General features: G+C 39.6%; 10 protein-coding genes across 14 annotated transcripts; 8 read left to right on the top strand and 2 right to left on the bottom strand.

Annotated features, from left to right (window-relative positions):
* Nucleotides 1-652: 652 nt before the first annotated feature.
* On the top strand, nt 653-6,351 carry LOC117261666 (uncharacterized). Its single transcript, XM_033634073.2, has 4 exons — nt 653-779; nt 2,146-2,239; nt 2,333-2,423; nt 3,635-6,351. Exons 1-4 carry the CDS (start codon nt 761-763, stop codon nt 4,646-4,648), a joined length of 1,218 nt encoding a protein of 405 aa, XP_033489964.1. The 5' UTR covers nt 653-760; the 3' UTR covers nt 4,649-6,351.
* Nucleotides 6,352-6,795: 444 nt separating this feature from the next.
* On the top strand, nt 6,796-21,910 carry LOC117261866 (uncharacterized). The gene is made up of 13 exons (XM_033634420.2): nt 6,796-7,373; nt 7,458-7,551; nt 9,955-10,042; nt 12,036-12,372; nt 12,754-12,847; nt 13,708-13,795; nt 15,021-15,327; nt 15,413-15,506; nt 15,727-15,814; nt 16,775-17,102; nt 17,399-17,492; nt 17,607-17,694; nt 18,590-21,910. The coding sequence occupies exons 1-13, from the start codon at nt 7,313-7,315 to the stop codon at nt 19,157-19,159; spliced, it is 2,331 nt and encodes a 776-aa protein (XP_033490311.2). The 5' UTR covers nt 6,796-7,312; the 3' UTR covers nt 19,160-21,910.
* Nucleotides 21,911-24,830: 2,920 nt separating this feature from the next.
* LOC117261882 (protein FAM3C) lies at nt 24,831-38,441 on the top strand. 2 transcript variants are annotated; one of them, XM_033634442.2, is made up of 10 exons: nt 24,831-24,949; nt 25,632-25,664; nt 28,548-28,640; nt 31,045-31,113; nt 31,200-31,308; nt 32,063-32,121; nt 32,212-32,262; nt 32,365-32,449; nt 33,579-33,705; nt 36,719-38,441. In XM_033634442.2, exons 1-10 carry the CDS (start codon nt 24,931-24,933, stop codon nt 36,806-36,808), a joined length of 735 nt encoding a protein of 244 aa, XP_033490333.1. In that variant the 5' UTR covers nt 24,831-24,930; the 3' UTR covers nt 36,809-38,441. The 2 variants fall into 2 exon arrangements, with proteins under 2 accessions (XP_033490333.1, XP_033490332.1); XM_033634441.2 differs by having other exon boundaries at nt 24,832-24,949; nt 31,188-31,308.
* A 1,952-nt stretch (nt 38,442-40,393) lies between these two features.
* On the top strand, nt 40,394-47,604 carry actr6 (actin related protein 6). Of its 2 annotated transcripts, none has more exons than XM_033634458.2 (11): nt 40,394-40,589; nt 42,741-42,858; nt 42,951-43,019; nt 43,154-43,277; nt 44,366-44,501; nt 44,587-44,643; nt 44,785-44,883; nt 45,693-45,771; nt 45,889-46,060; nt 46,202-46,340; nt 46,660-47,604. In XM_033634458.2, the coding sequence occupies exons 1-11, from the start codon at nt 40,522-40,524 to the stop codon at nt 46,787-46,789; spliced, it is 1,191 nt and encodes a 396-aa protein (XP_033490349.2). In that variant the 5' UTR covers nt 40,394-40,521; the 3' UTR covers nt 46,790-47,604. The 2 variants fall into 2 exon arrangements, 1 of the variants encoding a protein (XP_033490349.2); XR_013491580.1 differs by having other exon boundaries at nt 40,403-40,589; nt 46,179-46,340; nt 46,660-47,474.
* An 864-nt stretch (nt 47,605-48,468) lies between these two features.
* sycp3 (synaptonemal complex protein 3) lies at nt 48,469-53,684 on the top strand. Its single transcript, XM_033635861.2, has 8 exons — nt 48,469-48,930; nt 49,790-49,871; nt 50,020-50,054; nt 50,484-50,601; nt 50,902-51,001; nt 51,258-51,356; nt 52,073-52,177; nt 53,233-53,684. The coding sequence occupies exons 1-8, from the start codon at nt 48,804-48,806 to the stop codon at nt 53,284-53,286; spliced, it is 720 nt and encodes a 239-aa protein (XP_033491752.1). The 5' UTR covers nt 48,469-48,803; the 3' UTR covers nt 53,287-53,684.
* Nucleotides 53,685-54,815: 1,131 nt separating this feature from the next.
* Nucleotides 54,816-66,662, top strand: LOC117262489 (uncharacterized). Its single transcript, XM_033635482.1, has 11 exons — nt 54,816-54,907; nt 55,225-55,453; nt 58,419-58,476; nt 58,587-59,034; nt 61,264-61,355; nt 61,449-61,553; nt 61,745-61,814; nt 62,180-62,271; nt 63,331-63,449; nt 65,177-65,276; nt 66,318-66,662. Exons 2-11 carry the CDS (start codon nt 55,326-55,328, stop codon nt 66,387-66,389), a joined length of 1,284 nt encoding a protein of 427 aa, XP_033491373.1. The 5' UTR covers nt 54,816-54,907; nt 55,225-55,325; the 3' UTR covers nt 66,390-66,662.
* lyrm5b (LYR motif containing 5b) lies at nt 65,448-70,754 on the bottom strand. Of its 2 annotated transcripts, XM_033635484.2 has the most exons (4): nt 70,485-70,625; nt 68,805-68,868; nt 67,939-68,005; nt 66,665-66,990 (listed from the first exon to the last, which is right to left on the bottom strand). In XM_033635484.2, the coding sequence occupies exons 3-4, from the start codon at nt 67,981-67,983 to the stop codon at nt 66,784-66,786; spliced, it is 252 nt and encodes an 83-aa protein (XP_033491375.1). In that variant the 5' UTR covers nt 67,984-68,005; nt 68,805-68,868; nt 70,485-70,625; the 3' UTR covers nt 66,665-66,783. The 2 variants fall into 2 exon arrangements, with proteins under 2 accessions (XP_033491374.1, XP_033491375.1); XM_033635483.2 differs by lacking the exon at nt 68,805-68,868 and having other exon boundaries at nt 65,448-66,990; nt 70,485-70,754.
* Nucleotides 70,755-72,594: 1,840 nt separating this feature from the next.
* On the bottom strand, nt 72,595-81,740 carry nedd1 (NEDD1 gamma-tubulin ring complex targeting factor). 2 transcript variants are annotated; one of them, XM_033634382.2, is made up of 16 exons: nt 81,650-81,740; nt 79,932-80,075; nt 79,256-79,350; nt 79,026-79,142; nt 78,668-78,808; nt 78,290-78,519; nt 77,609-77,810; nt 77,165-77,288; nt 75,861-75,992; nt 75,657-75,707; nt 75,476-75,565; nt 74,988-75,154; nt 74,709-74,901; nt 74,474-74,615; nt 74,316-74,382; nt 72,595-73,135 (listed from the first exon to the last, which is right to left on the bottom strand). In XM_033634382.2, the coding sequence occupies exons 2-16, from the start codon at nt 80,065-80,067 to the stop codon at nt 73,031-73,033; spliced, it is 1,992 nt and encodes a 663-aa protein (XP_033490273.1). In that variant the 5' UTR covers nt 80,068-80,075; nt 81,650-81,740; the 3' UTR covers nt 72,595-73,030. The 2 variants fall into 2 exon arrangements, with proteins under 2 accessions (XP_033490273.1, XP_033490274.1); XM_033634383.2 differs by having other exon boundaries at nt 75,861-75,989.
* A 1,263-nt stretch (nt 81,741-83,003) lies between these two features.
* pclaf (PCNA clamp associated factor) lies at nt 83,004-85,765 on the top strand. The gene is made up of 4 exons (XM_033635694.2): nt 83,004-83,162; nt 84,172-84,255; nt 84,365-84,545; nt 85,595-85,765. Exons 1-4 carry the CDS (start codon nt 83,117-83,119, stop codon nt 85,635-85,637), a joined length of 354 nt encoding a protein of 117 aa, XP_033491585.1. The 5' UTR covers nt 83,004-83,116; the 3' UTR covers nt 85,638-85,765.
* Nucleotides 85,766-87,155: 1,390 nt separating this feature from the next.
* On the top strand, nt 87,156-101,867 carry fcsk (fucose kinase). Its single transcript, XM_078167653.1, has 22 exons — nt 87,156-88,029; nt 89,780-89,931; nt 90,060-90,110; nt 90,196-90,394; nt 90,678-90,775; nt 90,934-91,014; nt 91,443-91,562; nt 91,787-91,958; nt 92,218-92,324; nt 92,412-92,513; nt 92,911-93,084; nt 93,920-93,993; nt 94,464-94,819; nt 95,029-95,275; nt 95,359-95,525; nt 96,087-96,314; nt 96,403-96,546; nt 97,088-97,207; nt 97,293-97,480; nt 97,716-97,815; nt 100,364-100,587; nt 100,706-101,867. The coding sequence occupies exons 1-22, from the start codon at nt 87,948-87,950 to the stop codon at nt 100,775-100,777; spliced, it is 3,258 nt and encodes a 1,085-aa protein (XP_078023779.1). The 5' UTR covers nt 87,156-87,947; the 3' UTR covers nt 100,778-101,867.
* Nucleotides 101,868-104,878: the final 3,011 nt, after the last annotated feature.

The raw sequence follows: 104,878 nt of genomic DNA, 5'->3' as shown, positions 1-104,878 counted from the left end.
AAGAAAGAGTGTACCAAAAGTCCCTTAAGTTATCCTCTTTTTATTGCCAACACCCACGAAAATGTGAGTGCTTTTGGGATTAAAATTGTTTTAATAAAAAGTTCCTGTATCCCTTAAAAATTTTAGTATATTACCAATCAATCACTTTATTTATGATATTTTTTTTTTTTTTTTCTGCTGTTGTGCGGCAGTGAAACAGAAACAACTTTTTAAGCTTTGAGAACAGAACAACATAAAGTTATAATAAGTTCAATGTTATCTAAGGTTTGAGGTATTGTAAATACACCACCTGCCCTTATGTAATATAATACAAAATAATATAATATAATATAATATAATATTGACTTTGTGTTATTTTTCCATAATATCACCATATATGTTTTATTATTTGAATAAATGCCATTGAATATTAATATGTTTTAAAAACTTTATCTGTCTGAAGAGTTTGTTTAAATCTGACTCCCTCTTGGTTATCTTTAAATCTGCATCAGTGTTTAAACACGTGTCATTAACTATTTAACTTTTTTATTAATTCATTTCTGGTTTTTGTATTATTTTTATGTATTTTTATTGACTGAAACTTAATGATAATTTAATAATATTTGCTACCCAAATTAAAAAAAAAAAAAGTATATAAATCCGCCTGCTGGTGGCAGAAGAGCGCCACCGGTGACTCCCGCTGATTTACAGAAGAAGAAGCTTCTTCCGGTTGCCGCCGGATGTGTCTAGTTGTTGGTGAGAGGAACTAAAAGCGTGAAAAATGGAGAACACATATAAAAGTAATGTGATTTAAACACATTTTTAGATATTTAAGATGATATTTTTGCGGACAGACTCACAGCCATTTAATAAAACATTTAATTCGTGACGTTGTTGTTGTGATGGAGATGCTAACGTTAGCTCATAATGGTAACACTGTTTTCGTGGTAACGTGTGTCTTGCTAACTGACGTTCGACACGTTATTTACTGTATTAAATATTTAGCCCTAATTGATAGTGGCAGAGATATCAGAAGGTTTCAAGACAGGTAATTATTGTTGGTATAAGTATCAACCGGCAATAACACTCCATTACAATGAAAAGTCCTGCATTCAACATGTATTGTGAACAAAATGTACTAAAGTGTTGAAAGCTAAAGTGCTCATTTCGCAGAATGACCCATTTGTAAGTGTCTTACGTAACATTTGTGGAGAGTTTAGTCCGATGTCATACGTTACAGAGGTTATATTGACATTGTATGTGATTATTCACGTGGTTGAGCTGAAGCTATTCTTATATTTGCTTGTGAGGCTGAATCTTACATACTTTAGAAGCACACATGATTCTTGTGTAAAAAACTTAATGTGAAAACTTACTAATAACTATAGTTATCAAATAAATGTAGTGGAATAAAAAACTATATTTCCCTCTGAGATTAAATGAAGATACTCAGGTGAAGTATAAGTACCTCAAATTCGAACTTAAGTACATTACTTTAGCAAATGTAGTTTGTTACTTTCAACCACTGATTATAACAGTGTTGAGTAGCTACATCAGAAGAAATAGAACAGAAATTAGACACACAACAACGGCATCAGAAACAATCACGCACATCTCTAAAATATTCAGAATTAACAGTTTAAATTTCCGCCATGCAATTAACTTTGAAGTTTTAACGTCTTTTCAGTTCAGTATTTACTGGTGGCAGTATCAGAGTTAGCCAGACCTGAGATCTGCTCTGATGAGCTGTAATTTTAAATTGGAGAAGATGTCATATACTCAAACAGCTTCAGTAGGAGACATTTATAAACTGAGACGATAGTGAGCAATTCTCTTCCTGTTGCTACTGTTTCTTACTTTGATGAGTGCAATATTTATCCCCTGTATTGGCACACGGGGTACAGTGAACTGGATCAAGTTGTTAAAAGGTGGAATGAGCAGTGAGAGAGTACAGGATATCTCCACAGTCCAGCACAGATGTGATGTCCGATTACACAGTGGTTTTCTTTACAGTCCTCAAGAAAAAAAACATGTTTTATCCTGACAGTTTTATTGTTTAACTCAGCAGGAAACAGATGACTCTTTAAAATGAGGCAGCTTCTTTCAGCAGAAACAAATGTGGTGAAACCTTAAATAATGACACTGATGATGACTGTGTTTCTGTAGTGACGGACAGAGACATCTCACTGATGATACACCTTCGTGCCACAAATGACGCCATCTTTACTGGCAGGAGGAACTCTGCCATGAGAGGCTGGAGGTCAGTCTGGTTTTCCTCTTTGATCTCTCAGACTACATTCAGATACTGCATGTGATCCACATCACTGACGATGAACTCTCTGCTCTCCTGCAGGGCCATAAGGAAAGAAATGGGGATCCAGAGTAGCCTGGTGTCGCCACGGCAGCTGAAGAAGAAATGGGACAACTTGAAAGAAAAGTACAGGGTCAGTCCAGCTTTTCTTGTTATTTTTACAGTCAGTGTTTCTCTCAGTGTGAATACTTCAGGCCTCAGACTCTAAACCATCTTAGATTTAATGTGGAGTCTGAATTTGGGACACAGCTACAGTCCTCTTCTTGGCACCTTGGCTGATAACATGATGTAAGATGGACTTAAGAACTCATTAATTTAACACAGTGTCAACCCATCTTAAAGTTTTTTCCTGAAATACTCTTAACAGCAAGGTAAATATAACTGCATCAGCAAAATTATACATTAAAAAAGAAAAATTATTAATATTATGAAAAGTATGGCTATTAAATTGTGTGCAGCATTTTATTAAAGTGGTTGATCTGCTTTATTACTGTTATTATCAATCTTAATTTCTTTACATCATCACATCCATATTGCCATAACCTTCCTAATGAAGTCTGCAACACAAGTGGCAGAAACTGCAGTCTGCGTGAGGTCTCTTGAGGACTTGATGGTTTTGGACAGACCTTGAGTTAAAGAAGTATTTCACTGCTGGAAAGAAGGTCCTTTCATAAAACTGGGCTGTCTAGAAAGACATTAATACTTTAAAAATTAGTATTACATGACCAGAGAAAAGGGCTGTGGCATTTGCTTTTGCTCAAGAGGTAGGAAGCCGAATACTGACGAAGACGAACAGGGCACAGGAACTTAAAGTGTGTAAGTTGCCTTTTGTTAGTTGTTTTTTTCTTTTGTGTGTGTTGTATTTCATCTTGTTTGCCTGTTTTGGTTTATTTTGTTGTTGATTGCTAAATATGATGTGCCATTAAAAGGGTAGGTGTTATAAGCTGTAGCTTCAGCCTACACCTTTTTCCGACTACAGAGGTGTCCAAGTTATGTTAAATTACTTTACTGTAATGTTTTGCACTGTACTATTTAAGTATCTGCCGTTTTCTGTGAGAGGCTGTGACTTTATCTACATGAATTTGTAAATTAATACATGATGTTCTTATTTCTATTTGCTGACCGAAAGAAATTCTAAAAAATAGAATAAAATAAATAATACTAAGTGTAACCAGCTGATATTCCTGGTGCCAAGTCAGTTAATCATGCACATCCCTAATGTTGTCACACTGTAGGAGATTTTTAATCTCAGTGAGACACATCTCCAGTTTGAGTAAAGTCATAGATACTGCTGATAGACTACTATAAGACACCTTTAAACTCTGCTGTCCTTTTCCTGTATAGGCGCTGAAGAACCCTCCAGTGGGCATGGAGAACGTGACCCGGCCCAGCTCGTGGCGCTGGTTTCACCTGATGGAAAAGGCCTTGAGTGGCGACCTGGCCGGGACCGCCGCCATAGTCAAGCCATGCCTGGTGGATGAGGATGAGGATCACAAGGCCATTCTGCCTCCGCTCACTCTTCCCAGCTCAAATGCAACATTTTCTGGACTGAGAGGAGATGATTCAGCACCTCTTGAGGATGACAGTATGATCGAGGAGGTACTGGAGCTCAGTGTCATCGAAGCGTCAGGGAATGTTGAGGCAGTGAACACAAGTGTATCACCTGCTAAAGTTGTTGCAACCAGAGGAGACGGAAATCATGTGAGAAGCACTGAGTGTGAGCTGACTATGATGGAGAGTCAACCTGTGATAAACAGCAGCCAGACTGCTGTGCTCTACGCCACCTTACTGCCTGACTGCACCTCCAACGTCAACAAGCCTTCTACCTCCTCTGGCCACACCGCCAAGGCAGCCACTGAGGTGGACGACAAGCTGGTTGAGCTGCAGAGAGAGTGGCAGGCTCTGGAAAGAGAGCAGGCTGAGTTTGACAGAGAGCTGATAGCTTTAGAAAGAGACAGAGAGCTGCTGAACAGAGACATAGCCACTCTGGAGAGAGACAGAACAGCTTTAGAAAGAGACAGAGCTTCTGTGGAAAGAGACAGAGCAGCTGTAGAGAGAGACCAAGTGAATCTGGATCGAGACCGAGCGTGCCTAGACAGAGACAGAGCGATTCTAGACAGAGACCGAGCTTTTCTAGAGAGAGACCGAGTGTTTCTAGAGAGAGCCAGAGAGGATTTAGAGAAAGAGCTGGTGAGGAGAGAGAAAAACGGACATCGGCCTGAGATGGCGACAGAAAGGGAAGTCGTGCTACAGACCAAGTTCTTCCAGAGGCTGATGACTGCAGATCTGGATCCAGACCAGCTGGAGACCAGACAGAGACTGGTTTCTTTGTTCCAGAGGCTTGTTGAGAAACTGTGAGCGGAGGACGTGTTGTTCTGTGTTGTATAGATAAAGTTCATGTTTCAAAAGGCCCTCAGATAAACAGATTTGGACCTCTGACAACTATTCCTGGCAGCTTGGTTGTTCCTGTTGCCAACTGCTCTTCATGTGTTAATAAAGACTCTGTGTTCCTCTGCTTTGATGTAAAAACCTCCATTTAAAGAGCCAGTGTGTAGGACTTTGGGGGATATATGGGCAGAAATTTAAGCTAATATTTATAAGTGCATTTTCTTTAGTGTAAAATCACCTGAAAGAATCGTTGTGTTTTCATTAGCTTAGAATGAGACATCCACACGGGGCAGGTCTACGTCTACTGAGCTTTCCATGTTGCACCGCCATGTTTCTGCAGTAGCCCAGAACTGACAAGCCCAACACTCACCTTTCGAGTGTTTTTGTTACATGGAGGCCACCTTAGGTTCGAATACATGCTTGGAAAGTGAGTGTGAGAGAAGGGGTGTTCAGTTGGTTGCATCTGCAGCCTCACCTCTTGATGACACTAAATCCAACACACATGAAAGTTGACAATTGTGACAGGACGTAGTGACACACTTAGTCGCCAAATTAAAACCAGTGTTAAAATCCTAGATCTCACTGTCAACCCTTTCCCACCAAGATGGAAGGGTTTCGTTAGCATTCCTGCGCCTATTTTTGATTCGTTAGGAGCATTTTGACCAAAAACAAATTGGTTTGGTACCCGAAAAGTTGATTCTTAGCTGGAACCAAAAAATAGCAGGGTTCCCTTGGCCTGAGGTGCAAACTGTGATGAGTTCAGTGGGCGTGTCTTATTCTACAGGTTGTAAAGAGAGAATGGAAAAGGCAACAATAGGTCACGTCAGGAATCATGAGAAAAAAAGGAGCATGCAGTGGTCCCAGTAATAGTTGGTCCATACTTGTTTTTTGGGTAAAAACAACTATCTGTAATAACAGAACAAAGGTAATCAATGTGATGTGTGATTTTGCTGCTACTTCCATTGTGCATTGTGAAACACACTGTTGATAAAAAAATCGTAGAGTCCAATAATCATGAAAGGAACCAGTTCAAGAACCAGAGCTCATTTGGTGGAGAATAAGGTATTAGAGAAATGTTAGCTGACACAATAGGCAAACCAACACACCTCGTTTCCACAGCTACAACTGGATTTTTGCATCTGTACCTCTTTTAAGGGTTTTCCAGGCATGGAAGTGTCAACTCTGTGGCAGAAACTTGCTGCATTTTTAAACATCAGAGCACAGCTGATGACACATCTCCACTCTCTATTTTTTAGTGCAATAAACAAACTAAAGTGTAACTGTAAAAGTAACAAAAAAATATCCACTGACAAAGAAAACAAGGTGACGTACAGAACTGAATATGATTCGTATTTGAGGTGGGAATCACCAGAGGCCCCATGATACGATATTATCATGATAGTTCAGATACATTAAACATTTTGTGATTTGCTAAATATTGTGACAACATACATTACAATATACTGTAATTTATTACCTTTTTCCCAAAAGTAAAATTTGTCAACATCTGTTTTATCTAATAAGATAAAGTTTTCAGTCTGTTCATCTCATTTCAATAATTTTTATTGTTGTATCTAGTGGACTGAAAAAGCAGTTTATTATTCTATCTATCAAAAGTTTAATTTGTATTTGCATTATCAATCATTTGTATAATAAAAGAAATTGATACTCTACATTTGTGGATCGAAATGTTATTGCTACACTAAATACTTCTTCCCCAACCCCTAATACATCTGTATGGAATATGACAAACAACAGAGAAAAGGGGTGAAATAATAGTCATAATAATAATAATAATAATAATGATAATAATAATAATAATAATAATAATGTCTTATAGTAGCATTAAAATTTTGGGAAATTGTTGTGCAGTAGTTTTATATTATATTATTTTATTACATATTAATAGTGGTCATAACTCCTAAACTAAAACAAGAATAAAATGAAAATAAAAAATGGTAATAGTTTTTATATGTTATGAAAATATGAAACGTTGAATATTTGTATTGTATTAAATGTAAAAATGTTCCTATTAAATATTTTGCTGCACTGTTTATGTTTATATATCCAACCCCGCCCTCCCCAGATGTGTGTCCCGTGACGGAGGGCAGATCCAGGGCGGAGTTATCGAGCGCACCCTCCTCTCAGAGCAGAGCAAACGGGATGCAGGCTAGCTCCGGTAACGGTAACGGCTTTATTTACAGCTACAGTCACTCCAGCGACGATGGCACATAATAACGTGAGACAACGGATACCAGAATCGGGCCAAGCTAACGGAAACCGGTGTCGTCTTGTGGCGGGAAGCCCCGCTCCGTGTCGGTTTGTTGTTTAGGTTAGCTACCTCAGGCTAGCTAGCAGACTGCTTCTTTTAACGGTTTACCGGGAGTTAGCCTCGGGAGGAGACATCTAACCGCCGCCCGGTCAAAGTTACGGTTAATCTGTAGCGGGACTGCCTCACATGATGGACGGGGGAGCGCTGCTGCGGGGGAAACGGACCCGGTAAACCTGCAGGATGCGCTAGCGGATGTAGTTAGTTAGCATCGGGCCTGAGTACCAGCACACTTCCAGCCTTCCTTGCTTCCTTCCCTTCCTTCCTCCCTAGCTGACCCAGGAGCACAGACCCTCTCGTCTTCCATGATCACAATGGAGTCAGCCCTGAATCCGCTGCCACAGTTCCCAGAAAACTCCTATAAGAGTAAGTAATCCTGGTGTGTGTAATGTAAACACCTGCACAGGTGAGTTTGCCCTAACTCCTGACCTTTGACCCCTCCACCTGCAGTGACTGAGGAGGATGTGAAGAGGCTGATTGAGTTCAGGGCGTCCAACGAGGCTCTGTTCACAGGGAAGAGAAACTCTGCCAAGATAGCATGGAGGTATGAGCCAGGGTTTGGATTTTAAAAGTTTTCTGTTGGCAGTAGTTTAAGTACTTTTACTCAAGTACTGAAAGTTGAGTACAAATCTAAGGTACTGCTTTTATATTAATGCATGAGTCAGAACCATCTAATTAGATCATATATGATATTCACAGGGGACAGTTTAATACCTTTAATACAACCCTGATTCCAAAAAAAGTTAGAAAACGCAGCGTAAGATGTAAATAAAAACAGAATGCAATGATTTGTAAGTTCTTTTTTGACCTATATTCAGTTGAATACAGTACAGAGATGAAATATTTATTGTTCAATCTGATAAACTTTATTGTGTTTTGTAAATACTTACTCTGAATTTGATGCCTTAAACACATTTCTAAAAAGTTGGACTGCTTGGGGACACAACGGAGGGGATGTCTTTGATGTGGTCGGTGGTGTATCCTCGATACTGTTGATAAATGACTTTCACTTAGCATGGTAGAGTCTTAACTTGCATTTGTCGATGCATTGACAAACTGTGGTAACTGATAATGGTCTTCCAAAGTGTTCCTGAACCCATGTAGTGATATTCTTCATACCACGGTGTCAAACATATGGCTGGTGGCCAGAACCGGCCCACCAAAGGGTCCAATCCGGCCCACTGGATGACCTTACACACCTAATAGTGATGCACTTGTGAGGGCTAAAGCGGGATTCATAGTTGTGTGGCAGACCTATGCCATTGTGAGCATTTATACTTGTGCGGTGGTGTCTGTGTCACTCTACAGTTACACCTCCAAAACACTGGTAGTGGAGTTTCTGTGAAGTGCTGTAAAGTTTAGTTGATTCAAAACACACATTAAACACACATTAAACATGGCTTAATAGCAACAATTTCAAACACAACTACACAAATCAGTTTCACTATAACTCGTAGCTATCACAGACAAACACTTGTCTTTATCTGGACACATTTTCCCCACAGATAGAGCATGCTAATGTTTTTAGCACAAGCCTATGGCATTTTACATTGTATAAATTAGCCTGGCGGATAGCGGAAATTTCCTCTGCTGATATGAAGCCAGGGACAACAGCAACATTTAACAAAGACAACATAGCAAAAGTCGGCTTCATTACAGCTCACAAGATTCATTGACAAAACAACTGTCTTATACTAAACACATTTTCCAAACAAATACAACATGCTAACGTGTTAGCACAAGCCTATGACATTTTACATTGTATAAATTAGCCTAGCGACAAGCGGAGATTTCCTCTGCAGAAGTATAAATTCACCATAAGAGGTGCCAGGTTTCAGGAGCAAGTTAAACACTGAGTAGCTTTCTTCTTGCAACATGCTGCGTTAGAGCCGTTTTCCACTCCGACAAGAATATACATTTTTTCTTTGACTTTAGTTTGGTGTAGTGATGTCAGGATTACTGCATAGGAGTGGGAATGTACAGAAAGATGCACATGAAATGACAGCGAGTAGTTGACTGACTGAATGTGGAGAAATCACAGGCTGTCATCTGTTTTGTAAAATGATTAGCGTTTTTAAAATGTTCTTTTTTAAGGTGTTTGTTATGTATAGGGTATTATGCAGTGGTTTTACTGGTCTGGCACACCTGCGATCCAATCAAACTGTTTATGGCCCGTGAACTAAAATGGGTTTGACACCACTGCTTCATGCAGTCATGTTGGTTTTTAATGCAGTGCTGCCTGAAGTTGGGTTGGAGGTCACAGGCATTCAGTGTTGGTTTCAGCCTTGTCTCTTATATGCAGATTTCTCCATATGCTCTGAATCTTTTGATGATATTATGGACTGTAGATAGTGAAATCCATAAATTCCTGCAATTCTGCATTGAGAAATGTTGCTCTTAAAGTGTTTAACTCTTTGGCCACACCATTTTTCAAAGTCACCATCCTTGCTTGTGAACCTTTTGAGCCTTTTGATGATGCCCCTTTCATTCCCAGCCCTGTTACCAATTAACCTGTGGAATGTTTCAGTGTTTTTGAGTGTTCAACAATTTCCCCAATCTTTCGTTGCCCCTTTCCCAACTTTTTTGGAGCTTGTTGCAGCTGGTATCAAATTCAGAATAAGTGGATATTTAAATAAATAATGAACTATATCGATTTGAACATTAAATAACTTGTCTTTTAACTGTATATAAATGAATGTGTTGCATTGTCTTTTTATTTGTTCGACACAGAGTCCCATCCTTTTTGGAATCGGGACTGTACTTTAACAACATTTTACTGATTATGCTTACGTACTTTTACTGAAGGAACATTTTCAATGCAGGACTCTTAATGTAACAGAGTATTTTTAAAGTTTGGTGTTAGTACTTTTACTGCAGTAAAGGATTTCCTCTACAACTGTCTGTTGGTGAGTTTTCCTCTCAGTTGACGCTCCTGTTTGTTCCTCAGCACCATCTTAAAGGGCCTCGGTCTGGAGGGGAAGCTGACAGCTGACCAGATTGCCAAAAAATGGGACAACTTGCGGACAAAATACAAGGTAACATGTGACGCAGTGAGGCTTGAGGCTTCAGTCACCAGCCGTCTGGTGATTGAAGTGTTTATCTGAAGGAGCAGTGGCTCAGAGAGGCATTTTATCTACCACTATTTAGTTAAAACATCCAGAGACTGCAGAGATAGGATACCTGGGTGTTTGTTGGTCTGATTGCTGCTGTGAGACCATTAATAAATACCAGCGGTTTGTTTTATATGAACCCATTTCCAAAAAAACATTTAACATTCTCAGGCAAGTAAAGGTTTTAGATGAGATCAGGCAGGTTTTTCAGAAATCCATTGGTGTCATTATTATCATCACACTATCACATATAAGAGATAAATTATATACAAAAATATAATGAAATACAGAACAGAATAAGTTCATAAATAAAAGTATTAAAGTCTTAAATTGTCTTCCACTTCCCACTCACTGTATTTAGATGTGACAGTCTAACAGCGTTCATTTCTAATTCCTAACTTAATTACAGTAATATGAAGGAAGGAACAAGTTTCATTAAATGAGACTGAAGTCCATGAATCTTTTGTTCATGAGCAGCCAATCATATGAGAGCTGATTACGGCTTCATCTCTCTACTTGTGTTGTCTTTATTTCAAAATAAAAGTGCACTGTTATTACCTAAATTAAGGTTCAACAAATCAGTCCGTTAATTGTGTTTGAAGAACCAAGTTAGCTTTTTTTTCGACCATTCACACTCTCAATCAGCACACAAAATAATCAGCTGTAGTGCACTCTCACGCTCTAGTACTTCATAGCTACCTCTTTTATATTATGTGCTATGTGGATTTTGCGCTGTGCGTAATGTTTTAATTCTGTATGCAATGTGTCTTTTTTTTCCCATTTTCTGGGCACTCTCTCTGAAAGAGAAGTAATTAGGGCTCACCTAAATGCTTCGAAGCTTCAGTCGTTGCCATGGTAATCAACATCCAAATCAGTATTCAAATGCTTTGATTTTTGTTTTTGCTTTTTTGATACTAAAATGGTGGAGGAAAGTGAAAGATAAAAAAAAAAGTCAGACATGAATGAGGCCAGTGTCCTAAGCCCAGTCCGATGAGGAAAAGGAACAGGTGAGAAGAATTGCAGACGATCATCTGTGGCTGCCAGTTGTAGGGAAGTGCTTGCTTTGCATCTGGTGATGAGGCCCGACCTGAGTTATTAATAATTTACAGAAACATTGCTTGCAATAGTCCTCCTCTCTATTACTCTCTCTCATACACACAACGGTGTGGGTGTGCTTTTATCATGTATGGATATGATTGATTATTGTTACCCCCGTCCATCCCATCAAAGCTTCAGATACTCACTAGTAATTATAACTGAAGCTTTGAATCCACGAATATGGTACTCTGGACAGCCCTAGAACTAACAGGATTATTTTAGCCTGGATTATACCCCGATCAGACAGAACTCAATTTAGCAGCCTGAGTCGCTTTTTGTTATTGTTTACAATGACAGTAAAGCCTTGTACTCACTGCTTTTGTGTTGCTGAGTGCCTTGTAAGGCAAGGCAAGCTGTAAGACATATCTGAGCAAGCTGTAGCCTCTGCTACTTTTCTAACATTTTACCAACCATAATTAGTCCCCACGATTGACAGCAGATTGCCAACTGTCCTAGACTTATTGTACAATAAAGCATCATGCAGGCGAAGCTCTAGAGACCAGCTTGTCGTACTCCATGTGACTTCTCCACTTCCTGAGGGTCTCATGTACCCACACAGATCTCTGTTTCCCTGTGAGCAGCCCCCAAGTGCTCTCTGCCTGTCCATTTTTTATTCAGAATTTAAGGCACAGATCTGTGACTCGCAGCAAAATAGCCATTAAGCTAATGATAGGTAATTTGGTGATTGCCTAGCAACAACAATTAAAAAAAAAAATAAAAAAGGACACAGCAAGCTGCAAAATGCTCTCTATCTGACCGGGGCCTTAACTGAGCCACATTGGAAAAACAGGGTGTCTGTAAGTCTCGATGTCTTTTCCAGGACTTGAAGCAGCCCTATCAGGGCCAGGACAACATCGGGGGTGTCGTGGAGTCGTGGCCCTGGTTCCACATCATGGATGAAGCCATGCATGGTCGCCTCTATAACAGCAACCTGGTGCTGAGCCCAGAGAATGCCAGCAACACTGGTCACCGCTGCAACAGCCAGCCCAACCAGAACCAGGAGAACACCGACATCTTGGAGTTCCTCATTAAAACGGAGATGGAGGACACAGTGGCGCAAGAAGCAGCAGGGGATGATGGGACGGTTCACACGGAGGCTCCTCCTGCTGAGGGGGTCCCCATGGGCTGGAGAAGGATGACCGAGTGCTCCTATAAAAGTAGGCAGACTGAAGGGTTTTATCCTCGAAGACTCAGTGTGTTCAGATCCAACACAGATAGGAAATTTAATTTATTGCAAAGTGAATTGTTGTTGTTCTTCTAAGCTTTTTAATTCTTCTACCTTAACAAAAGGAGCGAACAACGCGTTTCGCACGTTGCAACATGTTGCAACATGCGAAACGCGTTATTCGCTCCTTTTGTTTTTAAACATTTTTGAATAAACTCTGTGTCAATCCTGATATTCTAGTGTGCGCTGGAAGTTTTTATCCTGCACCAGCTGGCACCTAGAAGAAGCACTGTGCTGCTGTGCACAGGGATTTACTATTTTTTTGTCTTAAATGTGTATCAGCATGTAACTAAAAACTTCCTTTTGTTCACAGTGACCGAACCAGAAACAGAGAGAATGATCAAACTTCGAGCTGCGAACGAAGCTCTCTTCACTGGAAGGAAACATTCAGCCAAACCAGCCTGGAGGTGAGTGTAGTTTCAGATGGTTTCTCTTTCCTTCCTACAGCAGGTCCAGAGCAGCTTCCCTCCAATCATGTAGAGCTGAGCTGTGAGACTCTTAATATCCAGACCTCACAGAGTTAGAATCGAGTCTGTCAGAGCAGCTTAGTGTGTGTACAGGCTCCAAACCAGCAGAGTTAATAATGACTAATAGTGATTGATTGATTGAAAGTGACCCTGTGGAGTTTATGAGTAGGTCCCTGTTTTGGTTGTATTATGCGCACACATCCTGCTGTTGGTTTCAAGTAATTTCACTGATGTGCATTTGGTGGCAGTAACACACAAAGAAATGTTGCAACAAGGAAAAGTGAAGGAGACTGCATGCGAGGGAAACATGGATATAAACAACACAAAATATTCAAAATGTTTTTAGAAAATGTCTTTAAAACATTTTATGAGGAAGCAGAAGGATTCAACATGATTGTTGCCTGCCTGCCCCTGCTCCACTGTGATTGGACAGCTGGGTAAAAAGAGACAGTGATGAACACAGCGTTTTACTGTAAAGTTAAACATTATTTAATGTACATCGCTTATTGCAGAATGGACACACAATTTTTATTGCTAGGGTTTATAGCAGAGTGTAAATATTCAAAGAAAAAAAAAAGCTATACTCATGACAGAATGCGTTGGTAGAGTCAGTCAGTATACTGTGCCAGATTTAAATAATCTAGAGACAATGTGCAGATTTTTCCCCATCAACTAATCGATAGGTTGAACAGTCAGTAAAAATTCAGTCAAACAAGATTGTCTTTGATTCACTACAGCCTTACTCATCTGTAGTGTCTCAAGTCTTCAGTCAGATTCAACCTGAGTGTTATTTCTTTCAGAGCCATCCTGTACGAGCTGGGTCTTCAGGGGAAGCTGACCACGGATCAGTTGGCAAAGAAGTGGGACAACCTGAAGAGGAGATACAAGGTAGGTCCAACCATGTCCAACTCCACAGACCACCTATTCGTGACTCATAGGGACGTCTCTGTGCAGGTGACGCTGTGTGCTGAGAGCAAGAAACACTCGTACCAAATGATTTGTTCTAAAGTGGAACGTACAAGTGCAAATAAAACTAAATATAAACAATAAATATATTATTAAGATGGAAAAACTTAATGTGCACAATGCCAGAGATGTAAACAGAACTGAAAAGACGCTGCAGGCACTTGAATCTGACCTTCAGCGTCAAACACTGTATAATAAACTCTGGTCTGTCTGTGTGACTGTAACATCTACTTCACCACCTCTCAGCTAAGTCATGGACCACTTTGCCTCCTAAAGTAGCACAGCGGTCACAGTGTGCTGCTCTGATGACTCATCGTTTACAGCAATATTAATGTGTTGTAATAATTTCAGGTCCTAATGACCCTTGCAGTGAATTAGTTCACTTTTAGTCAGCTGATTTCTGATAGCACGACCTTAAAGCTCTGCTTCTTCTTTTTACTCTTAATGACGATTTTGTGAATGAAACAAGACCACAAACAGAAGAAGTGGAAGAAGTAGAATTATTTGGGATTGATTATGCTAATAATTAGGAGGGGATAACTTCATAATTAACTAAATTGCTGATTGTATTTTAAGTCAATTTTGACTATAAATATTGATTAGGACCATGACAAAAGCTCATCATAATTTCATAGAGACTATAGTGATTATAATGTCTTGCTCTGCCTGACCACCACTCCAAAACCAAAAGATATTCAATGTGTGATAATGTAAGATGTAAAAAGCAGCCAATTGTTATAACTGAGAAGTCAGAATCATCAAATGTTTGATCAATTCTCTGTTGGTCAACTTAGCGTTGCAGCTCCTCTTATGATCAAATCTCTGCAATCGGGATGGAGTCATGAACATTCATCAAGGTGAAACGAGCAAGTTTAGAAAGTTTGGTGAATCCAACTTGGAACAATTGTACAAAAAAGCCTCAGAGGTTGAGGATAAAAACAGGAAAAGGTGACTTTTTTTAAATGAATGATATCCTTTTGTTACGGTGCACAAATTAAAACTGTTAAGTTGTGTTGTTTAAGTTTACGTTGGAAAGAAGCAGTGACGTCCCTGTGAGTTGTGGATGGACAGCAGGAGTTGGTGGCAGTGTTGACAGGACGATAAGGTCCCTCTGTGGACGATCTGTAGAACTTTCTGTCTCTACCAGGAGCTGAAGTTTCCCGCTCGAGGCGTGGAGACCAACCCGAGCTCCTGGCCCTGGTTCTACAGAATGAACGACGCCATGGAAGGGCGCTTTGCCGGGGCGGCGCCCATCCTCACGCCTATCGTGGAGGACGAAGACGAGGACTGTGAGCCACTGTCACCGACGCCCAAGAAACGAGCCCGCCGCAGCCGAGGCGGGATGGCTGAGTTCCTGACGGAGTCGGAGATGGACCTGCTGGTTGATAATGAAGACAAGAACGGATCCTCGGCTCTGGGTGAGCTGCACCGGATGGCCGAGTTCACATACAAATGTAAGAAATGCTGCAAGATCTTCATCTTTTAACAAACTCTAAAATGACGAGAACTATAATTGAGTTTTTTCTACCTTCGTTTCAGTGACAGAAGACGACACCAGGCGACTAATTGAGTTGCGAGCTGCTAACGAGTCTCTGTTCACGGGGAGGAGGAACACTGCCAAGCCAGCCTGGAGGTAAAGCAGCACTTAATAATATATATCCAATCATGTTATGAGAGAATCTGTAGAATTTGTGCTCTGCTGTGCATTTAGAGATGTTTGTGGTGGAGTGTCATGTCCGCCCGCTGAGCCAAACAATGTCTTAGGACTTACAAAGAAATTACCATCCAGCTGAAACTAAAGCGAACATAGTGAATCCTTTAAATAATTAATTGGTCTTTTTTGTTGTTCACAGGGGGATAGTGAAGGAGATGGGTCTGACAGGGAAGATAACACCTGACCAGGTCGCTAAGAAGTGGGACAACCTGAAGACCAAATTCAAGGTGACGACCTCCATCAGTCTTAAGGCTCATTTATTGTCCCTTTACGTATGAAAACAGATAAGTCTGTATAAACATGGTAAATGTCTCTGCTCTCATACTTCAGTTGTCCTTTATTTTGGGATAGATCCAGCCAACAGGTGGCACTAGACAACAATAAGTAGACAGTGGAGGAGGTTTAATAGTGTATTTAAACAGAGACAGCATTGTGGACAACTGTCGTCTGTGCGGCCATACAACGTTACATCCCGACATGGGAACGAAGAATTCGTTTCACTATATTACTGATTCGTTCCATGCCACTATTATTTAAAATTTCTTCATCATTTCCTACAGTCGTGTCTCGCTTGAACTACACCACAGTGCTTCCACAATCTCTGGTGGTACTGCTCTGTTTTTTCCGCATCCATATGTTTTTAGAGAACGTGTACAATTATGAAGGAAATGAATGCTGAGTATGGACAGAAGGCTCCGTCTGTGTCCATCTCTGTGTCCCTGTCCGTCTCTGTATCTAACGTTGAGCATAAATGAGCCCCATGTATATGTACAATGCAGAAGCTTATGTGGCCTGTTTGCACTAATGTTAGAAGAGATCTGCAACAATAAGTCGATTAATAGGTTAACTGAACAATAGAAAATTTACATGAAACTATTTTTTTAATCATTTAATTTATTTTTCAAGCAAAAGTGCCAAACATTTTAATGGTTCCAAGTTCTCTAATGTCAGAATTTGTAGCTTTTCTTGGTCTGACTACATACTGAACTGAATATTTTTAAGTATTTGATTGTTTGGTAGATAAAACAAAATCTTTAACACGTTACGAGCATCTACAATATACAGAACGAAGCATGAGAAATAAAGGCACTAGATACTGACTAACTAATAGTAAGTGTAGTAAGTGTATCGAGACTACTTCAGGGAATTTCTGTTAAACCTGCGATGTTGTGCGTGCATGTGTGCAGGACCTGAAGTTTCCTCCTCGGGGGATGGAGGGTCAGACTAACCCCGCCTCCTGGCCCTGGTTCCAGCTGATGAGTGACGCTCTGGAGGGGCGGTTGGCGGGAAAAGCTCCCAGAGTGACACCCGTCTGGAGCAGCGAGGAGGACGGAAGTGGAGGCGTCTTTGGCTCGTCTCCGCCCGCTGACAGAGACTGTTTGATGGCGGAGAGGAGCAGCGTGTCAGAGCTGGAGAGCATGGTGGGGGGGGACACAGCCGAGGCTGATGGGAACGTGACCTACATTGACGCCAGTGGAGAGGAGTGTTCGACGCCCTCAGATCTCTCTTATAAAAGTAAGATGGGTTCTTCTTAATTCAATGTTTAAGCCAAGGATGTTTTCCAGCAGCGGTGCTGAAGTGTATGAGTTTTATTTTGTGCCGCTGGAAGATATTTAGGGCATCAGCTGACACGAGAAGGGCTTCAGACACAAATCTATACACAGTTGTAGACGTCAAATTATTATTATAGAGATAGCGAGCGAATTGTGTATGAAGAGATTTTTAATCATTTAGCAGCGGCGCAGCACTGCTGTTATATACATATAGGAGAAACACTGGTACCTGTGACTTTACCCGTGTGTCTGCTGCAGTGACGGATCAGGACACCAGGAGGATGATCAAACTCCGAGCTGCTAACGAGGCATTGTTCACCGGAAGGAGAAATGCTGCCAAAGCTGCCTGGAAGTAAGAAACTGTTTGTTTTGTGTTATAAATAAATCTCATCATGCAGACCAGGTATTTGTTACTGTAGATGTATAGTGTCATACATGAGTCTGAATGTGTTCACGTGTCACTCAGGGCCATCCTGAAGGAGCTCGGGCTGCAGGGGAAGGTCTCAACATACCAGATGGCGAAGAAGTGGGACAATCTGAAGAGGAGATACAAGGTTTGTTCACAGCCAGCTTGCTACAACTAAACTCCAGTCTACGTTTCTCAGCTTCAGGCTCAGTTGTTTCTACTGAAGATCTTTATAAACACAAACATGTAGTGTCATCAGTAATGCGTACAGCTGCTCACTGTAGATTTTATTTAACAAACAGGAGGAAATAGTGACTTTGTTCGGGGACTATTTTCAGTGGAGGATTAATCCACATTTCGTGCTGTAGTGAGTTTTTGTGGCAACTCTTCTACCTATGTTTTATTTTTTTTCTCCTCTTCCTCCTCTCCCTTCTCTTCTCCTCTCTACCATTTCTCCTCCTGTCTTTCCCCTCTACTCTCTCCTCTTCCTCTCATGTTCTTGCCCCTTCTGTCTCATCTCACCTTTCTCCTCCTCCTCTTCCTCTTTGTCTTCCTTTCCATCTTTCCTCTTGCCATCTCCTCCTCCTTTTACCTCTTACTTTTCTCCTCTCCTCTTTTCTCTGACTCCTCCTCTCTCCTTTTCTTTCTTCTACTCTCCTCCTCCACCTCTTTGTCCTTTCCTCTCTCCTGTCTTCTCTCCCCTCTCGTCTCGTCTTGTCCCGTCTCCTTTCCTCATCTCTTACTTCCTGTCTGCCCTTCCCTCTTGTCTCCTCCTTCACTCTCTGCTCTCTTCCTCCTCTCTTTTCTCTCCTCCTCCTCCTCCCCCCTTCCCCCCAACTCCTCTCTCCTCCTCTCTTTCCTATCTCCTCTTGCTCCCTTTCCTCCTCCCTTCTACTCCTTCATCTCCTTACTCTTTCTTCCTGTCTTCTCTTCCTCGTCTTTCTCTATCCCATATCTCCTCCTCTCGTCTCTCATCCCCCACTCCTTCCTCCCCCTCCTCTCGCTCCTCTCCTCTCTCCTCCTCCTCCTCCTCCTCTGTCCAGGACCTGAAGTATCCTCCTGTTGGGATGGAGAGCGTAGCAGACAGCACCTCCTCCTGGCCGTGGTTCCACCTGATGAATGAAGCCATGGAGGGCCGCCTGACGAGCAGCGCCCCCCTCCTCACCCCCGTCACCCAGGACGATGACCCTGACCCCGCCCCCAGACACAGGTCCCGGCCAGCCCCTCCCCCTCCTCCTCCCCCCTCCTCTTCCTCAGAATATGGACAGGAGACGTTCAGCGACGGTGGCGAGCAGAACCAGCGCAGCTCGGAGGCGTGCGACGGGCCACTGGGTGGACTGGAGAGGGAGTGGGACATGGTGGAGAGGGAGAGGACGGCGCTGGAGCGAGAGAGGGAGATGGTGGAGCGGGACAGGGCGGCGGTGGAGAGGGAGAGGGCGGCGGTGCAGGCGGAGAGGCTGTGGCTGGAGAGAGAGCGGGCGGCGGTGGAGCGGGACAGAGCCATGGTGGAGCAGGAGAGGGCGACACTGGGGCGGGAGAGGGAGGTGCTGGATCAGAGGGCTCTGATGCTGAACTCTGTAGGACACTCTGGACACCTTAACGCCCTCATATAGGCCAGCGTAGGGACGTAGACCGTCCCTGTGGAGACATTCTGGTCTGTGGTGGAGGTCTGGAGGAGTAAACCTCACTGACAGATCGCAGAGGAAATGTAGAGCTGGTACCCGCTGTGAGAGCCTCGTCTGGATGTAGACACGGTTGGTCTTCCACACTGAGCTGGTCCTGCAGATGACACCACCCAGCAGACGTAGGTCGATTTAACAGGAGAGCTGCACAGTTAATAATCTCTGTCATGATCTTTCTTTCCACTGTTGTGTAATATAATTTGGATTTTTTAAGCTAATACTGACAGATATATTTGAGTTTTTTAACATAAACGACCTTGATTCAGATCCCTTTGGGGTTTTTTTGTTTTTTTTTTGTATTTTTTTTTAAAGAATAGTACCAGAGGCCCTGTCGACTCAATGTGTGTTTCTGAAAAGAGATATTTTCCACGAGGTTTTTGCCTCTCGTCCATGCAAACAGAGTGGGGGTGGGGGGTGGGGGGGTGGGGGGGTGTTGTGGATTCCTCTTGGATGCGTGCTGCTTACAGTCTGGTCACTACCTTTTTATGAAGACCTCACCTGAGCACTGTGGGGGTACACACCTATAAATGTCCTTAACACAGAAAATAAGAAAATCCAGGCAGATGGCACAGGCTCTGCAGATAAATACACAACCACTCGCTCCTGCTGTCATTTAGAAATTCTCTTGATATATTATACTCAGAGACCCAGCCAAAGGGACTGCATACAGCCGTTAACACAAACACAATATTTGACACCATTTACATAAAACCCAGTAAGTGACTATTTCAGACTGAGACATTTGTCATGAAACATATTTGAATTCTTGGCATGAAAACATTTCCATATGAAAATTAGACTTTGAGGAGTGAGACAGACACGCTCACATATCACATGTTCACATACTGAGCCAGAATCAGACAGCTGGGGGTGAATGTGTCGTTTATCTCCATTGGAGACAGGATGAGCCATTATCTTGTGTTGAGAGACGTTACAACCTAAAATATTACTGCTTTCATCAGGGCGAAATAAAGTACATGTATGCAGACCTTAAAACCATTAAAATCTAAAATAACTGAAACAGCTGGCACATTAATGCTGCTCTTTAGTTTACTGAGCAAATGTGTTGTTTGAGAGATGATTTGCTGGTTTGATAAGTGATAACATGTCAGAGGGAATTATCTCTGTTTCAACGCTCATTAAAGAAACAAAGAGGAGACTGTGTTAACTTAAACTAAGACAAACCATAATACTTAAAAATGATAATCTCCCACCTGCAGACGCTTTGATGACAAACATTCACAAGAGTTTTAGCAGGTATTTAGATCGTTTGACAAAATTTAAAGGTCCAGTGTGTAGGATTTAGGGGGATACATTGGCTGAAATGAAATGTAATATAATATAATATAATATAATATAATAAATATATTTCTTTAGTATATAATCACCTGAATCTTTGTATTTTTGTTACCTTATAATGAGGTGTTAATATCTACACAGGGAGCAGACGGACAAACCAATCACTGGCTCTAGATAGAGACATTTGCATTTTTGCAGCCATAGTTTGAGGCCCCGCTGCCATAAGCAGCGTTGGGGAAACACAGATTTTTTTATTTTGTTTTTGTTTGTTTTTTTACATGAAACTGCTTTATTCAGTGTTTTTACTGGTGTAAATCACCTGTTACATTTGTTTTGGAGAGGAAGAGACCTCTGTGTATAATTCAGCTCCCTGTAAAAACCTTCTGAACAGTGAACGCTGATTGAATTCTAACCAGGAGAAGTTTCAGCTGGTTGCAATCTGCAATCCTCACGACTACATACCACAAAATCCCCCTATATCTTACACACTGGACCTTTAAGATGTGAGCAGTAGGGCTGCAACGATTATTTGACTAATTGATGACTAATCAACTATTAAAATACTCGTGACTATTTTAGTAGTCGACTAATCGGTTTGAGTCATTTTTCATAGAAAAGTACTATAAAAGTCCCCCAAAATACTCTTATTGCAGCTTCTTACGTTCAAATATTGGCAGTTTTACACACTCTCTCATGACGGGGAACTAAAACCCTTTGGCGTGAGTACGAAACAAGACATTAGATGACATCATTTTGGGGTTTGGGAGAGACCGACATTTTTCAACATTTTCACACATTTTTCGATAAAATGATTAGTCGACTAATCGAAGAAATAATCGACAGATATAGTCGACAATGAAAATAATCGTTAGTTGCAGCCCTAGTGAGCAGTGATTAACCGTGTACTGCAGGTATCATGTAACTCTATTTTTATGTCCTTTTGATGAGGTGGCGTCCTGTATTTGCACTATTCATATTTTAAGATGCTTTCTTCTGTACAACACCAAACTGAAGGCTGTTCACTTTTTAAAGCCTGAAACTCTGAGTTCTGATCTCTTTCACAATTTAAAATCTCTTTGACTTCCTGCATGAAATGGATTTGATTTAATAAGATGACGTCACACACAGAAGCGTTGCTGTGGAGGTTGTGAAGTTTTCTGTCAGTTTAAGATTTCAAACCAGATGATTGTAGTGAGTTTTAATTGTGCAGCTTTTCCTGTTGAGACCTCTGAGTGCTGCTGAGGTTTTATACACCAGTGTTCCAAGTAGATCACGACTGTACGTAGACTAACACAGGCTGTAGACCACCCTGGACCCACGATGATGGTGATGATGTGGAGCCGACTTTACATGACTCTGCATTAATAAACAAACTCTGATGTGCATTCAAGTGTTTCCTACTCACAGGATTTATTTGGGCGGTTCACCCAAACAGAGTTTCCCCATTTTTGTATTTATTTACAAAATTATTATTATTTTTTTTTTGTATTATTTTTATTTAAAGTTCCATCTGTCCCTCTGATTTTCACTGAAGTCACAGAGCAAAGCGTCAGATACTTCAATAAATAATTGCTGAAGGTGTTTCACATCTCGTCCTGCTACTTACAGTGATGCCTTCACAGACTCTGACTGATGAAGCACAGAGGCTCCTTTTTCGAGTGGAGCTGGAGGCCTTAAAAAGACTCTGAGCTGTACATTAAATCTTCCCTGTGAATGCAATAAGTGTGTCGTGTCTTCCAAAGGAACTCTGAATGTGTCCTGTTGATGTTGTTGCTGACTCTCTGCAGACTGGTGCTTTAACCAAAGTCCATCTGTTTGTTTGTAAATCTATTTTTAAAGAAGCTCCTGATGACACGCTCACGTTGTAGCCTTCAGTAAATGGACCACAACACTAATAGTGGTTATCACGGTGACCACTGATTGCCATGGTGACCTGCTGCGTATTGAATACTGATGAGTTTAATGTGACAAGGTGAACAACTGAGTGTTTACCTGCGTTAATGTATCAGATATTCATCCTGGAGGAGGAGGAGGAAATGATTCTGATAACTCTACAGTAACTCTTACTCACTGTACTGCGTCACATACTCACTTTAATGTGTTTGCTCTGTGAATTCCTGTCAATTGTCCCATGGTGATATGAATACCTACAGGACAAGGTTGGCTACACATTCCTGCCTCGGTGCAGCGACGCCCTGATAACAGATACCAAAGAACAGCATACAAAAGAAGTGAGATATTAATAACACAGAGAATAAAGAAGGCTCAACAAGTGAGCAAATAAAGGATTAGGGCCAACACTGGATCCCTGAGCCCCCCACCCCCCACTTGTAGGCAATTGTACTTAACTTAAGTACTTCTACTTCAATAAATATTGTACACAAATGTGGCCGTAAGTGATGGTGAAGTAAATGCACTTAAGTCGCTGCAATGGTAATTGAACGTATCATCATTCAAATACACTAAATATGTACAACAGTAAGTGAATGGATCACTGCTCAAATGCTCTAAAGTAGCTACAACAGCAAGTGAACGCATCACTGTTGAAATGCACAAAGTTACGGAAAACAGTAAGTAAAAGTTTCACCATTCAGATGCAATAAAGTACGTACTACAGTAAGTGAACGCATCACTGTTGAAATGCACAAAGTTACGGAAAACAGTAAGTAAACGTTTCACCATTCAGATGCAATAAAGTACGTACTACAGTAAGTGAACGCATTGCCATTCAGATGCACAAAGTACGTGAAACAGTAAGTGAACGCATCGCTGTTGCAATGCTGTTGAAAGTACAGACAACAGTAAGTAAATGCATCACCGTTCAGGTGCACTAAAGTAGGCCTACGCACTACAGTAAATGAACGCATCACCGTTCAGATGCACTAACGTACGTACTACAGTAAGTGAATGCATCACCGTTCAGATGCACTAATGTACGTACTACAGTAAGTGAACGCATCACCATTTGGACGCACTAAAGTACACAAAACAGTAAGTGAATGCATCACCGTTCAGATGCACTAAAGTACGTACTATAGTAATTGAACGCATCACCGTTCAGATGCACTAACGTACGTACTACAGTAATTGAATGCATCACCGTTCAGATGCACTAAAGTACGCAAAACAGTAAGTGAATGCATAACCGTTCAGATGCACTAAAGTACATACTATAGTAATTGAACGCATCACCGTTCAGATGCACTAAAGTACGCAAAACAGTAAGTGAATGCATCACCGTTCAGATGTACTAAAGTACGTACTATAGTAAGTGAACGCATCACCGTTCAGATGCACTAAAGTACGCAAAACAGTAAGTGAATGCATCACTGTTCAGATGCACTAAAGTACGCAAAACAGTAAGTGAATGTATCACCGTTCAGATGCACTAAAGTACGTACTACAGTAAGTGAACGCATCACCATTCGGACGCACTAAAGTACGCAAAACAGTAAGTGAATGCATCACCGTTCAGATGCACTAAAGTACGCACTACAGTAAGTGAATGCATCACCGTTTAAATGCACTAAATTACATAAATTACATACAACAGTAAGTGAACGCATCGCTATTGAAATGTTCAAAAGTACCGAAAAACAGTAAGTGAATGCATCACTGTTCAGATTCACCAAAGTATCAAAGTACGTACTACATTAACTGAATACATCACCATTCAGATATACTAAACTATGTACTACAGTATGTGAATGCATCACTGTTCAGATTCACTAAAGTACGCACAACAGTAAGTGAATGCATCACTGTTGAAATGCACAAAAGTAAGGACAGTAGGTGAACACATCACACACATCACATGCACCAAAGTCCATGAAACAGTAAGTGAATGCATCATCATTAAGGTGCACTTAATTACATACAATTGTCAGTGAACGCATCACCGCTCAGATGCACTTAAGTACATAACACAGTAATTAACGCATCACAGCTCAGGAGCACTTAAGTACATAACACAGTAAGTGAATGCATCACAGCTCAGGAGCACTTAAGTACATAACACAGTAAGTGAATGCATCACAGCTCAGAAGCATTACTCAGCACAGATTGTTGAGGTGCAGATAAAGAATTACTTTTATGGTTAAAGAACATATTTCAGAGTTTTGCTCAGTCTGATGAGCTCCCTGGGCGCCATTTATCTTAGAGCTGCATCATGTTCAGCATTATAACAAAAGCTGATTCATATCTAGCTATAAAAAATCAATTTACATGATGATGTTATCACCAGGTGAGTGAAGTGGACTCTGGCCCTCCGGGTGCAGCTGATTGGCTGTAACCAGGTAATCAGGCTCAGGGAAGCGGAACAGGAACAACCTGTTTGTCTCCAGCAGCTCCGGTAACTAAATGTCGCATGGGACTCAGTGTCAGAGGGGCCGGACGTCAGAGACATGCTCACCGTCAGAGTGGGTCAGTGCAACACTTTCCTTTTATTCATCTCTTAGTTTTATTTATTCTAATATTATATATCTTTGATCTGTGGGTGTCGATATACTGTAAACAGTGACAGGAATGCAGACGGAGTAGAGTTAAGTGTCAGGTGCAGTTTTACTTGTTTATGTTTTACTTCCGCTGTACTTGTAATGGAGTATTTTGCATTAGAAAATTAATCTGCACCTAAAATAGCCTATATTAATCACACATTTTCATCTCTGTTTTATAAAGGTATTTATTTATTTAGATAGATAGATAGATAGATAGATAGATAGATAGATGGTCAATTAGTCAGATGTCAGAGAATTAATTGGCAACATAATCTGATAATTGATTCACTGTTTGAGTCATTTTTAAAATAATTATTGGTTCTGGTGTCTCAAATGTGACGATTTGCTGCTTTTATATGAAATTAAATTGAATGTTTTGTGGTTTGGGACTGTTGGTCGAACAAAATAGGTGGCCTACACATGTCTTCCTTTTTTTGATGTTGTTTTAGTGTTAATTGTATTTTCTGATATTTTATAGACAAAATTATTAATGTGGAAAATGATTGAAACTAGCCTATAAGAACAGAAAAATAATTAAAGCTAAAAAAAAAAGGAGATATACATTTTTGATTATTAATAATTTTTAAATGTTTCTCTTTTATTAACAGGAAAAATGGCGAGACGACAAAACATCAAAGGAAGTAAGTCTCCATTTGGTCTGTGTGTGTTTATGTGCATTTTATCACAGTTACTTCCTTATTTATTAGGAATTTACCTGGATGTTACTGATAACAAGTGGGAGAGGTTTCCTGTCGAACAAATGTCCCCTTGCTCACTGTAATAGTTCACATACATCTCAACTAATGTGGGATTTTAAAGAGACTTTATTTTATTTTGTTTTATTTAACCTTTATTTAAAGCAACACTTACCTTTCTGGAAATTTTACGCTTTTCTTTGTTTAGATTAAAATGCTATCAATAAGCTGATGGCACACTAAAATGTAAGTGAATTCCACCAGAGATAAAAACTCATAATTATACCATTGTCATATGGTTCTAAGAAATTTATGACCAATCATTGCATTCGGACCAAATGCAATTATTGGCCGAGCGTCCTGTCTGTCTTCCCCATGTGAAGGCCTCGGACTGACATAACCGCACGTGTATAACATCCATTAGCACTGTGACCTTATTCTACAACTCATCGGTCATCACTAGCCATGTTTCCATCAGCCTGTTTAGATGCGCATCTAGAAGTATCGCATCAGGAAATTATGATGGAAACGCCAAAATTCGAATTAAAATCCCCTGATTCGCACAAACTAAAATACGCTCGCTTTAGCCGGGTTTTGGTTGATTCGAAAAAATGTTGATTCGCAAAACGGGGGATGGAAACAGTTATGTTTGAATTAAGTCTGACGTAGCGCACCTCTCTCCATGGTGATATCCACACTCCGGGTCGGGAAGGTGGTAATGCATTTACAAGCTGGTTGCCAACCGCCAGAAAACGTAGAAGAAGAAGAATGCGAGACTTGTTTTGTTTCCGGTTCTGCAGAAAACTTGCGCGAGTTCGTAGTTTTCACCAAAGTCCGTGCATTTAATGGAAACACACAGGATTCGTATTTCTTTTAATGTACATTTCCCAATGATTCAAATTGCTTTTGGATGGAAACATAGCTACTGACTCCGGTTGAGTTATAAAACTCAACGGGATTGTGTTTGACTGTCTTGGTTGTAACGTTACACTCACTCTCCGCTTATGTGTATCTAACATTAGCTTGCCAACGCCTATGCGTATCATAGATGTAATGAGGACGTAATGGAGGAGGGGGATGGGACTATGGAGGGAGGCAGGAGTTGTGAATGTTCGAATTTTTTGTGCTGTGTGATATGCAAGAAAGGTAAGAGTAGCTTTAACCTGAGTGACCGATTAATGAACCGACAGATTAAAAATGTCGTTTTCAAGAGGCAGCAACATAAAGTTACAGACAGACGACATAGAACAAAAACACAACATAAAAATGTGAAGCTCTAAAACACAAAATTAGATTACTAAAAAGAAAACCCCAAAAGTGTGTTAATGTATAGTAAAAATGAACCATAAAAATTGCAAAAAAAACCCAGCAACTACACATGATGACAGAGACCAGCTAAAATACATGTGACATTTGCATTTAAAAGATTGTGCACAAAAATCCTGCAGCAGTGCTTTGAAACGGCCGAGAGGAACCAAAAAGTGCAACCATAATAATATAAGGAGCTGCAAACATAAATGCTCACTTGCCAAACTTTGTTCATAGACAGTAAAAACATGTTTTGTTCATGATGAATCATTTTAACTAACCTTTTATTAAATAACTTCATTAAGGAGTTTTGCATTTATATAAACATACAGGATACACTCATGTACAAGCACACATGAGCTCACTCAATTAATCCAGGCAAATTGCCAAACAAGTAAATGTAGGGGAACGAAGAAAAAATATATACTAAATTTGTTGATAATAAATAAAAATTGATAAAATATAAATAAGAAATATAGATTTTAAAAAAGGGATCCAGTGCATATACATTAGTTACAGTACTTGTAGGCTGCACAGGAAAACATCAGGTGGCACAGAGAGTCTGTTTCTTTACATATTGTGGAAAACAGTGTAAAATCTGTAATTCAGTAAAGTTAAAAACAAATATTAATGATGAAATGTGAAGTATTTATGGTGAACGTTGGCTTCTTGATGTATGAATATGTAGGATTTTATAGTTTTTTCTTCTTTCTTATAGTCTTTTCTTCTCTGTGGATGACCAGCCTCCAACCTTCTTTATTTTTTTATTAATTGACTCAACCTTTATTAAAACAGGATGATTCACAGACAGCAGTTAGAGAAGCCAAACATCCAACAATTCAACAAACTTACAAGACTGCAAATAAAGAAGGAGGATCAAATTAAATTCACATTAAATAAAATGTGATCCTAACAGCATTAGATCAACATTGACCCCTCACCGCAGGAATATTTACCTTTCAATGAGGTCATTCAAAGTGCACAAACACAACACACAGACAGGCTTTCAGAGAAGGTGTAAAGGAAATACAAGGCAATAGAAAATTTTTTTAAAAAGGGTAAAATCAGCTCAAAAAGATAAGAAACAGGATGATCCAACAGTGGAGTCGATTTAATTTTTTCCACAAAGATAATTCAGGACAAGAGAGACTTCTAACACACTCAGAATGATTAACTTTACAAACTTACAAATCTGTTTCATGATCCTTTAAAACGAAGCAAAGTCGACTCAGGAGCATTTCTCTTTTCTTTTTCCCTGATATCCCCTTCGTGGGATCGATATAGCAGAGTACGTTGATGCTTCAGCAGCATAAGCAGTCAGTTATTCAGCTTTGGCTGCATTTAGAGAGGAATCCACCCCTGACAACTGTAGTTTAAACTATTAGGACCAACTGGTTTGGAAACTGGATGGACTGAAATCTCTTGACCATTTAAAAATTCTTAGATCCAGTCTGACTGGTGCAGTCGGTGACAACTTTAACAGAGTTTGTGTCTGTGTCTGTCTCTGTTTGTCTCCTGCAGAGGTTTTACAGTTCATGTTGGTGTTGGTGCCAGTGATTCTGTTTCTCACACTCATCCTGCAGAAATACAGCAACCCGTTTCAAGTCATCAGAGGTAGGAATATTTAATAGACCTACCCAGGCCAGCTGTCAGGGGGGGATCAAAGGGTACAACTTTTAAAGAACTGATAAAAACACTGCAGTATATAAAAACTGAGGAAATCAAAGATGGTCTAAAAACCTCTTGTACTCCGCCCCCATTTTGCAGCAAAAACGCCTAAAATGACAAATTTCCAAATTAAAATGACTGTAGCGTCTGAACCACTCTGACTACATGCATGCATGAGGTCTTGCCAGAAAGAAAACTCTCTGAAGTTTCTTGTGAAAGTGTCAGAGGGCCCCTGAAGTCAGTAAAAAATTGAAGATTTTGCCTAAAATAAAATAAAAAATGTTTTTCAGGATGAATAACTGTCTGTGGCAGCTGAGCAGGTAAATGACACTGTGGGGCTGTAGGCACACTATCAGTGAACATTTGTTTCAAATTTGAGAAGATTGCTCAAAGTATGACCATTCTACAGTGTTTTTTCCATGAAAAGATCCAGGCGGAGCTCCAAATGACAAGTTGGTCACTCGGCTTCAAAACAGTACTATCAGTGATCAAAAAACACTCAGCCAGCTTCAAACATTGTGCCTTACTAATCAGGTGTGAACATGATAGTTGATGTTGTTTTTGACACAGACACACCATAAAATATCACCAAATAAAGCCATATGAAACGTGAAAGTTATGATCCCACTTTCTAGACTGTGTATCTCAGCCAAAAATAGTGTTAGGAGTGAGACTCTTACCTTTTACAAACCAGCTAAGTCCCCGCTAACAGCTCCACATAAGATTGCGAGTAATCCTTTAACTTTTCCCGTTGAAAAACAGTATGACATGACTTGTCACCACTCATCGCGATTTTGGACTATGTGTGTTTGGGCTGCTCTGGTGCGAAATCCATAAGACATAAAAGGAAAACGATGTTATTTTTTAAAAGTCGAGAGCTTCTTGAATCCGGCAATACCAAACATCACATGGTTTGATGACGTAGTGCGCCTGGGAGATACCATTTAACAGAAGAGAGGGGGAGTGAGGACATCGGCGTCCTGGCGGAGTTAGAGAGGTTAAAAATCAAGTAAAATCAGGAAAGGCTCACCAATAGAAGTATGTTTTACGAAGGGACTTAAAACAGATCACTGACTCGGCCGACCTGATTTCCTTCGTCAGATTGTTCCAGAGCCTTGGGGCCCTGACAGCAAACGCTTTGTCCCCTTCAGTTTTCAGTCGGGCCTCTTTAACATACAAAAGACCTCTGCCCGAGGACCTCAAAGTACGTCCTGGCATTTATGGCACTAAGAGGTCGGAGATAAACCTGGGTCAGAGACCATGAAGAGCCGTAAAAGTAATCAGTAAAATCTTAAAATCTATTCTAAAACATACTGGGAGCCAATGTAAAGAGGCTAAAACTGGAGTGATGTGATCACATCTCTGGCAACTGTATCCTGTACAGTCTGGAGTCGATTAATAGATTTTTGATTAAGGCAAGAAAACAGGTTGTTGCAGTGATCCAGGCGTGAAGAGATGAAGGCATGTAAAATTGTCTCAGTGTCTTTAAAAGTTAAAATGGCATTAGGCGTATTTTTGAAATGTTTATAAGATGATAAAAACATGATTGGACGAGCTTTGTGACGTGCTACTCAAAACTTAAATTACTGTCAAATGAGACTCCAAGACTTCTTGCAACAGGTTTGACCAGCTAAAGGCAGAATTTGTTGTGTAACATTGCTGGGGCCCGATGACAACAATTTCTGTTTTGTCTGAGTTCAGTTAAAGAAAAGTTTTTGACATCCAGCTTTAAACATCAGTAAGGCAGTCATTAAGTGAACACATCATTCCAGGGTCTGTGGATCTAACGAGCAGGTACACCTGTGTATCGTCAGCATAAAAATGAAAAGAGACACCATGTCTCTGAACAATGAGCCCAAGGGAAAGCATGTACAAGGAGAATAAAATTGGTCCCAGGACTGGCCTCTGAGGCACACCATGCTTAAATCGATGAAAATAAAGAGAAGTGGCTGTTGATGGAGACACAAAACCTCCTGTTCGTCTATGGTTAACCCATAAATGGGATCATGTACACCAATCCACTTACTGACTTATATCACTGACAATACAGGTTTTATGTATTTACGTGAGAAATAAATGTATTTTCGACATTAAAGCCCATTTCAGTGAAGACACTGTCGCTTAGATTATATTGTATTGTAGTGAATTAGAGGACCTATGGCATCCATCAGTATCAACGATGTTATGCTATCTTGTCCGAAAGAGGGGGGTTAGTTGAAATACTTTGTTTAAAATCTATTTTTTACTGTCCACCACTGAGTGTCATTTGAGCTCTATATTGATATCTAGCTGTACAAGTCTGTATCTTTATGTATTTCATGGTTTCATAATATAACTGTTGTTGTTGCAGATGATTTGCGTCTTGTTTTACGTGAAGGCTCTGGTGCCGCCAGTCAGAAGTCAAAGGTGACCCCAAAACGTGAGTGATCGATTCAACCTGATCAGGATTAATGAGTGACGTTGATCAGATGGTGGATTAATTTAGATTAATAGTTTCCTCTCCAGCCGGGCCGTGCATCATGATGAGAGACTGTCCGGCAGATACCTTCAGCTTCTACATCCAGAGCGGAGCCGCTAACGTCGTGGGTCCAAAGATCTGCCTCCAAAACAAGCTGTAGGTGTTTCATCCTCAACTTCCTTGACTTGAAGTGGATACGCTGGGGGATGGGGACCCAGTGGAGGTTATGAAGGATTGGGGTGATGTGGTTACAGGTGTGGGAGTGTGTAAGAAGACAAGCAGCTGAGTTCTGGATATACTGTAGTTTCTTGAGTGTCTTAGATGACGAACCACAGAGGAGACTGTTGTAGTAGTCCAGTCTGGAAGTGATGAAAGTGTGAATCTCTGCTGCTGAAAAGAAGAGGGATGGACGGAGGTGGGTGATGTTTCTGAGATGGAAGAAGGCTGTTTTGGTGATGTGTTTGATATGATGCTGGTTATAGTCCCTCAGCGACATCAGGCAACCTGCCTCTGAACCCTTGAAAATAGGTATAAGTGTTGCACTCAGAACCCAACGTCATGTTTCTCAGGCGGTAAAAGATGCAACGTATATAACTGGTTTTGTTATTTGTTGGTCTTGAACGATAGTCTGCAGCTTGGTAGGCGTCTTGCCTCTGTATCACACCATCCATCATCCACCCCCTGATGACAAAGTCCGCCTGTATACTATGGCATTTCAGAAACGTTGATTTAATACGTATGGGCTGTGTTTTGGTGCCCAAACCGAGAAAAAGTGACAGTGAAACTTGATGAATTGTTAATGCATATTTAATGGGATAAAAACAGCCTTCTGAATCTACCAGGTGTAGCAGACTCATACTGACCCACATCTATGAGACTGATAACCACAGAAAACTGATATTTTTCTCAGGGTTCTTGGAACCGTCTTGAACAACGCTGGACCTGGAATAAACATCGTTGTAATAAACGGTGAGTGTTGAACCAGTTCACCGCTGCATCGCCGCTGTTTGTGCTTCAGTAATTATCGCTGATTGTTAAGAGTCTCCTTTTCTTCATCAGGTAAAACAGGGGAGATCATAAAGACCAGTCACTTCAACATGTACAGTGGCGGTACGTACAAACTGATATTAATATAATGTAACTACCGTGTGGTTCTGTGTGCTCAAATGATTCAGTGACAGATTTAATAAAAGATTGATGTTTGTGTTGCAGACGTGAAACCTCTCATCGAGCTCCTGAAGAGCATCGAGGTGGGATCTGCTGTGCTGATGGCGTCCTACGACGAGCCTTCATCAAAGTAAACGTCTCTCCTCTTTTTACATCTACTGTTAGCAGAGAAACGTAACCACTGAGCCAAACTCAAGACTTTAATGTGCTTTCATTCAGTAATCTAAAAAGCAACTGTTGAGCTGAGGAACTTGAAACTCTAAAAAGACACATTAAAAGTTCCTTCTGATGACGTCAGAATCAGCAGGTTTAGTTTGTATGTTTTGTTTCTAAAGATGGATGAAACATTGGAAGAGCAAAACAGATAGAAATATATTTGCCTTGTTTTGAGATGTTTCCCTCAAAAAGGTTTAGGGAAGCAGCTGCATGCTCTTTATCAGCACTGGAGGAGCTAAGTGTCTGACATATTATGGAAAGGATCCCTACAGAGATTGACCTTTTTGTTTAAGAGTAAGTTCCCTTTTGTTCAGTCAGGAACAGCCCCGAGAACCCCATCACCAAACCCACCAAACTCCATTTAAATTAATAGTAATTTTAGCGTGTATATAGCCAGCATATTTTCACATCTAACTGGGTGAATTAAGGGTTTATATCAACCAAACCAGAGTTGATGATTATTGGAACAATGGAAAGATGAACCAAGAAGTAATTTGTGAGTTTTATTTTGTTTCTGTCTACTCTGAATTAAGTGTGCTTTATGCTGATAAAATTGCTGTTTATTTGAATGGAGTCGGGTTGGTTTGGTGATGGTGATTTCGGGGCTGTTTCTAGTTAAACTAAAATGATCTTACTCTTTGACAAGAAGGTCTATCTCTGTAGGTATCCCTTCCATAATGTGTTAGACACTTAGAATGACAATCTGAACCTGTCAGTGGCAAAAACAAACACTTTTAGTGGACGTACATTGATGGTGTGTACGTGTCCCTAGTGGTTACATTACAGCCTTGACTGCTGCAGCGCTCTCTCTCAGCACTGGACCAGTTGCAAAAATGATTGTTCCCATCAGTCACTTAGACACAAAAACATGGGAAAAGGGTCCATATAAGAAAATGCTGAAGTTACCCTATCAGAGATGATTGAAGCCTTTTAATGTTTTAGATTTTGTTCCTTCACTCTTTGATCAACCTGTTGAGTTACATATTGATCAGCTCTGTCAGTGACTGTCTCAGTTGTCTGATCCATATTGTGTGTGTTGACAGGTTGAATGAAGATGCGAGGAAGCTGATTGCTGAGCTGGGAAGTTCTTCTGTCAAGTCACTGGGATTCAGAGATAACTGGGTGTTTGTTGGTGGGAAAGGAGCGTCAGTGCAGAACAACTTTGAGAAGGTAACAACTATCATGTACTGAAGAATTTATATTTATATGAACTTCTTTAACCCCACACAGACTCTTCTGGGTTCAGCATTTAAATTCCAAATATTTTCAAAGCTGTTTCTTTATTCACTGTTTACATACATTTTATTGTTAATATTTATTGTTAATATTTTGTTTATCTGCACTTTTTCATACCTTGTTTTGCAACAGCTGCACAACAGCTTCCTTCAGGACAAAAAAGTTTTATCTTATCTTTAAAATGTCAGTGAAGATCCTAAAGTTTCCAAACATACAAGATGTTCAGACACATTTGTGATGCTGCAGTGTCTAGGGATTAAACGTTTCAATCTGTAAGTGATTAAACATCAGTGGCACAAGAAAAAAACAGATGATTAATATTTGACATTGTTGCAGTCTGGTAAAACTGTAAAACAAACAAACAAACAAATAGTTTAGTCATTAACTTTTGCTTTAAGGATAAACGGGCTACAGCTATTGATTATGGGGGAAAAAGACTGGTTAACATTTAACAACAATACTTACATTTTTCTTAAATTTAAATATTTCTATCGATGTCTGTTATGTCGACAATTATTTTCTCAATAAAACACTTAATTGTTCTGCCTATAAATTGTCAGAAAATTGTGATAAATGCTTACTAAGGAGATGCATTCAGATTAGTTGTTTTATTTGACCAACTTGAACTGTGAACCAATTTCCACAGTGAAGACATTTTTACTTCAGAAGTGACTGAACTGTTTTTCTGTCAACCAGTTGAGAGGCCGTTTACACGTACACGGTGATTTTGATAAACGGAGACATCTTCCTTCGTTTGTGCCCTTCGTTTACACGCAAACGGAGATTTCTCCTCTGAAAACGAGTCTTTCTAAAAACTCCGGCCAGAGTGGAGATTTTGGAAAACGCCGGTTGCGTGTTTGCATGTAAACTGAGATAAACGCAGATAAACGGAGTTATAGGCAGCCCACGTCACAGTATGCGCCGGAACTTGCGCCTGTGTATAAAGTGCGACCTATGTTGCTATGGTGACAATGGATACATGGAAGGCTTGAGCTTCTCGTTACACTGCCACCTACAGGTTTGGCATGCTCTTGTGTATATATACACGGGTAAGTGTAAACGAAGATCTTTTTGAAAACGGAGACGGTGAAATGTCCGTTTATGAAAATAGCCGGCAACGTGTAAACGGCCTCTCAGTGAATCAGTAGTCTGAGTGGGCGGAAGTTCGCTGCATAGATCAGCCTCTCATTGGGTGGAACAAGCCACCGCTGAAGTCCCGCCCTACCACCTCCGGTTGTGTAGCAGCTTTCAACCGTTTTCAACACGTCCTTTACTAACTTTTGCAGTGTTTGATCTTGTGGGGATGTAGCCATTTTTCTGCCATGGTTCGCGTCCTGTAGGTGATATTTTTGTGGGCGTGTTACACCAAAACCTGTTTCCCCCCGACAATATTTTTGCAAGCGCACCGTTGCTGTGGCACCGCCCAGAACGATTGTGATTGGTTGAAAGAAGTACAAGCAGCCGGGGCGTTTTTTTCTCCAATCTCACGGTGAGAGTCGGCCCAGCCAGACCTTTCTTTTCTTGAGAAAGGTCTGGTGAGCGAGACTAGTGAATCAGTGAATCATTGCAGCTCTAAAAGGGCAACATATCTTTATCTGGTTTCCCTTAAAAAAAAAAATATGAATAAGTTTTTCAGCAAATATATACACAAATATTCAAGCACACAAATCCCACCTTCCCCAGACACCCACAGTAAAAGAATTAGAGAGAATAATAATAATAGTAAATAAATGACAAAATAAATACAAAAAAATAATACAATAAATGAATTCAAACATATATACTAATACTCATAATACTAGAAATAAAAATACTAATACTAATAATAGCTTATTATTATTATTATTATTATTATTAGTAGTAGTAGTAGTAGTAGTAGTAAATTAAAGAATAGTTTATTAAATATGTGTATAACAAAGGGCTTTGTTGTTACAAATGAAAGAGAAAGGGAATTGTTTTCCCCCTCATTGATTAATGAGCTCATTTGCGTTAAAGTTAAAGTCCCACTGATTGTCACACACTTGAGTGTGTGAAATTTGTTCTCCGCATTTGACCCATCCCCTGAGGGAGCGGTGAGCAGCATCGGTGCCGCGCTCGGGAATCATGTGGTGATCTAGCCCCACAATTCTAACCCCCGTGCGTCACCGCTCTCAATTGTTTGGCCACGTTGGACAAAAAGTAGCCAAATAAAAAATCAGAGTCTATCAAGAAAACAATCAGCGGTGAAATTCGTTTCAAGTAACTTCAGGTAAACGAATAATCCTTCAAAAAAAAGTTTGATTTGAGAGCACATACCTCCTCCAAACTGTTTGTTTATGCGCTCCGCCACCGTAAATCACCGTAGGCCTTGATGCTGCTCTGATGGTCCTGCAGCGCACTCACTCACCTCAGCTTATTTGGATCGAGCAACTGGGTGATTTATTCATGTGTAGTAATGATTATGCCTACTGATTAAACGCACGCATCATTTTCAGTTTTTTATTAACAGAAATTAGGCTGATGTTTGTATCAAAATAGGCTATATATCATGAATTACTAGAAAACAAATACATTCTATGTCAAATCAAGATGTTCAGCAGCAGTGAGCACCCCCATATAGTCAGAATGGTACGGTCTTGTTTCATAACCACATTTTGCGACGATTCGACAGCGAGACTGGCAGTTGAATCAGACTTCTCCAAATCGAATAACCGAATCATCAACTATTCGGGGTCACCCCTAGTATATATACACACACTGTTTACACACACATTGATATATATACAAATGCACACATAGTGTGTGTAGTACAAACACATATAAAGATGCACACATTCCCACATGTCTCAGTACACATATTTACATTGGTAGTAAGTGAGACGCCGGTCTCATCAATGGCGTCACATGAGTAGTTTCTGGGTTCCTTGCTGTTATCGTCTCTGTCTGTCTGTCTGTCTGTCTGCTTCAGTACCTAAAGAACGACAACGCAAAGAATAAATATGAAAACTGGCCTGAGCTCATCGAACTACAAGGATGCATCCCCAAGTATCTGGAGTGACCTGCTGCTTTGTCCTGAAGGAACATCTTCACTGTTAAATCAGGAACATAAAGCAGGAGGAACACGACACGTTGGTGGGACTGAGATGATATTTGTGCAATAAGACAAACTGCAGCCTGGTGTGTAAACTGATCTCTGGGTGAACCAGTTTCTTCATCATCAGACGGATAAACAAAGAAATATGCACCTGCTCTGCTGTGACATTTGATGGAGTCTGAACTCTGAATTACAGGTTGTTCTGTCTGTTGCCACCACATGAAGGCTGGTTAACAGACAACAATACTTTTGTTTTTCTTGATTTTAAACATTCTTTTATTACGTCTGAAAGACGGAGGAGGTTTGCATCAAACATGAGTGCTCTGGATTATCTGCCCTCTTTACAGAGTAACTCTATTAGGTGTTGGGAAACAGTCAAACTCTCCTACAGATGTTATAAACGAAGATACGACTTGATATAGTGGTAAGAAATAATTCAGAAGAACAACATCCCTGCTGCCATGTCCCAGTTCTTGGATTTTAAGATTCAAAACTAAAAGTGCATTCATCTGCTTTTTTTCTCGTAAAGTCAGAAATGTTTAAATTGTGTGGTTGTCATAAATGTTTTACAGATTGAGGTTCAGCTCTGAGGGATTCAGGGGGTCAGGAGGCCTCAAAGATATAACTACTGTCTACAGTGACTCTTTTTAACATGTTATTGTTGGAAAATCAGAAAAAGTTCTTTCATATTGAGTTTCTGCCAGAACAAAGTCAGATCCAAAACTTTATTTTTATGTTTTTGTTATTAAACTTTCAAGATTTTCACCTCAGAATGCAAAAGTTGACTTTGTCCTACTGACACTGAGGTATCATGTAATCACATGATTAATCACATGTATGCTGAAGGCAGGAAGAGTCATTCAGAGACAGGAGGCCTTTCCCATTTCCCGCTTTTGTGCCTCCTCGGCTTCTCCAGTTTGTCACTTAGAAAATGATCTCAGCGCTTCATCTTGAAGGATATCCCAATACCTAAAATGCATCTCGAGGAGCGAGGAGGTTGTTTATTGAATTCCAAGTACAGTACATATGCTCAGACAGAGATCATGAAATTGGGTTGCTTACTATCTCAGTGGGTAGAGTGGGTGCTCCATGTACAAAAGCAATGTCCTTGCTGCATCAGCCGTGGGTTTGATTCCTGCCTACAGCCCTTTGCTACATGTTGTCCCCTCTCTCTCCCCATGTCACGCCTCAAACTGTCCTGTCATTAAAGGCATAAAGCCCCCCAAATGATGTCTAAAAAAGACAAAAAGAGATCATATTATAGAGCAGTAGGCTTTAACAAAACAATAGACAGATGATGCAGCTGTGCCTCACGTCATATGTAATTAACATCACTTTAAAATGATGGCTCTGAAGCAAGGATGTCTCATCTTGTTAATGCCTGTCCACTGGGTGGGACTAAGACGTGAGGAGAGGAGGTGAGAGGGGAAATTGAGAATGTACAAACTAGGAAATAGGAAAGGCTTCTAGGTTTATATTGTTTGTCCTTTTTTAAAAAAAAAAAATCTTATGTTACTGATGTTTTTCTAGAAAAATGTATGATTTTATTTGTGTGAAATGTTTATTATCTACATCAGCAATAAACATGTAAAATGAATATTAACAGTGATCTATATATATTTATCTTGAAAAATACATCTGTAGTGATGAAATAATGGCAAACAGGAAACCGGGATGGAAGAGGAATGAGGTTTTGCTGCTGGTGGTCGAAGTCCACTAAAGGAAATAGATAAGAATGAGAATTAAGATTAATATCAAACAATATGAATAGAAAGTCCAAGAGTTTCATAAGACTTAGAAAGATGAAACTTACAGAACAGATTCTATAGTGTCTCAGAGTATTGATAGAAAATCTGTGTACAGGAGAGGTAACTGGATCCGCTGTGACAGAAAGCTTCAGAGAAGACACAGTTGGCTTCTTGTCATCTGAAGTTAAGGCACAGTTTACAACCAACAGCAGGACTTTAGATCTATTGTGAACTATAAAATGGTGCTGTAAAATGCTGCGCAGGAATTCATTGTTTGTTGACCTTCAGTCATCTACATATGAAGTTCCAGGATGAGGTGTGATGTTTAATTTGTTGATGTGTAACTCATGTGATTGCAACACATTCATACTGTTAACTGAACAAATAGGCATCACATCCTGCAGCAGCCTTTTTATTGTTCCTGTAAGTGAACACAACATGACCTTTACTGACTGAATGCACCAGCCTGCAGTGTATTATGGGATCCAGAGAGCGGCTCAGCAGAACTATCAAAGGAATATTTCACCCTTCAACCATGACCATTTGTGTATCTATTACTCACCCTGTGTTTATGTTGAATTCTTGCAGAAAACTGTATTTTTCTTTCATGCCTCCACGGTGAGTGAAAAATCCAAAAACAGGAAATTATTGATGAATTGAAGTAAGGATCAGGTTTAACAACAGCATATCAAAACATCCATTTACAAACACTCACACAACTCATATAGAACCCAGTATAATCAAAGTCTAATTTATCCAGTCATGCTCAGTACTTCCCAAACAGGCAGCCCTCTCTGATAGGAAACTGTCTTGAAAATGAAATTAATCAATGCTCTCTTCAAAGCCAGACTCTATTAACAACACTCTATTAGTTTGATTAAGTTATTGTGTGACTTTGGTGAATCCAAAGTAACCCTTTAGAACACTAAAGTTACACAATAACACAAATTAACTACCTGACTGAGGCAAAATTAGTTTCAAAACATAAATACAAATGTTTTACAGATAGAATATACTGCACACTTCACACTGATACAGCAAGACACACAAATTGCACATCAACAAGACCAAACAAGACAACAGTAATTTTCTAAACCACTCTAAAGCTGCAGGTCATCATCGTTATGCATCATTATTAAATATATAAAATTAGGTTTTCTAATTTTCCAGTTCCAACAAAAGCATGAAAAGGAAGAAAATCCAAAGTTATCAGCTGTTGTGCTATTTTAGATGTAATTCTCCTGTGCTTCCTTGCAGACAGTAAACAAGATATTTAAATATATCACCGGGGGCTCTGGGAAATCTTTAAACTATTTTCTGACATCCTAGGACTGAAAGATTAATTGATTTATCTGGTAAATAATCTACAGATTTGTCACACATAAAAAATTTAATTAGTTGCAGCCCTCATCATATTAAATTATTTTAAAAAGTATATGATCTGTATTTATTCAGAGCTGTTTTTTTATTTAACACTCCTTCATGAGCTGAAATAATGATATTTAACCACAATACAGACTGCGTAAATAAATAATTGTCACGTTCATGTATTTATAATTTGCATTACTTTTAAAACATTTATTTTACTGTGAAACATTCACTAATTTTTATTTTAGATGAGCAGATTTTTACGGAGGAACAGAACTAGGCGAGACTTGTTTCCGTCCGAACACTTTTCTAACAGGACTCAAATTCTCGTATTTGATTGGCTACACCAGCCGTGAAGAAACGGAGGGCAAGACCTTATTGGCTGATTTACAGCGTTACGTCTGCCGGAAACAGACAAAAAAAAAAGCTGATTGGTGGAACGAGTCAATCAAGTTTTAATAGCGCAGCGGTGTTTTCCAACAGAGTAGACATGAGTTGTGTTTCATTAATTGTGAAATAAATTTGCCTCGTTCATTTTATGTGGTTAATACAGGCAATAAAATGGCCACGTTAGTTCTGGACAACGGAGCCTACACGGCGAAGATAGGATACAGTCAAGAGAAAGTCAGGTAAGTCCAGTTATGTTAGCATGGTGGCTAACGTTACTGCTAATCATAATAAACGGTCGGTCCAGCTAGCTAAACAATTTTTAAACAAGTCCACCTCTAATAATCTGTAATATAACGTTACAATATACTTATACAATAACGTTAACGTTACGCATCCCCGTCAATCAATCAATTCAATCAATTTTATTTATAAAGCCCAGTATTACAAATCACAATTTGCCTCACAGGGCTTTACAGCATACAACATCCCTCTGTCCTTTGGACCTTCACAGCGGATAAGGAAAAACTCCCCCCCAAAAAATCATTTAACGGGGAAAAAAAACGGTAGAAACCCCAGGAAGAGCAACTGAGGAGGGATCCCTCTTCCAGGATGGACAGACGTGCAATAGATGTCGTACAGAACAGATCAGCATAATAAATTAACAGTAATCCGCATGACACAATGAGACAGAAAGAGAGACAGAGAGAGAGAGAGAGAGAGAGAGACAGAGAGAGACAGAGAGAGAGAGAGATGCAGGACAGACGGTAATGATAGTAGCTTACAACAACATTGATGAAAGTAATAATATTATAGTTATAGTTCTGGCTACTGTGGTACAATATGTTGAAAGTATATATTAATATCTGGCAGTATACATGTGTGATAATAATCATGTGTATAATAACAGTAGAAGTATGACTAATGACTAATGATGGCAGCAGCAGCAGGAGGCATCTGGCAGGACCACGGCAGCAGCACAACCACACACGTCACGCTGTCCAGGCACCACTGCGATATGAGTTAATCTGAGAGACAGTGGAGCACAAAGGCTCCGGAGAAGAAGCCGAGTTTCTGACATCCAGAATGGCTGAGTTAGCAAGATGCAGTAATAGGATACGAGAGAGAGAGAGAGAAGGAGAGAAGGTCCCCGGTGTATTATAGGGGGGTCCTCCGGCAGACTAGGCCTAAGTCAGCCTAACTAGGGGCTGGTACAAGGCAAGCCTGAGCCAGCCCTAACTATAAGCTTTATCAAAGAGGAAAGTCTTGAGGCTAGTCTTAAATGTGGAGACGGTGTCTGCCTCCCGGACCGCAACAGGAAGATGATTCCACAGGAGAGGAGCCTGATAGCTGAAGGCTCTGGCTCCTGATCTACTTTTGGAGACTTTAGGGACCACGAGCAACCCTGCGCTCTCAGAGCGCAGTGTTCTGGTGGGATAATAAGGCACTATGAGCTCACTAAGATGTGACGGAGCTTGACCATTTACAGCTTTATAAGTTAACAGTAGGATTTTAAGTTCAATTCTGGATTTTACAGGGAGCCAGTGCAGAGAAGCTAAAACAGGAGAAATATGATCTCATTTCTATATGATCTCGTCTGAGGTAACACTGTTCCGTTCTTGTACGGAGAAAAGCTGACGCCAAACTCCATTGAAAAACTGTCAGTTTCATGTTTTTCTGTGTTTTTAAATAAACATCCGCAAGATGCAGAACATCAGTTAGGACCTAATATGAAGCTTCAAGGCTCAAACTGAAATTCGGCTGATGATGAATACACAAAGAGGCTGTTATACCAGAAATATCTTAGAGTTGTAACAGGGTATCTTAGGTTTTTTTGTTTTAAATGCTTTTGTTAGACATCTGGTATGGTGTGGCGTGGAAAAACAACTTGTGTTCATTATAATGTCAGCGATATTATTCCATTCATTGTGGATCTTGCAATATAGACAGGTGAAAGTAAAAGTATTCATTATGCAGAATGCCCCCATTTCAGAATATTGTATATTATATCATTGGATTATAATTATTGTTTAATTACTTTATATACTGCTGGGTTGATTAACTTATAATAATACATCAAAATGTATTTAATAACTGTATTCATTATCTAAATCTGCAAATTAACTTGTAACTAAAGATGTTAGACACATGTAGTGGAGTAGAAGTGTAAAGTAGCATAAAGTGGAATTACTTACCAGTACTGCAAAGTTGTATACAGTACGTAAATGTACATTCCACTGCTGATCACCGGATACACACAGCCTTAATTGCTTGCTGATAGTAAAGGCAGCGCGGGGACATCAGAGCACACCCATCTACTATGTATTTATTGCTATCGTTATCGTCCAGTTATCAGATCACAAAGTCTTCTTCTTCCTCTCTTTCTTCCTCAGCGTCATCCCAAACTGCCAGTTTCGCTCCAAGACGTCCAGATTAAAAACCTTCACAGCCAATCAGCTCGATGAGATCAAAGATCCTTCAGGTCTCTTTTACATCCTCCCCTTCCAGAAGGTGAGAGAGTGTAACCACATGTGGAGGCTGCGGGTCACGTCTGGGCAGGTTTTTAATAGTTCCATGTGTGGTCTCCTGCTCTTTCTCCTCAGGGTTATCTCGTCAACTGGGATGTCCAGAGAAAAGTGTGGGATCATCTGTTTGGAAAGGAGATGTTTAAGGTTTATACTTTGCTTTGTTTTTCTTCGCTTTTTGTGTGGAAATATGGGAAATGTTTTTAATCGCTTTGTCAACTCATCTAATCTGATTTCATCGCCTCCTCCTCTGCTGGTGGTTCTGTGTGTTCTGGGACCAGGTGGAGTTTGCAGACACCAGCGTCATCATCACCGAGCCGTACTTCAACTTCTCTTCCATTCAGGAGTCGATGAATGAGATCCTCTTTGAGGAGTACCAGTTCCAGTCAGCTCTCAGAATAAATGGTGAGTTGAATTGGACACTCGACAAATGTAGATGGAGACAGCACTTCCTGCTCAGGTTCTATACCACCAGATTTTTTAGTTTTTCAAACTTGAAGTCGTCCATTAATGCTGACTCAAGTCACATCACTTGAGGTCATTTATCAGACTTCACACAGCTCCCTCTGGAGTCACTAACACTGCAATCACATGGAATCAGGCAGATGAACAACACCTTCTGGACGGATCGGGAAAAACAAACAAAAAGTCCGATGTAATGGCAGGACGGCAAAACGAAACATGCATGACAACATGCTGCAATGGCGGTCATGTTGTTTACAAAAAATGAAATAGAATAATTAAATAAATTATTTTGTTTGTATTATTTTACGTAATTATTCTAGTCATGCATGTAGCTATAAAATGCAGATTCTTGTCATCCAGATCACTCATGTTTTCTTCCTGTGTGAGGGAGCTAATGGTCCATTATAACATCTGGTTGTAAATTCTGTCCTGGAGGACGGAAATAATTTTTAATTTTTTTAACTTTGAGTGGCAGTGCCATCTTCTGTTACCATTGCCAGTATTCTCTGCTGTCTTCACTTAATTGTATTGTCCTGCTTCCGTCCACTAAAATGAATCTGATTTGCTGTCTACCGTCTGCCTGAATCCATGTTAAAGCAGCATTAAGGCTTTTTACTACGTTTAAAACATGTAGTAGAACTGATGTGGAAAAAACAGTTCCCAGAGTTCCCCTTAAAAGGAAAAGTGCACTCTAATTTTCTTAAACACCACTGTATTTAAAAAAGGCGACACATCTCTCATTTCTGGGTCTATTTTTTTGTTTGTGGTGTTTTTTTTTTTAATACTGTAAAATATGTTACATGCCATGTTTTGGGTTTGAGGTCAGTCCCTCAGAATTAAACGGTAGAAGCTTCTTTCCCAGAGTCACTGATGTCCAACAATCACACACAGACTGATCCTTCAGTAGTTTGAAATGTTCACCCAGCTTCTTTCTCTTGCTCATGAATGTAGTTTTTCTGGATTCTTCTGTGTGGCAGATGTTAGTTGTGTGTTAATACTCCGCTGAATTTATGTTGTGTGTCCTCCAGCCGGCTCTCTCAGTGCTCATCACTACTTCCACACTAAACCGTCAGAGCTCTGTTGTTTGGTGGTCGACAGCGGCTTCTCCTTCACCCACATCGCCCCCTACTGCCGCAGCAAGAAGATGAATGAGGGCATCCGCAGGTGAGAGCACTGAAGCAATCATCATTCACCTGCATAACAATAATAACAACAACAACATGAGCTAATGGTTTATTTGACCTTCCAGGATCAACGTAGGAGGGAAGCTGCTGACCAACCACCTGAAGGAGATCATTTCATATCGGTAAGTTCACCTCACTTTCAGCTGGTAGAAATTATGTTATTTCCACTTGTAAGTTATTGAGCAGAGGACAATATAATCTGTAGATGGCAGAGCTGCAGCTCTTTTCATGAAGTTCATAAAGAATCTGTCTCTCCCTTCCAGGCAACTACACGTCATGGATGAAACTCATGTAATTAACCAAGTAAAAGAAGATGTCTGCTACGTCTCACAGCAGTTTTACAAAGACATGGAGATCTCACAGTAAGAAAACACACACAGCAGATTGAACCAAATAGACTTCTAACAGTTTCTTCTACATATTTTTTAATGAGCTTTTGTTGAAGCCACTAAGCAGGATTTGTTATTTGGCAACTGCTGGAACAGATGTTGTCTAGCTGTTGATCAGCTGTCAGTCACTGAACCATCATTTACTGTCTAGAAATCTAGACAGCCTTTACTGTCATTACGTAGGAATAAAACAAAACGAGTTGTGACACTCAAGTGATGCGTTCCACTAAAGAACATAAAAACATAAGACACAGGACATTCAGTGAGGATAAAAATGCTTATTTCGTGGAAAATGGGTATCTGAGAGATTGATATCATTGTCATGTCTGTATAGTAAATATGGAGCCACAGCCAACAGCTGGTTAGCTTAGCTTAGCACAAAGACTGGAAATGGGGGGAAACAGCTAGCCTGGCTCTGCCCAAAGGTAACAAAATCCACCTGCCAGCTCCTCTAAAGTTCACTGACCAACATTCTGTATCTTTTTTTTTTGTTTCATCTGTACAAAAAATAAAATGTAAAGGCAAGTCTATTTTATTTATGCAGCCCAAAATTACATTATTTAGTCTCACCATACTTTATTGAGTCAATATGCTGAAGTGACCCCTGCAAATATGTCAGTTTCCCTGTTGGACTCAACCAACTTCTGCTGCTAAAAACACACTTGTGATGAAGCACTTTCTTTATTCTCAAATCTGAGTTCACATCGTCTGCCAGTTTTCCTGCAGCATTTCATCATGAAGTCCCTGATGAAAATATTTAATGGCATTTGTTCTGTTGTCAGGTTGAAGGGGGAGGAAAACACCGTGGTGAGGGATTATGTTCTTCCAGATTTCAGCTCCATCAAAAAAGGCTTCTGCAAGGTGAGAGAACATTTTAAATATTTGTCATTGTGGATACGGAGTGATGAGTCCTGACCTGACGCCTCCTTTGGTGAACATGGCTGCTGTCCTCATTGTTCCTCCTCTTTTGTCCTCCAGCCACAAGAGGAGATGGTCTTCAGTGGAAAGTACAAGACCGGAGAGCAGATCCTGAGGTTGAGCAATGAGCGCTTTGCTGTTCCTGAGATGCTCTTCCATCCGTCCGACATTGGTATCCAGGAGATGGGCATCCCAGAGGCCATCGTGCACTCCATCCAGTCCCTGCCAGAGGGTCAGCTGAGTTTCCTGTTGCTTAGAATCACACCTCATTTATTTCATTTGTCCTTGTGTGGTGTACATGATCACCAATAACTTGTGTGTGTGTGTGTGTGTGTGTGCGTGAGATGCAGCTAACAGTGTTTTCTGCCATCAGAGATGCAGGCCCATTTCTACCAGAACATTGTCCTGACTGGAGGAAACACTTTGTTTCAAGGCTACAGAGAGCGACTGGAGGCAGAGCTGCGATCGCTTGCCCCCGCCCACCTCCCCGTGTCCGTACTGCAACCTGCAAAGTAAGTTCAGCTTGATTTATGGTGGTATGTTAAGGGGTTGAGACACAGCATACATAGCGTAGCATATATGCACATAGCAGCTGGATGTGCTCCTCCTCAAAAATGTAACTGCACTTTTACACATGGTGTATGTGATGATAAATATGCGGAGGACTCTTAAAGAAGTTAAAGAAACACCTTCAGTGATATGAGTAGGCCATCGTCACTTTTTATCACCAAGTAAAGAATGTAAATTGTCCCTGTGGGGAATTCAATGAAAGCATGAGTTAAACTTAAACATTAATTTGTCACTAATGGTATTCACTGTCTTCTCCTGCAGTCCGATCTGTTACTCATGGGAAGGAGGGAAGCTGTTGGCCCACAGTCCGGACTACGACGAGATCATCGTGACACGAGACGACTACGAAGAGAACGGACATTTTATTTGTGAAGAAAAGTTTGATATTTGACTGAACTGAAACTCTTCGCTGCAGATTGTTTCTGCATTGTCATGGACGTGAAAAACATCTTTATAGATCAGAGCCATGAAAACCTGCAACTGACTGTTTATATCTGAGCTCTGATTCACTTACAGGACAAACAGGATCTGCCTTTCAAGTGCAGAATGAGTTCAAACAAGTAAAATATTTCTTTTTATACATGTGAATGTGCTGATTGTTTTTCTGACAGGTCAAAAGGTGGAGCCGGCAGACATTGTGGCCTCAAGCCCTTCATTTATTATTGTTAGTCTGACATGACTTTTTGTTAAGACTGCTGTTAATTTTTTGATTTTAAAGTGTTACTGCAAATATTTCAACCGTCAATTACCATTTAAATAAGAGTTTTGTCCTGCATCTCTCCTAGTTTTTAATTCTTTGTTTCATTTTTTGGCAAATCTTTATCTTTAATTTTAGTAATATTTTCATGCCAAAATAAGAATTGGTTGATATGAGCAACACAATACTTTGATTCACTAGCACATCTTACTGGCACATATATGTGCTCCAGTTTCTCCTGTATTTTACCGAACATACCATTACAGTTTATTTGATTGACAGTTGCAATCCAGTTCTATGTTGGAGCATTGGTCTGCAGACATTTCCGTGTGATGGATTTCTTGCTGGCAGTCAGAAGTATTTAAAGTCGTCCTAAGCTTCAGTTTATTCTGGATGTTACGCAGTTAAAAAACTTGTTTAAAAAGTTTTTTGGGGTGTTTTTGACAGATATTGCGATATATTTCCATTTATTACCTTTTTCAACTGCAAATTATATTCCCAAAGGAAAACTTGGTCAGCATATGTTTTATCTAAGATGAAGTTTTCAGTCTGTTCATCTCACTTCAATCATTTTTATTGCAGCAAATACAGCTAGTGAACTGAAAAAGGAATTGATGTTATTATTTTAATAGGATATCAAAAGATAAATTGTCACTTGACAGTCATTGGTTGTCATAGATGCAATATCACTGCACAAAAATTCCAACAGTAAGCTGTATGGACCCCCCCCCCCCCCCCCCAATCATATACTGTAGTTTTTAGACATACTTCATGTAAAACATTTCATGATTCCAGCTTCACAAACTTTTCCTTTGAATAATGGTAATAATTGTGATGTTTTGGTAATAATGTTAAGGTTAAACAAACATTGTCTCCACATCAACCAACTACATCCGTAAAATTCATGCTTATAGTCATAGAGTCATATGCTTATAGTACAACAGTCACAGTGGACATATTTATTTTTTTAATTCTTTAATTAGTGTTGGGATGGTTACTTTTGAAATGTATTCAGTTACAGATTACTAGTTACACTGTTAAAAATATAAGTAATGTAACTTTTAATTACCTTATCAGAGTAATGTTATCACATTTGATTACTTTTCTAACAAATGTTTTAAACTGGACAATAAAGCTGAAAATGTCCAGAAATTCATTCACAGCAAAGCAACAGAATGAATGTTAAATAATACAAATAAACTTTTCTCAGAAAAGAATATATTTTGATATAATCCCCAATGTAATCACCAGTATTATTATTAAGAGCTATAATTAAGAGGCATATTTTTCTCATGAATTTTTTGTAATTTAATGTTACTAGTACATTAATTGCAGTGAAGGGCCTACAAAGTCCTGCTACTAATATAACCTTTTGTGGCGGGAATCAAGCTAATGATCGATGACGCTAGCTCGGTTAGCTTAGCTCGGTTTAGCTTGTGTTGTGACCAGTTGTGACTAGTTGAGTCTGACTTCACTCAGAAAGTAATGTCAACGCTAGAAGTCCGAAGTGAAGTCCGTTTGATTTAAATAATCAATCAAAACTTAATTGTGTCCGTCTGTTGGTGACATTTGTCGAACAGTAGCTACATCCGTTAGCAGCGAGTGCCAAACTAACGTTAGCTAACGGTTAGCTGGTTAGCATTAGTAGAATCGAGTTTTCGAAGTTGAAGTGTAAGCTAGGTAGCGTTAACGAAACCGGGCTGGAAGAATGGCAACAAGAAGAGGACAGATGAAGAAAAAACACCCAGAAGAAAAAATAGATAAAAAAGTGTTTGATTTTGATCCAGAGGATGAAAAGAAAGAGCTGAGCGGCTCAGAGGACGATGCTAGAGAAGGTAACTTAACGTTAATCTTAGCTAATGTTCAGCCTGTAATGTAACAAAGCTAGGTAACATTATATGTACTCAGGTACTTGTACTTGAGTATTTCCATTCTGTTCTGTCTTATACTTCATTACATGTCAGATATATACTTTTTTACTGCATTTATTAGATTAACTTTGCAGAGTCAGATTATTAATGAATCATGTATCAACTAATAACTGATGTATACTTACAAATTAAACTACTCAGCAGCATATACAGTCATTAAAATGAGCTCCATTTTTACCAGCTGCAACATTAAGTGATGAACACATTAATGTGTCAATAATTATAATCCAATAATACCTGTACTTGCCATGAATATTTCCATTTTATGCTACTTTATACTTCTACCCCACTACATGTCAGATGTAGCTGACTACTGTACTTTTTTTTACTGCATTTATTTGGTAAGTTTAGTTACTCTTCAGATTCACATTATCAATAAGTTACAAAATGTACAATAAGCCAATAAATGATGATGTATTATCATAGATTAAACTACCCAGCACTTCATAAAGCAGGAAATTAGCCTCACCTTTTATAATACATTCTTGTCATATAATATATATTATTATGACATGGGTATTCTGCATAATGAGTATTTTTAGTTGTGGTACTTAAAGTATACTTTGATGCTAATACTTTTGTACTTTTACTTAAGTAGGTAACATTTGGAATATAGGACTTGAAATAAAGTATTTCTACACTGTGATATTGCAAATTTTACTTAGGTAAAAATCTTAGTACTTATTTTACCACTGCTAATGTTTGCTTTTGACAGCTGTCTAGCAAAGAAAAAGACATTAACTTTGAATTTTTATGTCACAAGATGAAAATCCAATAATGGAGAAGTCGGCAAAGAAGAGACCTGCAGCTGACTTTGAAGAGGATGGGGCACCATGTGTTGTGGGGTATTATTACTGTTTTATTACAGCTTAATTGCTGCATGTATCATGTATGCTGATTCTGTGCAGTAGCTGACATTTGTGTAGGCCAACTTAGTTACCTTCCTGCATATTTGTATGAAAGTGACCTTTCTCTTTCTTTCCCTTTTTTCAGAAATGAGGTACAATCAATGTTGGAGAAATTTGGAGGTAAGCAGCTTTGTGCAGGTTTGTGCCTGTTTGTATTTCCTCTGGTTGGCTGGATATGAAACCTCAATATGTTTAGATTACTGATTATTTTAAAGTGTCCAAAGCATTAAATGTTGAAAAAGGTCAAATATTGTCACGTTAAGTTGGATACTGAAAGCTTTGTTTTGTTTACTTACTTTTTGATCAGGTATTTATTGATTTTCATCAGTATTAGTGATTTTACACTTGTGTAGTTTTGTTACACTGAAATATTAGCAACAATATATGTTAGCAGGTTGGTATTAATATGTTGTGAAATTAGGAAACACTGTGTTGTAAACTTGTGTTTTACTCAGCAAAGTAACGTAATGCAAAAGTATTGCTTTGGTGTGAGTATCAGAGGAACTGTGACTATGTCCAGCTCTGTGCGGTGCTGTTATTTGCTTCCAGCTGATATCAGCAAAGTGATGCAGGCCAAGAAGAAACGTCTGGAGAGTCTGACAAAGAACTACATGAAGGGAAGCCAACACAAACTGGAGCAGCTGTGGAACTCCTATCACGCCCAGAGGTTTGAAAATTGAAAAACCCCTGATGAATTTATTTATATCTGTAGGAAATTAAGTCACTGCAATAGGGTAAAAGATAAGAACACAACTAAGACTTGCAATGCCAGAATGTATGAAGAGGAAAATTAATAGTAAAGGCAGAAATGATAGAAGTAAGAGCATTATGAACATAAATGAATAAAGGGCTAAAATTAATGATTATTTACAATCTTTTGATATCATTTTTAATTCATAGATTTATCACAGCTCAGCATATGTATGTCAAATTGCTGTATTTGAAATATTTGTGTGTGTGTTTGCAGGCAGAAGATGACTCAGCAGTACTCCCAGCAAGTGTCCACAGCGCTGCAGCAGTGGGAGACTGAAGCCCAGCGAGCTGAGGAGCAGGAGGAGAAGCTTAATGTTCGTTCACTTCCTTGTTTGACTGGTTAGATAGGTCCATAGGTTTGATGCTCTGTACTGCATTTAAAAGAAAATCCCCTCAGATCCTAGTTAGGGTTAGATCTCATCCTCACATAATTCTTCAAACTACATACACTTTACACTGAGGGGTTCACTGACATCTTGGATCTGAATAATCACATGAATCTCTTCTCAGGAAAAAGAGAGAACATGTTGATGACTCTGATTTTACAGGTTGTTTTGCCTCTCTCTGTAGAATCTGTTCAGACAGCAGCAGAAGATCCTGCAGCAGGCCAGAGTGGTGCAGAACCAGAAACTGAAGACTGTCAGAGAGCTGTATGAGCAGTTTGTGAAGGTCTGGCCTTTAAAATTTGCATTAAGGATGCTGCATGTTTTTATACATTCTGCTGACATCTGCAGAATTATATTTGGCTGGCCACCTTAGTTAGAATCTTATCTGTGGCAAGCAGCGTTGCAAAGCTACTGATTTTTAAGGTGAAACTGCTTTATTCCATGTTTTTACTGGTTTAAATCACAAAGTTCATTTGTTTTGGAGAGGAGGAGACCTCTGTAGATAATTGGCTCCTGGTAAAACCTCCTAAACGTCTGGATCTTAAGTTATCAGACAAAAATGCAAGCACACATTAGCAGCTGCTAAGTTAGTGGCCCATCTCCAACATGCCACACAGCATCCATGATATACTGATTTATAATGTTAAACTTCTTTATTCAGTGTTTTTACCGATTTTAATCACATGGTTTGTTTTGGAGAGGAAGACACCTTTGCGGATAAGTTTCATCTGATTGAAATCTGCAATCATCACTGCTAGATGAGACACTTAACCTTTCAGAGATAATTTTGCAAGTCATTTAATGTAATGTTATTCATGGAAATTACTTTGTAATAAGTTGATTTTAGATTAGTAATAGAAGGTGACCACTAAGGACATTTAGTGTCTAGATACAGAACTGCAGTAAGAAACTAGAGACAGATGTGTTTGGCACTAACTTTGTCACCTAATCTTATATGAAGAAAAGTCAGACTGAAGCTGTTTTTGTTTTTTTCTGCAGAACATGGAGGACATGGAGAAGAGCCACAATGCTTTCCTGCAGGGGGCGCAACAAGAGTTGAGGAAGGAGATGGCCACCTTACAGAAGAAGATCCTCATGGACACGGTGAGTGCAGACAGTAGAGTTAGGACTGATGTCTTTCAGTCAAACACAGAAGTTTGACTCGCAGTGAGCTCACAATGTTACTAGTCTGCTTAAATACTTGTCAGTCTATAGCTTTAAAAATAAAATCTAATAATGTGAGAGTGATTAATATTGATTAAACATTGTTATTACAGCACAAAGTAAAAGAATACACCAAAGAAAATCAGAGTTAATGTTGCACTGACGTTTCAGTTAAATGTTGAGATATTTGCATTATTGACAACAGCTGGTGTGTTGCCAATAAGGGTTGTTCTAATAAAAGTAATTTTAGATACATGTGAATATTTTGAAATGAGTAGTTGTTCTCCATATAATAGAATGTTACAGCGCAAGCTGTTTTTCCAGAGACTTCTGTATAAAAATATTCGTCAGCTAATTGTAGCAACTAATATGTTTAATGTTTGAAAAATTATCTTGGTCGTTATTCACCCAGAATTTCCCTGTCAGTAGACCGAGTCACAATGTTTGTCTGAAATAACTTCAGGGTAGAAACCCCTCGCATCATAAACATTAAATGAAATGCTCCTGAGCAAACTCTGCCTCTAAAAAATATAATATCAGTTTAAATGAACATACAACTAGCATATTACATAAAATAAGCACAACAGAAATGTGATAGATCAGACCACTGTGTATAACTACATAATTTTTAATTATTATTTCTGCCAAAAAAACCAAAACAAAACAGAAAGTTTGCTGATTTTACGTATCTCCACAATTCAAAACAATGGCCAGATGTCTACCCATAGTTGTTAGCTCAATGTCATGGTGACGGTCTGTACCTCCCCAGATCAAGTAGAGCAGAATAAATATGGGGAAGAGAAACATTACACAGAGTTATGACTTATTAAGCAGAAATATACACTAAGAATACAAATTGAAGAGGGAAATGAGGTAAAAGTAAAAGGTACTGAGATACAATAATGAAATGCATCACAACAGGGACATGACGTCAAGTTAATAATGTCACACCCTCTTGTGCTCCTTATTCATGTTGTCGATGTTTGTTTCCACAGCAGCAGCAGGAGATGGCCACAGTACGGAAATCTCTGCAGTCCATGCTGTTCTAGCTGGCTGTTGCCACGGCGACTGAGCTGGTTCCTACTTTAAGGATGCCTTCTAGGTTGGTGCTGCCATGGTTATTGGAGCTGTAGCTGTAAGTCCTGTAGTGTTGACATGGTTGCATAACCCGTATTTACAGAGTTCTATTTCCATAGCGACAATGTTCTCTGCTCTGTTTCATAAGAGTTTGTGATTTCAGCTGTTTTTACTTGTTTAATGAAAATATGAACAGCTGAGGTATGTTTCAGTTCATTCTGCAGGGTTACTTTCATGTCTTTTATTTCCATGTGTTATGTGTGTCAGACTATGGTTGGGAACATGGACAGCCTGTAAACTCAACTACATGTTTTCCAGTTCAATAAAAATGAAGTAAAAATTAAATAAATATACATACCTTTCTTTTTGCACAGACCAGTTTGGTTTCACTTTCTTTCATTTTAAATATTAGTGTGTTGTTGCAATATACATCTGTTGGAGTGTTTTGAGTATGGCTGGGAAAAAGAATCATTTTTGCAGAATTGCTGCATTTGAATACCTCCTTTTAATGAATGTAGACACATTTTTACGCAGTAGTCATAAGAGATAAGATATGAGAGACTTTTATGTCATCCCTGTATATACAGTACAGTTACAGTATGTAAAGGAACAAAGTTCCCTGGTTCTCGGTGCAAAAAAAGAATAAAACATAAGGTGCAAACATTAAGCAAAAACAGGTACAGAACAAGATACAAGACCAGGTACAGTCATGTAATGCAATAACAAACACCGTAGTGCAATATAAAATATAAATACAAGTACTTTAAATAAAAGTAAACAAGAATATTAGATATTATTATAATATAATATTAGATGATTGTACGAGCCTCCAGCTTTTATTAAATGTTAACAAGTGGTGTGCACTTGTAGCAAAGGTTGCTCAGAGTTCAGGGGCCTCCAGGAGTAATGTCCACAGTTGGAGTCCTCATGCATGCTGGTCTGTGGACTTCAGCCTCGTGCCAGTTAACACTACTAAATAGCAATCCAGCCTGATTTAGGCTAAAGTATCAGGTGCCAGTGCCATGTACTCTTATTAGTTTAGTTTTTTTCATTTTATTTTTAATTTGATTAACAAAATAAAGATTAAGTTAAAAAGTAGGTTCACATATTGCTCAACATCTTTCAGGGAAACAACTAAATAAAGTTTTATGTTGCTAAATTTACATTTATGAACGTAATCATTTTCAAACATTATCATTAAATATTTATAAAGATATTCCTCTTCTTTTCTTGAGTTTTTGAAGAAGCCAAACATCACAATTCAATAATAATGATAATACAAAGTTTTTAAAGATAAGGATTTATCCATGCAGCGTCGGGTCATGAGAGGACATTTTATTTTGTGTTATTTTATTGTGTTCTTTCTCATTCACATTCATTTTTATTTTTTGTGTGTTGTTTTTTTTTCTCACGTGAAAAAAAACAAAAATGAAAGTCAAACTGTATTTTTGAATTTTCGGTACTTTTCGGTGCGACACCGGAAGTCCCCTGCTTATCTCTGAGTGCACTTCCGGTTGTGAGTCAATTTCGATTGAGTTCCTTCTCTGGCGGACCGTCCGTTACCAAACCGAAAAACACCTCGACAAAATTCAGGTAAAGTTAACAGAAATTACGTTTATTATGTTGTTATCGTTAGTAGCAGCAGAGTTTATTTTTATATGGATGTATCGTCTTGTCTGTATAGCTGTAGCTACTTCGGCTAGCTTTATGCTAAATCATGTAACGTTAACAAACGGACGCTGTGGCAGGTTCGGTAACATCAACGCAGATTTTAATTTAGTCTTGGTGTAACTTTGTGTTTCAGCTCCTGGTGCCTTTATTAGTGTGTTCAGTAGAATACGTAACATTATTTTAAATATTCGGCGCTAAACGTGTGTCGTTAACTCCTTTTTTAATTCATTCTTTCCCAGGTCAATATTGTCCTCAGCATTAGGATAACATGAGTTTGGATCTAAGGTGTTTAACGTTAACGAGTTGAGAACCAGGTGTGTAAACGGTGCCAGGGAAGGCCATGGACGAGCCGTTAGGAGGCAGTTCGTCCGAGCCGGACAGTCCCGGAGGTCTGAACCGAGGCTGCCTCCTCGACCCCAGTGACGTCCTGTACCAGGATCTCTCAATTATCGTCCCAGAAACACCCAGGTAACATGGCTGCCTGTCTCAATTGCTCTTGTGTGGTGACATAAATATATCTGTGTAAATGTAAATTATTAATACAGAAAACACTGAATCATAAAGATAAAAAGCAACTGGTCAGCCCACTCTGTGAAAGTCCATGGTATACAGGCAGGCAGTCCAAAAGTACATCTGAGGCACTCTGATGGAAGTTACAAATGCGTCATTCATTCACGGATAAACCAGCAGTTAATCATCAGTCTTCATCATGTTACCCTGAATGTTTTTGAGGGAAAAATTGTCATGGTATCCTGACGAAGACTAGTCGAAACACATTGGTTTATCTATGAATCAACATACCTCACATACTTAAGTCTAAATTCTCTTGTGTTTTGAAGGAGCGTAACAATCTGGATGTTGTTAATACGCTGATGTTTTGGATGTAGCTGCACATAAGTTAAACAGTAGATGAGGTAAACGTTGTTTGTGATGTTGTGTGTGTGGCCAAGCTGTTAGAAATTAACCACACGTTTCAGTTCACTCGTAAAGTGAAAGTGACAGTGAAGATAATTCGGGATTTTCCATATCTATTGTCAGCAACTATATTTCTTTCACTTTGGCAAAGTAAAGATGCGACCTACATAAGGAGTGTCTCCATTTTCAACAAGATGATATTAACTGAACAGACAACAGTAACAGAGAAAACTAACTTTCAGTTACACAGTTGCAGACTCCATATTTGTCAGGTGGAAGTCCTTTTCAGACTTGGAATACATCATATTCATCTGTCTGTTAAAGTGATGCTTTTTGTCATTCAGACTTTTATGTCAGTGTTGCTTAGAGCTCTTTCCAGACATGACAGGACCATTTTTGAAAAATCTTATGATAAGAAAGAAGACTGTTTTCTCTCAGCTGATGGATTTCAAATCTAATTTTGCAGATAAAGACTTCATTACTGACCATCTTAAGCACGAGGGACGAGAAAATTTAAACTATAAGGAGAGACTGTTGCTCAGATTAGTTCTGTGGTTGTTTTTTAAAAACTGTTTTTTCCAGTCACTCTTTGAAGATCTGAGGAGAACCTCCCCAGCAAGTGAAACTCTTGTTTCATGGTTATTTTTAAACTGATTTTGTGCCTAAGAGATGAAGCATGAGTTAACAGATCGCAGTGATTTTCAAAGGCAGTAATGTTACGAAAGACGTTTAAAAGGCCTTTCTCTGCATGTTGCACCTCATGCTGCAGTCTTTATGATAATCTGACGTTGAGTTCAGACTCTCGTCGTGTTTAAAATCTTGCAGATCGTTTCAGAGTGGCATTGTGACTTTTATGTAAAATTTTGATAGCATAAGAGCTCATGTTAGTTAAATGACCATCAGATTAATGTGAAGAGGTGCAGGTCTGAAATGAGCTTAAGTGCCTGGAAAACGCATGAAAAAATGAGTGATGTTAAATGTCCTGGAAAATCTTGTGTTTTCCTGGAAAATTATTTATTTTCCTTGAGCTGAGAATGAACTCCTGCATTATCTATCAGTGTTCCCTTAATCTGATAATCAGAATCAGAATCAGAAATACTTTATTGATCCCCGAGGGGAAATTATTTATGTTACAGGTGCTCCTTGCAAGAAAGGAAAGATACGTGAAAATATAAGAAATTTAAACAGTAGTATTCACAAATATATAGTTAAATAAACAGGAATTATTAACAAACATAAACGTAAATATAAATATATATATACATATATATATCATCATCTTCATCTTACTATATATATATATATATATATATATATATATAGTAAGATGAACAACATTATTTACACAAACAGAACATATACAGTCAGGGTGAAATGGGGTTATTGCACAAGTTACATTGGATTATTGCAGTGTGTGTGAAAAGGTCTCAGGGCCGCTCAGAGGGAGGAGTTGTACAGTTTGATGTCCACAGGCAGGAATGATTTCCTGTGGAGCTCAGTGGTACATCTTGGTGGTATGAGTCTCCCACTGAAAGTACTCTTGTGCCTGACCAGCACATGGTGGAGTGGGTGTAAGACATTGTCCAAGATAGTTCGTAGCTTAGACAGCATCCTCCTTTCTGACACCACCATCAGAGAGTCACACTCCGTTCCCACGATGTCACTGGCCTTGCGGATCAGTTTGTTGAGTCTGTTGGTGTCCGCCACCCTCAGCTTGCTGCCCCAGCACACAACAGCATAGAGGATAGCACTGGCCACCACAGACTCACAGAAAATCCTGAGCATAGTCCGGCAGATGTTGAAGGACCTCAGTCACCTCAGAAAATAGAGACGGCTCTGGCCCTTCCTGTAGAGAGCGTTAGTGTTCTTAGCCCAGTCCAGTTTATTGTCAGTGTGTATCCCCAGGTACTTATAGTCCTCCACAATGTCTACACTGACCCCCTGGATGGAAACGGGTCACTGGTGTCTTGGTCCTCCTCAGATCCACAGCCAGTTCCTTTGTCTCTGCCACGTTGAGCTGCAGATGGTTCTGCTCACACCATGTGACAAAGTTATCCACATCTGCCATCTGAAACTTATGTTCAGGATCATAATGTTCAAATGGTAGTTTTGTGTGGACAAGAGTATTTTGACCAGGTTGCTCTCTGATATGTTGTGGAACCAGTAGGAACACACCTTTAAGTCACATGACATGGTAGCACCTGCAGGTTGGATGACATAACAACGTAAGTGGCAGAAGCTCAAAGTAATGTGAGTGAAGCAAAGTGTTGAGTGTGGACTCTTTTGGGTGAGCGGTTCTCCAGAACGCTGAAAGCAGCAACACTGGAGTACGAATGATCGGCTCGTTTTCAACAGCACGCAATCTGATTGTCATACCAGCTTGATCATCACTGAAAATGTCCTGGAAAATAATTTCCAGTAAAGAGATACTTGACTGTTAACAGTCTTAGGATTTTTTTGCTCAACAAACTGTTGACTTAATGTTAAAATCTGGTTTGTTTGTTTGTTTGTTTATCAGCCCACAACTTGGAAAACGGAGGAGACGTACTCGCTTCACAGAGGAGCATTTCAGTCCGGTAAGTCACCGTGCTGACACCTTCACTACTGACAGGTTTTAGTTTTTCTATTCTCACCATGGCCAGCTCTGTATATCCAGATGTTGACTGCTATGTGTTTGTGTCCTCAGGTGGCCGTCGGCGGCGGATCTCCAGGACGACCAGAACTTTCACATAAATCCAAACGCAGACGTCTGGCCGCAGCGGTGGGAGAGCAGAGCGTCGGCTTTGTTCCAGCTTCATCTCTCAGGACTTTCCCTTTAGACAGCTGGCTTGAGGCTCCGCTGTCCACCGCATCCTGCTCCTCCTCCTCGTCCTCATCTTCATCATCATCCACGACCTCCTGCCTTACACCTGTGTCAGAGGAGGAGGTGGAACAGGTTGGTTTGACTGTGGCGGGCTCCACAGTTGATTCCTGTCCTGCTCGTCTCAGCTGGAGGACGACAAAAAGTCTGACACCAGCAACAGCTTCACCTTCACCAGCAGCAACAGCAGCAGCATCCACCTCCGACTCTCTGTCCTTCCTGACTGCAGAGGAGAGGAGATGGCTGAACAGCGAGCAAGGAAACACCTCAACAGGTGAGGAGACAGTATAGCTATGTGAACACAAAGAGGCTGCAGAACTTGCCTGAGAATCTATATATTTTTAAGCTTTCTTCCATATCACAGTATTCCAGTGATAGCTGTCTGTAAATCCGTGGGTATGCTGAAAACAGGACCTGCTCACACATCATTTGGCACACTCTTAATGGAGACACTGACTACCTTTTACGGACAAAGTAGTCCAGTTTTTGCCTTTATTTGAAAAGGACAATATTTCTTCTAAGCTGTTGACATGTCTAATGAAATGAATATTCCACTAATATTCCCATTTACATGCAGTTTTGCATGCTCAAATTAAAATGCCCTGACATGTCGTTTATTACGTCAAAATAAGGAAAAGTAAACCAGCTGGAGCCGCTTGACATTTTGCCTCTTTTTTTCTTTACTTTTTAAAAGATTTTGTAGGGCTTTTTTTGCTCTAATCGCTAGGACAGTTTTAGCGCAAAAGGGGGAGAAAGGGGGGGGTGACATGCAGCAAAGGGCCATAGGTTGGAATCGAACCTGCAGCCACTGCAGCAAGGACAAAGCCTTTGCATATGGGATGCCTACCCTACCAGGTGAGCTAATGGGCGCCCTGTCATTTTGCTTCTTTGCATCAAAGTAGGATATAGTTTCATTAGTGGTGGACTTGTTGGACCGTGTGAACACAGCCTTGCTCTTTCATTCCTTTAACCACCTTCTGAAAAGGTTGGCGCTGTTTTGCGCGATAAAAAAACCTGTTTATCTAAGTGATGTTTAAAAGTAGGTGGGTTTCTCCGTCAGACCAGAAATTTGGGCTTTTCTTCTGAGCATGCATGTCTACACCAGCCTTGCAAACTGTTGGCGAGTTGGTTTGTGTACATATACAGCATATACATATACATACATATCCATGACAACACACTAGGGCTGCCACGATTAGTCGACTAATCGATGACTAATCGACTATTAAAATAATCGGTGACTATTTTAGTAGTCGACTAATCGGTTTGAGTCATTTTTCATAGAAAAGCACTATAAAAGTACCCCAAAATACTCTTACTGCAGCTTCTTACATTCAAATATTGGAAGCTTCCAAACTCTCCCGTGAGAGTGAACTAAAACCCTTTGGCGTGAGTACGAAACAAGACATTAGATGACGTAATTTTGGGGTTTGGGCAAGACAGACTGACATTTTTCAACATTTTAACACATTTTTTGATTAAATGATTAGTCGACTAATCGAAGAAATAATCAACCGATTAGTCGACAATGAAAATAATCGTTAGTGGCAGCCCTACAACACACAGAGCCGACCGTAAACAGACAAGAGGCGATGTGTTGCAAACTGTAGTACAAACCCCGGCTTAAAGGCATTTTCTAAATGTCCAAAGAATGCTCCTAAAACCTCGAATAATACTGACATATCCCAAGTATTAATATGTAACATGCCATATTCAGAAAAGGGCTACTTTGGAAAATCCATCCGTACCAAATTCAGAATATTGCCATATTTTGAATAATAGGAATATTAGTGTGCATGTAAACATACCAAATTTGACTACATGGAAACAAATATAGGATAAAAAGATTGAATCTCAAAGCAAACTCACTGAATCCACGGCAACATTTTACTTCCTGTTTAGCAAACACTGTCACTACAAGAGCTAGAAAGGCTGAGTTCATTTGATTAAGTATATCATTAGGAATAATTGGTACATTCTGCTGGGACATAGTGAAAAGATGTAATTCTAGGGATATTTAAACGGCCTTAACTTTAATTTGAACCCTGCAGAAACTCTGTCTTTGTAGTTAAATAATTGAGCTTAAAAAAGATGATTTAGTCTGAAACTTTATTTATTTCATCAGAACTCTGGTCCTGATGTGAAGTGTTAAGACAGCCTCAGCAGTTTCAGCTTTTTATACCAGCTCAGTGGCTTTGTGGTAGAGTGTCCGCCCTGAGACTGGGAGGTCGTGGGTTCGATCCCCGGCCGGGTCATACCAAAGACTATAAAAATGGGACCCATTGCCTCCCTGCTTGGCACTCAGCATCAGGGGTTGGAATTGGGGGGGTTAGATCACCACATGATTCCCGAGCGCGGCACCGCTGCTGCTCACCGCTCCCTCAGGGGATGGGTCAAATGCGGAGAACAAATTTCACACATTCAGGTGTGTGACAATCAGTGGAACTTTACCTTTACTTTACTTTACCTTTTTGGTCCTGATTAGTAATTTCTTCTTCTGCAGCACCGGAGGAGATCGTCATCAGTGACGACGAGGAGGCCATGGTTCGCTTGGCTCAGGAGGAGGAAGACGAGGCCTTGGCGCGAAGCCTGCAGGTTAGCATCTCTCACCTGCTGGGTCAGAAAGAGACGACTCACCTTTGCAGTGTGTGTTTATTAAAATATTCATAATGCTCTCTGCTCACTCAGGCCCAGTTTGACCAAGAGGAGTCTGTCAGCAGGCACCAGCACCACCATCATCAGCTTCACCATCACCAGCTTTACCATCATCTTCATCAGCAGAGCCAGCACAGGGTAAGACAGAGATTAAACGTATTTTTGTCAACAAATCCAGACAATTCATCCTGATAACAAATATTATGTGTCTATCTAAAGTCTGACGCATCTGTCAGGTCATGAGAAGGTCGTACAGGTGAACAAGAAGTGCTGTAGGAACTGAAGTTAATGTGTGATCACAGAGTTTTGACTTGTGTTGTTCTCTACAGTATTACATGGAGCACAGCTGGATGCCTCATTTACTGGCTGCTGTCTCTCCGCTGGTCGGCTTTGAAGATGGTAAGATCATGAACACACTCGAGCTGCAACGCTTAGTCTCAGTCATTAAATTGACAAAATCATTCATTAGAAAATAATTGGCGGAATAATCAAGAATGATAAGTTGCAGCCCCGAAAGACACGTCTCTGAGCAATTAGCTATGAGTTGTTTTATAATAACACAATGAACCCCTTCACCAACAATGAAAATCACTATATGTAGAGAGACACTAACATATCAAGGCTAAAACGTGCAGAGTATAAATACAGAGGAGAAACAGACTGAACAGCAACATTCATGTGTACTTACCTCTGATCAGAAGCAGTTTGAATTGAGGGTCTCAGTTGTGTTTACTTAAACTGATGCAGCTGGTGTGTTTCCACAGATTTGATTGGTCAAACCAGAAGACGTGGGCAGGCCAGAAGGAGGAACGCCCAGCCTGAGCTTTCAGAAGACCTTCAGGGAAACGACTACGAGGTGAGGAGGAGAATAAAATTTTTTTTTTTTTTTTTTAAACACATTAACAATGTGTTGGTCACAGTGTAAGATCATTCTCCACCTCAGTGTACAGAGACACAGTAAATATATAAAGGTAACATTTTGTTGAAATTAAACCAACAACAAGAGGAAAAAAAATGAAATGCCTTAAAAATAAAACCACCGTTTCAAACAAACCTTTAGTTGGATATTAATAATTCAAACCAATAGAGTTAAAAACAAAACTTTGAAGTAGAGCTGTAAGAAAATATATCCCACTGAGCTCTGTAGGATGAAGTCAGAGCTTTAAAAGAAGCCTTTGAACGCTTTTTATTTCTAAATTTCATCTCACATTTTGGGAAGAACGTTCAATGACATCATCTTAGCTTCTTTCTTCTTTCAGTTGGATTCTTATAGGACCTCCAAGTGAACTGTCAGTAACAAAGTGGAGGATGAGGTAGTTAATTTAGTGAGAATTCTTTGATCTTAAAAACAGAAATGACTGACATATACCACAAAACCAGTTTATTGAATTTGTCTTTTTATATCAACTTGCATAATGTAGTGTTGGGTATTTATGTATTGTATTTTTGTACATAGATGATTGTCTGTTTTTGTGTGGTACGCTATGGACCTTTCTCTATGTGCCTGATAAAGTCATCATCATTATTATTATTTTTATTATTATTATTTATTTATTTATTTACTGCTCTAGGTGCCTCTGCATATTGTCCCCTGGGATCTCTCAATCGTAGCAACAAAAGATAACATAATGAAACTTTCCAGACTTTTTCAATCCCTTATCATAATACTCTAAACCTCTGTGGTGGCATCTGACGAGCCTTCATAAAATCATCTCTCAAACTGTATGTGTTTTACCAGTTATTTAAGAATGAATGCCATAATAAAAATAATCATAAGTTAATACTGTAAAACGAGCTTTTACATTAATGCATGAGTCAGAATCATCAGAGATCATAGTGTAACAGTGCTCTGTATTTCTTTACAGACTGTTATGTTTTTGTGTCTGCTCATTTTGTCCATCTGCTCGTCTTGCAGGCTCTTTTAGCGTTCGAGGAGCGTCAAGGCTCTGTTGTGTCCAAAAAGTTGAGTCGGAGGGAAATCCAGAGGTTTCCTACCAAAACCTTCCAGTCTGCCAACAGCGCCGGCAACACTCAGTAAGTCATCAATAAGATCCTCAGCCAGTCTGATCTGGACTCATGACGTTTGTATTCATTACCTGTAATGTTAGTGATGCCACATCTGGGCCAGAAGAGTCCTCCAAGTGGCCCATCACACAAAAATCTGATATATGATAAAGTATGTAAATTACATACACTGCCTGGCCAAAAAAAAAGTCACCACCAAAAAAAAAGGTCATACACTCTAATATTTCGTTGGACCGCCTTTAGCTTTGATTACAGCACACATTTGCTGTGGCATTGTTTCGATAAGCTTCTGCAATGTCACAAGATTTATTTCCATCCAGTGTTGCATTAATTTTTCACCAAGATCTTGCATTGATGATGGTAGAGTCTGACCGCTGCGCAAAGCCTTCTCCAGCACATCCCAAAGATTCTCAGTGGGGTTAAGGTCTGGACTCTGTGGTGGCCAATCCATGTGTGAAAATGATGTCTCATGCTCCCTGAACCAGTCTTTCACAATTTGAGCCCGATGAATCCTGGCATTGTCATCTTGGAATATGCCCGTGCCATCAGGGAAGAAAAAATCCATTGATGGAATAACCTGGTCATTCAGTATATTCAGGTAGTCAGCTGACCTCATTCTTTGAGCACATACTGTTGCTGAACCTAGACCTGACCAACTGCAGCAACCCCAGATCATAACACTGCCCCCACAGGCTTGTACAGTAGGCACTAGGCATGATGGGTGCATCACTTCATCTGCCTCTCTTCTTACCCTGATGCGCCCATCACTCTGGAACAGGGTAAATCTGGACTCATCAGACCACATGACCTTCTTCCATTGCTCCAGAGTCCAATCTTTATGCTCCCTAGCAAATTGAAGCCTTTTTTTCCGGTTAGCCTCACTGATTAGTGGTTTTCTTAAGGCTACACAGCTGTTCAGTCCCAATCCCTTGAGTTCCCTTCGCATTGTGCGTGTGGAAATGCTCTTACTTTCACTATTAAACATAGCCCTGAGTTCTACTGTTGTTTTTCTTCGATTTGATCTCACCAAACATTTAAGTGATCGCCGATCACGATCATTGAGGATTTTTTTCTGGCCACATTTCTTCCTCGAAGACGATGGGTCCCCACTATCCTTCTAGTTTTTAATAATGCGTTGGACAGTTCTTAACCCAATTTTAGTAGTTTCTGCAATCTCCTTAGATGTTTTCTCTGCTTGATGCATGCCAATGATTTGACCCTTCTCAAACAGACTAACATGTTTTCCATGACCACGGGATGTGTCTTTCGACATGGTTGTTTAGGAAATGAGAAGCAACTCATTGCACCAGTTGGGGTTAAATAACTTGTTGCCAGCTGAAAGATAATCGCCCATGCAGTAATTATCCAATAGGAGGCTCGTACCTATTTGCTTAGTTAAATCCAGGTGGTGACTTTTTTTTTGGCCAGGCAGTGTATATAGAGTGAATCATCTTACTTCCTTCTCTTCTCTGTTGAGAGTTGCACATGTCAGGGTATGACCACTTGTCATGATTCTGTGCATTGATAGCTCTTTTTTACTCCGTTCCCACACTTAGTGTTTTTAACTACATTCATTTGTATCTGTATAAAAGTTGTTACCAAAAGCTTAAAAAGGTTTGAAAAAGGCAGCTGACAATGTTTGGCCCCACTGAATTAGTAATTGAATTGTGTTAACGTAAGGATTAAAATGTCGACATCTCATGGTTTGTTCCTCTCCTCTGCTGATTGATTGACAGGTGTCAGATCTGTTTCTGTGACTACACTGATGGAGAGAAGCTGAGGATGCTGCCTTGTTTCCATGACTACCACGTCCAGTGTATTGACAGATGGTTGAAGGTAACTACTCACACATCATGTTCTGCTCTACACGGAACTTTTCAACATTTTGTAAAGTCTTCCTCTCTTCCCAGCTCCTCTAAAGCTCACTGACAAACATGTCACCTGATTAATCTTTATTAAAACTGTGGCAAACACTTTTCTGTGGAAAAAAAAGAAGGCTTGAGCAGGTTTTCAGTGTCAACACAACTGTTTTATTATCTCTGAGTCTGAACACAGTGTAGCAACATCAGAAAAAGGCATGCCAAGAAGTGTGGGAAAAGTGTCACTGTTTAACCGCTATGAGAGGAGGAGCTGACGTTCGAGTGGAGCAGCTGTAGCAACATTTAGTTGGTCATTACCTTTAGTGGATAAAATGACAGAGTATTTACAGCATTCGTTTTTCATTTAGATTAACTTAGTTGAATAAAAATCAGCTGAGCCTGCCTGTGCTGCACTGTTATTACATTATTAATGTTATTATAACAGTATGTTTCCCCACGATAACAAACATGCAGCTCTGTAGGGAAGCAGTGTCAGTCAAGTGTTGTGTCAGATAAACAGCATTCCTGGTATTTAAGCCCTTGTTGCTAGAAAGATATTTAAGCATACTGCTGGCGTTTCCACCCGTAATCATTTTACCGACATATAGCAGGACTGTTGTCATCTTTCTTTGTGAAACGAAGCCACACTTTGGACCATTCATCCACTCCACCATGACTCCTTCTTGGTGTAAGTTCCCAACAGAGTAGACGTGGGAGTTTGACTTAATTATTTGCAGAAAAATATGACAGCATCGCTAAAAAGAACTGAAAAGTTCGAAGGTAAACGATTCTAATGGATTCTCGATTTCCATCCCTAAATCACAGAGGTGTTCACTATCATTCAACGATAAATGTCTTAACTTAATCTACAAAGATTAGTTTGTCTGTAACTGTTTAGATATGAATAAATCGAATGGTTTTAAATTATTTTTCTTAATATGCCGATTCTCTGCCTTACTCCGATTCATACTGACAGATTAATGATGATGATAGTAACCGTCTGTCTTCCCCCTGACAGGACAACATCACCTGTCCCATCTGCAGAGCTAACCTGGCTGACGGCAACTCCCTCGCCCCACAGCACCACTGACCTCAGCGCCTCCTCCAGGGCGAGGCGGCGTCTCTACTGTTTTCTACTGTGAGCTGAGGGGTTTGTGCTCTCTTGGTCTTACTGTAGTCTGAAGCGCAACTTGTCTTTTTTTATACTTTTATTTAAGTGTTTTTCTGTCAGTACTGAATCAACTCTACAGGAACAAAACAATAAAACCTTTAAAGCTGCTGACGTTTTTTGTTTTGTCTTGAGAGGACGGACGTTCCAGTCTGTTTCACAAGACTCAAATAAATTTTAAGGCAATTCCTCTTATGTTTGTCTAATTTTTTATTTTCCAGCAGGACAAATGAATCTTCTACTTGATTTAAGTTTGATTAAGAAGCACAGCTGGTTGCAGCAGAATGAGTCTCTGAAATGTCTCTGCAGGAGCCTTTTATTCCTCGTAGTAGCGTTTCTTCATGGCTCTGTATTTCCTCAGGTAGTAGAGCGCCTCCAGCTCTCTGGCCACGTATTCTCCCCGAGCAATCATCTCCTTGATCTGCTCCGGGTCCTGCACATTTTTGTTTTTAGAGAACGCAGCTCTGAGGCGGTCCCTGAAGTAGTCGCCACCTTTAGGATACTCCCGTCCGAGGTAGAGAAGCTGTGGAGTCACAGAGGGGAGAACGTTTAGATAAGATAATTCAGTTTAATTACACATGTAACACTTTCACAGACACTGGTTATATTTTTTATACAAAGTTTGATTGTGAACTTGTACAGCGACATGTTGTTGACACCCTGACAAAAAATTGAAATAAACTAATAATAATATTGTCATTATTTTCTCAAAGAAACAAGTTTTTTCTTTTCTATTGTGTCAGAAAGTATCATTATTCCCATTATCATTTCCCAGAAATAATAATGGGAACCAAAAAAGGTTCATTTGCAAAAAATTGATGTCTACTTTTCATTCATTTTTGTATCTCAACGTTTTTAAATTCTAATAAATCCAGTTTTTTGTTTCTAGGGTGTCACAATGTATCAGTATTGATGATAACAGTGATATTTAAATATTACATATTGATATGTTAATAATACACATATGATAATATCGTATGATATGATAATATTCTTTCCATTCTCTCTTTGTCTCCCCCAACGCCATCTGGTTTCCTTTTCACTATCCATGGAGTGTTATTACTCTTTTTGTACAATTTTGTAAAATTCTGGTTACAGACTTCCTGACACTCGTATTTCGAGTGTAATTTATTTGCCAAAATAAGAGACAAAACACACAATAAAAAAAGTTAAAGATGAATTTGATTGTTGTATTTTAATTTGCTGTAAGTATCCAAATAATACTGTCATCCTAAATTCTTGGCCACAATAATCGTGTAGTGAAAATCTGATATTGTGACAGCCCTACTGTGTACTCATATTAATGTCAATCAAACTGGTGGTTTCGTCATTATAGGAATAAATCTTTTTTTATCAAACGAACTCTTCATCTGCTGATTAAAAAAAAAAAAGATCTTTCCCAGACTTGTGTTTGGATTTGACATTAAGAGTTAACTTCTATATTATCATGAGTAATAAAAATACAACTCACATTTTTATAGAGTCGGACCACTTCAGCCCTCAAAGGGTTCGCCATCGTCCCGGAGAGACGGTCAGAGCTGAAAAATACAAAGTTATTTTAATTTTTAGTTAATATATTATTGATCACAAGTTGATGGTTGAAGCTCCCAAAATAATAAGGATCTCTAAATTTTTTTTAAAGTAGTAGTACAGCGTCCTCTGTATGTGATCAGACTTGTTAACATGCTGCATAGACAAGACAGTGGTAAATATAAAGTCCAAATTATATTTAATTAAGCAGTACTGATACTGAGTGGATAATAGTGTTAAAGTGAATTTAATCTTTTGGAGAGCATAATCTTTATAAATGCAAGCACTGAAAAAGTCAATATTTCTTGATGAAAAAATAATTTCAATGTAATTCAAAATCATATTCAAATTATAGTTTCTCTCGTAAAATATAATTTGTGAAACAAATACAGCATTCATTTCCAGGTTTTCAATTCAGTCATATTTTAGAAATAGAAGTCGCTCCACAAGAATGACCAATTAAATTACTAAAATAATTTTCTATGTTCTTCTTTACTCATTTTGTTATTTAGTTTTCTCAGTTAGCAAAAAAACAATAGAAAACTTAACTCTGGGATCTGATAACTTTGTAACCTGTTCTGTTATAGTTGTTTTGTGGCATTTTGTTGGAGTACATGGACAGTCATTTGATAAAGTCCAAAACATAGCGATTAAAGAAAGGTCCAGTGTGTAGGATTTAGGGGGGTATATTGGCAGATACAGAGTATAATATATTACGTATGTTTTGAAGCGGTTAGAAGATGGATGGATGGATGTTTTCTTTAGTGTATAATTACCTGAAAATAAGAATCGTTATGTTTTCATTACCTTATAATGAGCCGTATTTATCTACATACGGAGCGGGCCCTCATCTATGAAGATCGCCTTGTTTCTACAGGAGCCCAGAACAGATCAAACCATGCATATTATATTTAATTTTCATCTCAAAAACATTACATATACAAACAGACTAACAAACATTTGACCCACATACAAAAAAACAACCCAACACAAAACAAAGTAAAAAAAAGCCAGACTTGACTGAAATAAATCCATTAAGTGTTCTGTTATTCTAAATGGCCAAGAATAACAGAACATGGTGGTGACTCTCAGTAGGGACTTCAGCTACCAGACAGTAACTTAAGGTGCCTTACTACTGGGCTCCGAATACTCTCAAATTTATCATTCAAACTCAACTGTCATATCAAAATCTCTCAAGGTGAATCCCTGAGACTAGTTCCCTGAGCCACACTGGTCACCTCCCATTCCTTAAGAATTATCCTCATTGCAACTAAAACCACAGTGAGCAGCCCCTCCACAACGAGTAGCAGCGGACAAAATATGATTTGTTACATGAAATGCTTTATTCAGTGTTTTTACCGGTTTTAATGACCTGATCAGTTTGTTGTGGAGAGGAGGAGACCTCTGTTGGTTAGTTTGCTCCCACAGAAAACCTCCTGAATGTCAAGTTGTTAAGTTATCAGAAAACAACAGTGAGCACACATTAGCAGGTGCTGGCGAGCTGCCCATCTCTGACCAAACAGTGTCAGGTTAACTGTGTTATTCAGCATTTTTACCAGTTTAATCACCTGGTTTGTTTTGGAGCGGAAGAGACCTCTGAGGATAATCCGGCTCCTGCTAAAAACCTCCTACACAATAAACATATAGAAAATTCTAAGGGACCTGTGTGGGCCTATTGTCTGTGGGACAGATGTAAAGCTCTAGGTAGCCCTGCACTAAAATGATCAACTTTTCCATATTTACCACAGACTGATATTTACAGAAGAAAGTAAAGATATCAGTTGGCAGATTGGTTGTTCTTCGACACAACATCTGGTGCACACTGCTGCATTACAAAAGCTGAACTTGGTTTGTTTCAGGTCGCAGCCATTTCGCCCTGAAACGCTTGGAAGGCGTGTATGCTGCAGCGGCGTCACTCTAATGTTGCGTGTCACCATTGAAAACAATGACTTTGAGGGCGCAAAAAACGCAGCATGTGTACAGCCCCTAACTAGGACAAGTTTCAGCTAGTTGCAATCTGCAGTCGTCACCACTAGATGTCACTAAATCTCCCTAAATCTAACACACTGGACCTTTAACTAATTTGAGTTATTGAATTTTCTTTTCTCATATATGGAAGTTGATCTGTATGGGTTGTTAGGGTTTCTTGATGCATTTAATACGTGAGAAAATTAAAGAGAAGCCGTATCAAGACATTAAAATTAAAAGAATAGAAACATAAGGTAATTTAAAAGGACAAAAACTGGACAAGGGAGAGATGGTTAATGGTTAGCATTAGCTTCTTCAGCAGCTATTAGCTTTAAACACTGATTTTAAACGCTAACAAGCATCTAAAACTAGCAAAAAACTAGCTAACAACTTTAACGTTGTCGACGATTAAACGGTCATAAACTACACATCAAACAGACACAGAGGCTTTAGCTTTAGCTCGTAACTGTTAGCAGCGCTGTTAATGTAGTTTATATATGGAGTAAAGTGTTTTCTTACCTGTCTGGTGACCTCTGCTCTCAACAGCTGCCTGAACTTTCTCTGGAGCAAAGTGCACTTCGGTTTAAACCCGCTGACTTCACGTTACCGAACAACACCGACGGTACTCCGGTAACTCTCAACCGTTTCCGTTAGTTTGTGTCTGTGGTTTGCTCCGACGGTCAGCTGCAGCTCTGTGACGGTTAACCTTGGTGGTTTTATAATTAAACGTTAGTGACGAGCTCAACGTGCAACAAACAACAGGGTAAACAACCAAAGAGTAACACACGCAAAGATAGTAATCCTCCAAGACAGAGGAGTCCGCTGGGACTTCCGCACATGCGCACACCTGCTTACAGAGCCCCTGGTAGATTGAGTTTCTCACCGAATTTGATGTTTCATTGATATTTAGCGTTTAAAAGATTATATTATAAAACTCGGAGAGGAAAATAACCGTTTTGAGTTACAAAAAAATAAAAATAAAAACGTTTTAGATACTTTATAGCAACAACAGTAAAATATATATATAATAATTGTAATTGTGGCATTTAAAACAGCCCTCCTAAGACCCTGTGACCTCACCTGTGAACATCACATTTTGAGTTTACTTGACCTTATACTTTATTCTACTTAACCTAGACTTGTTGTCCTTGTTCATGGACACTTTTTGTGCCACTGACTTGTAGTAAGAGCACAATACACTAATCCATGTAAAAACAAGATGGCAGCCATCTCTGCCAAGTCAGTCTGCAGCTGATCCCGACACAAAGGTCCCGACACAAAACCTGACTCACATTTTATGGTTGAAACTTGTTTACAGATGATTTATAATATTTGTAGTTTGATATAGGAGCAAATTTGACCAATTTTGGCAACAGTAACAAGACTGTTAATCAGGAAGTACTCATTTGAAGCCATTGGGACTTTATTGTTGTCTCGTTTGAGGACACTGGGACTTAATTATTGTCTTGTTTGAGGACATTAGGTCTTAATTATCATTTATTTGACGACCATTGGGACATTATTGTCATCTCATTTGAGATCATTGGCACTTTATTGTTGTCCCGTTTGAGGACACTGGGACTTTATTATCAGTGACAATGTTTAGGTTTTTACACTTATCAGGTCCTACTAATCCCAGATACCTAGGGGAGATTTAAAATGCACACCAAACAAAAGTTCAGGTCTCAGGAGGATACAGACTTCTACTGACTCGCTAATGATGTGAACCAAAGCTTTACAGTTAAATCGACATTTTAAGTGTAACTTATGAGGTAAGTGACTTCATTTTATTTTGGTGTCCCTGTTATTAACAAGATTAAAAGTTTGGAATAATACTGTAACATGTTAAAAACCTTACTATATTTTATGTATTGTATTCAATAAGGATATTTTACCTTACACACACACACACACACACACACACACACACTTAAAAAATAATTTTGTTTAAATTATTTAAAAAAATATATTTAATCCACTGTTCTAAATTACATGAGGATGGGATTGTAAGGATTGTAATTTTAATTACAGGTATTAATTACAGTTTGATCATAATTTTATTTGGACAACATACATTTGTTGAAAAATAACAACAAACTGAATGAAAAATGAAAAAATCTCTATATATAATCCAAAGAAAAGGCTGTATCCCATCTTCCTCCTTAACTTTATATTAGAGGTTATTTGCCAGTCTTATGTACATAAAAATATTTTAATGTATTTGAAAAATAAGAAAATATGAAAGAGGATTTTGTTTAGGCACCTGGTTTATATGATATATTATTTATTGATATATTTGCACTAATGTTGTGTCATAAAAAGCATAAAAAGTGTTTTTGTTTCTGTCAAATTAAGTTATGGGTGAAATTTAATAGTAAGTAAAACATGTCAGATGGTGCTGAGCACGAGGGTTACAGGGATTATAGGTCAGGATTGTGTGGATTGTTACTTACTGAAACTACATCACTGTTTGTTCATTAAGTTAAAATTGTCATGTAAGAAATATGGGAATAACCTTCAAATTGGATTTTGTATATTTTTCTGTGTTATTTCCAGGTTAAATTAATTTAATAACAGTGAAAGTAAACATTTGCTTTCATCATTTTAAGTGACACATAATGAGTGAATGTTTTAATTTCAATAAGAACCTTTTTATTCTTTAGACAGACTGTTTCTTACTAATAAAAACATGATCGAGGCACACACACACGAAGCTGCTGATAATGTGAGAAAATGTCTGAAAGTGTGAATTTACGTTTTATTAAACATCCTCAGACTGGAGTTTGTTTCCATTTGATGGACTCAGTTGGACATTTTATCACACTATCTGCTCATTCATCAAATACAAAACACATCGACTTCAGTCATGCTGCAGTCATCGTCAGCAGCCGCAGCAGTCTGACTGAAGAGAGGCAGTGACAGTTCGTCCTCTTCAGTCAGCAGTAAGGCAGTGTTCACTTTATTCTGACTTTAGATTTTCTCTCCCACAGGTTGAGACTCTTGTTTTGGCTGCAGATGAAAATTCAAACCGTTGACCGTAACCATCTCTAGTGAGGAACAGAGCGTCAGTAGTTGGTCCTCAGTCTGCGGTTCTCTTCTCTCAGCCTTTCCACCTCCTCCACCAGAGACTCGTTCACAGAGTATTTCTCAATCAGACCATGGATCTCATTCTGAAAGACACATGTGAGACGTGAGTTGAGAGACAATTCCATTTCCTCTGTTTCCCAGTGATAAGTTCATTTTCATTGTTTTCCCAAGATTGTAAGTTGTTTTTTTGTCTTTGTATCAAAATAACAAATGTTGTTTTCCAGAGTTACAAGATCATTTTCTCCAGATAATGAAACTTTGTTGGAATGACAACACAATTAATTTGAGATCACGAGAAAACTGGGCTTTTTCGCAAATTGAATTTAATCGGCTGAGGCTGCTGTGTCCTCTGTATAAAAGGTACAATCACGGAATGGGGGGACAGAGTTGTCTCACCTTTAAGCTGGCAGCAGAGGTAGTAACAGCGCTAAATTGACGTCTGTGTAAAAGGGATAGATGGCGGGACAGGACTGAGGTGGGGATGGTTGTGATGTTTTGACACTGTATTATGTGTGCGACCCACTGTGGGAGATTTTAAAAAGCAGCTAGAAGCAGTTAGCAGCTAACCCAAAGAAGAATAGCAGCCAGAAATGTCTACAAATTAGGAAAACAATGACGTCTGGGAGCTCCTTACCCTCCGAGGAGAGGATCAGCTGCTATATAACAGGGATGGTAAATGAATGTTATCGACATGTTAGCCGTTGTTATTGTTTAGAAAGTGCTGCCTTCCCCTTATGTTACAGGTCATACTAGAGCCTGACACTGTTGCTTCATATGTCATGCCTCCTTTGCTTCCAGGACGTGGGCATGCTATCCAAAATCACAAACTGAAGCGACATGATGCTGCCATTGTTTGGTTATGTGTAAAATCACAAAGGTGGTGTAAAGAAGCGACTTTTTAGCGGCTGTATAGTGCAACCTTTGTGTACAAAGGGCTTTTGATTGTGCTGCTGATACAGCTGAAGCCTTGCTAAATGTCAGATGACACACACTTATGTTTGTATCGTCTCTAACAGCAAAGCAGTAAAGCAAGTTCAATCTCTCAGGCCTTGATATAACCTCAGCTGCTATATCTTATCTTGGAAAACATTTGTTATTTAACCTGTGATGTTGAGAAAACACAATAACTAGCTTGTTATCAAGGGAAAACAGATGAAATAAAACCTTAAAATCTTGGCCGTTAAAGGCTTCCATACTGAGAGCAGGAGGAAGAGAACATCTTGAAATTAGAAAGAATGAGAGAATGTCTGTGATGTTTCGTACCAGCTGGATGTAAAACTGTCGGACCATCTCCACCTGCAAGTTGACGATGTCTCTGTGACAGGCGTCCCTGATGAAAGTAAGGAGAAAGATAAACACTATTAGGTTCCTACGTTTGTGGTATGAGGCTTTAAAGAAGGAGTCAAAGTTCAGCGACAGACCTGAAGTCCTCCAGAGTTTCGTGGATCATGTTCTGGATGAAGTGGATCTGCAGGGAGGTGAGAGGAGCAGCTCCCGCCTGCCCCACCACGTCTGCGATGTTCTGGGAGAGCGAGGAGGAGACGGCCGCTGACAGAGCTGAACCTGAGGGTACAGACACAACCGTTAGAAACCAGAAAACCTGACACATCAGACGGGAATTGAACCTCTCCTCTGTTCGACTGGGGCTTTCTCTACCTGCAGTGGTGGTGGGCGGAGCTCCCTGGACAGGTGAGTCGTAGCTCAGCTGAGCTTGAACACCATTGGCTCTCCTGAGGTTGGGCTCTGGAGTAAAGAAGGGTGGGGCCGTCTGAATGTGATTGGTGTGCTGGGATGCTGTTGGCGGGGTCTGTTCCTCCCCTTCCAGACTGGGGCTGCTGGCCTTGTCGGACTGTCAATCAAGAGAGACTGTTATTTGTGACGTTACTTTGTGCTCATAATATTCTGCTACATTAGATTGAGGTCAGAGGTCAGCACCTTTCTAGAGTCACATGGTTCGGCGGCTGCAGCATGGATTGGCTCCTCCTCTTTGATAGGGGGAGGGGTTTGGAAAACAGACAGCGGGCTGTAGCATCGCCCTGCAGCTCCTACCAGGGGAGTTCCCAGCGGGGTCTTGCGGTGCGAGTTAGCACCTGAATGTGAGTCTGAAACACAACGAGTAACCACCCCAATGATGACGTTCATAGAGACCAAAGATCTGTCTTGTCTTCATGCACTTCAGTATCAGCTACAGTCAGATTCTCAAATGAGATTATTTCTTTAAAGGTCATGCTGTTTTAGTACTCGGGAGGTGGAATAGAGAAACCTGGTTTCCACAGGTTGATTCCTCCTGTGTTTCTAATCAGCTTTTAGCAAGTACTCGTGTGCAGGACAAACTACAGTTCAGCCTTAAGATTTCAGTTTAAGTTTTCAAGCACTGACATAGATCTCCAAACCAGTAGAAACCAGTTGAGAGGAAGTCTGACCGTCTCTGACTGGAGAGAAGATGTCCAAACTGGCCCGACCGATGACCTGCTGACCCTCCCCTTCTCTGGACAGCATCTCCAAACTGGTAACTATGGAAACACAGCATCACAGTTAGACCAGAGGCAGCTGCAGCTTCATCCATACCATTCTGTCACACTTCAATCTGACTTCCTGTTTTACCGTGTGTTCTTCCAAACGGTGTGTCTCCAGTCGACCCCTGGGTCCCACAGTCTGGACGAAACGAGACGTGAGCAGAAAGAAGGGATTAAGGTTTCAATATAATAATTTAATATATAACTGTATACACACAGATGGTAAGACAGTGAATGCAGCATCACAGGTACAATTTTGAGGGGACAATGAATGCAGCATCAGAAGTCTGACCTTCCCGAGTAGGAGAGAAGACGTCCAGACTGTTTCGTCCAACGCTGCTGAACTTCTCCACAACAGGAGGCTGCTCCGTCCCCTGTTGGCCTTCAGCCATCCGGGACATCACCTCGGCACCAGTGCTCCCTGCTGGACACAACACTGTAAGTAACGTTTAATGTATTTCTTTATCTCATATTACAGATAACATTACAATTTACCATGACGTGACGCAGGGCTGCAACTAACGATTTCTGGCATCATCAGTTATTATGCCAATTATTTTAACAGCTTAACCATTTGTCCTATAAAATGTCAAACAATTGTGATAACAGGCAAATCACAACACACAGCGACCCCTTTAAATGTCTTGAATTATCCAACAAAAAGTGTGAAAAAAAAAAAGATATTCAATTTACGATATAAAACAGAGCAAAGCAGCAAATCTTCCCATTTAATTAAGTGGAAATGCAGAATGTGCATCATGTTTTTCCAATGTTTCAGCTTTAACAAATATAGAAATTAATTCTGCCAGTTATTTATCTGTCAATTGACTAATCAAAAAAATCAACTTATTGTTGCAGCTCTGAAGTAACTATGTTCACAGGAACCAATCAGACAGGCTGATTCATAGTTGTGTGTACGCTCTACATAGGTGGCCTACGTCTTTGTGAGCATTTATACTTGTGGCATTTACATGTGCGGTGGTGTGTCTATGACACTCTGCAATTACACCTCCAAAACACTAGTTGGCAGTGGGGTGTCTGTGCCACTGTGTTGAGTTTCTGTGAAGGGCAGTCAAATTTGATTAATTTAACTAACACACCTAAAAACACATAAAACCTGGCATCATGGCAACAACATTAAACATAAGTACAAATTTGTGCTCCATTATAACTCACAAGGTTCACAGACAAAACAATTGACTCAAACTAGACACACTTCCCCACAAATACAACATGCTAATATTATTAGCATAAGCCTATGACATTTTACTTTGCATAAATTAGCCTTGCCGCTAATAGACTTTCCTCTTCTCAAATGAAGCCAAAATAAATCACACACAGAACTTAAGATATTATTTTGTGGAGGCTCTTTTGTTTCAACAATTAATTGTTTCTTCTCTGTGAAATAAACTAAATAAAAGCTTAGTTTCCACTGAGGGAAATGGTTTTCAGGTGGAGTTATGCGTCGTTGTGACATGAAGTTGTTTTTCTGGGGAGGTGCATGTCAGGTTAAGCAAATGGTACATGTCTACGCAGAGCCAACACTGTAGTTATGGCGTCAGTTCAACACACAATTATAAATTCCACTTAACTTACCTGTACCTGTCACCTGTCTGTGGGGGGTGGGGCCTGTGCCATGGGTGGAGTCTGGCTGGCTGTTTGACAGCTTGACTGAGGATCTCTTAGCACTGGCAATCTTAGTGGGACCCAGTTTACTGGACTGGAATAGAAGAGACACAGAGAGTGAGAGAGAACAAATAACGGATTTCAGATTAATCTACTGACTTAAACTCTAAATTTAGGAGTTCCCAATAGAAAACACTGGTGGCAATCTGGACCAGTCCCAAAATTACTTTAGCAGAAGCAGGTGTTGTTTAAATCCAGTGTTTCCAGATTAACATACCGAGCGCAGAGGTCATGGATGGTGCTAGAGAATTATTAGAGACCCCATACGAGACCGTATCACAATATTACAGCATATTGATTATTTATGTGCTTTGTTGTTTAAGTCTGTGAGTACTTTAGTTGGTCAGCTGGTACCTTGTGTTTGCTGGTGTTGCTTTGGAAACGCAGGCAGGTTACTGAGGTTTTATGTGCCGTAGTAATCCTGGTGGGGGCGCTGGAGTTCCTCAGGTCGTACTGGTAGATCTTCCCCTGAGTGGACCCCACTACCAGACCAGTGCCGTCTGGAGTGAAGTCCACGGAGGTCAGCGGACTGTCCACCCGGATCGACCTCAGGACACTGGTGGAGGTACACATACACACATTATACATCCAATATACTCACTTTTAACATACACAAATGTAACAGCTGCTACACGGTGCTACATGTAACCATAAACTCTGACTGACTGCGGCACCAAGCTGTCGTATTTAAATATTTACAGGTGACAGCTGAGACATTTAGTTTGTGAATTGCTCAATAAAGCAACAGAAAATTAATGGGTGATGATTTTGATGATCAGTTTTTGTATCTGCCAGTTTTAAAGCAAAATTGCCAATTAATCTGCTTTTAATTGACATATATGAGAGTAAAATTAATATCTTTGGGTTTTAGGCTGTTCAAACAAAACAAGGGATTTTAATACGTCACACTGGCCTTTAGGAAGCTGTCTTCCCTGATATTTTATAGACAAAATGTTAAATTGATTTATCTATTAACAGTTATTCTCTGTGGGCTACAACACTGTAAAGACTGCAGCAGTTTTACATCACTCTTACATCTTGCTGGCCGTGTCGTAGCAGACGATCTTCTTGTCCAGACCGACGCTCACCACCAGCAGCTCACTGGCAGGGGAGAAGGCCAGGCCGGTGCCCGGGGCCTTGTGGGCGCTGTCGAACATGTGGAGCTCCTTCTGGGTGTTGGAGTCCCACAGGATGACGGTGCCGCTGTCAGAGACGCTGCCCAGCAGGGAGCGCTTCAGCATGGACAGCCTCAGGTCATGGATGGGCTGAAGATAAAACATGAGTTTGAAAATATTCTCAGAAAAGAGAAATCGCAAACATCAGAAAGTGTTTGATTAGAGGACATTTGTTTGAATTTAAATCCTAAAGTTACACAGTAAATGTTCCTCAGACAAACACAGTAGACTGTCTGACCTGGTTGCTGCCGTGTCCGAAGGGTTTACTGGACAGGTTGGTGGTCAGACTGTGGAGGACCAGATCTCCACTGGTGGAACCGGAGGCGATGTAGCTGTCATTGGCATTGAAGGACACACAGGTCACCTCTTCTTTATGGTCCTGAGCGACAGAGGGAGAAAGTCATGTCAGGTGTCCCCTTAAACCTCTATGAGATCTTCAACATTGATGAGGTTTAAACACTGTGAGGCTGTGGAACCTCCTGACAGCTCAGAGAGTGATATAAAACACTTAAGAACAGACCTTTTTATTGTATTTTCTAGTTTATATTGCTTGAGATATAAGGTGTACATGATGTCTAATTCCTGTCCTGTGTTACCTTGAGAGAGCGGTGAAGCCTCTTAGTCTTCAGGTCCCAGATGTTAACAGAGTGATCCAGACCTCCACTGACTAGAAACTGAGACGACGAACTCAGACTCACACGGGTTTGCTTTTTCTGAACAGACAATTAAAGAGCCGAGGGTGAGTACTAAAATACTCTTTGTTGATTGAAGGTAAATGTACACAAAATATACAGGTAAGTAAACAGTACAAATGCGGTGTGCTCACCCCCTCGCCAAGTTCCACCACTGGAAGAGGAGTCGATTTAAGGCTGGAAACCACCAGTTTGTCTCCACTGCTGCTGGCACTGACCAGGTACTGGTCTGAAAGAGCTGGTCAAGGAAAGACCAAACATCACCACTTCACACAGGCTTTATGAATTATTTTTTTGTTCATAGATGAGATTGAATGAGACATACTCTCAACAGAAGAGTTTTCTCTTGATTCACAGTAAAACTATTTGGCTTTACAGCTGGATGAATCTTTCTTGAGTCATATTTAGAGGCAATTTTTACCGTTTTGGAGTCTAAACAAGCTCTGAAAATGTTTTGGAAAAAGCTGATATGGAGCCGTGCTTTAGTAGATGTATAGAATCACAAACCTCTTCACAATTAGAAACTATTTTGATATTACATTAATTGTTTGAGTCACTTTTTCAGATAAAACTATAAACTAACTCCAGCTTCTCAAATGTGACAAGTTGCAGTTTTTCTTATGTGATAATAAACTGAATATCTTTTACGTTTTAACTGTTATTGGGACAAAACTTTGGGATTCAGGGAATTTTAATGAGCATATTCAAGTATTTCCTGACATTTAACAGACTAGATTATTTATCAATTAATCAAGAAGATAATCAATAGAATTCAATAATGTCTTTCTATCTATTCGTCAGTCAGGATACTGTTGGAGCTCCAGCAGGCCTGTGCAACAGGGTGGCTGATGCTGTGAGGGTTAAACTGCTCCAGCGGTGCCATGGAAACCGCATCCCAAATCTTCACACAGTCTCCTGTCGACACCAGGCGGGTCACCTCCTCCATGGCAACACCTGGATACAAACACACAGACACAAACATGCACTCATGCATCACTGTAATGTGCAACAAGCAATTTCAAAGTGTCACCTTTGGAAATTATGATCAACGTGTTTCTGACATCACTTAAAGAACACGACTGATGATGATGGTTTTGGGACACAGAGAAGGAAAGTAAACAAGCAAAAACAGAAGTTAAATACTGATGAAGCAGAAGTTACAAACATGCAGAAGAAAAAGGGAAGAGAAAGATAGAGACGACAAAATATAAAACAATGAGAAATAAGTGTAAATAACCCACAAGATTAAAGTTATAAACTCAAGAAAACAAATTACTTTCAAGATCATTTAAAAGATGTATGCTGGTTTGACTTCTCTGAGACTTCCAGGAAAGCTGATTCACGGTCACTGACGTCTTTCCAATATCCAATTAAATTCATCCAACATTTAAAATTTTACTTTTTTCTCCTTGCAGAAGGTTTTTATACTGAAAAGACACCTTTTTTCTGGCTTTTGCCTTTATCTGACAGGACAGATTACTGGAGTGGGGAGGGGGGTAATGACATGCAGCGAAGGTTCATGGGTTGGAATCCAAACCACGGCCGCTGCGACAAGGACACTACCTTTCCTTTGTACATGGGATGCCTGCTCTACCCGCTGAGCTACTGGGCGCCCCGTGAAAAGACGTCTTTATATATTTTCAACAACACTGACAGAAATGATACATGACAGCAAGTACATTTACTCAAGTACTGTTCTTATGTACAAATTTACTATATTTGAGTATTTCCATTTTATGCTACTTTCTTCTTCTCCACTCCATGTTAGAAGTATTGTACTTTTTACTCCACTACATTTATCTGTGAGCTTTAATTACAAGTTGCTATCTGTCCAGTGTTTGTGATTAACTGAAGGATTAAGAGTTTCTTTATGAGCTGAGAAAAGTCTCCTCTTTCTTAAGCTAAATACACACTTTATTTAAATGAGCACTACGTATAGCAGTAAAATGACACGTACACATTAATGCAGCAGAAATATTAATTACAAAAACATCAGACAGAGGAGGAAGACACTGACAGCATTTAACATTTAACTGGAACATACATACTTTAACTACATGTTCATTAATACATGCTTTAAATTAAATAAGGTTTTGACTTCAGGACTTTAACTTGTAGTGGAGTATTTTCACAGTCTAGTATTAGTACTTTTACGACAGTAAAGTATCTGAATACGTCCTCCACCACTCTTAAACTGTGCATGACAGGTAACGTTACCGTAATAAAGTAATAACGTTAATTTAAATGAATTAATTAACAGTTAACAGATTAACAGCTCATTTGTCCATGTTTGTACTAAACCCCCTCAGTTTAATGAGTTAACCGGTAGTTACGATAACCAGCAGCAGATGAAGTTAGTTGATGTTAGCTAACAATTAGCAACAACAGAAGACAAAAATAGCCACAGCGGGTTTTTAAAAGTTACCGAACACTCGTAAAAATCAGGTCAAACAACACGAAACAACCGGTAACTTGTCTGAAATGATTCAAACGTTATAGATTATTGTATAAAAACGTGTCATACTCACCGTGACAGATAAATAAACTGGTAACTGACAAGTTAGTGAAGCCGTTTTGTTTTGTGATCCGCCTGCAGCCAATAAACCGCCACGACGGAGAGTCGGGAGAGACAAAAAGTAGAAACGCTTTTTTTTCTTCAAGTAACTTTATTGTACAGAACTTTGGTTTACATGCAAATATAAATACATAATATAAATATATTAAATGATATAAGAATAATCAACAATTTTACGACACTACAAATATAATAATCTAGCATTTGATTATTATTATTATTATTATTATTATTATTATTATTATTATTATTATTATCATCATCATCATCACCATCATCATCACCATCATTAACTATACAATGTCAGAATCAGAAATACTTTATTGATCCCTGAAGGAAAATTGTGATTTGTTTCAGTCACTCCGATTTAAAGAATAGAGAATTCTAAGAAGTGAAAATAAGATTATTAAAAAGAAGTTTAATTTAATTTAATTTAATTTAATTTCAGTTTAGTTTAGTTTAATGCTTATTTCCACCTGTAGTCCTTCACATAATAAGTACACGCAATAAATAAGAATAAAGTTCAAGGTGCTATGCAGACTACAGTAAATCCATGTGCCTTACATAAGCCAAAAAAAAAAAAAAAAAAAATCAGAAAGCGGTCATTGCATGGTCAAAAGTATGTAAATATAAAGTAATAATTTCAATAAAATAGAAATAAAAATGTGCATTATGTTACAATGTTAACACTAGTAGTTAAGATGGTAGGAATAATGGGTTCTTGCTTTTTTTGCTTTGACTATGCCAGAGGGATTTTTTCCCTTGCTTACGGGCTTGATGAGGTCACCTGATGACTTTTTGTATGATCGCTGCTGTGCTGATGGACTTTTGAATGATTAATATTACGAAGACTGCAGCGACAATGCTGTGCTTTTGTTTAGTCTGTGCTGTTTGTGTTAATGTATTTGTTTTGGGGTTTTTTTTTGTATTTGTTATTTTGTGTTGATGTTCATAAAATAGAAAAACCTTAATAAAAACCTAACCACATTTCTGCATCAATACTTATGATTTAATTATATCATCCATTTTCAGAAATGGGCCATTTTGCATAATAAGTACTTTTACTTTTGGTTGTTGGAGCAGTTAAAATATAGGAATTAAATATAATATATATGAAATAGAATAAAATATTTAATATAATACTGTGGTAGACTGGTAGTGCATTGAAAATACAGAAAACTGGGAAGTTCATGCTGCAGTGTGTAACTGTGATTTACCTTTACCATAAAAGCTGTAATTACACCCATCCACCTGAGGAGGTCAGCATTGTGCCATCACTGTCAGAATTAAAGGAACAGAAGAAGAAATCTCCCGCCCCATCCGCTGTTCTTTTTAAACCAAGGCGGGACTGTTCACCGTGTTCACTCAGTCAGTGTAGCTGGTGTTGAGACATCATCTGACTTTACAGGTCGCTACCAACATGGTGAGGACTAAAGCCGACAGCGTTCCCGCAACATACAGAAAAGGTACAGTAACATATCGCAGATATTTATTGCGAATTTAGCAAAAAAAATGCTAATTTGTGCGTAGGTGTGTCTGTTTTGTTACGGAGTCTGGCGGGCTGGGAACGCTAGACTAACGTTACATCTCAAGACAGAGCGGGCAGACTGTCATAAATGTTTCCCGCGAACATTTCTTTGACATAAATGCTACTAAGTTATTTAATAACATACATATTAGTGTGTCAACATAGTAGGCATATGTAAGTAAGTTAAATCCAGGACCAGTCTTCAGAACAACAGCCTCCCGCCAACACTGAGGCTGAGTTCATGGTTCCTCCTACACAGCCGAAGAGATTATTTTAAAAGACTGTTTAACGACGTGGTACCTTTTTAAACATCGTACTTTCCTTTCAATGTTTAGATAAGTCTGACGAGATGACACACACTTGACCTTTTCCAGAAGTTAGTGCCTTCTTTCTGCAAAGTGGCGCCAGTTTTGAGCGCCGTAGAGCGCTTTGTGCGGACGTCACACCAAACCCCTTTAAAAAGTTGCGTAATTTAACGCATTCTTGTTAATTATTGATGGCAGATATGTAAAAGAGCATAATGCACAATATCTTTTTTAACCACGATGTTTTCTGGTAAATTCGGCATAGAATCCACCCACTGTTCATCACTCTAATTAATAAGAACATAACTTTAAAACTTGGTTCAGGTATCATTGAGTGTAAAAACTCATTTTAGTGTCTATTTATTGTGCCAATGCTCACATACAGACACTGACGAACAATTTCACACTGTGGCTTCTTTTTGTCTTGTGAACAGACTCTTAAAAGCCCACTTTATTCAGTCACTAAAACAAACAGTACTCTGCTTTTCTTTTACTCTCTAACTCTTGCACAATCCAGTTCCCCCACATGATGCATTCAAGTGTCATCTTAGCTGATATATTGTTTGATGACATGGCTCTACTGGATCCAGTTTTATCCTTTGATGTTTTTAACATTGCAATCCCATGTGATTGTATTTGCAGCTGTTGCAGCGGCTGCACCCCGGAAGTCTCTGGGCTCCAGCACAGCCAATTCCTCCGCCTCCTGCAGCCAGTCAGCCACACCTGGTAGGTCACTGCAACCACCTCCACCCCTGACACAACATCACACTCGGTGTATACACAGTGCCTGATATGACGGAGTTGATACTGACATTTTGATGTTTTTAATTCACAGCAAAGAATAAATATGCAGGTGGTAACCCTGTGTGTCCGCGTCCCACGCCGACCTGGCAGAAGGGCATCGGGGACTTCTTCGGTGGCCCCCCGAGGAAGATTGAGAAAGAGAACCAGATGCCTCAGGAGGTAGAGGATGGTGAAGAGGCCGGAGGCAGCGGCGTGTCAAAGGCCAGCAGGAAGTATGTTAACGCTGTATTAGGATACATTGGTTTTATCTTGTAAATTTAGGCTTAAGACACCAGAGGTTAGATTTTCAGGTGCACTGTTCTTCTGAAGACAACTCAAACACTTTCTTATTACTGGTTAATCAGTACTGTTTTTTCCCCCCCCCATTAAATAATGAATTAAAATAGCATGAGGAGAGTCTTACATAACCAAGGTGACATTTAAAAGTTGCTTGTTTTGTCCAACTAACAGCGCAAAACCCCAAAACACTTGGTAAATTTTAATGGAAGACAAACACAGTAAATATTCACATTTAAGACGCTGCAACCAAAGAGATCTGGGCAGTTGTACTTGAAAAATAATCGGCTAATTATGAAAATAGTTTGAAGAGTTAAAAAGATCTTTTATGGTGAATTCCGTCAGTGGAAATTTGCATCTTGTGACTTTTTTTTTTTTTTTTTTTTTTTTAACGCCACTAGCAATGTGATATTAAAATCCACTTCGCTCAAGAAATAATTAGTGCTGCACCTAATGGTTGTTAATATTAGTTGCTGATAGATTTTGTCCAATTTACTTTCAAATGTGACCAAGAAATGCAGCATTTTTTTATGCGAGGAGAGCAAATCTGAGAATGGTTGTGTTTTTGCTTGAAAATAAATGTTAAATTATCAAAATATGTCTTTTAATTGACTAATTGTTGCATTTGTAAAATTAGATTGAGTTGGTCGCATGTTGCATTTGATCACAGATTTGTGTTTAAGCTAAAACAAGAGATTTTTATGTTTTTAAGGACTCATCTACTGTCAAATCTCAGAGGTTTCAAGTTACACATAAATAATCTGTAAAATAACTGATTGAACCTTTGTGTACTTAAAAGAGGAACCAAATGTTTGGTCATAAGTTTTTCTGAATTGAATGTAAAATTAGCATTTTTATGTTGGTGTTTTGTTGAAATGTTTTTATAATGAACGAATTCAGGTATTAAGTCCTTTTGCTTTTTGTATAGTAAATTAATTGATCATAGTTGTCTGATGAATCGATTGTTTTATTTTGCTGTGTGCAGGTCCCGACCGCTGCCTGCTGAGGACGAGGAGGACGATGAATGAAGATGATGAATTAATATTTCTGACTGTCAGTTCAATTTCTCCTTCATGGGATCCTAATGTACATCTGTATATAATTATTGCTGAATTCAATTTGTATAGTTCATTAAACTTTTTTTTAATGTTTTTAACCTGCAGTTTCCGCTCTGATGTGTTGCTTTAAACAAATGTTTGCTTTGGGTTTGAAAACAAGATCCAGGCTATTTTCATTATTAATAAATCTGAAGGTTATTTGTTTATGAAATGTCCAAAAATAGTGAATTTATTTCTCTTAAAGTGAATTCATATAATTCCGCATTTCATTTGACCATCAGGTAAAACCCAAAGATATTCAGTTTATCATATGATGAAGGAAAAACAGGGACAAAGCCTGATATCTGAGAGGCTACGATTTGTCTAAATATTTTCTTAAAAAATAAAACGAGAAACTCCTTCCAAAAGGTCCAATGTGGCCCACTAGGTGACTTTGCACACCTAATGCTGATGCACGGCACTTCATGTAAAATGCTGCCTCAGAGGCTTTTCCATCCTGTGCTGAATACAGTTCTCTGAAATAACCAATACCTGTTGTGGTCGTATTTAAGGATGTTGAACATTTTGCAAAATATCATTGACTAGCAGTTTCAATACAATATCAGACTTCTGTTTTAAAATGGGTGGAGCCCTGTTGCTGAGGCACTGATAAAACCTCAGGTTAGAAATGGATATTAAGGCAGGGGATGACATCTGCTTCTCCAACAGCTTGAAAAATTTAGAAAAAAAATGCATAGTAGACCGACTGAGGAAAAACTGACATATCATTGAATTTTTCTCAAGATTTGCAGGCTGTTCATCATTGATTTTGTAAATGGATGAACATTTTCAGAATGTGCTTGTACTTCTTTACACTACTGAAAGGGAAACATTTGAAGGGGTTGTTGATTATAGGTTATTATGAAGTGGTTTCAGTGGTCCGGCCCACGAACTTAAATGAGTTTGACACGCCTGTCTAAACTCAACATGGTATTACTGGAGGAGCAAAGATGAACCCTGTCCTGGTTCAGTCTTGATTCAGAAAATAAATAAACAAAAAACAATTACAACTGATAAAACTGAACATGGACCTTCCCATAACTATATTAATGTATAAAGAGTTACTGCAGGAGGCCTCCATAGTGACAAATTTGTGATTTTGGGTTATATAAAACAAACTGAGTTGACTTGATTCCTGGTTGGACCTCACAAAAATAAGTCTATGAGTAAAATCACTTCCTCAATTAAATAAAACTAAACTTTTTGTAAATAAGATGAAGTGCTGTATTTATTGTATCTGGTATTTTATCCCACTTTATATTTCTACTCCACTACATCTCAGGTAAATATTTACATGTTACTGCAGTGCATTTATAGATTAAACTACCAAACATATATTAATGAGTTAAGATTAGCTCCAACTTGATAAACTACAGTAGTAAAATGCCATTTAAACATACATGCATCAGTGTTAGTAATCTGATTATCCAGTAATTTAATACAGAATAATATAACACTGACAGGGGCAACTGTTCTGCATGATGAGTACTTTAAGTACATTTAGTTTGTAGTACTTCTGTGCTTGAATTAAAGTAGGACTTTTACTTGTAATAGAGTATTTATCCATGTAGGATTACTAGTTTAACTTGAGTAAAAGCTCTGAGTATGTCCTCCACCCCTATTTGTGAATCTGATCACAAGCCTCCTGTTTTTAGCGCAGGCTCCGCCTTGCCGGGATGTCCCGGCACAGATATTAAGTAGACCTCATTTAGGACCCTAAGAGATTATTCAGTCTGTGGTAGATTGATTTATTAGAATATGACGCTTCATATAAACAATAATTTTCACCGAGGCTGCTCTTAAAATCTCTTTAACGTTCACGTAACTCTCCACAAAGCAGCTAACTAGCTTAACACGGTTTTATTGCGTTTATCCATTAGCTCACCGCCTCGTCGAAAGATCCAAAGGTTAAAATCAAACGTCTGTAGGCTACGGAAGCTCGCGCGGTCAAAGCTAAGCTAACGTGGCGAGTAAACAGTCAGAAAATAGCACCGCTGTGTAAATTTAGCTCCTGCAAATCGTTTATGTGAATTTGATTTATCGTCTCCAGCAGGGTAAACTGCTCTGGGTCCTTTAGTTTACTTTTCTCCCGTGTCCTGCTCGGCTAATTCCGCCCTGCTGCCCGTGTTTGTCCGCTGTCAGAAGTGATCCATCATGTCCGGTAATGGTTTAACTGTAGTGTCAGTTAAGAGCTGTGAACTGGTGTAACTGGTTCATAATCAACTGGGAGCCGTCAGAAAGATGTCTGACCGCGGCGGGTTCAGGTGGACGGTGGTGGTTCTGACCTGCCAACACAAAGACAGCGTCTATTCCTTCCAGAGAGGTGAGGGTCATCTTGTTCCTCTGTACGATCTTTGACGTTTAGTTCACTGTAGTCAAGACGATCCACTCCTTCCAGAGAGGAAGTGATCATGTGGTTTGTATACGATCTTTGAACTTTAGACGCTGATGGACAGAATTATTATTATTATTTTATTTGAATGTATTTATGTGTTAAAATCGGTTAAATACCCTTTTTAGGTGAAAAATATTTTAAATATATTGCATTTAAATTATTTTTAAAGCATTTATTAGGTAATATATGTCTCAAAGATCAACAATTTATTTCATCTGAAAGTTGGAAAAATGTAAAATGTTAGTTAAATTATGTAACACAGCATATCTAGTATTCAACTGTACTTATATACATTTTCGAGGTACTTGTTCTTTATTTGAGTACTTAAATGTTATGCTAATTTATTTATATTTCTACTCAACTTTTTTTTACTGCATCATATTTTCTTAATATATATATATTTTTTTTTTTTTTACAGATTAATACCAAATATAACCAATTCTTAACAGTCTGTTGACAAATGATGATGTATTAGATGTATTATTATAGATTAATCTACTCAGCAGTATGTAAAGTAATTAAAATGAGCGTCTCATTTATCACCTGCAATATTAAAGTGATGAACACATGAATGCGTCAATAATTATAATTTAATAATGTAATGTATATTGTTATAAGACGGGCCATTCTTTATCAGAAGTATTTTTTACTTTTGGAGCTTTCAGTGTAATTTGATGCAGATGCCTTTGTACTTTTACTGAAGTAGAAATACCCCGGGGTAGAAATACTCTGTTACAAGTAAAAGTCGTGGATCAAAACTTGCCTTCAATAAAAGATCTGAGTACTTCTTCCATTGCTGCTGGATAAATATCAAACATGTCAAACACTGCTGGTTAAAATGAACTACAATGGATTTCACTTTGGTTTGTGGCTGGATGGTTTTTGACACAACAATACATGCAACAGATTAGTGAACTTTATAAACATTTAAAGGGACACTCCGTCAGTTTTACAGTTTATAACCAGGAGTACTGCAGAGTACTGTGCTTGTGAAAACAACTGTATTTTAACGAGAGGAGCGATGGCAGCTAGAAAAACCTGTTCCATTGTTCACATGGACTTGACTGTTTCAAGGTAGACTTGTTTTGAATTACAGCTTCAAGAAGGTACAGTTTTTTTAGCCTATATTACTCTACACTCAGTCATAACAGTCTCCATTCAAAGTGAACTTAATGATCTGTGAGCAACTCCTGTTTGCAGTGTACCTATGAATGTATAGACAACTGTCACTGGATTAGAGGAGGATAGAAGAAGAAAATATAGTGCGCTGCCTTGGACAGGTGGGCTGTGCGGTTGGAGGTTAGGTGCCTTGCTCAGGTGCACTTTGGTGGCTTTAGACAGGGCCAACTGAGTTTTTGCATTTTCACATCAGCCTCCGTAGTTTTCCTACATGCTTGTCATATGGTAAAAGTTTCAGTTGGTTGCAACCTGCAACGTCGCCGCTAGACACCTCTGAATCCTACACGCTGGACCTTTAATGTGTCGTCTTATGTTTACAGTATATTTACCCAACAGTTGATTATAGCTGCTGGAACATTCAGATTATGTTTTTCCTATTTTAAAATCTGTTTTGGCTGCAACATTCCTGAACTACCTTTAGAAGATTATAACGACCTTAGAAGAGCATTACAGAAATGTTACATACAATTTAAACAGACAGTTTGTGTGTGTTTTTCAGAGCTGGAGTTGCGGCAGCAGCGTGGCTCCATCTCTCAGGGTGCGTTGGTTTTGACCGTGCGGGACCGCCAGGAGCCGCTGGGCAGCGGAGGGGCAACGCTGAACGCTCTGCTGGTCGCTGCTGAACACCTGAGCAACAGAGCAGGATACACTGTGAGTTCACACAGCTCTGACTGATCACGCTGCAACACATGATTACTTAAAGATATTGAGTTCACTGTGATGTCCAACAAAGAGAAGGATCAAATGTTTTAACTATTCCCTGTCGCGCTCTTCCTCAGGTGGTGACAGCTGACGTCCTGGATGATGCTCACATCCTCATCCTCCACACAGTGAGTCCAGCAGCACCACCTTTACTTCTCCAGATGTTGTTTTGTCCTCTTCAGTCTGTGCTCATGTTTTGTTTTCCTGCTGCAGGGTCGTGACTTCCCCTGGAGCTCCTGCAGCAGAGCGTTCTGCTGGCTGCCTTCAGAGAAACACAACCAGAGAGTCCAGGCTCCGCTGTGTTGCCTGGACCTACTGCTGGACTGCCTCAGTACCCAAATCTGTCCTGGTTCCCCTCCTGGTGTTTGGGTCTGCAGCACAGACATGATCCTCAGCATCCCTCAGGACTTTGGTGAGCTTGTTAAAATATAACTTACCGAAGTTGGAGTGTTACAACTGATCATTGCTGCAGTTTTACCATGGCATTGAAAATACATATTTTCTGATTGTCTGGCAGATATCTTTTATGAATTAAATTAAATCAAACATACTGCTAATCTGTATCATTCATGGATATAAATTGGCTCTCAGCCTATATTAAACAGTAGCACTAATAATTTCACACTACATTAATGATTAACCTCAGTGACAGTTATATCAGAGATACATGTCAGAACTGTCTGCTGTCTGTGTAGTTTTGTCCTGGGAGGGTTTCTCTGGTGTTCGGGTTTTGGCGTTGCCAGGCGACGTCTCCTACGCAGCCAATCACGGCGTCTACCTGTCCGACCAACAGGTACTCACTTTACTTAAACTCACTTCTTTTTATCCTTTATTTTATTTACAGTTTTTACTCCAGAGTGAAACATTTTGAATTATGTTTAATCACTTTTCTGTGCTATTCACTGTCACTGAATGACACCAGACTGAAGGTGCGTTTGTTTTGTCCCCCAGGGTCGGGTCAGAGACATCATCTATAAGGGAACAAAGGAGCAGATTCAACAGGCTGTGATGCCTGATGGGAAAGTGCCACTGGTGAGTCCTGCTTCCCGCTACAACCAATAAAGATAGCAGGTACTGAGGACATCTGCTGTAGCTGCTTTATTTTAAATACAGATTTATTTTATCTATTTTATTATCAGTCCACCCCAAATCTATGGAATGACTTTTAAGTCAACATTAAATAAGTGTTCAGTCATTCATTTTCCGTAACTGCTTATCCTGTTGGGGGTCGCAGGGGGGTGAAATTGTTTTTTGGGGAGGCATTTGGGGAAATTATCACGAGGAAAATGACTTTTATTTTCTCGAGATTACGGGATAATCTGCAAATGATAACCTGCGAAACAAAAATCTAGTCTGATAATACCAAAACTTGATTGAAATTCCTGCAGAAGTCATATTTGATCATGTTTAATCTCAGCTTGATCTGGTTGCAGACATAATAATAATGTGTGTGTGCGCAGGTGTCGGGTCCAGTCTTCTTCAGCAGGTCTGTATCAGAGAAGCTGCTGCAGACTCACGTCACTCCTCCTCTGGACGGCTGCACCTACCTGGGCCTGGACTCTGGAGCTCCGCCCCTCCAGGTATCTGTCTGTCTGTTAACTGATCATGTAGAAAAAAGGGACAGTAGATTCCTGTTTTGATTCTTGTGTTTGTTTGTTTTTTAATTTACATGTTGTGTGTCTTAAATACATATTGAGATTATACTGATGTATCAGTGCGGTCATTAATTAATTTCCTGTTGGACAGCTGATCTGAAACAGTCTTCCTCTCTCATCCTTTCATTTTCCTCTTCATCGTTCCCCAGGTTTCTCTGTTCCTGGACATGTTGAAGTGTCTCTGCTCAGATCTGACTCAGGATCAGTTTGTGAGCGGAGAGAGAGCAGGCTGCAGTTCAGTTGTTGGACCACAGGGAGCGATGGTGAGAAGCGGCAGGACAGAGCTGTGGAGGATCCTGAGAGGAGCTCCACTCAGTCTGGGTGGGTGTCTCCACCTGTCCCTTTATGCAGTGGAGGAATGTGAATTTCTACACTGTGGTATCACTAGTTTTACTCCAGCAGAGGATCTCAGATGTTCCTCACTGTAAAGTCTCAGTGTTTGTTACTTGGAGGCTTTTAATTTCACACTGGACCCTGATTGGCTACTCTAGTTGTGATGTCATAAATCCTGCAGGTTAAAATGAACCTTTATTTGTTTTATTCCCTGATGAGACCCTCATCTCTGCTCTCACTCTGACAGTTTACGTCCCCGGCGGTCGCTATGACTACCTGACCCTGTCTGGGAAGCATCACGTGGAGCGACTGAGCCGTGATTGGACGGACAAAAACACTCTGTCTCACATCCAGGTGAGACACTTCCTGTTCTTCAGTGTGCATCATCACGTTACGACATCCCCAGTCCATTCTTACCTGACTTCCTGTTTCCTGTTTCAGAAACAGAGCCAGGTGGATGAAGGAGGGCGAGTGATCAACAGCGTCCTGGAGGGAGACGTTACTGTGGCGACTGGAGTGGTGGTGCAACACTGTCACCTGCAGGTCAGGAGAGTTTGCTGCTGTTCAAATGCAGCTTTAAAGGGACAGTTCACCCCAAAATCAAAACTACATATTTTTTGTCTTACCTGTAGTGCTGTTATTCAGTCTAAATAGTTTTGGTGTGAGTTGCCCAGTGTTGGAGATATCAACTGCCTTCTCTCTAATATAATGGAATTAGATTTTATTTTCTTTCCTCCCAACTACACCCACCAAACGTATCACCACGCAGGAGGAAGCTTGATTATATTTACATACTTTTACTGAGGGAACATTTTCAGTGCAGCACTTTTCTTGTAGTATTTTTACACTGTGGTATTCCCACTTTTACTGCAGTAAAGGATCTCCACCTCCACTACTGGTTTTATCTCACCGTAGTTGTGACCTTTGACCTCTCCATCAGGGTCCTCTGGAGGTCCCGTCTGGTTGTTTACTGTCGGGTCTGGAGTTGATGACATCACAGTGTATCAGGCAGCTGCAGCTGGCCGATGACATCATCATCCAGGAACATCGAATAGCGGTGGGGGAGCTGAAGCTGAACGTGTACACGGTGACGGGAGCACAGGACGACCTGGAGGTAAAAAGAAACAAAAATTAAACTCATGCGATGGTCTTCGTCCACTGAAGAAGACTGAGCTGCTGTTAAAAGCACTGAAAGAAGCAAGTAAGTGGACCTTTAGTCAGGTAGATTTTTTTTCCATCTGTGTCCGAGGTCAAGCATGAACTTTAACTCTCATATTTAACTCCATACTCCATACTTTATTTAACATTTAATTTATTTAACTGCTTTTTAAAGAGGCTCTCAGCAAGAAAACTTTATTTTTAATTTCCTTTACTTTTCAAAATAGAAGCTACAAAAAGAAGTAAAGGGGAAAACATGAGATAAAAGACAATATATATTAAAGTCTCCTCATCTGTCACAGTGTGTTACATTAACACACATCTTTTGGATTATTATCATCACTGCACATTACACATATACTCTATACTTTATACTGTGAACTTTTGCACAGTCCTGCGCAAAACTGTTCAGCTCTTCGTTAAAAGAACAGATATGTTGTACATATTTTCTATTTAAAATTGTTATCATCAGTTTTTCAATTCTTTCTTTGTTTCTTGACTGTTACATTACTTTGCTTTTAACACTTTATTTTCTTTATTGTTAAGCACCAAACGACAAGACTAATTCCTTGAAAACCTTCTTGGCAATAAACCTGATTCTGATATAAAACCAGGTGAAATTAAGTCGCAACCCACAAAATTAAAGGTATTAAATCGAAAGACACTTAAAGAAAATAAATTAGTGTTCAAGTAAAACAGGTTCTGGACCATGAATTGAATATTTTTGTAGTAAATTTCAGAAAATCATAGAACTGAGACACAAGGATGTGATGGAATCTCCTCCTCCTCAGGTCTCCTGTGATGACAGCAGCGCCTCCTTCCTGAACCAGAGATGGAGTCTCTTCTTCAGCAGAACAGGAATCCAGTAAGACTCTACCTATTTTCATTCAACAGGCCATAAGATAAATATTAATTTATGTATTTTCAGCACAAATAAACATCCAAGAGTTACCTGGTAAAGTATCTTTTAAAATAAAATGTAGAACAGAAGAAAAAGCCAAACAAATAGTAAAAATTATTATTATTTTTTAATTTTTACTTTTATTGTATTTTATCTTATTTTATTTTATTCTATTTTATTTTATCTTATTTATTTTATTTGAACTTATTTAATTTTATTTTATCTTATTTTATTTTATTCTATTGTATTTTATGTTATCTTATTTTATTTTATTTTAACTTATTTTATTTTATTATGTTTTTAAATATGTACTTATTTTTTATTTATTTATACTAAAATATTATTTCACATTAACAGAAATGAAAAGATCTTTCTTCAACATGTCCTCTCTCCTCTCCTCTCCTCTCCTCTCCTCTCCTCTCCTCTCCTCTCAGGCCGGAGGAGTTGTGGGTGAGAGGAGAACAGCGCTCCCTCCTGGAGGCCCGACTCTTCCCCGTCCTCCACCCCAGAGACGGTGCTGTGGGTCTGGAGGGAGGTGTCGGCTGGCTGCTGGGTGGTGCCGGCTGCCTGCGGAGGTGGAGGGAGGCGTGGAGGCTCTCTCTGAAGGAGGTGATGTCGCTCACCTGCCAGGAGGCGGAGCTGCGGTGGAGGGAGGAGTTACTGTTCCTGGCAGGGAGGAGGAGAGTGATGGATGCTATGAGGAGTCGCTCAGATGTCTGCCTCCTGCCTTGCTTCAGGGCTGCGGTGCTGGGAGGCCAACAGGGGGCGCTGCTGGAGACACTCGACAGCAGTGAGTCACAACATTAACAACAATAATGATCAACTTTATTTAAAGTTTTCAAAACAAATATACAAAAAAATACTTCTGTTATGTTCATGCCATGTTTTATTACTATTCATAATTTTATCTTCTATTTTATTTACTCAGAAATCTGTTTTTGAACTTTATTTTGTGTTTATTTATTTGATTAACTTCTTGTTTCTCCTCTTTTCTTCCAGTTGCAGCAGGTAGCAGGACGCAGGAGGCGGAGTCAGGAGTGGGGTCAGGTGCAGAGCTGGGTGTGGCCGCTCGCTGCCTCTCCTGTATTGCTGATGTGTTGGTTTGCATGGCGGGGGGGAAGGGAGGCCTGAGGAGCGGGCCGGCTGCTAACGAGGCCTGGAGCTCCGCCTACCTCCTGTTAGAGGAGGGTGACCTGAGGGGCGGGGTCAACGCCCTGGCTATGCAGAGAGCTCATTGGCTGAGCAGGTGAGCGTCACACTCACCTGGTTTTCTGTCAGGACTTTAATGATGTTAGATGACCTGTGTTTTACTGTGACTGCCCCCTACAGGCCCGACCTGCTGGTTCGGGCAGCGCGGCACTACGAAGGTGCTGGACAGGTGCTCCTACGACAAGCTGTGATGTCATCGCAGAGGTTTATCTCCATTGGCCAAGGTGAGGTCCCGCCCCTTGAGGAGTGGCAGGAAGTGGAGTGTCCAGCCAGACTTGACCTGGCAGGTGAGTCTATGGAAAATAATAATTTCATTCTATTTAAAGGTCCAGTGTGGTTTGGTGCTTTTACATAAGTGATGGATGTGAATACCTTTGTAGTTTTTTAAATTACCTTAAACATATCTTTGGTGTTTGTGCACTGCAGTTTATTTGCAGTTATGCAAAAAAATAATGCAGTTATTTTGAGGTGCTGTTTCCTTCTGTAGAGTTAGTGACCAACAAACAGCTACCCCACAGAGACAGCAAGCTTGATGACATGGCCAAACACAAATATGGAGCTGAGTGTATAAATCTGTGTGGACCTTGAACTAAGGAACAACCTGGACCCCGTGGCGGGACCAGTTAGGAACCACTGGTATATATTATATACCACCAGAAGTATATTTTGAAGGATTTTTTGTAGTTCGTTTTTCGTCTTTTTGTCTTTCATCTCGACTTTCCTGATCAGATATCAGCTCTTGAACGCTCCAGTTGATTTACAGTGTAACTGTTTCCACTGACGAGTAGTTAAACACTGTAATCACATCCTTCACCTGTTGTAAACTCAGCAGCATCTTCATGTTTCAGGTGGCTGGAGCGACACGCCGCCCATTGCCTTTGAGCACGGCGGCTCTGTGACCAACGTCGCAGTGAAAGTTGATGGGAAGCGTCCTATTGGTGCCCGGGCTCGACGCATCAGAGAGCCCCGCCTCGTGCTGGTCAGCCACACTGGAGGGCGTGACAGTGGGGTTTCCACGGAGACGGTTTGTGACAGCCTGGATGACCTGAGGGACTACTGTCAGCCTCACGCACCTGGTACAGATTAAAGGACTACAACAGGTTCAGAGGAAGTTTTCCTGTGTGTTCATGCTCATATATGGGTGTGTGTATGTGTGTGTTACAGGAGCGCTGCTGAAGGCAGTGTGTGTGTGCAGTGGTTTGGTGTCTCTCTCCTCCCAGCATGCTCTGGGGGATCAGCTGATGCAGGGGTGGGAAGGAGGGGTGGAGCTCCACAGCTGGTCGGTGCTGCCCACTGGATCTGGACTGGGTAAGAAACATTAACTGTCACACTTTTAAATGTCCAGTGTGTAGGATTTAGGGGGATATATTGGCAGATATGGAATGTAATATAACAAGTATGTGTCTTTAGTGTATAATCACCTGAAAATTAGAATCGCTGTGTTTTCGTTACCTTTTAATGAGCCATTTATGTCTACATAGGGAGCTGGTCCTCATCTGTGGAGATTGCCATGTTGCACCGCCATGTTTCTACAGTAGCCCTGAACAGACAAACCACACACTGTTGCTTTGAAACTATGAAGAAATAAATATAAAAAAAAAAATTAAAGTGATTTTGTGTTTATCATGTTTCTGACTTGAGAGAAAGACATTTATTTAAATGTCATCACATTTCAGAACAGATTTGAAACCATAAATATTTTCTTTTGTAACAGTTAAGATAGTTCAGCTACAGTTTTTTTTGGTAACATTATGATGTAATTGATCTTGAGTCTAAATGTCTATCAGGGGTCATCATAATAAAAGGAAAACATCAGGAGGTCAGAGGTTGATCCGTTCTTGTCCTGCAGGTACCAGCAGTATCCTGGCGGGGGCGCTGTTAGCCGCAGTCTACAGGTGCACCGGTCAAACCTACGACACAGACTCTCTCATCCACGCTGTCCTCTACCTGGAGCAGATTCTCACCACAGGTACATCTTTAGTTATTAGATCATGTCCTGAGACAAAACCTCATCTGCTGCCTCTCTCTGATTGGCTAAACTTCTCCTACTGCAGGTGGAGGCTGGCAGGATCAGGTGGGAGGTCTGGTGGGTGGAATCAAGGTGGGACGCTCCAGAGCATCTCTGCCGCTGCAGGTGGAGGTGGAACATCTCAGTCTTCCAGAGGACTTCCTGGTTTCTCTGGAGCAGCACCTCCTGCTGGTGTACACCGGAAAAACTCGCCTGGCTCGCAACCTGCTGCAGGTCCGTCCGTCTGTCTATCAGTCTGTAGTCTCACTGTCTGTGTCCACATGGAGTCTTTTATTTTGACTCCAAAATAAAACTAGACTGCACGCTGATTACAACAAGGTTTTAAGTGTGTATTGTGTTCACACTGGAGTACTCAGACCAGTCAGCATGCCGACTAAAAACATCTGATATTTAAGCAGCTATTTTATAATACTAATGTATGAACTGATGATTGTGGTTTTGTCTACAGGATGTAGTTCGTAGCTGGTACAGCCGTTTGCCGTCGATGGTCCAGAACGCCCAGCAGCTGGTGGCCAACTCAGAGGAATGTGCTAAAGCCTGTTCAGACGGTGAGAGCCTTTACCACAACAGGGTTTATATATACAGTACAGGCCAAAAGTTTGGACACACCTTCTCATTCAATGCGTTTTCTTTATTTTCATGACTATTTACATTGTAGATTCTCACTGAAGGCATCAAAACTATGAATGAACACATGTGGAGTTATGTACTTAACAAACAAAGGTGAAATAACTGAAAACATGTTTTATATTCTAGTTTCTTCAAAATAGCCACCCTTTGCTCTGATATCTGCTTTGCACACTCTTGGCATTCTCTCGATGAGCTTCAAGAGGTAGTCACCTGAAATGGTTTCCACTTCACAGGTGTGCCTTATCAGGGTTAATTAGTGGAATTTCTTGCTTTATCAATGGGGTTGGGACCATCAGTTGTGTTGTGCAGAAGTCAGGTTAATACACAGCCGACAGCCCTATTGGACAACTGTTAAAATTCATATTATGGCAAGAACCAATCAGCTAACTAAAGAAAAACGAGTGGCCATCATTACTTTAAGAAATGAAGGTCGGTCAGTCCGGAAAATTGCAAAAACTTTAAATGTGTCCCCAAGTGGAGTCGCAAAAACCATCAAGCGCTACAACGAAACTGGCACACATGAGGACCGACCCAGGAAAGGAAGACCAAGAGTCACCTCTGCTTCTGAGGATAAGTTCATCCGAGTCACCAGCCTCAGAAATGGCAAGTTAACAGCAGCTCAGATCAGAGACCAGATGAATGCCACACAAAGTTCTAGCAGCAGACCCATCTCTAGAACAACTGTTAAGAGGAGACTGCGCCAATCAGGCGTTCATGGTCAAATAGCTGCTAGGAAACCACTGCTAAGGAGAGGCAACAAGCAGAAGAGATTTGTTTGGGCCAAGAAACACAAGGAATGGACATTAGACCAGTGGAAATCTGTGCTTTGGTCTGATGAGTCCAAATTTGAGATCTTTGGTTCCAACCGCCGTGTCTTTGTGAGACGCAGAAAAGGTGAACGGATGGATTCCACATGCCTGGTTCCCACTGTGAAGCATGGAGGAGGAGGTGTGATGGTGTGGGGGTGTTTTGCTGGTGACACTGTTGGGGATTTATTCAAAATTGAAGGCACACTGAACCAGCATGGCTACCACAGCATCCTGCAGCGACATGCCATCCCATCCGGTTTGCGTTTAGTTGGACGATCATTTATTTTTCAACAGGACAATGACCCCAAACACACCTCCAGGCTGCGTAAGGGCTATTTGACCAAGAAGGAGAGTGATGGAGTGCTGCGGCAGATGACCTGGCCTCCACAGTCACCGGACCTGAACCCAATCGAGATGGTTTGGGGTGAGCTGGACCACAGAGTGAAGGCAAAGGGGCCAACAAGTGCTAAACACCTCTGGGAACTCCTTCAAGACTGTTGGAAAACCATTTCAGGTGACTACCTCTTGAAGCTCATGGAGAGAATGCCAAGAGTGTGCAAAGCAGTAATCAGAGCAAAGGGTGGCTATTTTGAAGAAACTAGAATATAAAACATGTTTTCAGTTATTTCACCTTTTTTTGTTAAGTACATAACTCCACATGTGTTCATTCATAGTTTTGATGCCTTCAGTGAGAATCTACAATGTAAATAGTCATGAAAATAAAGAAAACACATTGAATGAGAAGGTGTGTCCAAACTTTTGGCCTGTACTGTATGTGTATAAATACACCAGCTCCATACAATTAAATCAATAGAACTAGGTTCATACACAAAAAAAACAAATTAACAAAGGGTTTAAAACACTACAATCATGTAACGATCATAATCTTTATTTATAAAGTGCTTTACATGTCAGTAATTAAAACAGACAAGACATAAAAACAACAACTTTTAAAAGAACTGATAAAAAGCACTAGGTATTTAAGGTATATAAAAACTAAGGAAATAAAAGACAGTTTAAATTAACTTAAAAATTTTAGTACAATCAGGATAAAAGTATGTTTTAAGAAGGGACCAATAAGAGATCACTGACTCAGCTGACCTGATTTTCTCGGACAGATTGTCCCAGAGCCTAATTCAGCCCCGGCTTAAAACCTCCCGAGCAATGATTTATTTCTTATTTGTTTATGTGTCTACATGTTACTGTATTTTATAGTATGTGTGCGAGGCAGGCTGTTCAAACAAATTGGCTCTGGTGGGATGAATAAAGTTGTCTGAATCTGAAACGGAACACTGAAGTTATTTTAACCGGTAGAAGTTTAAGCTGGTTGCAATCTGTAGTCCTCACCACTAGATGCCACTAAATCCCCCTAAATGTTACACACTGTCCCTTTAATACATCAGAACAAAGTTAATACCAGAGTTCAAACTACACTTTCAGGACATCCTTAGTTATCTGTCACATACAGAAATACAACCAAAGATGCTCTATAACAAAAGATGACACGTTACAAGCTGTGCCAAAGGTATGAAGTGGTATCCACTCCCAGTCTCCTAAGTGAGCGTGGTAATTATTTGTTAGTGGAAGGTGCATTTAGTTTTGTTGGCTGATCAGAGGTGTGAGGTCCTTCTCTAGAATTTTCTCCCACTCCCCTCAGGTTCTCTGTCCAGACTGGGTCTGTGTCTTGACCGCTCGTGGCAGCAGAAGAAGCTGATGGCTCCTGGCTGTGAGCCGGCGTCAGTGAGGGCCATGATGGACGCCCTGAGGCCGCTGGTCCTCGGTCAGAGCCTGGCTGGGGCCGGAGGTGGGGGCTTCCTCTACCTGCTGACCCGGGAGCCTCGACAGCAGCAGGCAGTGCTGCAGGTCCTCCACAACACACCGGTAAGTTACGAAACTCAGAATCACATACACCTCCATTTACTATGGTGAAACATTAATACAATAAATACATTTCATAACAGAACACAGAAAAATACAGAATCTGGTTGGTTTCTTTTAGGGTCTGGGAGACTTCAGTGTTCACTCAGTGGAGCTGGACATGGACGGGATTAAAGTCCTACCAACATCCTGAGGACACACGCATACACACATACAGAGATAATGTATTAAATTGTCTAACTGAGACCGTTGACGACAGAATATCTTCCTGTTTAAAAATGTGAATTTATCCTTTAACAACACTATTACACTAACACCCCCTGCCCCGCCCCCTTTTTAACCAGAGCCTCCATGAATCAAGCAAAGAATAAAACCCCACAAAACTAACTCTAATTTTTTTAATCTAAATTAACAATTCATGGAATTTATGGAAAAATAACACACAGTATTTCAGGGATAAAATGAAGAGTTTTTGTTCTTTAACTTTGGTGTATTTTGATGCTGCAGATCATTTTGTATTTCAGCTTTAATAATGAATGTAAATGATTGATCAGTGTTGATCTTTGTGATGTCATCAGTGTTGGACGGTACATTATAACTGTTATTCAGACACTTTAACGTCTCCTTGTGAAGGAGGAAGGTTTGATTAAAAAGAAGAAGATGAAATATTAGAGTCATGACAGTCTGTTAAAGTGTGGGAACACTTTTGGGATTTGCAACCAGTGAGTCCTGATCAGTCAATAATTGATCCTTACAGTAGTGTTAATAACTTCTGAGTTCAAACTCATGTGGAATGTGAGTCAATATTAAATATATAAATACATAAATGAATGATATGGGTATGAAATCATCCTGAAAAGTAAATATGAGGTAATAATATATATATAAATAAATGTAAATACATAAACGAGTCAATATAATTGAATAAATAAATAGGTTTTTATTTTTATTTTTTAAAGGCCATTTTTGAAAGGACTACTTTTATTGATAATTATTATTATTTTATTGCCTTATTAATTTATTTTAGGATTTCATAGCCATATTTATTAATTTTACAGGCACATTTATTTATGTATTTATTTATTTAATATTTACTTAAATGGTCATACATTAGGGCTAATGTGTCAATATAAATGAGAAGGATTTTTTTTCTATTTTATGAATGTATTTTTTTAGAATTAAGCTGTGGGATTTTTCCAAAGATTCTGTCCAGTATTTGATTTAAGAGTATTAAACTGTGTTCAGTTTATGAATTGACAGAATAAATACTCAGATGACAAAAATGCTCACTGTTTCTGATTGTGTGTCTGAATTTCACGGGATGTGTTGTGGTGATGATGGAGACGCCACATGATCCTGTTTTGCTGTAAATACGTTCTTCAAATTAGTGTGCTCAGTACGGAGGCCCTGAGAGGCAAATGAGGAAAAACAGTTAGGGTGATTCATTTTCTAAGTCTGATCTAAATTGTTTTCTGTCCTGTGTTTAAAAATGTTTTGACAGGATAATCTTTCTAAATTCCTTAAAAAAATTTTTCCAACTGTGAAACAGAGAAAAAAAGTTTTTTTTTTAAAAGTGATAGCTGTTGTAATACTCCTTTTGGCCACAAGAGGCTGAAGTGCACCACTCCCTCATGTTCTAAATAGGACTAAAAACATTCATGTTTTCTTCCAGGTGAGTTTTAATTTTTTCATGCACTCTAAACACAAGGTATATATATATATATATATATATATATATATACAGTACAGGCCAAAAGTTTGGACACACCTTCTCATTCAATGTGTTTTCTTTATTTTCATGACTGTTTACATTGTAGATTCTCACTGAAGGCATCAAAACTATGAATGAACACATGTGGAGTTATGTACTTAACAAAAAAAGGTGAAATAACTGAAAACATGTTTTATATTCTAGTTTCTTCAAAATAGCCACCCTTTGCTCTGATTACTGCTTTGCACACTCTTGGCATTCTCTCCATGAGCTTCAAGAGGTAGTCACCTGAAATGGTTTTCCAACAGTCTTGAAGGAGTTCCCAGAGGTGTTTAGCACTTGTTGGCCCCTTTGCCTTCACTCTGCGGTCCAGCTCACCCCAAACCATCTCGACTGGGTTCAGGTCCGGTGACTGTGGAGGCCAGGTCATCTGCCGCAGCACTCCATCACTCTCTTTCTTGGTCAAATAGCCCTTACACAGCCTGGAGGTGTGTTTGGGGTCATTGTCCTGTTGAAAAATAAATGATCGTCCAACTAAACGCAAACCGGATGGGATGGCATGTCGCTGCAGGATGCTGTGGTAGCCATGCTGGTTCAGTGTGCCTTCAATTTTGAATAAATCCCCAACAGTGTCACCAGCAAAACACCCCCACACCATCACACCTCCTCCTCCATGCTTCACAGTGGGAACCAGGCATGTGGAATCCATCCGTTCACCTTTTCTGCGTCTCACAAAGACACGGCGGTTGGAACCAAAGATCTCAAATTTGGACTCATCAGACCAAAGCACAGATTTCCACTGGTCTAATGTCCATTCCTTGTGTTTCTTGGCCCAAACAAATCTCTTCTGCTTGTTGCCTCTCCTTAGTAGTGGTTTCCTCGCAGCTATTTGACCATGAAGGCCTGATTGGCGCAGTCTCCTCTTAACAGTTGTTCTAGAGATGGGTCTGCTGCTAGAACTCTGTGTGGCATTCATCTGGTCTCTGATCTGAGCTGCTGTTAACTTGCCATTTCTGAGGCTGGTGACTCGGATGAACTTATCCTCAGAAGCAGAGGTGACTCTTGGTCTTCCTTTCCTGGGTCGGTCCTCATGTGTGCCAGTTTCGTTGTAGCGCTTGATGGTTTTTGCGACTCCACTTGGGGACACATTTAAAGTTTTTGCAATTTTCCGGACTGACTGACCTTCATTTCTTAAAGTAATGATGGCCACTGGTTTTTCTTTAGTTAGCTGATTGGTTCTTGCCATAATATGAATTTTAACAGTTGTCCAATAGGGCTGTCGGCTGTGTATTAACCTGACTTCTGCACAACACAACTGATGGTCCCAACCCCATTGATAAAGCAAGAAATTCCACTAATTAACCCTGATAAGGCACACCTGTGAAGTGGAAACCATTTCAGGTGACTACCTCTTGAAGCTCATGGAGAGAATGCCAAGAGTGTGCAAAGCAGTAATCAGAGCAAAGGGTGGCTATTTTGAAGAAACTAGAATATAAAACATGTTTTCAGTTATTTCACCTTTTTTTTGTTAAGTACATAACTCCACATGTGTTCATTCATAGTTTTGATGCCTTCAATGAGAATCTACAATGTAAATAGTCATGAAAATAAAGAAAACACATTGAATGAGAAGGTGTGTCCAAACTTTTGGCCTGTACTGTATATATATATATATAGATATACCTTGTGTTTAGAGTGTTATATATATATATATATATATATATATATATATATATATATATATATATATATGTATGTATATATATATATATATATATATATATATATATATATATATATATATATATATATATATATATATATATATATGTATATATATGTATATGTATATATATGTATGTATATGTATATATGTATGTATGTATATGTATATGTGTATATACAGTACAGGCCAAAAGTTTGGACACACTTTCTCATTCAATGCGTTTTCTTTATTTTCATGACTATTTACATTGTAGATTCTCACTGAAGGCATCAAAACTATGAATGAACACATGTGGAGTTATGTACTTAACAAAAAAAGGTGAAATAACTGAAAACATGTTTTATATTCTAGTTTCTTCAAAATAGCCACCCTTTGCTCTGATTACTGCTTTGCACACTCTTGGCATTCTCTCCATGAGCTTCAAGAGGTAGTCACCTGAAATGGTTTCCACTTCACAGGTGTGCCTTATCAGGGTTAATTAGTGGAATTTCTTGCTTTATCAATGGGGTTGGGACCATCAGTTGTGTTGTGCAGAAGTCAGGTTAATACACAGCCGACAGCCCTATTGGACAACTGTTAAAATTCATATTATGGCAAGAACCAATCAGCTAACTAAAGAAAAACGAGTGGCCATCATTACTTTAAGAAATGAAGGTCAGTCAGTCCGGAAAATTGCAAAAACTTTAAATGTGTCCCCAAGTGGAGTCGCAAAAACCATCAAGCGCTACAACAAAACTGGCACACATGAGGACCGACCCAGGAAAGGAAGACCAAGAGTCACCTCTGCTTCTGAGGATAAGTTCATCCGAGTCACCAGCCTCAGAAATGGCAAGTTAACAGCAGCTCAGATCAGAGAC

The sequence above is a fragment of the Epinephelus lanceolatus genome, chromosome 5 (genome assembly GCF_041903045.1).
Source record: "Epinephelus lanceolatus isolate andai-2023 chromosome 5, ASM4190304v1, whole genome shotgun sequence".
Classification (NCBI taxonomy): domain Eukaryota; kingdom Metazoa; phylum Chordata; class Actinopteri; order Perciformes; family Serranidae; genus Epinephelus; species Epinephelus lanceolatus.
This window is presented reverse-complemented; position numbering and strand designations above follow the sequence as displayed.

What these genes read in the sequence shown, in the direction of transcription:
- LOC117261666 (XM_033634073.2), top strand. An exon ending in TCTGCCATGAGAGGCTGGAG is followed by an intron (nt 2,240 to 2,332) that starts GTCAGTCTGGTT and finishes GCTCTCCTGCAG; the next exon opens with GGCCATAAGGAAAGAAATGG. An exon ending in ACTTGAAAGAAAAGTACAGG is followed by an intron (nt 2,424 to 3,634) that starts GTCAGTCCAGCT and finishes TTTCCTGTATAG; the next exon opens with GCGCTGAAGAACCCTCCAGT.
- LOC117261866 (XM_033634420.2), top strand. Translation starts at nt 7,313, where the DNA reads ATGATCACAATGGAGTCAGCCCTGAATCCGCTGCCACAGTTCCCAGAA. An exon ending in GACCGAGTGCTCCTATAAAA is followed by an intron (nt 12,373 to 12,753) that starts GTAGGCAGACTG and finishes TTTTGTTCACAG; the next exon opens with TGACCGAACCAGAAACAGAG. An exon ending in ACCTGAAGAGGAGATACAAG is followed by an intron (nt 13,796 to 15,020) that starts GTAGGTCCAACC and finishes TGTCTCTACCAG; the next exon opens with GAGCTGAAGTTTCCCGCTCG.
- LOC117261882 (XM_033634441.2), top strand. An exon ending in ACGACAAAACATCAAAGGAA is followed by an intron (nt 25,665 to 28,547) that starts GTAAGTCTCCAT and finishes TGTCTCCTGCAG; the next exon opens with AGGTTTTACAGTTCATGTTG. An exon ending in TGCAGAACAACTTTGAGAAG is followed by an intron (nt 33,706 to 36,718) that starts GTAACAACTATC and finishes TGTCTGCTTCAG; the next exon opens with TACCTAAAGAACGACAACGC.
- actr6 (XM_033634458.2), top strand. Translation starts at nt 40,522, where the DNA reads ATGGCCACGTTAGTTCTGGACAACGGAGCCTACACGGCGAAGATAGGA. An exon ending in AAAGACATGGAGATCTCACA is followed by an intron (nt 44,884 to 45,692) that starts GTAAGAAAACAC and finishes TTCTGTTGTCAG; the next exon opens with GTTGAAGGGGGAGGAAAACA. An exon ending in TCCGTACTGCAACCTGCAAA is followed by an intron (nt 46,341 to 46,659) that starts GTAAGTTCAGCT and finishes CTTCTCCTGCAG; the next exon opens with TCCGATCTGTTACTCATGGG.
- sycp3 (XM_033635861.2), top strand. Translation starts at nt 48,804, where the DNA reads ATGGCAACAAGAAGAGGACAGATGAAGAAAAAACACCCAGAAGAAAAA. An exon ending in AGCAGGAGGAGAAGCTTAAT is followed by an intron (nt 51,002 to 51,257) that starts GTTCGTTCACTT and finishes CTCTCTCTGTAG; the next exon opens with AATCTGTTCAGACAGCAGCA. An exon ending in AGAAGATCCTCATGGACACG is followed by an intron (nt 52,178 to 53,232) that starts GTGAGTGCAGAC and finishes TTGTTTCCACAG; the next exon opens with CAGCAGCAGGAGATGGCCAC.
- LOC117262489 (XM_033635482.1), top strand. Translation starts at nt 55,326, where the DNA reads ATGGACGAGCCGTTAGGAGGCAGTTCGTCCGAGCCGGACAGTCCCGGA. An exon ending in CAGAGGAGCATTTCAGTCCG is followed by an intron (nt 58,477 to 58,586) that starts GTAAGTCACCGT and finishes TTGTGTCCTCAG; the next exon opens with GTGGCCGTCGGCGGCGGATC. An exon ending in TTCAGGGAAACGACTACGAG is followed by an intron (nt 62,272 to 63,330) that starts GTGAGGAGGAGA and finishes CTCGTCTTGCAG; the next exon opens with GCTCTTTTAGCGTTCGAGGA.
- lyrm5b (XM_033635483.2), bottom strand. Translation starts at nt 67,983, where the DNA reads ATGGCGAACCCTTTGAGGGCTGAAGTGGTCCGACTCTATAAAAAT. An exon ending in TGGTCCGACTCTATAAAAAT is followed by an intron (nt 66,991 to 67,938) that starts GTGAGTTGTATT and finishes GTGACTCCACAG; the next exon opens with CTTCTCTACCTCGGACGGGA.
- nedd1 (XM_033634382.2), bottom strand. Translation starts at nt 80,067, where the DNA reads ATGGAGGAGGTGACCCGCCTGGTGTCGACAGGAGACTGTGTGAAGATT. An exon ending in GGCCTGCTGGAGCTCCAACA is followed by an intron (nt 79,351 to 79,931) that starts GTATCCTGACTG and finishes CAGCTCTTTCAG; the next exon opens with ACCAGTACCTGGTCAGTGCC. An exon ending in TCGGACACGGCAGCAACCAG is followed by an intron (nt 78,520 to 78,667) that starts GTCAGACAGTCT and finishes TTTTATCTTCAG; the next exon opens with CCCATCCATGACCTGAGGCT.
- pclaf (XM_033635694.2), top strand. Translation starts at nt 83,117, where the DNA reads ATGGTGAGGACTAAAGCCGACAGCGTTCCCGCAACATACAGAAAAG. An exon ending in TCCCGCAACATACAGAAAAG is followed by an intron (nt 83,163 to 84,171) that starts GTACAGTAACAT and finishes TTGTATTTGCAG; the next exon opens with CTGTTGCAGCGGCTGCACCC. An exon ending in CAGCCAGTCAGCCACACCTG is followed by an intron (nt 84,256 to 84,364) that starts GTAGGTCACTGC and finishes TTTAATTCACAG; the next exon opens with CAAAGAATAAATATGCAGGT.
- fcsk (XM_078167653.1), top strand. Translation starts at nt 87,948, where the DNA reads ATGTCTGACCGCGGCGGGTTCAGGTGGACGGTGGTGGTTCTGACCTGC. An exon ending in ACATCCTCATCCTCCACACA is followed by an intron (nt 90,111 to 90,195) that starts GTGAGTCCAGCA and finishes TTCCTGCTGCAG; the next exon opens with GGTCGTGACTTCCCCTGGAG. An exon ending in AGGTCCTCCACAACACACCG is followed by an intron (nt 100,588 to 100,705) that starts GTAAGTTACGAA and finishes GGTTTCTTTTAG; the next exon opens with GGTCTGGGAGACTTCAGTGT.